Source organism: Perissodus microlepis, chromosome 9 (assembly GCF_051167445.1).
Source record: "Perissodus microlepis isolate ML-2025 ecotype Zambia chromosome 9, ASM5116744v1, whole genome shotgun sequence".
NCBI lineage: Eukaryota > Metazoa > Chordata > Actinopteri > Cichliformes > Cichlidae > Perissodus > Perissodus microlepis.
In genome coordinates this window covers 9,094,431-9,238,609 of record NC_140469.1, presented here as the reverse complement: position 1 = coordinate 9,238,609, position 144,179 = coordinate 9,094,431, and the positions used below count along the sequence as shown (strand labels likewise).

The window sequence follows — 144,179 nt, the reverse complement described above, 5'->3', positions numbered from 1 at the left end:
AAACATGTCGCCTAAGCGGCTCAAAGGCTCAAAAGTTTAGTTATACTTTACGAGAACGGATGACAACAGGGAAACTTGCAATACTTGAAAAGTAGATATTTCATTTAAGGGAGGAAACACTACGAATATGCAAAAGCATTTGCTCACAAAACACGCGATAACCTTAAAATGAATGTCGTGTTTTTAATTCCGCTCCGGACTCGTGAATCTCAACGCAGCAGCAGCGGTAACGTTTGCACGTCCTCTCCCGTTAATGCGGCAGGTAAATAATCAACTAACAGTGCATATTATGTTAGCGCGATCTGCCTTATTACAAAACCTGCCATTACTGTGCATTTAGGTGACCATGATGAGAGAGACAGACAGAGTCTGGCTCAGATGCTGGCAGTTCTCGCTGCAGTCTACCGTTAGCGTCTCCTTTCAGGCCAGGATAGACGAATGTCACCGAGCAGTGACTAAGTTTGTGGTCAAAGGCTTGCACCTATTTGCCACAGCAGATGCCCCCGACATTCGGTAAGTGAATGTGTTTAATTGTAGGCAGGGACAATACTGGATATTCTTGTGTAATTGCTACAGAATAATTTATGTTACACTTTGTTATTGCTACAGAAGAATATTTATTTTATTATTTTACATTTACAATTTTTTTTCCTGGGGACCCTGTGACACCCCATTGAAGAGCCGTAGGCTGTGGATCTCTTAAGATGTCACTGTTGGGTTTGTAGGGCCATGTTACTCCTAAATTTCTATCTTGTTCAAAGAGAAGATATAAAACAAAGTTCTAAGCTAGTCGACCTTAGTGTTCTCCTTTTTAAAAAGAATCGATAAGAGAATTGATAAAGAATCGAATCGTTAAACAGAATCGAAAATGGAATCGGAATCGTGAAAATCTTATCAATACCCATCCCTAGTCAGAGGTCATGTGCGACACCATATTTTAAATCTTTATAAGATACTTTCTTTATGTTAACAAAATAAACCACACTTGTAAAAATCATAGTTTCTAAGTTCCAAGGATTTTTGTCAATTTTCGTGCCATAGCTCATTAAGTTCACCTTGAAGACCTCGGTCCATTTAAGCTAAATTTTAATGGATTGTTAACATGACCCCACACTACACCCCTGCAAAATTTATTCAGAATTCCTGTCATTACCTCAGCCAGGGAGCAGCAAAGACAACCGGAGCTGAAATGATAAGCTAACAAATTAGCTAAAGGGTAAATGCATTTCTTATTTTTCATACTCATCATCTTGGCCCCCATTTCTTTGAATACCAGTTCATCCATTTTTTTTATATATATATATCTTTGGTTGCTTTTATCTGTTGCTCTTCCTGTCAGGTTATGGCTGAATAACCACCTTAAAAATTCACATTTGTAGGATTCTCGAGGAAAATTCAATCAAGGTTAAATGATAACTTCGATGATTATGCTGATTAAACAGCTTCTTTTCTCCACTCCTGGTTTTAAAAATAAATTACATGGTCCACACTAACACCGGCTCATTTTTCAACCTTGATATCAGAATTTACTTTAGGGTGAACATAATAGTTTTTTGAACTAAAACACAGGCAAAAATGTGCACTAGGAGCTTTGTGGCATTAGTTTCAATAGCCAAGCAGCTCCTGCGGGTACAGTGTTTGGAGGCCCAGTATTTTTTGTCCACATAAGTGGCCCAAGACCGGGCTTTCTAGTCCACTGGTCTAATCTCTGGACTAAGTATTTCCCAAATTACCCTCCTACCCTAACTTAGCAGTCTAAAGCCTGTGCCTTATTAAAGTACTAGGATCACGCTTTGGTCACAGTGTAAAACTAAAGAGCTCAAACAAACAATTTGCATTTTATTGGCAGACTGAAAGGTGTGCACAGTGAGCTCCAGCATAGCTTCACACTCATAAAGATTTTATAAGAAAGCTATGCATTATCTTGTCTGATTATCATCTGCAGCCTAGTGAATGCCCCATTTTTATGGCTCCTTTTAGCCTGCTGCTCTGACATTACATCAGTCACCTTGTCATCTCTATACATGCTTCTGTCACTAAGATGGATCTTGGCCCCACACACACACACTCACGCGCACTGTTCTCCATCAATTTCTGCTCCAGATGTGATAGCCAGAGTGGTGGAGTGGCTACAAATTATTCAAGATGTAATTTTCCAGCAGGGAAATCATATTAGAGAATCTTAACTTGGACCTAGGGGAAACTTCAAGCACTTCATCAAATAATGGGCATGGCATCCAAATAATATCCCTGACCCATTTCTGCTCTCCTGTGAGCAAAACCATCTCAACCACTAAGAAACGGGAAAATTTGGATGTTTGATCCTCCAGCCAGCCAGGTCCAGTTAAAAAACAGGAATATATGACATAATTAGAGCTGCTAAAGAGGCTGATGACTGCTACAGGATGACTCGCTACAGTTCTGCTTACTTTCCTTTGATCGTGTGAATGTAGCTAAAAGCTTCAAACCTACATTTATCACATGTATGTTTTGCTTTTGCTTTGGAGACCCTAACAAACGCCTGCTTTCTTCTGTCCACCGTACAAGCCTTCTATCAGACTGCACTACAGAGTACTCCATTACCTCTCTGCTAAGGAGCTAACCACTCTATCTAATCTTTGGTCCAAGGACAACACTGCTCTGATGAGACTGCCATATGATTTAGAATGGATCTTCAGGGTTCACAGAGGGTGTTTTAAAGCCCCCTCCCCTCATGTCTCGACAGCCATCAAGGTACGCCTAACATCCCTCTTGACCAACCCTGAAGACTTCTCTCAATGTACCCCAAAAATGAATAGTGGCCCTCTTAGTGCGCATTTCCATGATTGTTTGGCCAAATTTCAGTTTTGCTCCTTCCATCTTTTATGCTGATAGTCTCCTTAAATTGAAGAAGGTCTAATCCATTCCTGTCTTTGCCAATATGGATTTGGATATCAGCTAAGTTCAGTGAATCAATCCAACTGGTGTGCCCAACTTTAAATTAGTGATTGGACTAATTGGTCAAGACAGGATGCAGATTATTATTATTTTTTTTTAAAAAAGACTGTCAACATTAAAGCAGTGAATTTTGAAATAGTTGCAACAGGGCTGAACCCTACATTTCCTGTAATACAGTGCAGACACCTCTGCACACACTGACTAAGATCCAAGTCTAGGCCGAGAACAGTGGTCAGATCAGGGTTATTTATTTTAATTGAAGAATCACCAATCAGAGAAGACTTTTTTCCCCATTTCTAAAACATTTTCTGTGTTTCTTTTCATTTCAGATAAACATGCATAAGAACTTTACCTTTGAACGCTAGCGTGTTAATGAGCTAACCGCGCTGACGTGTTGACGCCATGCAACCCCACGCACGGGGCAATCCGCGTTAACTCGCGAATGGAGATTTGCTGCGTTAATGCGGTTATGCCGTTAACGTCATTTAAAAGCGATTAAAGCTGACAGCACTACTTTGAATGCACCGTGAAAACTTTCTCAAAGAGAATTTTGACTTTAGCATACAGCTAGTCAGAGGCTATGTCTACACTAATCCGGATAAATTGGAAAACAGCGTTTTTGTCTGAAAATGCTCCACATCCACACTATCATTTTGAATCATTTTCATCCACACTGAAAACGGTCCAAAGACAACACTGCTCTGATGAGACTGCCGTATGATTTAGATATACTGCGCATGCGTGAAAAGTAAGACGATTGAGCTGCGTCTTTCCATCTGCCGTTCATTTACTTTCCGGCTCTTTGAAAAGTCACGGCAAAATTTCAAGGAAAAGTTCAGAGTTTTATGCGGAGCTATCTGGAGCATGTACAAACTGATATTAATCTTTAATAGGGCTGTCAAAATTGAGAGCAAACAAAACAAGTGCTGTACAATGCCGTCCGCCTTCTCAGTTGAATTGGTCACATGACTGCATCATATGACTAAAATGCTTTTCGAAAGCCTCGGTTTTCATTGTCCACACTGCGATGCGATTTCAAATGTATCCACTTTGGAGAGCGTTGCCCAATACTTGACCTTCTTAATAAGGTCAGTATATGCCTCAACACCAATCTGGATGATCCCATGGACTCAACATAATTGAAATACCACATTCACATAGACCCTTTCCACATGGCATTTTTTCTGGTATAAACATAACAAACTACTTTTTTTTGTATCTTTGCACGTTACATTACAGAATGCTAAAACCTCAACGGTGAGCGGGGGGACTTTTCCGGCTTTTTCAGCCCTTCCTCTTTCCTAAACCATTTTCTTTGTCGTACATCAACAATACGATGCTAAAGTTCACAATGAGGTATTTCACATTTTGGAAAGTTAATCCGACTCTTGTGTAAACATTTGCGCGAGTTTAAAATTTCTCCATGGGTGGCGTCCGATGCTTGTCATTGAGCTTTAAGTGGCTACACCCAATTTGAGTCTATCCTGTAATCCACATTGATCCCCTGCTCCAGTCAGTCCCAGGCAGCTGACCAATAACACAAAGGATATGGGTCATGGAAATGTAAACCGAGCCAACATTTCAGCTCAATCATTACAGTATAATTAGATTTTAAATGCCCCGAGAGAACTGTTGAGCTCCAAATGCAGTAATAAAATGCAGGTATTCAAGTATTTCCTGCAGTCCTAACTGTGCTGTCAGCGAGCACTAACACTGTACAGTAGTGTGATGCCTAGTTACATACTAGGAAGAGCACGGGATCTGGTGAATTGGATGATGGTAATTAGGTGAATAATGACTGGAGGGGATAGGGGAATTGAAACAGGATAGAGCTCACTGTTTTAGATTATTACAAAGTAAAGAAAATCCCAGCGTCGGGCCGGGCAGGAAGAGAAGGAAGACAGTGTGATATTGGAAGTTTAGTGCAAAAACTTGAGCCACCTGTTTCAAATCCACCTTGGGGGTGTTAAAGGCCCAATCCTACAGTTTCTTATTTTCCACCAACAACTGCTCTTTTTCCCTGAGATCATCTTTGGCCTCCGTGAAGGCCTACACGTTATGTGCATATGTGCATCCTAGCTGCGTTGGTCTTACAGCCAACAAACTTTTCACATCTGGTGAAAAATTAAACATCTATGAGCTGGTTCCTAGAATTTTCCCTTTTTACACGTTATCCGGTCAGTCTAAATGGCGAGCTATTAAATAGTCCCCAATTACACTTCACATTTTATTTCCAACTGTTCCTTTTCTGCTTTTTGCAGCATTACTCACTGCCTCGTCAAAGACCGTTCTTTTTCTTGGAAAGCCTTCTACATCCATCTACATGCAAACATTTTCAGTCCTCACCGGCTGCTTTTCTGTGCCGTTCTTCGTCCCATAAAAAAAAATAAATAAATAATGAAATAAAAAGATATATTCCTCTTCCTTTGACTTCCTTTGTTTACTTGGAGCTGATGGCTGCCTTTATTTCACTCATAAATCTCGTTGTCAGTCTTTGACTGGTAGATTGAGCAGACAAAATGGGCTGCAGCTCTGAGCCTAGAAGGAGTTTGTTCCACGACATTACACTGCTGTTTGCAGGATGCCTCCATCCTGAGAGAACGGTCCCGTTTCGGCACGGCGACAGGAAAGAGGAAAATAAATCCGTGCAAGGCCACGCTGCGAATTGTTGTAGGACATCGCTTGTCATTTTTACGATGCAAATGAGGTCATCTGTAAACTCCTACATAGCAGTTTCCAGACTTTTAGGTCTGTATTGTGAAAAATGTTTATTTGCTGAAGTTTCTGTTATTTTCCAAAGCAGTGGAAATCCTGGCACACAGCAGACAGACTTTCAGCAACAACTGCCATGTCTTGGGGATTATTTAACCTCCTGTTAACTGCAGTTAGTGCATTCAGGTGTCTTGGTATGTACTCAAGGCTTTAGTCTTTGTTACCCACCTCTCCATCATGTCATGAACCCTCACAGGACTGAGAGCTGAGGTGCAACTGGGGACCAAATGGGCTATTAAACCCACACCAACTGGTGTTCTGGTGCCGATGTTAAAAAAGCACCCAACAACATTTGACTCAGCCCCCGTCTTGCATGGTCCATTTGAAAGCCAATTCTTCTGAAACACTTGGTTTAATGGAAGGCATCTGGATATTTGAGCGTCTCCTGATGACCCTCCTCAGACAATCTGAGACTCATGGAGCAGCAGGGAGAAGGGAAGAGGGGAAAAGAGGCAAAGAGAAAAGTCTAATGAGGAATTAGAGGAAATGAGAGGGAGCATGTGAACGAGGAAAGCAATGTAGGAGATGTGAGCAGAAGAGATGACACAAAATGAGCAACCGGGGAAAGTGTTTTGCTTTCACACTAAATGATCCACCTGCTGATGGTTGTTGTGGCTGCAGGGATGAGGTTTGTTTTGCCCTCGGGATGTTCTTCATCCTCAAAGTATAAGCTCACAGCTGGCTCCTCATTCATCCGATGGTAGTCTCAAATTTAGGAAAGTAAACCCGCAGTCAAATCCTGTGTTTTTTAAATCCCTGATATCTTTCAGATGAATAACGTGAAACTTTCTGCAAGGTGTACGAGCAATGCAAGTCCTACGGCAGGAACAAATGAAGTGTAATTTATGATAGTTTACATCTCGGGCCACTAAAAAAGACTCTGTAGTAGTATTTCAGTGAAAGTCATGCCATAACAACAGGTAAAAACTACAGTAATACTTTGTAGCATATAGGACCACTTTACTGCTAGACCAATGCAATTTTTGCCCATGACCTTCACCCCTTTTGCCGATAAGTATGACTACTTTGGGTGATGTAGGTCTCTAAAAAACAAAATAAATACTGTGAGTATTTAAAAGTAGAATGGGAGGCAGAGCCTTCAGCTTTCAGGCCCCTCCTCTGTGGAATCAGCTTCCAGTTTGGATTCAGGAGACAGACTCCGTCTCTACATACACCTCTCTGTATTTAATTATTAGTTATTATTCATCTCTGGCTCTCTTCCACAGACTGTCTTTTGTCCCATCTCCCTCCTCTCACCCCCAATTGGTCGCAGCAGTTGGCCGCCCCTCCCTGAGCGTGGCTCTGCTGGAGGTCTCTTCCTGTTAAAAGGGAGTTTCTTCTTCCCACTGTTGCCAAGTGCTTGCTCATAGGGAGCTGTCTGATTGTTTTCATGGGGTTTTGTCTATAATATTGTAGAATATAAAATGCCTTGTTGTGATTTTCAAAATCGTATTGAATTGAAAAATAAATCAAGATTAATAATAAACAAAAAACAAACAAACAAAACATGAAACCACGACTACTGTTATAGAAACTACTATTTTAAAAAGTGCTCATGTATACCAACTGGAAATAAAGCACCCATCAAAGCTACCACTGTGCACATATATGTTTCATAAGATCCTCTGCTGTGCATCGTCCTTGTTTTCTCCCTTTTATTGGGGTTTTGACTTCAGATTGAAAGAGGACTGTCAACACCTGGTCATTGAAAACCATTAGAGTCTTCAGAAAAGTCATTTATTAAGTCATATTGGTTTGCCGGCTGGAGCTCCACGGAGCAAGGTCGGCACTTCTCGTGTTCTTCTTTCTTATTCTCAGTGCTACATCTTTTGCACGTGACAAAAGCAAAAGAAATGGATTCATGGAAAGAACACTTCCTCTGGCTATTGAGATGTATCCAAAGTAAAGAGAAGAAAAACAGTCTCTCAGCAGCTCGCCTCTCTCTTCCCCCAGGACATCTGAAATGTGCCCTCCCCCTCCCTTCTTTTCTTTGATATGGGCTTAGAGTAGAGGGGGAGGCCCCTCAGGTAACCAGAGCTGGCTCTTTGGACTGAAGGGCCAGCCTTTCAGAGAGACAGATGTGTCATTGAAGTCATCCAACCGTGACCTACAGGCAGGCAAGACAGGCTGGGAGGGTCTGACAAACAACCACCAAATCTCTGCATGAGAACGCACTCCACCACCTGTTTTTATGCTCTTATTATAATCCTGTTGAGAGGAAGTTTCATTCTCAGTCTGGGAACCTGAGAGGACTTCTTCTCTCTTTTCTGTTTCAGTCTTCGCTTTCTTGGTGAATTACATTTGATTTTGAAATGAAACAGTTTCCCACGTGTGGATTGAAAATGTTAAAAACCCTGAAAATGTATTTTGTTAAGCTTCTCACAGTGACTGGTGGCTTCCTCCTGCTGTTCCAAACTTACCCTTTGGTTACTGTACACATTTTTGTCAGATCTTTCCACTGGTTTGGAGAAAATACCACTCAGTACATTTTCTCACCAGCCACAGGTTAGCAGTGTTTGACTTTCTCTGTGCAGTATGGAATTAAACAGTGATCATCCAAAGTGCCTATAGCAGCAGTCCCCAACCTTATTTTGCGCCACGGACCGGTTTAATGTCAGACGATATTTTCACTGACCGGCCTTTAAGGTGTCGTGGATAAATAACAAAATAAAATGACACGACCAAGACAAAAACTGTGGTGTTTTGTAAATATAATAATAAATGCGGATTCACTGTGTAATTGTGTAACTTTATTAGCAGCGTCCTCCTGAAATGCGGCAACAACATTGAGCGTAACATCCTCCTCTCTGCCCCTTAACGCTCTCTGGTCGCTATGGTAATGTGTAAATATTTCTTTCAAAATAAGACACACAACTACAATACGGAAAAAGACCCAGGGACACCGAGTTAGCGATAAAAACCTTGAAAACCATCACCGCTAAGCCTCAACTCTCGCGGCCCGGTACCAAACGATTCATGGACCAGTACCGGTCCGTGGCCCGGGGACCGCTGGCCTATAGAGTATTTCTGGATGTAAATGTGTAGAGCTTCTCTTTTAGATGGAATGAAGAAAAGCTCTATTGCCAGCAGCAGAAACAATACCTTGTCACACACGTATTTGTAATTCCGGCTTCAAAGATGAAGAAAAGCGCGTATCTCTGGAGCTTGTGTTTGAACAGACTGCTCAAATATAGAGACACTAATACAGATTATAAAGTCACTCCTTCTCTCTGTGATATCTGGAGGCTTTATAAACACTGTAATATTATATATGTGGAGGTATATTCACATGTGGCTTATCTGTAAAACCTGACAGCTTTGGCGTCTGCCAGAAAATCTTTGCAGTTTTATCATCTCTGTCATACAACGCACACCGTGAGAGTCGATAGGCAAGCTGAGAGCATGCCTGCCTAAACCAATGGCGGAGACTACTGATCCTAATGAAAACAAATTGGGATAAAGAAAATGATGGTTTCTGGGTAAACTTTACTTCTGTGCAGTATTTAGAGGGGTTGATTACAGCTGCACACAGTTTAAATTAAGCTACTAAAACTACTGAACCGAGACAGAAATCTAAATAGTAATTTGTTGTTGAGGGAAATGTAATAATAATGCTACCATATTTTTTCCTGCTGCCCAACAGCAATAAGTCGCCATGAAAGTAATGAAGCCTTCTCTGACTGTGCACTCCAGAGGATTAATGCGAGCTGCTTTTTCTGGCCTAGAGACGATGAGCTTCCAAACAGCCTCCGCCATCTTTACACTAAAGCTCGCTGTCAGGCACAAGTTGATTTGTAGAACGGGCTGGGATACTGACTCGCACGTGGAAGGGCTATTCAATAACTGGGGCTTTACACATTATAGTTAAATGGGGTCATTTGGCAGCCCGTGCCTGCTCTCCCGCTGTGTATCTCTGACAGGGATCAATAGGACTCATTCTGTTCCATTGACTTTCAATCACGTTCCTCTGAGTTCCCCTGTTGCCCCACCAGCCACCAACCGCTGACTCATTACAGGGCTGGGTAAGGGTAACTAGGCCTTTGCAGCTGATGCATTATGGTCTGAATGCCCGCGGGCAAAAAACCATCTCATCCCCTCCGTGGCGCTCTGATGACAGGACGCTTGTGTTTCTGTGGTAAATTTGCCTGCCTCGTTCTCCGTGGAAACTTTTTCTCGTCAGAGAGCATCGACTGGCTGAAATCATTTTGAAGCCATCTGAATCTCTAGCGCTGTCACACTCTGTGGCAACGGATGAATTTGCTGAACGAATAATTGCAATAATTAGTCAACGTTGAATGCAATTGATTCTATTTATAGCACCTGGGCGCCAAATGTTATAATTACAGAGTCTGACGGAAATTTGAATTTGAAAAGCTGCACATTGTTTTTTTTTAGATAAGTTTAATTTAGAACTCTAAATGCTTGCTTTAGGGTGTGTGTATTACCCCATGGCTGCTGTTTGAGTGTGTAACATCGGTCTGGTTGTAACGTCTGGTTTCAAAAAGCAAAGACAGCAGAAAACATTAAGGTGAAGGTTTTAAAAGCAGGACTTTGCAAACCAGTTGCTGACGTCACAGTGGCACCGTCCATCTTTTTATACAGTCTATGGTCTGTAACAATGTTTTGGTGGGTGATACGAGTTGAAAACACAGACAGCTCTTTAAAACAACCGGCTTTGTTTTGCATTTTAAAACTTATTCCCACCACTGAGACTGCAGCACTGGCTGTTTTTCCAACAGAGGAAAAAGTTCCCATTGGAGGTTTAACAGTTTTAGATCATGTTCTCTGCACAGTGAAGTTATTTGAGCCCTTTGTTCAGCTGTCTGTGCACCTATCCCTACATCAGTGCCGAGGCCAACTAACATCACTTTCCTGTGAAAATGACTAGGAACTAAGTGAAAACCTGCTGCTGGGAGCCAGCGCTAACAACACACATCCCATCTGTTCCACTAGTTCAGCAAAAAAGAAAAAAAAAAAAGGTTTCAGGTCCATCTGAGCAGACACAAAAAGAAAAACAGATTCATCTCCTTTGGAAAATATTATTAGGCCTCCATGGCTATGTGTACACAAGGTCTGCCTGCTGCCAAGCACACAAACACAGATGAGCTTTTACTGTCTCTTCGGCTTCGAGTGAGAGGTCAGCTGGGAACATTTCCTCCTCCTCCCCTTCTTTATTCTCTCTGTGTCTGTCACACTGCAAAAAGTATCCACCTTAGTTTTCATGTGCTGTTTTGACAACAGCTATCACGATTTCAAAACAGCTGAGTTTGAGGGAGTATTTGACAAGATGTTTGAATTCATACTGTGCAGCGCACTGAGTGACAAGCTAATGCTACATTCACACCAACCACTCGCAGTCACTTGTCGTCCTCAAAGCGACTTTGGTGCGTCAAGACAACGATAAAACAGTAATAGGAAGAAGTCAGTCTGCTATCAGTCTGCAACTAAATAGAGTCGTGTTGGCAATTATCTGCAATCTGTGATAACACGGCAATTAACTGTGATAATCCAAAACTGCAGATCTGTTGCTGTCGACATATTTTACACAGAAATTTACATAAATTCGTAGTCCAGTCAGAACCTTACAGATTTGAAAGAAAAATCTTGAGATTTCGCCAAAATTAGGGATGTCGTTGCTGCAGGATGGCAATTTAACAGCAAAATGACACAGATAGCATCGCTTGCATGTAGCAGTACAAGCAGAATATGACCAGCTGGTGACCAGATGAGTCAAGGCCTTGACTGCGAAGAGATGCATTGTAGACGAGTTGATTTCACTGTGGTGGAAAATGCCTGCGTTGAATTAGAACCTTGGCCAATTTGTCTGAGAGTGACTGCAGTCAGTCCAAGTCAGACTGTGACTGTGTGCAGACAGGGATAAGCATTGCAGTCCAATGTGGTCACCCAGAGGCTGAGGGTGTTACACTCTTTACCTCTGGGCAACCAACTGATCACCACAGATACTTGCAGTCGGTCACCAAATGCAAAAAAAATACAACCACTTGTAACGTGAGGCAGCTGCATTTTCTCATCAGTAACCTGATGTCCAGGGTGCTTTCCCACATTCACACAGATTGTTTCAGTGGCTTTGTTATGACTATTCACTGGGCAGGAGAAACAGCAACAATGGTTATGAGAACCACAGGACACACAGGGACAACAGTCTAGAAATGTTGAAGTCAAAAGCTGATGTGTCTTTTTCATTTCATGAAAACGTGAGCTGACAGAAACGGGACAAATTTCACTTTCCGAGACCACGCCTGGAAAAATAAAAATCTTCTGAACATTACTCAATGGTAATGTAAGTAATAAAATAAAACATAGCTGAACATTGTCACACTTGTAAGTTTCTAGCAAGACTGCCTAATTGAAGAGGAAGCGATTTGTTTTCCTACAAATGAAGCAGATTAGGTATATACTGAATAAAAATGTGATTAATTCTTCAGTTCTTGGCAGCTTTAAAAATGCATGAACCAATTCCAACCTTTGGGCTGAAATGAAGCCAGTGAGGTGTCGATAAAAAGTGCAGTTCCTTCAATGTCCACTTAAGGCTGGCTTCAAAATCAGGCCAGTCCCTGTAGACTCATTTCCCCTTGTTAAATTATAGGGGAAATCTCCAGAGCCGAAAAATGAAACCAACACAAAAGTAGTCTATGGAGCTTGGAAAGCTTCTTCAGTTCTAAGAGCAATGGGTGGACAGGGCCATTTGACCTCAGTAAATCAAAATAGGGTGGGGCTAGGCTTCACAGTGGGTTCACCAGAAACCTTGGGTGATTGCGACCCACACCTTTTTTCAAACCTTCGCTCATGTGATTAGGTAGAGGATCAATAGGGGGTCCGTGACCCTATTGAGGACACACCCATAGGGCTTAAAATCTGGGGCTCTCCACCAATTGCTCTTAGAACAGAAGAAGCTTCTCGGATGAGAGGTGAAAGTCCAGAAGCTTTTATTTCCAAGCTCCTTAGACTACAATGACCTGGATGGCTGAACCTTCACAGACAACACAAAGGTAACAAAAACTGCAGTTCCTCTAGGCACCACCACTGGGAGACTAACTCGCTTTTGGAAGCGAGTTAGTCTCCCAGCGTTAAAAAACAGCCATGTAGACGATATTTGAGCTCTACGGATAGTTTCCCCCTTCATAATAACTCAGAGTGGGCTGATTTTTTTTATAACTCATCCACCTGGATAATTGAGTTAGGGGCTTAGCTGTGTTGATTGACAGATGTCTGACACAGGCAGCTGGACTGCGTTGGCGTCTGTTAGGCCTCATAAACTGGACCTTTTCACCACATAGTGTGTGTGTGTGTTTGTGCGTGCACTGTTGATTCCTTTCAAAGCAATTTTAATGGATTACCTAAGAAATATTATGGCTTGTTGTGTAGTCCACACTGTACCAGAAGTATGTTCTTCCATTTTGGTGAGTAAAATTCTAGTTTTTCTGATATGTGTATCTGCGTGTTGCTCATGTACACTTTATGAATGACTAAATTAGCCAGCATTAACAGATAAATGAGCACTCCACCTTTCATCTACAGTAACTCCAAAATACCCAACGTAGCGACGGCCAAAACATTAACGATAAACCTTCACAATGTGGAGTCCAACGTCAGTAACTGAGCTCATGGTGTCATCATCCATCTTTTATACTGTCTATGCTGTCCAAGTTTGGAAAATAAAGAAAGAACCCTTCCTGGCTTCAAACCGGTGAGTGAGATCTGATCTTACTCAGCCATTTAGTTTTACATTATTACATTTTTATCTTTTTATATTAAAGTGTTTTCAGTTTTATTACATTTTGTCTTTGACTCGCTTTTTTTGCTCGCCAAAGTTATGTCACTTTAAATCACTGTGATTTACAGATGCAGCCTGTGAACCCAACTCAACCCATTCATTGCTAGTGTTAGCTGATAATACTCATCCATGTTTGGGTTTGAGCTAAATCAAGATGGCCAAATTGTCAAAATCAAACAGTGTTGTGACTGCAACCCTGTCCTTTTACACGTTTCCTTTGTACAATTCAAATTTAAAAGGGTTAAGAGATAAAATTTGAAATCAAAACCCAAATTAACATTTCTTACAGTGCGCTCTCTCCCTCGGGCTACTGTATGACATCTTTCCGTCCACGTTGCTTTTGGAAAGCAGGATGCACAAAGGGAGAGACATTCATTAAGGTGGCCTTGACATCAAACGGCAGAATGGAACAAAAAGTGAAGAAGAAGAAGAGAAGAGGGAACAGCGGAGGCGAACTGAGGAATAAATGCCTGCTGAGAGTCAGGTGGAGGAAGAAGGAGGGAGCGTGGGAAGGAGGCAGTAACTGTGTGCGTGTGCTCGGCACACATGCCTCTGCATGCTCTGCCCATGAAGTTGATGGAGATTGAGCCATTAAAGGCATTATCATCGTTCTGCTCAGGGGGCCAATTGATGGTGACGCAAACAGAGACAAAAGCATCCAACCTGTCTCTTTACCATTTATCATTGTTAGAACGACAGCTGGAGCACTCCCAGTATCCCCGCAAAATCCCCCAAGTGTGTCTCTGTTTCTGCGAATCCCTCCATCTTACACTGTATATTTTACAATGGAAACAATTTACAATGACGCGAGGAAGATAAAGCCGAGGCAAACAGAGGCAAACGCAACTCTGATGGAAACATTTTATTTTGGTGGAGAATAGGTGGCCGGAGGGTCGATGGTGTTTTTTGCATTCCAGATGCTCGCTGGAAAATGGGCTGTCATCTGGGTTTCTATGTGAGCACAAGAGGAGACAGCGGGGGCGTCCCAGCACACAATTACTCTATACTCTTCAGCATTTAGGAATCCCTGGACGCCTATCCAAACAAACTTTTCTTTCTGCGCTTGTTTATTTGTATGCACGGTTCTCTGTCTGTCTGCAGACTTGATTTCCTGTGGGGGCGTGCATGTTTGCATGTATGTCCAGACCCCTCAGGAGCCTGTCCAGGCGCACAGTGTTGAGCACTGAGCGTCGAGTCAGTGCATTAGTGTCACGGCAGATGTATCCTCCGGCCTGTCCCCTGGCTCCCACTGTTAGCCCACAGAGATGCGTTCAGCTGCAGCCAGCAGCACTTTGCGTGATGAGCTTGGGCAGTAGCCTCAATAAGGACTGATGGCACCATTTGGAGAAAAAGAAGGAAGGAGGCAGCGCACGGGAAACGAAGTGAGGGCAAGACAGATGGAGAGGAAAAACTAGAGGAATGGATTACTGAAAGGAGAAGATAGAGATTTAAGGATGGAGCGATGCTCAGCAGAGTAATGGTGGGGAGAGATGGGCACACCAAGAGTAATGTTAGTTTATATTGAGCAGTGTGCACTCATATGAGCAAACTGCTGGCTATTAAGAACAAGCAGTCATGTTCTGTGACTACAGCCCGATCCGACACCTATCATTACCCTGGTGAATTTATTATGAGGTACTGAGAAAAAAAGTCTACTTCACAGGCACATTTAATCGATGACTGCAGGCTCGTTGGCAGCTGAGCCCGTGGCACGTGTGAGCCAATGGCACACTTTTATAAGCTTCAGTAAGTCTGCTGCTGATGGGAGGGGGCCGGGGGGAGAGGGGGTAAGCAGGGGGTGCCATGTCATTAGCACTTCACATCCATATTGCTGAGGACCTATAATTAGCAGTACAGCACTACGGGGAACCAGACATGCTGCCGCTGAAAAATCAACACAAAGGTGATTCGTTTAGATGAGGGTCGTTGACTTGATGAAGAGTTCGGTCTCCACATGTTGGTGGTGAGCTGTGAAGGCAAACATTATAAACAATATCATGTTTGATTTCACAGCTGATCAGCTGTTGAGTGCTGATCATTAAAAAAAGACGCAGTCAACAATCAGCTGACAGGTTTCTGCCCATCACGTAACGCTGGACAAATCAGCAGGAGACAGGGAGCGCCAGGGTTTTCTTTTCATGCGCCCAAAGTTGGTTTGCACCCTTAAACCTAATCAAAGCGATATCAGTATCTAAAAATGCACTGCAGCTAAAACACTGCCAGACCAAAATCACTGAACGGAAATTTGTGGAACAGCTTTCTAAGGCTGCAGACGGGAGGAGAAAGACATCTGAAGAGTGTTTCCAATCCTGCTTTTCCTTTCCATTTTCACCGCACCGTCATTAGATGATACGCTGCTTTTAACTAATTTTAGCTAAATCATTAGATTTTTTTTCTCTTCGCGTGCATTTGCCCAAGTGCACTTGAGCTATTCCCAGATGCATTTACAGTCGATCATTTCCAGCGGTGCAATTTGCTCAACAGTCCGTCTCCTACCCACAAGTAAGGACAACTAATTTCCAAAGTCTGATAATAACTTCGTTTGCTGAGGTCGACTCAGTCAGAGAGCTTCCTAATCAGGCACTGATCACCCACCGACCTGCGACACCCACTTCCACCGAGCTTGATTATCTCAATGCTGATTTCCGGCAGTGTGGCAACGCCACATGTCGTCCGAGATCGCTGCTGATGACAGTGAGTGCTAATTAAGAGGGAAAGGATGTAAGGAAGGATTGACTTTCAGAATCAATGTGAGAAGAAGCTGTGGGATCGGACTGAATGGCCAAATAAAATGAAATTACTTCAAACATGTATTTCTGGATAGTATTATAACATATAGCGTAGTATTATATCAAATATGATATTCTGAATTTTTTAATTTCCGTTAGGAAACAGTTACTCAGTCCCGAAAGGAAATCATGAGCTATGTTATCACAGAAATGGTCCAAATGGTTTTTCTGATGAAACGTGTACACTGAGCGCGGTTCTTATCTCCCAGTAGGCTGCACTGCCCTTATAAAAGGCATTCTTCAGTACACCAGTCCCATCCCACCTCCTAGCAAACAGACCCACTGTCATTATGTTCCCATTAGCTCTCGCTAACTCCGCTGCTCCAAACATTATCACGGCTAGACGCTAATGTTATGACTATGATTATCATTATGTGTTCTTGGTTCTGGAAACACACACACCAGCACGGGAGACTTCATTCCATTTCCCTTCCTGCCGTGAAACAAATCAAAAACTAGTTATGCTGCCGTCCGTGAACGCCATCGCCGCTACCTCGCCACGACATTAATATCAACTATCGGTAGAAGCTGGCTGAGAAACTGTCGACTGGGGCCCACTTCTGAGCTGAAGTCAATTAGTGCGGAGGACGACCTCTTCAGATCTACAATTATTACCCCCGACTAAAAACACTCTGGTTGATGCTAGTCTGCTCTAATAGCATTTTTGGTCCGCTACTCAGTAGAGCTAATTCACATTTATGAAAGAGCATAAATGCGCGTGTATGCACAGTGTTGCGCAAAAGTCTTGAGTCACCCGTCTTTTCTTTAAAAAAATAGGTCCAGTAGTTTACTGAAACATATAGAAACATACATGGAAACACAGCTTATGAGACAAATACAGAGGTTGTGAAATTCTAACAAGCTTGAAAGTCAATATTTGGTATGACCATCTTTATTCTTCAACACGGCCTGAACTCTCTTCGGCAGCTTTCATGTAATTTCTTTACGTAGTCTTCAGAAATAGTTCTCCAAGCTTCTTGAAGGTAATTCAAAGCTCTGTCTAGATGATCCCACAAAGCTTCAATAATGTCGTGGATTGGGCTCTGATAGCGTTCCGTGATAGGCAGTGTGTTTGGGATCATTATCATGGTGAAAAACAAAGTTGTTGCCAATCAGATGCTTTCCGGATGGTACTGAATGGTGGATTAAAATCTGAGAATATTTTTCTGTGTTCATTATTTTTAACAAGATCTCCATCATCACTGCCTCAAACCATGACAGCGCCTCCACCGTGTTTCACAGGTGGCTGTGGACACTTGCTGTTGTACCTCTCGCCTGAGCTCCTCTGTATGTGTTGAGGATAATTCAAACCGAAAATGTCCACTTATCTAGTTTCCTCAATTTCTTAGGGACACAAGTCAAGTCAATAATCCTTTATTTGTCACATGCAATGTTACACATACATGTCACCTGCAGTGAAAATTTGATCCCTTCCGACCATACATACATTGCACAAACATCACACTGGGAAGACAGGTTGGAGACAGGTAGAATGGTGGAAAAACGATGGAAATACACACACTACATGTCATGCTGAGATATGGAAGTTCTCACCTGATAGCACTTTGAGAATAACCTTGGTGTAAGAATACTGTTTTGTGCTGACAAATTGTGTAATCTTTGGTATTTTTTAAAAATTAAAGACATGGAAACTAATTATATGTTTTTTGCAACAGGCTGGAAAGTTATTGTATTATTCCTTCTCTTTTATATTTTATTGCATCATTGTTGTGCATTTTACTTATTTTAGTTGCATTTTACATTGTTAAGCACTTTGTGCAGCATGAGGTGTTGGAAATATGGAATAAAAATAAACTTGACCTCGACCTTACACAATTTCTGTCATGGTCCCTGTGCCTCCCCGGCCAGCCCAGTGTGGCCACAAGTGTTTGTTGTTTTTCCCTCGCTCTCTCTCTCCTACCTGTCTGCCTGGGCGGAGCTCTGATTGGGCTCCTGCCCTTGGCCCACGCACCTGCAGCTGATCTCGAGCGATTTGCAGTTCTCTGGCTCTTCTTAAGGTTGGGGCTCTGAGCTATTCGTCGCTGGAATATTGAGTACTCTCGTTAGTATTGCCTGGCTTCTTTGCAATTCTACTGTTCCCGTGTTTGCCTTCGACTTACCCTCGTCTGTGTAAATAGGTTTACCTGGATCAGCCCTTTTGTGACCCCTGGACCCCGTGAGTGAGTGTGAGCTGCTTGTGTGGAGACTGTTTGGACGAGGAGCAGAGCGAGTGCAAAGAAGTGTGTCTCCCCAGCCTGTTGATCCCCGGGACCCTGGTGTTTCCCCCCACCCCTTCATGTGTATATAGCGCACCAGTGTGATAAATAAAGTGTCGTTAAACCGTGCTATCTCAGTCTGCGCCTGAGTCCGTTCCACTCCCGTGACAATTTTTTGCTAAGTTGACTATTAAGTGTGTTACCAGCGTTGTAAAGACATCCTTCAAGTTTTTTTTATTTTTGAATGATTCATAGGTCAGTTTTAAGTGGTTCAGAAAAGAATCCCCCTGAAAATGCTCAGGTACAAGAACTGGATTGAGAATGAATAAAAATGCAGAGAGTGTATCAAGAAAAACTTTTAGAAAGCTGGAGAACTATTATGACTCAAGACTTTTGCACAGCTCTGTTGCATGTTGCTGTAAAACTCTTCAGCTGCTCTTTGTGGACATGCATCCTGTGGACACTGAGATAAAAACTGGTTTTCACAGATTGTGTTCCATTCTCTTGACAGCTTTCAGTGTTACAAGCCAAAGACAATGTTACCACAGTGAAATCGACTCCTGCTGCAGCAGACTGGATAATAACAGAGAAGTAACAAATATATGTTAGTGATTGATTACTTTCTAAACACAGTTTTCTTATATTCTGTAATCGAAACATCCGGAAAAGGGACCAGACTTTCAACAGATTTCATTTATCTCTGTCTATTTTCTATTAACTTTTAACTTGGACGTGTCAAACTGTGCCCTGTCTTTGAATTACTGTGGTTTAGTAACAGTGCAGATAGATAAATGTTGACCTGTAGCATGTTTGTAAATGGTTAAACTTCCATTGAAAAATCTTGATGCATGCTCAATCATCTGGGTAAGGAAATCCCAAGAAGTTGATTCAGCTCATCCGGACGTAACGTTTTCAACCTTAAGGTTGGGAAACCTGCAGGCAGCGGACTCTGAAGAAGTCCCTGGAATGAGTGACAAACCGCTTGTCCCACTGAAAACGCTACGTCCAGATTAACAGAATCAGCTTTTTGGGATTTTCTTAAAATAAAAATGAATTAAAAAGACTCCACTAGCTTTATAAAGAAACATCAAACAATGAGAGTCCACAGAGGTCTCCAGTCTCCAGCATCGCTAAGCTGATTTCACTCACTGTAATCAACGTCTCTTTGCAGTTTATGCATCAGGAAGTGTTCAGTAAACCTAGTTTTGAGAGATATCGGCAGACAGTGAAGTTGGGATAACAAACACTGAAAATCCTGGAAAGTCCAGCAGGGCTTTATTACATCATAGCTTGGCTGTTTTTGTGCACAGCTGGGATTATTGGTCTGTGTTTTTAGCTGGCATTGTGTTTGCTACATCACAGACATTGTTGAAAGACATCTAATTATTACCTGCAGACCACTCCCCCAGTTTCCAGTTTTCTCATCAATGTAATCTAAAGCCATGCTCAGTGCCACTGTTAATGTCAGGTGATAATTTCTCAGAATATTCTTTTTGTGATGATTGACATAAGGAGGTTTTTCTACTGAGCCAAGCCAGAGCAGTGCTGCAAATGTGAGTTGTGTGACTTTTCCTGTGGGAGAAATGAACTGGACTTTTACTTCCACCCCAGAACCCTGAATAGGTTTTCCCACTTTGCAACTTACCTGTAAAAGTAGCATCTTAATCATGCATTTTGTTTGAATGGCCAGTGGGAGGCGACTGCTCTGGCTGCAAGAAGACATGAAGGTGTGTTGTCACCATCTCACCATTCATTCATCTCAATTTAGTTTTATTCATATAGTACAAATTCACAACAACAGTCATCCTTAGGCACTTTATATTGTAAGGTAGACACCCTAAAAGATTAGTAAAAACCCCAACAATCAAAGCGCTGCTATTGGCGAGAGTGGGAAGGAAAAGGTATAGTTTCAAAACATTAAGCTGCAGACAGATAAAACTGCAAGCGTTATGCTCTGTAACGTACTACAGTGGTTAAGACTGTCTTTTATGGTTTCTGATATATGATTGCAAAGTGTGTCTTGTGTGTCTCTTCACCTCATTGCCTCTATTTTCTCTGCATCGTGTTCTTTTTCCTCTTTGATCTCACTCTGAAGACTGCTTGGCTCAAAGTGCTCTCATTTTGTTAATAGGAGAAGCATGATATAAGCAAAATGCAGCTGGACTCTATTTGCAATACAAATGCAAATTTGATTTCCTCAGGAGCAGCGTGCATGTCTCATTCTTGGCATCAAAGATGTCTCCTCTTATTCTTCTCCAAATAGTTAATGAGTTAAAGCGATCCAGCATGACTTATTTATGAAATCAAAGCCAGTTCGGTGGGTCAAAGTTCACCAGTTCAGTTTAACATTCAGAGTATCACTGTGTCGCAGCTTGTAGTATCACCAGGTAATCCGAGCTGCGATCAATCTGCAGTCCTCTACCAGAGCACACAAATGTAGTTTCTGTCCCATATATGGAGAAATGTTTGACTTTTCCCTCGCTTTTCTTTGAAGCCTTCAGAGTGAAAGTTTGGACTTTGCAGTGAAGCACAAATTGCACGGCGAGGCACGTGAACAACATGGAAAACAGACAATTAATAGAAACACCTCCCAAACCTGCTCCATCCCCATCTGCATCCCTCAATTTTCTCTTCACCTTCAGCTCTCTAATAACAGTCTTAAGTTGACATTCGGTTTTTCCCAGGGCCAAGCACTTAGGGTAGTGCTGTCTGCTTTCTAATTGTAATAATAATTGTGGTTCCGGCTAATCTCGGCCAGAGCTGTGACCCTAACCTGCTGTGAGCGGATTTGAGATAATGAAATAATTGCCCCAAACGCTTTTTACCCAAGCAGTCGCTGAAACCTGAACCCCCTCAGACGAAGTGGCATCGACATTCATTCAGTCTCTATCAGCGGCGTTTTCCACTTTAATTGAAATTTAGATTGTTGTTGACCCTCTGGGTGAGGTTTCATGGACCGAAATGTGTTGCGGGAGGATAGCATGCAGCTCTAACGCAGCTGCCATCTAGCCATCACTGAATGTCTGTATGCATGTGTTTGTGGAAGCTCGTCTTGGTGTTTTCATAATAAGAGGATATCTGTGCCATTTATCTTCCTCGACCAGCTCTGCAGCCGTTTTTTGCATATGTGTGTTAGTGATTAGACAAGTACCCCACACACACTGAGTCCTAATCACTCCCTGTTTGTCATACAGTGCACACCATTCACCATCTCCTCTGCTATTTTATTTCATTTCTTTCTCCACAAAATATTGCCAACAAAAATTCCATAACGGAACAAAAAAACGTTTCCTCTAACAATGAGGCAGTGCACCGGGCTGCATCCGATTGTCTCTTTTGACAGCTTAAATGCCACGCTGCATTTAAGCTGTCAATAATTGCACAAAATTATGATAAATAAGATTCCAAAAGCTGAATTCAAAATACTCCTTTTTACTGAATAAACTGAGTCACCATTATGTAAGGAGCAGAAAACCATGGAGTGGTCAATTCAATTCAGTTTGGGTTTTTTTTCTAAAGAAAGAAGTCCAAACAAAAGTCAACTTGAGGCCCTTTATACTGTAAAGATAAAGATAATACAAATGTAAGATGGAAAACCTTAATCTGACAATCCCCATAAGTCTGGTTCTGTCAGAGGTTTCTTCCTGTGAAAATGGAGTTTTTCCTTCCCACTGTCGCCAAATGCTCAGTGATTGTTGGCGTTTTCTGTGTGATATTGTATTTACCTTACAATCTGAAGTGCCTTGAGGCAACTGCTGTTGTGATTTAGTGCTATATACTATGATCTGAATGAATTTAATTGATTAGCACCTTGTGACAGCAGGAAGGAAACCCTGGCCCAGGGAGGGGCAGAAGAGAAGACAAATGAAAGCGAAGAGGAAAATGAGAGATAAAATACAAACTGCTGGAGAGAGAGAGCAGACACAGTTTAATGGCATGCAGTAGTGGTGTATAAACACATGAGGATTAAAAAGAAAGACATGGAGAAGAAGTGCTGATTGCATCATGGGAAGTCTTCCAGCAGCCTAAGCCTGGAACAGCATACTGCCTCCAAGACATGGATCCTGCCCTAACTATCAGCTTTCTCAAAAGGAAAGCTGTACGTCTAATATTAAAAGTAGAGAGGGTGTAGGTCTCCCAGGTCTAAACTGGAAGGAAGAGAAGGCCGTGTTGGCTTCTCTTCATTGTTAAATCCAAAATCAAGCTGTAAATCCTTCTCCTCACATACAAAGTCGTGAATAACCAGACCCCTTCTTATATTAAAGACTCCAAAGTACCATCACCCTAATAGAGCTGCCATTTTCTTTCTCTGCATGTTTGCATGCCACTCTGCATTTAATCATTTTTTATTATTATAAATCACTGGCCGTCTCCCACAGTGAGTGTTTTGTCCTGTCTTCCTCCCAACAGAGTAACAAACACATGGACTAGCTTTTCAGCATCACCCTGACACAGGTCAAGTGGGTGATTTCTGACACGGCTACACTTGAAAGATAGATTGTGTCTAACTGCTCACGTGAAATTATCTTATACTTGCGTTCTTTCTGCTGGCCAGCAGGGGGCGAGTCCTCTGATTATTTATTTATTTTCCTAAGAGAACACAATGTTTATTTTCATTTCATTTCAAGTTATGTCCCAAATTAAAGTCATATAGTAGTAGTAGTAGTTGTAGTATATTGTATACATATTACATATAATAGTATATAGTAGTAGTATATAATAGTAATATAATATAGACACCATATAGTCAAAAGAATGAGTGAATATGGAGAAAAATTCCTGCAGAAATTTTATAAAGTCTTAAAAAGCTCAAGCTTAAGGATATCAGAACACATCAACTTCTGTTGTTCGAGTTCTGCATCCTTTCACTGAAGCACTTTAAGGACCTTAGAAGTGAAATTGACATGAGCTATCTATACACCAGCTATTCGGCACATAAGGAAACAGAGCTGAGCGTAGAAGTGAGTCAGTGTGATATAAACTACTCTATTCGATTTAGGAAGTACAATTTAAACAGTGTGGATTCAAATTGCTGAAGACCAAGACATGACGTGCAGTCATGTGTTGCATTAATGAGCTCTAACACTATAAAGGCTTATATGCAATGACTTTTCTTTTCTTTTCTTTTTTTTGACGGCTATTCAAGGATTCTTCTGTTTTGCACCTCTTTACTATTTTATTGACTTTCCAAGGACTTGACTCATGTGGGAGCTGCAGAAACCACTTTGAGTGAAAAGGATCACTGGAATTTCAGAATGATTTGCAACCTGATTGGCAGAAAATGTCAAACGTGGTGCAAGTTTGTCCCTCTCTTTCCTTGTTAGGGACAACTTCACACATATCTAAAATCAGAGCCTAACACATAAAGATGCATATGAATTAGTAATAATGCAGCAATATGGTGCGTTTCACAATGAAATGATAGGACATGAGAGTTGTGCCCTAAATGAACCACAAAGTTTGACTAAAACTAAAGATAAATACTGACAGTGTGGGTTTTTTTGTCCTGGAAAGGAGTATTTAAGGTGATCCAGAGTGCATAAACAGATAAAAACAAAAATCACCAGGTATATTTATACTGAGATTTCTGCAGCAGATTACACAGCTCGGATCTGCTCTGTGTGTTGTATACATTTATCTTACCAACTTAAAAACAGCAACAATGCAGCAAAGAAACAAAACAACCACTACCCCCCAAAAAATAATTCTGACTTGTACAAATAAAAACCAAAACTGAGAAGATGGAACTGTGAAAAAAGCTCAACAAACCCATGCATGGACCCAAAGTACAGCATCAGTATGGGCGCCCAGAGCTTGCATCCATCTGGTTTCTTAGCTGCTTATCCAAAATAGGGTTGCAGAGGGAGCTGGAAGCTATCCCAGCTGTAATTGGGCAAAAGGCAGAGTACACCCTGGACAGATCGCAAGTCCAACTCAGACCTAAAACAAAGAGAGAGACCGACAACCCCACACTCTCAAATTTACACCTAGGGTCGATTTAGAATAACCAATTAACTTAACAAGCATGACTTTGGAGGGTAGGAAGAAAACCACAGAGGCGCAGGGAGAACATGAGAGCGATTCTTTCTACTGTGAGGCAACAATACTAACAACTGCACCACCACGTCGCCCTAGGAAACATACTGAAATATAAAATCTGTTTTTTGGGGGTGTTTTTGGCATCTTACAGCTTCAGTGTAAAAAATAGAAGCCTTATCACAGCCAATCAGCTTCATGTTAAATATCTATAGAGATTTTTGACTCTGCATCATTGGTGGGAGACACCGTGTTTACGCTGTAGCTTCGTGAGAGTTCAAATATCACTGAGGGGAATCACAGAAACATGACGCCAGGAAAGCAAGAGGCGGATTCCACAGAACGACTCGTGTAATATGGAAACCCCTCCTGTGCCCAGTTTGGATCGATATTTCTAGAGAAAAGAGAAAATGAGACGTCTTCCTCTTGCAATATCTCACTGAAACACAAACACACAAGGAAATGCACTGAAGCACACACGCACACAAACACATTTAGTGCGAAGGCCCATTGTGCTAGAATTGTAGTTATAAAAGCTATGACACAACAGCATGAATAATAGTGGCTGTGAATCCACTTCAGGGCCACAGTGGCCACAAGATCAGGAATCAGTGAGCTTAAATTATTCAGGCTGTGAGGTGATGGGACTGTGAGAGTGAACATCCTGTTTGAGGATTAAAGGTACACAGACGAGCTGTATATATTCTCTAAACACCACAAAGTGACAGTGTTATTACCGCTGGCAGATTGTGTTGTATGTTATGAATGAGACAATCTTCCCAATTACATTTAATGGCGTTTATAAATTAATTAAAGTTAGTATGTTTATTTTTAAGACAGCCCGTGTTCAATCATGGCACGTTGACTTTTCAGCTTTTAAACCGTGGCTGCACCTCGGAAAATTCAAATTAAAATGGAAATAAAGGACAAAGACAAAGATTTTTGCTCTGACTCCACAAAAAAAGAAAGTAACGGCCTTTCTGTGCTGAATGGCATTTAGATCCTGTTTTTTTTTAACACTATTCATCGCACTAATTAAACTGACTGGGGAACAAAAGCCAACTTAGCCCATCCAGTTTCCTTAATTGCTTTTGACACAGTGCACAGATCATCAAAGATAAGATCCATAGTCAGTTTTAGAGTTAGTACAATTTTTAATTAGCCTCTTTTATGGAAGTAATTTTCATGGAGGCACCAAGAAAGAGACACACAGAGAGATTTCCCGACCGCTGAGAGTGCTCAGCTTCAGGCAGCACTCAACCGAATGTATGACCTGATTCATATGAACGCATTGTCTCTAACATGATGCTCAAATGTCCTGCAATAGTGTGAAAGGAAGGAGTCATGCTAAAGCAATTACACTGCTGGAAAAGGAACACTTTGAAATGATGCTGAATACCTATACTCAGTGTTGGGTAAGTTACTTTTAATTAGTAACTTAGTTACATTACTAGTTACTTCTATCAAAAGTAACTCAGTTACTTCAAACTACTCGTTACTTTCGAAGTAACTAGTTACTAGGGAAAGTAACTTTGGTTTTACTCAGAATTCTCTTGTTAATGTGTTGCTTCCATAACTTTGCCAGTCTTCTAGCTTGCTTACTTGCCACAAGTGCACTGTGCCACCTACCAACAGAAAGGAAAAGATAATCTGCATATTTCCACGAGAGAAATCCCACGCCTGGACCGTCATTGACCGCCGCCATGATTCTAGCCTACGTCACAGCGTTATGTGCGCTTTTTACATCCAACACGAAAACTGCAGTCGTGGTGCTTTCGATTGTACTCAGAACTCGGAAATTCTGCCTTCCGAATAGGAAGATGTAGGGAACACCAGACTGCAGATGAGCTGCTTACAGGGCTGTACTTGGACAAAAAATCGTCCCGGGCATTTTGACTAGAGAGCGGCCCACCATTATAGGAAAAACCATAAAGCCTTTGAATGAAAACAAATGCTGTTGTGACAGTGATGTTCACTGTTTTGATTAGATTAGATTAGATTAGATTAGATTAGATTAGATTAGATTAGATTAGATTAGATTAGATTAGATTAGATTAGATTAGATTAGATGAAACTTTATTAATCCCTCGGGTGGGTTCCTCCGGGAAATTCAGTTTCCAGTAGCAAAGCACCGAAAGAAGTTGCATGTTACAGATACATTAAGGGGAATGAGAGTAAGGATATAAGCATAAATACACCATATATACACATATACACATATATAGATACAGAATATACAGTATGGATAAATAGGATTGCTTGATGGTATATATGTATCAAACTATCAATTGTTTGGTGTAAGATTCAGATAATTATTTTTTAAAAGCTAGACATTTTAAATGAGAATAAGAAAGAAAAATACTTCTTTGTGCCCCCCTTTCCCTGTTAATTCCCTACCTGCCCCCCTGGCAAAACTTTGCCAGACCCGCCCCTGCACAGTTACCAGCTGTCAGCTACTTAGAAAAGGATCCTGGTTATTTGTCTCTCAGAAACAGTTCATAACTTCCCTTCAACTCATTCATGTCACCTAAAAGGTAAACCTGTTTCTCCATCACCTGTTCAGCTCTGATGATTCAGTAAGGACATCTCCTGGTTTCATCTTCATGTTTCCCTCTCACCAGATAACCAAACCGACATCATGACCAGCAGGTTTACAGCTGTGGCTCCAGCAAACATCAGCTGATAGTAGAAATTAATATTAAATAAATTCTAACAACAGCTGATCAAGCTTATACGTGCTGCTGTTTAATGCGACCTCTGCTGGTTTCTTCTTTCTGGCGCAAAGTGGGCGATAAACAAACAAGAGAGAAAAGCCGATCAGCTGATCATTGATCAGTTTCATGATTGAAGTAGCAACAGGAGAGGGAGGGGGAGAGAATGAGAGAAGAGGCAGCTGTGCAGCGTAAACACAGAATAAATCCAGCTTTGTGTCTTTTTCATTGTAGCTGAAGTCCGGGACAAACTGTGTTTCTTTTCACCTCAATACGAAACGCATGATATTTTCTCTGAATACGAGACGATTCTGTTTTTTAGGGGACGGTTGGCAACTCTAATAACTAACCTTATGAACAAAATAAAGTTCAACATCACTAACATCATAGCACCCAGCTGTATAGAAACTCCGTCATGTTAGCTAGTACGCAGTACGAAAAAGTCAGCATAACGAAAATAAACTCCACCTAAACTTGGTTTATATCTGACCCAGATACACTGCAGGTCATAACTTCTTACCTGAAGTTCAGTTCACACTCGGACCGGCAGCCGCCTCGGATCTCTCCTCCTCCTGCCTCCCCGTAACTAATTTTATTACGTATTCATGACCTGAATACGTAATAAAATTCTATTTTTTTTGCATAATCCATCATATAAAATTGAATCAATTAAAAAAGTCTCTTTTTAAAACTTTGTTTTATTCGTTTTAATCTTTTAACTTTATGCACATTGCATCAAGCGATGCTTGATGTGTTTACACTCACTCTTTCAAATAGATGCAAGCAAAACACAGCAAAAAAGAAATAGAATCAAAGATTCAGCAGCACTAAGTTTTCACCTGTTTAGCAGGAGTGGGGCTGGTGGAGATATGCCAGCGTGCTAGGTGCTTGCTCAGATTTGAAGTTTAATTATTCGCTGTAGAAAGAAGTTTCTTCCCACGTAGAGTGTACAACAGACGCTAGTGTTTTTGTCACTTTTTACAGAATCAAACTCAAAGTAAAGGAAGTACTTCCGAGCTTTAAACGCTGCACGGTCGCACTCTGTCCATGAGAGTATTATCCGTTGTTGATCTACACACGTCTGTTGCTGCCACAGACATCACACGCGCTTAAGTCACTGTCATGAGACACTCTCACAAACAAAATCACGGTAGTAACAGTAACAGTAATGTAATTACTTTTTTGCAATAGTAATCCCTCACTTTACTCGTTACTTGAAAAAAGTAATTGGCTCACAGTGACTGTCCATCTCTGCTGATATGTACTGGGTAATAATAATAATGGATTGCATTTATATAGCGCTTTTCAAGGCACCCAAAGCGCTTTACAATTCCACTATTCATTCACTCTCACACACTGGTGGAGGCAGCTACAGTCGCAGCCACAGCTGCCCTGGGGCAGACTGACAGAAGCAAGGCTGCCATATACTGGCCAATACCAGTAGGGTACAGTGGTCCTTGCCCAAGGACACAACAGGTATCGAACCGGCAACCTTCCGGTTACAGATGCGCTTCCCAACCCCCTGAGCCACGGTCGCCCATAATGTGTTAGGAGTGATGCCCTGTTGTTTAATGGAAATGAAAAGTGATCAACCTACATATTTAGAAACAGCTTCACTGCAGCAATTTGAAATGATAGTCAGTTGTTTGCATGTCCCACATGTGGTTGTGTTACCATGTGAGCATTTATCAGTTAACTCTCAAAATAGATATTTTTACATAAAAACAACAAGAAAACGGTCTGTTCACCATATCCAAGGCGTCCTACAGAAATACAAATACACACGTTTGTTTACGATGTTTCAAACAGTATTTGAAAAAAAAGGACAGATTTTTTTTAAAAGATAGGGCCTTGTAATCTTCAGATTCACCTCTACTATAAAAAAGGTTTTAAATCTGCAACTTCTTGTTTGACAGTCTTGACCTCCAACATGGCAACATGGCAGACAGCACCCTTCATTTCAGTCATACTGGTACTGGAAATTACTTTGCAATAAATGGTTTTTAATGTGTGGGCCCACCGTGTAGTTATTTGATAGTATGAAAAGAATTAAAATGTTAATTTCTAGAAAAATTATCAGAAATGTAAATTCCATTTAACCTCACAAAGACTAAGCAAACTAGTGGAGGAATGTTCCACAGCAGCTGGTCTCATATTCACACCTAAAACAGCAACTCCATTTTACCAACTCGATGTAATATAACAATAGTAATTGCTATTATAGTGTGCTGTTGGGCATATGCACACTCAAGCCAAACTCATGAAGTCTGTTTCTGATTGTTTGGTCAGAGACATTCCCATCAGCGGTGTCCTGCTGGAGGTCATCTTGGAGCTCTGGCATTGCTCATCCTGCACAAAGCAGCTGATACTAGCCCCGCTGATGGGTTAAGCACCTTCTACGGCCCTGTCCAGCTCTCCTAGAGTAACCTCCTGAATTTCTTCCATGCTCTTGAGACTGTGCTGGGAGACACAGCAGACCTTCTGGCAGTGGTATGTATTGATGTGCCATCCTGGAGGAGTTGGACTACCTGTGCAACCTCTGTTGGGTCCAGGCATCCCTCATGGAACTGACCCTAGCCAGAGAAAAGAGGAGGAAAATGTCAGAAGCCTCCACCTGTGAAACCATTGCTGTTTAACAGAATTTCCCATTGTTGCTCCTCTACTCCATCTGTTAATTCCCTTCATGCCAAAGCAGCTGAATCTGATTAAGAGCCCCCTCTGCTACTTAACTGACCGCATCAATATCCCACATGTTATTTATCTTTCTCATTGTTCAGTTTAATTTGGGCTCATAACAGCTTTTCTAAAAATCCTAACTTTACCACATGGTCAAGAGCTGCAAGCTTGCATTAATAGTAGCTGTTAAAATACTGGCAATTAATATGAACGTTTTAGAAATGACCTTTTGGTGCACTTTCAGGTGGCCTTTCCTTGAATCTATTTTCTCAACACAAGAACACAAAAATATATATACTGTAATCAAACTCAGATGCTGAATTCCTTCTCATTATTTATTTATTTTCATTACTTGTACTGTTTATATCAGAATTAAAATAAAAAATCTCATGTTTTCACAGTGTAATATCCTCAAAGTAACATAAACATCTTCTCTGGCAGGACACACAGTTGCGCTTAGCTGATGATCCAGGCAAATCAGACGATCTCAGACCCGGCCAGCATCAGCCGATGACTAAGCTAATAGAGCTTTATGCATCCTATAGACAAAACACATCTGCAAACCCATTTGCAACCCACCTTCACCGCAGCCCCTTCATTTCATTGTATTCATGCTATTTCTGAATGAATGCCATACCTGTCATCACAAAAGCTCCCTGTGTTCGATAACATGGCCTTGCAGTTACTCTCCCTGCCTTTAGGTTCTTGGAGGAGAGCTGTACTGTCAAATATAAATGACCACAGATGGAATAATAATCCCACCACTAACACAAACCTGACAGAAACCTATTTAAATGTGCTGAAATCTGCTTTCTTGACACTGAGGAAGCTTTAATCCCCAAGCACACAAGAAAAAAGAAACGGCTCATTGGGTAACCATCTCATAAATTTATGAAGTACATTAGTCTGTGCTCCGTTGGATTAGTGGGGAGATTAAATCTGATCAGAATCGGAGACGTCCCCAGTTATCAAACACAAGGCCTGAGCTGACAGTCCAGAGTGAATTCATATAGTCGAGTGTGTCCACTGAAAAATGGGCTACATCTTACTTATTGATAGATACAAGCCTCAGAGTTAAAAATTAAACCATACAGAACATTTTAAATTGAGTGCAAATTTATGTTTCATATTTGGAATAAGCTTTCCCGAGTATTTTAATCCAAACATTTCAGCCTGCGCTCCTGAGAGGTTTGGAAATGAGATTCTGCTGTCGTGTATAATCCACTTCTATAATGACTTCTCTGTAAAAGGGATAGATAGTCTGAGGCCATGGGGGTTTGCTAAGTAACTCTGTCAGAGAGATACAGCTACTCACCACTAACACAGCCACTAACTATAAATACCCACCGTCTGCTGAGTAGCACATTTCACAGCTCTGCTCGACACTGTAAATAGACATTTTTCAGTGTCCTCACTGTAAAGGTGAAAACTTTGAGTCACAGCCAGCTTACAGCAGAGGCTCAGTGAATGACTGTTTTTAGATACCCCTACAAAGGGCCATCTGTGGTGCACAGCCACCGTTTTATCATGCCTGCCACTGAATCATTAATAATGAAAATTCCATTATGAAGTCTTAAATCGATTCATAAAGTGGTGCCAAGTAGTGCCAAGGTTTAGAGTTTGATAAGGAAGAAAGATTCATTTTTTTAAAGAATCCAGTGTGCTAAGCCATTTGTGTCCATTCTGACAAGATGCATTAACGAGCTCTAATGAGTGCAGTTATTTGAATGTGAACAGTTTGATTTTACTCACAAAATGTGGCCAAATCTGAAGACACTCATTGCACACAAACAGCTGCATTTTTAATGTCTTTGTTGAACTGCAGGCTGGAAAAAGTAGGTAAACTCTTAGAACCACAGTCAGAGGCTTCCTGCAGCTGCTTATGAGCCTTGTACACAATAATGAGGTCAATTTTTGATTATTCCTGCTATTAAACTGTTTCAGTTAGTCAATATCTCTGCTACATCTTGATCTTTTTCAGGTTGTGCTACTCCCATCGCATCTCTCTGACTAGCTTATTCCAAAAAACTTGTTGTTTCTCATGTTAATTTGTTTTTAGTCTTGGGTCATTGCTGCATCGCCAAACCTACCTGCTATTCTGGCATCCTCCTGGAAATGTTCTTGATACAATCCAGGTCCAGGTTTGCAAAGCATCCAGCCCTTGGGTAGTAAAGCTGCAACAAACCATGAGTCTTTCCATAATTTTCCATAGCTGTTATGGTTTTTTGTGTGTGTTTGTGCGTTTTGGGGTGCAGTTTAATTATGTTCGCAAATGTATTTTGCCAAATTGTTTTCACTTTTGTCACATCTGTTGACTGTTGTCTGTTTTGTTTTATACTTTGTTATCCTTGTGTGAAGCACTTTGTGATCTAGAAAGGTATAAATAAAGTTTTACTTACTTATTTATCTGTGCACTGAACACTGTACCTGAAGTATTATGGAACATCTAAATGCCTTTAGCAAACTTGTAATACCCTACACTGTATTTTTTTAAGGTACAGTTAGCTGCACTGATTTGTGTGTAATTATGTCTTCCAACAAAATTCTCCAAAACTTTCTATTAAATTAACCCTTTAAAAATACATCAGAGCCGGTGCCAGTTTATGAAAACCACCATGTTCACACACACTCTTGAACCCAGTATCTGAGATGGAAATCACTGTTTCGCCCAATCATGTATTATATATGTGGCTACAGACCGGCCAAATACATATTACGCCAAAGGCAGAGGAGAGGTTTGCTTTGGAGGCAAATTTTAATGCAAGTCTGCACTTTCAGACACCAAATATAAAACATAGGTTTTATCATAGGTCCCCATTCACCAGGGGGACCTCTTCAAGAGACAACCCCACTGGCATCTTAATAAAATGTCTTTCTCTACTTCCCCACCTCAAGCCTCCTTAGCTTAAGTCATGACTCTAACATGAAAACATACCTGGGCTCATGTATTTAATCCTGATATTATCACAATTACCTATTGTTAGCAGATTAGACGTGTACCCGTCCCATCTCTGAACAGGTGACAACGAGTGGGTTAAACAACACCTGGTTATAAAATAACGTTATTCAAGCTAAAGTAAGGTTTCCTATACAAATCACTGTTTGTCTCTGATAGATCTACATCGAAGAAAGTTTGACCAATGCTGGCTAACAGCAGCTAACAATTCACCTTAGTGTCGCTGTTGTCACCCAGATATATGTGACTCCTTTCTTGAAGATTTACAGCCTCTTCCAGAGTAGATACATGTAGACTGACAGCCTATACTAACTACAGATGAATGGCAGCCAGAGTTGTTTGTCTTACAGCTGCCACCGTAGATAGGATTATGCACTTGAATTGGGAGGGGTACGAAATCAGAATTCCTCTGACCACAATCTACTGACATCTAGTGGTGAGATTTTACACACTCTACCTCGAAGAGTGATTTCCTTCATGGACAGTTAGTAAAGAGGTTGTAATTATTTCTGCATGTGTCAGTGAATAAAAGCTAACATTGGTTGATTTCTACAGTTTACAAACAACATTCTCTTTCTAAATTGATTAACCTCCAGGTCTTTATAAAGGTTCTACTACAGTCATGTGAGGGTTGGGATGGTTGGTATGTTTCATGCTGACCAGTCTTCTTATGCCTTAGTCACAGAGACTTATAGACTGTTTAGTTATAATCTGGCAACCACAGATCACAAGTGTTGTTGGAAGTGCCTGCTGGCTGTCGCTAGCTAATCAACTACTAAAGCCCCTTCATTCAGGCCAAGAGAACAGTCAGTAACCCTTCAGCACCTGCCAGTTGTTAGGAAAAAGTAAGGCACAACTTTAATTTTGACCATGAATGTTTTCTGTTTCCATCTTTTATTCTACACTTCTAAATCTCACACATCTCCAAGAGTAGAAATTGTCCATGCAAGCCAGAGCAACCACAGAAATCTGCTTACAGCCAGTGCATCACAAGAAGGTTTTTGATGTTGCACCCTACTTTGTTATTTATTTCACCTTGCATCAGTGAGCAACCTCCCACAACCACTAATAACTAGTTGAAAAATAAACCTTTCCTTAGTGGTTTAGAGTCTCTATGGAAAAGTGTTTCTACAACCCAAAGACAGTTTTATCTCCTTAACTAGAACACCTTACCTCAAGTAGCTTTTGGATAAGATGTATATTTTATAGCCTGGAGTGTGAATGGCTAAGGATGAAAATACCTGAAAGCATTTAGTGTGATAGCGGCTCTGAAGAGACCTACATGACTGCACAAGCTTAGGGTGAGAAAAAGAAGAAAGTTGCTTTATGTTATTAAAAAACCACAAAAATAAAAGACAACGTTAGTTGAATACAGTAATGTGAGAAGTCTTATATCTAAATGTCAGATGATAACATTTTCAGTGGGTCCTAATATCTGGTGCTACAGCTGTGGTTTTCTGGCAGAAAACGGTTTAAAACCTTTTAAACTTGATATCTTAGAAATATTATTTATTTTCCTTTCTTATATTTATATTTGATCTGAAACTACAACAAAACTGTTGTGCAGTTTCTGTCAAACTATCATCTACAAGAGGGTTTATGAAAACAAACAAAAAGCTAAATTAGATTGCCAATGAGTGTGACAGCACCTTCAATCAAAAGACTGTAGAGAATTATAGAGCAAGCGGTGACTTGAAATATTTTCTTATGCTTCACAGAATATAAAGTATGAGGAGAAAATGTGGTTGCAACAACCTCGTCACCTTGAATGGGGCGAAAGCAATATCGTATTGACTTCCCAATTACCAGAAAAGAATATGAACCCAGTATGTAGAAGCAAACCCTTTCTCATTCTTTAACTGGCACGTGTTCTCTGTGCAGAGCAAAACAAATTCAGGCCAACCAGCCACACTGCTATAATGAGACAAAACAAACAAAAGAAAATGAGCTTAACCGCTGCAGAAACTTTTCAGAGCTTATATGCAAATTTGCATTGATGTGGCAATCCCCTGTAACTGTACGGACTAAACATCTTTCTTTCAAACAATGTCCCCTCATTCGGTGCTTTGGTGATGGTGGCGGTGGCGCCTCCTAACACTGCTGACCCCAATCTCCCTGATTTGAAATGTAGTGATTAGCGTGGTTATAGCATATGATTTACATCATCTGATGAAGGATTGTCGAGCTGGCAGACACCACTCCAGGAAGTTTGTTTCATCATAGCGTGATAAAAAAACTATTCTGAATGGACTTATTGCTGCTCACGTTGTGCCGAAAAACAGCTTGTTCTATGCACACACTTGCCTGTGCCTGTGTTATGTTAAAATCACACCATTCGGCATCTGTTTATCATCTTCACAGAGAAATGTGAGCTACTTGCTACTGCTACTATTTCATTCAATTCAATTTATTTAATATAGGTAGAAAATATCAACAACAGTCACCTCAAGGTGCTTTAAATCGTTCGGTAAAGTCCCTGCAGTAACAGAGAAATTCCTAATAATCAGCTCTCCTGTGAGTAAGCACTTAGCGACAGTGGGGCAGAAAAACTCCCTTTTAACAGGAAGAAACTTCAAGTAGTAGACACTGCTGAAAAGAGCCAGAGATTAATAATCACTAATGGTTAAATGCAAAGTGTTGTATAAACATGCAGAGAGTGAAAAGAGGTGAGTGACAAATGTACATTTCATATATATATAAAGTTTACTTTAAGTTACTTATGCAACAAATGAAAGAGCCGCAAGTATCTGCACAGATAGCATGCTAACACAAAGCTACCCAAGAACCCAGAGTGATGACAAACCCGAGTGTTTGCTGACTCTGTAGCCTGATAATTATGTGACAGTGCGCTCCAGGTCGTCTTTATGGAGTAATGAGAAAGTAATGTAACAGGACGTGTAACAAATTACTTTCTCTGGCAAGTAGTTAAGTAACATTCTGGATTACTTTAAAGAAAAGTAATGAGTAACGTGTTATAAGATTCTTTATTTGAGTAACCACCTCAACACTGCTCATGGATAACAAGATTAGCTTCACAGATATTCTTTAACAGAACAGGAAAAAGTTTTTAGCACAGTTAGCTAAAAGTCCTATTTATTTATCAGGCATTCATTACAAAAAACAGGAAAAAGTGTTTACTTATATTATAAATCATATATAAGATTTCATTAAAGTCCTTGAATTTTACATTAAAAGCACTTTGTTGCATATTCACAATAATTCCTTCTGCTGCTTCAGTCATATTGTATAAATTCTAGGCCTTTAATGGTGAACCAACTGCTCTACACCTCAGGCAAATTATCACAAATTGTGCCCAGCATGGCTCACACAGTGACAATGTTTTTCTCTAAAGGAGCATCCTTTACATTTTCCTTAGCGACTCAATCCTAGTTAAAACCATCAGCAAAACCGCCCCTACATCCAATTAGGGAAAGGCTCCTCTGTCTATAATTTGCTCTAATTATTTCTTAGATTTGACTTTTCAGGAATTTGGTTCAGAAATAAAATATTATAACTGAACCTACTTTTCCTATTTTCAGAAAAATAAGCCAGGAAAATGTAGAAAGACAGCACTTTGTGCATGTATCTGAGTATCCATCCACCAGTTTTCTTATGTGCTTATCCAATTCAGGGTCGCAGGTGTCAGAATGTAAATTTGTGCAAACCTTTACAAATATTTACCATTGCACCTTGGGGTTTGAATGTGAGTTGCCAATTTGGGCTGGATCTAGCATGCATATATGCACCCTAAAGGTGAAGGCTGCATTGTATGACCCAGTAACTGGATGCTCTAGAGTGTGAAGCCGCCAACACATCAGTATGCCCATGACTCATGCTGAACTCACACCCGTGCTCAGACATAACACAGATTGGTGTACACAGTGCACATATGCACACACACACATTTCACACTATTCAGGCCACTGACCATACATGCCTCCTGTAAGTAGAGCACCATGCGGCAGTACTCTTCAGTGCTCCTTGTCAGCTCCTGTGTGATCACACAGCACAGCATACATAACATGCACTTTGTGTTACAAGGGCAAAGCCCCGCATTTCCTTTGTGAAGAGCCATTTACATCAGGTTGACTGCTTCGTGGAGCTGCTCTCTTTCCCACAGTCATTTATCTCATGCACCCTGCTGTCATCTTATTTTAACCTTCACTTCCTTTCCTTTACATATTCCTCAGAGACTCTGTGTAGTCGAAGCCTGCTTCCTAACAAGACTAAAATGTTTTTGCTAGATATTAAGATATAGATGTGGTTGATTTAGGCTTGCAAATTTTTGCAGATCTTATCCCAACTGCCTGAGATTTGAGCAAAAAAAAAAAAATGCTGATCTACCGATCTCTGGAAACAAACCAGGGTCCATAATCCCGCTGGTACCAAAATAAAGTCCAGAGTGGTCATATCGTCGTCACATGGAGGTTTGAGACAAAGCAGGAGAAAGCAAATAATATGAATTGCCAGCGAGAAGCCGTGCAGCCAGCCTCTGTGGGCTGCTTGAAATACGTAAAACTTCCTGAGCCTGAGGTTCCCCTCACAGAAAATAATTGCCAGAGACGGGGGTGGGGTGGATGTCTGGGGTGTGTGTTGATTTAGCAGATTTGTTGCTGAGGCCCTCAAAAATGGTAGCATTGAACATGAAAAGATTGCATCCCATGTCTCCTGCTGATAAAATTTTATCACTGTCAAAGGAAGCTGTGAAATCAGCGCAGGAAAAAATAAACAGACATTTTTGCTCTCGGGATGTTCTCACGCTCGTGTATCCACTCGCGTAAGGGTCAAAATGCGGACTCATAGCACTCAAAGCCACCGTGGCAACTTTTATGAAAGGCTGCTGCGGTTATTTTAAACACGGAGCTCAGTATGACCAGTGATAATTGCTCCATGAAAACAGTTACATAATGTCAACTACAGCTCTGTATGGGAGCACTCCATCATCGAAGAAATAAAATAGCCCTGCTGATATCATCAAGGTTTGGGCCCTAAAAGCTAAAAGCTTTGTATCAGACTGGGGTATGGCTGCTGAAAGATATTTATCAAAAAGGCAGGTTTCGAAGGGTTCAAATGCAAAGTGCAAATGGCAGAGTTACAAAGAGATTTCTGAACTGCATTACATGTAAGAGTACCAGGATACTTTATTTATAAAGTGCATTTGATGCACAGGATCAGTGAGTTTTGTTTCCAATAAATATTAAAATAACTCTGAGCGTTTGTTTCATGCCAAAGAAAACGGATTTAAGAAAGCTGCTCTTTAAATGTCAGCAATTTATTCATTGTCATGTGAGTGGAGAAGACTGAGAACAACTGTTGGGTTCTATTAAGATTTTGTTTTAATGTATTAACCGCCTTAACAATCACACTAACATTTCTACCATTGTAGAGCAATAGAAATAACCCCAGACTTTATGGATAAGACATAAAATGATATTACTGCTCTAAAAATGCTCAAGTGGAACAGATATGAAGTACAACAATGCTCCATATCATCCATGTCCATAAGAATACAACACAAGCTCTTCACTGAATTTGCTTTGCTTGGGCTTTGTGATGCATTTTAATACCATACAAAGTCAAAAAGAAAGTTTCAACTTACTGTGGGCACAGAGGGTAAGTAAGAACCAGGTGCTGCTAATGAAGTGCACTTCATAACTTGATCATCAGCAAGTGTGAGCACCTCTATAAACACAGAAGTTGTGGCAGTTTTCTGGTGTGAAGCATTCAGGTGCGTGTTAACACTATGCTGCAATTTTCCTTGGAGTGAAAATCCCAAGACGTTCACCACACAGGCAGACTGTGCAACGCAGATGCTCGGAGAAACTGCAAAAAACCTAAGAGCTAACTTTAGAACTCAGTTAGGATGTTAAATGTTCCTGACAGAACAATTAGGAAAACATATAGAATAGATTTGATTTGTTTGGAAGTCCTGCCAGCGGAAAGATTCTTCTCTCTAAAAAAATAAAGATGGCAGCACAACGGCTTGCAAAGTTACAACCTCTGATTGCTGCCCCTACTTGAGCCTGGTTCTACTGGTGGTTTCTTCCTGTTAACAGGGAGTTTTTCCTTCCCACTGTCACTAATTTTTTGCTCACAGGGGGCTCCTGATTGCCCCCAGAGTTTTCTCTGTATTGTTATAGGCTCTTTACATTACAATACAAAGCACCTTGAGGTGACTATTGTTGTGACTTAGGCGATGTCCACACGTACACAAGGAGATTTTACGTTTTCGTTGTTTTTTTATATTGTCCACATGTGCAGTTTTTAAAAAATCGAAGTCACACGCTGTCAAGAACATGCCAAATCCTAACCGTGTAGAAATGTTGGCCAATCAGGAGTCTAGAAGCCTGGGAGGGAAAAAGTAAACAGGGTTTTGGGCCCGGACAAAACCTTAAGTACTTCTGAAAAGTTTTTGTGTTTTTATGGGAAGGCAGCTAATTTTGTGTTATTTTTCAAGTGGCTTCATCATTTCAAATGTTAATTACTAAAAACAGTATTTTGGCTGGTGTAGACTCACAATTTAGGAATGAACAAAATGCATACAGCATACATAAATGAAAAAAAATATATATTCAAAACCGACGACGATGTTGGCGTCGGGATTTGTTTGTGAGAGCATCTGTGTTGAATGTAGAAGCCACGTCCTAAGTTCACTCTGACACCTCTGTCTTTCTTAATGGAGGGCCGGTAACTGTGTGTGTATATGTGAGCGTGTAAAAACTGCAGATAGCAGGATTAACAGCAACAGTATTTTGTTGAAATTAATCTCATGTAAGCAATAACGTGGCGCGTGACGTCAAAAACAGCGCACACCTTTGACATGACTAAATCTCACTTTTCCTCGTCCATATGTAAACGCTAAAATTAAGTTTTCAAAAATCTCCACCCTCCACGTGTGGACGAAAGGCCCAAACGTGTAGAAAAATCTGCGTTTTCAAAAACACCCGTGTACATGTGGTCGTAGCCTTAGTGCTTTATAAATAAAGCTAAAATGAATTGAAACAAACCACAAGACTTCTGGAACAGTGTCCTTTGGACAGATGTTTAGTCATAATGCATAGCGTCATGTTTGGCAAAAATGAAACGCTGATAGGCTGCGTCTGGGTTTTTGAGTCAAGCAACAACTCCTCTGTATTCTAGAGTAAAGTGTGAGACCATCTGCCCAACAGCTAAAGCTTGGTTGAAAGTGAGACGTAGGGAATTCCAGGGTGAAAAGAGTTAAAATGCATTCTTGTATCTCAGCAGTGCAACAGACTCAACATATCAGAGCAAGCAAGGAATGCATCTGCTAATTTTAAAATTATGAAGACTTGCTGCTGGTAGTAGCAGGAGCTAGCAGCAGTAAGTGAAGGAATAAGAAGAGTTACACTGATTGTGATTTCCAAGCCTGACCACTTCCAAATGTGGTGCGGATGATCACAACTATTACGCACAATGTATGCATTTAAATGTGTTTTTAAATGCAGATAATGTATTCCGATACAGCTTCTATCTTGTAGATGAAGTATCATTGAAACAATGATGGCTTCATGTTTGTGGGGGCCATGACTGCCAAAACAAAGCCTCTAGGTTTTGGGTCACATTGTGAATTAGTAATGAAAACTGTCACGAACACAAGTAGACACAGTGAAACCTCTGTGGAGAAAGCATCAGAGTGACTGAAGGAAAGACATTCAGGTTTATGCGTGACAGACTTCGGTAAGGTGAGCATCAATCAAAGTGAATATTTTTTTTATCTCCCTCTTAAATCTCACAGCGCGTGTCTGGGTTAGAAGACAACAGGTAATCTATTGGTAGGAGGAAGGACTAAGGTGGCAATAGAAGAGTAAGATTTAAAAGTTTTCAAGTAAGTTATGAGTCTCTCTTCTCTGAATGAGCAGGGGATGGAAAAAGTTTTTAAGCCCAATTCTTCTTAATCTACACGTAGACAGGTATCGACTGTTCCCTCAGACTAAAGAAACGTAAACAGCAGAAGAAAACAACCTCCAGATAAACATCAGACAATTCAATAAAAACTATTTCTTCACGATCAAAACACATCATTTATAGTTAACCAGAAACCCACGCCAGTCTCTTAGAAGTTCATAAGTGCTCCTTGTGAAGGAGAAAAAGGAAGGGTCATTGCTTACTGCAGCTGACCAAATCAATGGTGTGATTAATGGAGCTAATTTTACCTGGACACTGTGGATCATTACTTCCTGCTCTCCATCTCCTCCTTCCTCCTGTCTATATGGAAGCCAGTGTGGATAATGTGTTTGCTTCTCTAATGAGAGCCCCGCAGAGACGCAGAGGACAGTGGAGGGTAAAAGCCACGGACGACATGTCCTCTGGGACTGCGGCCCACCGCACAGAGATGATATCTGCAGCAGTCGCTGAAAGCATCACCACAGCTTACAGAGTCGTGACCTTCCACCACTGACAATGTGCTGACTCAAATGTTACCCTGCATACCTGTCTTGTAACAATAGTTCATTAGTCTGGAATTTTTGCCTCAGAAAAGATTAACATGAACAGAATTAAAATCCCCAACCCCCTCCCTGTGGCGAATGTTGCTGCCCGTTGAGCTTTCCATTCTCATACGGTATTAAAGCAATTCCTGATTACAGCAGCAAAATGCACAATTGGAAATAATGAACTTGGGTGATCCTATTTGTATTTCCTGAATGAACTGACCACTGTAGCTAACTCACTTGGCAGACACTCGAGTTTGTGGAGTGCCTCTAAAAACACAAAATGCACTGCGGTTAAGATAAGGTCAACATATAGTCCGAGTGCTACGTTTAGTTTTCCTGAGCCCCTGCAAACCTGACATTTTGGAATTTTTCATCCAACATCAACAGTAAGTAAGAGTTGACCTTAATGATGAGTTTGAGAGCATGACAGGGTCATATGTGCAATGGCCTTCCCCGTGAGCTTCAGCCACGGCCAGCTGCTGCAGTGCAGAATGCAACTGAAAATATGGAAGCTGGTGGGGGCGGTTTCAACAGGATGACTGCAACAATGTCCGAACTTATGACCTGTGAAGGAGAAGAGAAAAAAGTGGCCCACAGAGGCTCACACCACAGTATATATGAGTTAGGTGAGCTCTCTCCATCAACTACTGACGAGTGCTGTGTCCCTTCATCAGCAGTGTGGAACCTCTTTTGTCTTTATTGCCATGCAAATTGTTTGGATTTTATTTCATTGTGCTTCGAAGAACTCCATTTATTATGTTAATGACCATGAAAAACTTTACACCAAACAAGCGCTCCCTATAAAAACGACTGACGATGTCTCCTCATGTAGAAAGACTAAACAGAAATCCACAACAGTCACATGAAGCATTAAAACATCAAACAGACACTTGTGACGACAATGAAGCACATGTAAAAAGAAGTAGAAGTACTAGAAGACAGGAAGTAAAAGCATGGAAAGCACACAAGTGACTGGACAGGAAGCGCAAAGCAGAAAGACAAGGGTACAAAAAGTCGAAATACTATTTTGAGAGAAAAGCTGAAATGTGGAGAATACCGTTGTTGTTGAAAAACTGAAACAAATTCATCAGCCGACTTGTGATACAATATACATCCTCTTTCTTGCAAAATATAACCATTGATAACCTTAAATCTGTTCATTACAAGCCATTTCAATCTTCCAAGATTGTGTGTTCTTCCATCTGACCAGATGCAGCTGTCTACACCTTCTTTACTACGTCCTCACACTTAACACCACACTGTGTTTATGTGCTCAAACAAATCATTTCCTTCCTTGTAACTAAAACCAGTTCTGAAGTACAAGTTCACAAACTGCAGCACGGTGGCACGGTGGTTGCCTCACAGCAAGAAGGTCTTGCGTTCAATGTCATCATCAGGCTGGGGTCTTTCTGTGTGGAGTTTGCATGTTCTTCCCGTGTTTGCATGTATTCCTCCCAAAGACATGCTCTTAGTTGGGATGGTTTAACTGGAAACTCTAAAGTGCCCATTCACTCTAAAGTGTAAATAGTTGTCTGTCTCTGTGTGTTAGCCCTGTGACAGACTGGCAACCTGTCCACGGTGTACCCTGCCTCTTGCCCTAAGACAGCTGGGATAGGCTCCGACGACCCTGAAAAGAGGGTATAAACTCAGAGGGTATAGCAAAGTCTTGTTTGTCTTGAAACAACAACAACGTTAATCTCCACGTTTCGAGTTTTTCTCAAAATACAATTTTGACTAATTTCTCATAATGGTAGATTACATATTTTTTTCTTAATGTGGCCCTAATCCTCTGTCATATGATGGCACACATAAATAGACAAGACAGAGAAACACTGGGGACATCAGGAAAAATTAAAAAACATTAACATGGGAAGTAAAATTCAATAAACTCAAATCAAGGACCTGGGACTATGACGGGCTTTCCTTTCTCAAAAAAGTTATTGTCTCTTTACATTTGATGTCAGCTATTTCAACATATTCTGCTCCCGTAGAATAACTATCAGTTGTAAATTATAAATTCAAAGTGAGACCTGAGAATTATGCCCATGAACTCCGACTATAGCGCCTCCTGCAGGTGGTGAGTCTACAAGAGAACAGCTCCATGACGCTTCTTCGAGCTGCTCCCAGCTGGGCCTCGCGGGCTAAAGCCACACGCACACTCGAAGCGATTCACAGCAGTGTGATGACTACACACCGCACAAAGTCAAGGACATTCAGGAACTTTCAGCAACTACGGCTGAAACAACTGTTGCTGACAATAAGTGACGATAAAACGATAAAAGTTTATTTCAAATACAGGGGAGTGGCGTTAGCAGCTACCAGTGAGAACAGAGGGTTGACATATAACCTAGTAATAAATACGCAAGAGGTTTACCTAGGTAATCTTGGAATATCCACAAGCAACCAGCCATTTCTTCCCATGTATATTTCCTGATTGAACTGACCACTGTTGCTAACTTAATTGGTGGACACTCAACGCCCCAAAAACATTAACTGCAGCGCGGTTAGAAAAGGTGACGGAGAAGAGAAACACTGTAGGCCTGTTCTTATGCTGAAATGCATCTTAGTTGCTGTCTTTATAATTAGCCATAGCAATATTAGTGGAAGGTTTTTGCTTGCAAAGTTAGACAGTAATGGAGACCTCAAAGTAGCAGAGGTTTCATAGCTGAAAGCAGGATCAGGATTTAATTGATAAGCAGATGGCCTTTAAGTTCTATGCACTGAGTCTATATGACCTTAATCTGCATAGTAAGATAATGTCTGCTGCTCCATTAATACCTAATTGTAGGTTGTGCCATCTTGTGTTTGCAGTACCATTAAACTAAATGCAAACTACAGTAGGAGGGATCGCAAATGGACCCAACAGGAAGCAAGTGAAAGCACAGCATAGAACTTTTTCTTCACTTCATTTAGGCCTGCTCTGTATTAAACCTACTTTCCTTTGTGTTTCGATCCATCAGCCCCATACCATTGAAGCTAATGATGTGAACACGGCACGTATAAGAGCAATGCGGGAGACAGTCGGGGGAGCGCAAACTCAAAAGCTTTCAGTCATAACATGGTGGGAAGGCTAAACAGAATGTCAGCAATTAGAAAAAAAATAATCTAATACTGTTACAACAGTTCTGAAATACTTTCAACAAAGGCCTAATGTGTCTCATTTGAGTGTCTGGAATGTACACTATGCCGTGGGTATGTTTTCATATGCATGTAGGTGTTATTCTAAGCAGATTTCAGTGAGAAGGTACACCATGGAGGAAAAAAATCCCATTTGGAACCAATGATGGAAATGATAGAAACTGAAAACAGATTACGAGCCCGTCTGGTCTGAGCAGTCCGTGCACAGCTAGCCGACACCAAAGGGGCACTTCTGTGCAGATGCAGGGCTGAGCGTGCTGCGGCCGAGAGGTGCCGCTGATTGGTTCATTCAATCTCATTCTACATGGTGCTGTGTTTGAAATTCTCCTGTCCTTTCAGAGGTGGTTTATGGCTGCAGAAATATGAAGGTGGTCTATTCTGTGGTATGAGGAGAAAGGCTCTATGCCCCCTGAATAGACCTGAGGGAGATTGGAAGATGGTTTTCATCTGTCACACTCCACATGCTGACAGTAACTATTCTATTTCTTTACAAAGAGAAAAGTGAAAATGGCTCCGTTCATCACTCTGAAGGAGTGATGGAGGATCTCTGAATGGATGTGGGAGGAATGGCATGAAAGGCAGGCATATGATCAAACTCCATATGCAGCACTGGAGGGGGTGAAATTGCCAAAAAGGATGCACAGGTATGTCGATTCATAGTCAAACACAGATAGATTAAAGTTTAAAAAAAAAAGTTCCTTGATCATCTTTAAAATTTTCCCAGTGTCAACCTGTAGTGTCACGACTGAGCGAGCGCGACTTTAATACTGCAAGGAATGGTGGCGGGCGAGGACTACGCATGGATGAACACAGGCACCAACAAGACAGGGATGCATGTAAACGTCTGAACAAATGTATTTATTGATCGACAGAGCACTGCGTTGAAAGACGGGCAACAACAGAGGAAAGAGGAAGAAAGATGTTCAGAGAGACAGGCGCTGGGGGGGGGAGTGCATAAAAGAGCCTACAGAGTCTTTTAAATGGTTGCTATCACAGGGCCTCCTCAAAGATGATGAAGCGACGGACAGTTTATGGTTTGTTAAGAAATCACCTTTCTTCCTGTGTTTGCCTGTTAAGCTCCCTGTTCCTGTATCAACCTCACAGTCCTTGCAGCAGCAGAATCACCACTTTAAATTCGTGATAACATTTGAAGCAGCAAGTGCCTGATTTTACACATTGGTAGACCAAAGCAGGCTTCTCATTCCTACTGAGCAACTGATTTATGGCACTTGTGCCTTTAGTTGCTATCCATGTAGAGTGACTTAGATTAGATAAGGTAATAACAGTAACCCAAATAACAAAGTCAGATCATGCCACAGTCCAAAGAACCAGTAGAGAAAAAGGTCCAAAAAAGCCAGTTCTAAGGCTTTGTAACTCATGAACCACAGTGAGAGCCATTATCCACTAATGGAGAAAACCTGGAACAGTGGCCGACCTGCTAAAATTACTCCAAGAGCACAAGAGGAGGTTACAAAACAACCCAGAATCATCTAAAGACCTCCAGGCCTCACGTGTCTCAGTTAAGGTCAGAATTCAACAATAAGAAAGAGACGGGGCAAAAATGGCATCCATGAGAGAGTCGCAAGAAGAAAACCCCTGCTGACCACAACAAACACAAAGCCTCGTCTCACATTTGCCAAAAAACATCTTGATGATCCTGAGACTTTTGGGAAAATACTCTGTGGACTGATGAGATGAAAATTCCCGTTGCTGCTGATCTCAAACTAACACAGCATTTCACAGAAAGAACACCACAGCAACAGTCAAACACAGTGGTGATAGTGTGTGGAGCCGGGGCTGCTTTGCTACTTCGGGACCTGGTTGACTCTCTAAGAAGGCTCGGCCATCAGTTCGTGTCCTGAAGCTCAAGTGCACTTGCACACACAAGCAAGTCCAACACTGAATGACTAAACAAACAAACAACAAAATAAAATAATAAAATAATGAGGCGTTAGAAAGATCTAGTCAAATTCCACATTGGAATCCAACTGAGATGCTTTGGCATGACCTTAAACAGGTCATTCATCGTCTTATTTAAGGTGATGCCAAAGCAAAACCCTAAAAACTCTCTAAGAAGGCTGCAAAGAAGAGTGGGTCACAATTCTTCCCCAGTGATGTGAAAGACTCGTTGCCGGTTATCGGCAGTTATTGGTTTGGAGTTTGAAGGGCAAGGGAGATTTGGATCACTTTTTTACCCATAATAAATAAAATTCTCATTTAAAATCTGCATTTTGCATTTACTCTGGTTATTGTCTACTTAAAATTTGTTCAACAGTGTGACAAATATTCACAAAACTCAGGAAGAAGCAAATACTTTCACATCACTGTATTTATGTTTTGCTTAAAAACAGAATGAACACTACATCGTGTCAGGTAGCATCCTTACGGCCAATCATCCACCCACGATCAAGCGTTTTACGTGTGTTTGTGTATGTGTGGCAGTAGAGGTCAAGTTTGTTTGTTTTTGTATGTAATCTATAACCCTAAATATGAATGCCTGTCTCTGGTAGTAACTCCTCATAACCGAGCTAATTATATACGCATGCTAACGATGACAGCTTCCACTAGGCCTGATAAACACTGTTTATACGTTCGCTGTTTCTGTGTTTCTGGTCTCGAAAAGGTTTTCAATAAAGGGCGTCAAATTATCTGGAGTGGGTCCACACACATAAAACTGCAATGCTTGACAAGCCTGTTTGGTCCATTTATTTTGGGGGAGGTTCAACAAACGGTGGGTTTTGACAATGAGTGAGCTGAGAGTCGAGGAGGAAGTGGTGGTGCTGACAAGTCTCACAGAGGCACATAGAGGAAATGTCATCAAACTCCCATAAAGACCCAACGAGCACGTAACAGAAAACAGGGAGAGTCACACAATGTTTGTTTTTTGCTTTCTCTGAATATAGACAATGCACTGGCCTTTCTGCTGCAAGACAGTACAAGTAAACAGCCATTGATCTGCGTGTGCATGTGTGCAGTTATGTGTTTCAACCTTTTTCATCCAGCTAAAAGCAACAGCTTGATCCTGACTGACCTTCAAGAAGCTCCGTTCAGCTGCTGCCTGTTCTGCACTAATACTAGGAAATATGGTCCTTAACCTAGAATGAAGCATCAAGAGGTGAATTACAAGCACTTGGGTTAAAGCATGAATTCAGTTCCCATTATAATAATCCGACAGCAGGAGGAGAAGCAGTGCTGCCAAAAATGGAACTGTTGAAAAAACGCTGGGTCCAGCGTAGGTCAGTTTAGCACCCGTGTTTCAGCCTGGCAGGAGCAGTGGAGCCTGGTGAGCCCACGGGGTTTCGTCCAGGCTCCAGTTGTGCGACTAAATGCCCTCAAACACATATTCACTCTCTCTGACATTGTACACTAAGCATGGAGGCCAGAGAGGGATCTAGGCACAGATGCAGGAGCAACATGTTTAATGCACACAAAGCACTTTTCTCTGTGTGTAGTGTTGCACATACAGACTTCTTTGAAGCTTTCTGACTGACTGAACAGCTTATATTGCTGCTAGAGGAAAGTACATACACTAAATACACCCCAGGACATCTGAGGGAGAACACAAACAGGGACGTGGACACACACTCCAAGTCTGTATTTACAGAGACAATGACTAAAAGCCTCCAGAAAAGAAAAACAGCACCGATCTAAACATAGCTGAGCCTTTGTCTAACAGCAGAGGCAATTTCACCATTGCACAGGCCTATGACGAGAACCGATGAAGGGTTTTCCCTAAGAGTGTAATTTCATCAAACACACCCACACTCGGAGTCGTGACCACAGTCAGTAAACTGGCGTGACCTCACCCACTTTGTTGTCAGTAACTATATGTCAAATGTGTCCCAGCGAAGCTAGAATAAACAGTATCGAGCCATACGCGGCTCCTGTTTCACATTCAGTCCGCAATAAATGCCAATGCTGCACCTCTGGGACTACACATCCAAAGAGCCGATTTTAATCATGCCACATAAAAATACAGCAGCGCACAATACCAGAGGCCTGCTGAGCCCAGATCAGCACGCACACACATTTCTCTGAGCGTGTTATTTTTTATTTTTTTTGTATATCTTTCCTGCCGATGGCTAAGTTTAATCTCTGGAGTGTAGAGTGCACCGTGGGCTGAGCCAATACCTGTATTTACTGTATGTCAGCCCTCTGACTGCACCGTGTGGGAGGGCACAGTGAACGCTCCCAGTCATATTTCATGTCAGTTTGATGAGCTCGATATCGCCCTCGCGTCCGCAATCATGCCGCTCTAACCAGCAGCTGATTAGTTTAGCTTAGGATACACACACTGGGGATGGCAACTGTGTGCTCCAACGTTAAGAAAACCAAGCACTTTTAGAGCTCGGCAGATAAGTTGTATCTTCCTGTTTAATCCATAAAAAACTTAAGTGTAGAGGAAGTGTAAAACCATAACTGATAATTTCACCCTGTGGCTTGTTACACAAGTCCAAGGGTGTAACACTCTGAAGCAGAGACTGAATTGGACTGTTTAGGAATTACAACCCTTTCTATGCATTGTTTACCATTTTGAGAGGCTTAAAAATAATCAGACAAACTAACATTAGTTTAAATATAAGCATTATTCATAATACTTGGATTAAAATCCTCTGCAGGCAATGATGGCCTAAGGTCTAGGACCCATAGTCCTGTGTTTCCATCCTTAGATGTTCTGCCACCTTATGTTGCTTCTTGCATGTGGGTCTGCAATTAATTAATAGTTTTCTATTTAGCAACTGAAAAGCAGCTCGGCGATATGCACTGAAGGTCGTGAGTTTGAGTCGTTTGGTGTGGAGTTCCCCTCGGTTACTCCGCCTTTCTTCCACAGTCCAAAGACATTAGGTTAGTAGATTACCCATAGTTGGGACTGTGACTGTTCTCTATGTTCTGCAACAAAGTGGCAACCTGTCCTGGGCTGACCCTGCCTCTTGCTCTATGGCAGCTGGGATAGGCTCCAGCCTGGGGCAGGTCGAAGGTTTTGTGGTTTGATTCCTGGCTGCTCCAGTCTGCATACCAAATATCAAAGTGCTTTATGTTGCATAGTAGAAAAGCACTGTACAAGAACGAGACCATTTACCATTTTTGTGACCCTGAATTGTAAGACTGACCCGATTAAGTGGAAGAAAAGCCTGCTCTGTTGGCCATTGAAGAATAGTTTTCTTTTCTTTGCACTGGTTGTTTTTGTAGCATGCTTTGGACCATTCACCTGCACTGTGACTTGTCCAATCAGTTTTGCAGCATTTAGCTGAATCTGAGCAGAGTATAGCCCTTCACTTCATATATCCAGCCTCCTACTTCTATCAGCAGTCTCATCATTAAACACTAGTAACCTGTTTCCACTGGTAGCCATGCATGCTATAACATGATCTCTTACCTGAAGACTTTTTAAAATTAATCTTGAACACAAATACCATTTTGCTGCTTGTTTTAAACTCTGTGTATTTAAATTAATAAAGCCTGCCTCCTTGAGTGCGTTGCTGAGTTGGTAAGATGTTGTGAAGTTGCTTTTCCTAACCGTGGAAATAATTCTGTCATCATGCACTTTTAGTTGTCTTCTCTGGCCTTTTGGTGCTGCTGTGTTTGCTAGTGCATCGTTCTTTTTAAGAATAAACCCAAGTGTTGAGTTGGCCTAGGTTTTTCTGCTAGGTTTTTGCACCGATATATAATTTTGATGATGGAACAGGACTGCTTGGGAGCCAAGGGTCCCATTACGTTTGAGGTTGGGAAGATATGAGAAAGGGTATGAATATGACAAACTAAACATTTATCACAAAACTTTTGTTTCTACATCTGACTGACTTACTATCCACTGTGGTGGTGTACAGAGCCAAAGTGAATAACCTATGAATGTAATGAAAAACTAACTCATCACATTGCAACAGAAAGCCGTTAATATCTGGTTTAAACAGAGGACGTTCTGTTGTGATGGATATCGAATAAATAAATAAAAATGTCCTTATTAACAGTATGTGTCAAGAATCGATGCTCACTATACGTTTTACTTAATGTGTCAAGCAGGGTGAAAATAAAAATAAAAACGAATGCATGAGGACAAAAACTATGATTAAATGTACTGAAACTTTCATTAATGATGGGAATTTACCTTTTTAAAAATCTTTTATCACACATTTATGTTTTGCAGGATAATATAGAGTGTTGAAGGAAAACGCCACACCCATACATCACAAGGCTGTAGTGGAAAATTACTGGACACAAAGGACAGGGCATAGAGTCTGAGGTGTGTGTGGGTACGATGGAGTTTTGTTTCTCTTCACAGGGAGAAGATGCTCGACTGGTGTTAAGATGTAAGATGAACCAGCTACCAGACCAAGTGCCAAATTGGGAAAGCCAAGTTTCCCTACAAACTGCATCTCCTTTCCAACTTTTTAACCAACCATACACATATCTTATTTGTGTGATACAATAAAAAGTTCATTCACTAGTGTGGGCGGGTGTTTGACAGGTCCACAGCGCTGTGTAACTTGAACCTTCAACCATTTAATTAAACTTTGAAACTGTATATTTTACGTTTGCTCACCAAGAAAACATAAGAAGCTTTCACACTTTAGATTGAGTCTGCAATAATCTTATGATATTTAACCCTATAAAAAACACAAAAGCTAAAAGGATTTAGATGCCTGAATGAAAATTAACACGGTTTCAAAATGCAGTCTACCTGCTGAGTTTAAAAAACGAGTAGAGAGTTTGAAGGCGGTTCTTCAATGTATATTGATCAGTTTATTCATTCAATCGGGACATGTTTTTCTCTTGTCCCAAAGTCTTACACAAACAAGTCATTGTGACATGTCCAAGTTGTTTTGACCAGAAAACAGGAAAGAAAGGAAAAAAAACAGTGATCATGAAAACAAACACACATTCAAAGACTACCCGTCATGACTCCATGACACTACGTGTTTGGTTCAGGCCAATTTGACTTGCCAATCACCCAAATGTACCACTTAAATCTTTTACAGTTTGTTTGTCTCGGATTTAATTGTAGCTGGAGGAAGGCAGGCGGTGGGACCGGGGTACACTTAAAAGATACAAAAGTGAACATAAACAGTACTTTTAAGAGAAAACTTCCTCCTCGGCTCGATGGGAGGGAAGGGGGTCCAAAGCCATGTTGAGCAGAACCGATAGGGTCGTACAGTAAATGCTTGCATGCACGTTGACACAGGCACTGATCTTGACTTGCTGTCTCACTTCAGTCTTCAGATAAGAGCATTCTGGGAACTGTGAGCTCTCTCAAACAAGGCAGTCAACAGGATTTTATTATTATTAATTTTAATTAAGTCCATTCACAAAAAAGAAATAAAAAAACCCAAACAAACAAAAACAGAGGAATATGGGCCAAGGACAAATCCAGAAACAAGACTCCTGTCAGCCTGTCTTATGGAAATATCAAAACTAACAGTAACAAATACCTTAACACACAAAAATAGTGGCTTTACTCCAGAACCTTCCAACATCTTTTTTTTTTAGTATACAATACATTACTTTCAGTACAGGCTGGACCTACTGTATTAATCTGTCCAGAATGGCTCAGCAAGCCAGTGCTGAGGATTCTGAGTAACGTAATAAAATTCATAAAATACCAACCACAAGAAGCAATTAAGCAGCTTCTTTAAAAAAAGGAAGAAGAAACAAAAAGAAATAATAGCGGTATACAAATTAAAATAATAAAAAAAAAAAGAAAAACACCAAGAACAGCAAAACCAAGCACAAGTAGTATGATGTATAATTAAGGCGAGTTAAAATATTGCAGAATAATTTGGCCCCTGTGTCTCAAACAGACTGCCACAACAGTCAGAGCTCCCCCCAACTCGTAATCACTGCAAGGATCCAGAGAAGGGAAAGAAGGAACTAAAGAAAGAAAGAAAGAAAAATGTGATCCTCTTTGGAGAGAGATGGATTTTATTTGGTTTTGTTTGGTCTCTTCTTCAGGGATGTCTTAAAGGGAACAGTGAGGACCTCTTTTCTCACATGAATTCCAATAAAAAAAAGAAGAAAAAAGAAAAAAGAAACAGAAAAACAGATGAATGATTGGTTACGTAATAAAGTTGTGTTTATCTGAGACTTATTTTTTTATTTTTTATTTTTCTGAGCCCAGTCTGAAGCTGGAGGAGGGGAGGGGCACGTGGATCAGAAAATAGAAAGCTGTTTATCAACAACCTGATATGACACAGTTGACAATGCAGTGCCCTGTGGGAAGAGTGTTTGTTCCCCTGAAAGTCCTCCGTCTGAAAAGCAGTCGGGCAAAGAAACAAAAAGAGGACGGGGATAGGAAGTCGAGTTTCTGAGATACAAAGTGATGCTGACCCTCTTGTTGATTTTTTTTTTTTTTTTTTGTTCTCATTATTTTTGGACCGGGATCGAAGGTCACATCCGACAAAGATCCCCCTCCACAAACTGTCCCTCTGGGCCCCGTTTGTTAAAAAGGCTGGGGGCTGGAGAAAGTCAGCTTAAAGTCCTGGGAGTCGCCTTTTTTTAAACGTGGGATCGACGTCAGACTTCTCGGCTGGTTCTGCAGGTCTGCACAAAAGTATCGATCGCCAAAGAGGAGGAGGCGTGGCTTGTTGTTTTTCCCATAAAGCTGTCCCGTGTCCACCGTCCTCCTCTCTGTGAAAAGTGGGGGGCTGTTGTACTGTTTTTCCACAATCCTCTTAACTCCCACCCTAGCTCTGCCCTCTCGTCTCTTAACCCCACCCCCCTCCAAAAAAATTCAAACCCATTCCTGCATGGAGCGTTTGCAGTACAGTATGTGGCGAGGCGTGCCCTTCCTCTTGAACTGCACCACGGTGTAGACCAGCACCAGCAGGCACAGCGCGAGCACGCAGGGGATCACTATGGCGATGGCCTTCACCGTGTTGGCCTCGTTGTCCAGCTCGATCACCACGTCCGAGTTGCCGTCGTCGGCCGGCGGGCGGCCGGGGTCGATGGGCGTCAGCTCGCAGCCCATGAAGTCCTTGAGGATGGAGCGCGGGTAGCCCGGTTCCACTCTGAGGAACTGGTTGCTAAACTTCCAGTACTCCTTCCCCTTGTAGAAGTAGGTGAAACCTGAAGCAAGGACACACGCACACAAAAGTTGTCAAAGAGTGATTTAGCACGTTTTCAGCTAATGCTCAGCTCTGTCAGTACTGTCAAAATGTGCATTAAGCTGTCACCGAAAAGCCATCAAACTGGATATAATGATAACAATTTCATTCAGCTGACGGAAAGGTTACCAGCTAGGGCGAGTGCTAAAACGTGAGGAATACGTCACATTACTAGCTTATAAGCCATTTGCTGTTAGATCCTCATCGATACACGTCAGGCATCATTTTTACTGCTAACATATACTGAAGTAACCGGGCACAACTGTTGCTTTGGAGGAAGCTCTTTCATGTCTTTTCATGTATTTAATAAAGTCACGAACTATTCAAAGAATTTATTACTAATTGAATCTTTAAAAAAGAAATCACCTTTTATCTTAAAAGGAAAAAAATTATTCAAGCGAAGTCAAAATAAAGATAACCAGCCAGTAGTGTGTGTGCTGCTCTGATGCTGAGCCACTGTTTCGGTTTCAGTTCAGTTGTTCTGCTGGGATATCTGTGCCTGTCCCTCAGGACTAATTATACCGGTCATGAAAGAGAAAACACACCCGAGCGGGAGTCAGGCCCCGTAGCTACGCTCACACAAAAGCGCAGCAAATGTCACTGGCAAACAAGGCGCTTTCTAAGCCATGAGAGCGACGGTCGATTTTGTGACGGGACGTGAGGGCGACTGTCCCAGCGTCCCCCAAAAATGCACAGATCCGCTAATGCAGTCGGCCGCCGTGCATTCAGGTGAGAATTTACCCCACCTCTCCACAACGGCTCTAGCAATGGAAAAAAAAATCATGAAACACAAAGAAACTATTTTTTTGTTATTCCATGCACACAATATGTTCATTTCAAACTTTGCCTCCACCGTCCCTCAAATGCTCACTGGGAAAATGTGCCGTGTAAAACTGGTCCGGACAGCCTGGCTGAATTCTCGAGCTCGCCTCTCCCTCGTTGGCCTCCTTTCACACTTTGTGTTTCTCCATTTATTATTTATGCGCACTCCTCTCTGAGAAGATGAGGAAAGAAATGTTCTAAATTTCCAGGCGAGGAAGGCCAGCGCTTTTTAAACAACGTGTCGGTTGGAGATGGTTCGAGCAAGGATATGAAACAGCGTAAGGTGGGATTTTAGATGTAGGAGGGGCCGGCCTGGCCGAGTGGGAGACTTGATCACCTTGTCGGGCACAGCTCTGTCTTCACAACCTGACCGCGTATAGTGAGACAGGCCAAACCACACAATGCCCTTTGAATTAGTATTTAGAGCTCAGCTGAGTATTGTGATTAGCTGATGAATTACAGCCACTGTCGGGATGCTCCTCTTTCTGATCTGGCGGCAGGTTCTGTCACACTTTTCTCCTACATTTAACCCAAATTAAGCGAAAAAGGGGTTATAGTTAGAAATAGAAAGATCCACATGAAGACTAACTATACAGCTCCATAACAAGTAGAACTATTCACTGAGAGACACAGAGGGGGAGAGCAGATGAGAGGTCAGACAGGCTGAGCTTGTGTGGGTTAGAACCAGGTCAACATCGCCCTGGGCTCCCCGCTCCGAAACGTGCCGTCTCATACACACTGTCGTGGGCTACAGTGGCGTGCTCAATTACGCCTGGCGATCTGGGTCAGTGTTATGAGCGGTCCACTTGGCACGCTGTCTCGGCAAACAGCCGGCTCGCTCAATAAACGAAGGCCAACACATTTACGTGCAGAAACATACACAAACAGCCATCATCCGCTTGGATATCAGTCCATCCTTCATGCTCTGATTGATGCCCGCTCCACCTGGCCTCACCGGCAGAAACGCCCAGCTACAGGTCTGGCGGGGGATCTTCGGCACAGATGGCGCGAGCTTTCAACACCACCTGCTCTGTTTTTTCCAAACGACTTGCAGCCAAGACCAGACCCCAAACCCACCTGGCACGGTGCATCCAATGGGAAAAGATTATTTTTGTAGCCTTGCCATCTGAGCGGCCTATCGTTGAGCTCCCTGCGAGATTTTAATCCCGCCTACCCAAGCCTGAAGAGAGTCAGTTGGCTTAAAACCGGAATGAGCACCCAGCGGTGGTCTTGTCCTTTCTGCTTTCCACAGTCCGGCTCCGACTGGGTCTTATGGCATTCAGAGCAGGATGGACCGATTACGCAATATTTTCTTGTGAAACAATTCATAAAAAACAGGGAAAAAAATGTATTTCTGGATGATCTGACCTGCTTTTTGTTTGGAATACGCAAAAAACATTTCCCTCTGTATTGCATGTATGGAAGCGTGCCACACACTGAGACTCAGTTTAATAAGTGGGGCAAATTTCAATCAATGCTACCCTGCCAGTGACCATCTGAAATCAATGCAGCCTGGCAAACAAACTGCGACTTGCTTGCCAAACCAAAGTATTGTGCAGGACAAATCGTACCATTGGCTTTGTCCACGAAGGCCCCCTGTGGCGATTCAGGCACACCTCTCCACACTGTGATAGGCTTAGGATAGCCAAGGTCCATGATTCTCATTTCCTCATTGTAGCGCCAGTACCTAAACAGGAACAAACGATGAGCCACGGGAAGACAAAGCAGGTACTATAAGGCTAGAGGAACACAGGGCTGAAAATGGAAACAGATGGTATTTTATGTGTATACCTAGTATCTTACTATCACACTGTCAGCTTCCTCTAGTGAGTTAATTCAAATAATACCTATCATAGCAGCTGTGAGAGGCATGGGGAAAATCTAACTCTATCCCACATTTTCCCTGAACCTTTTTCACCCTGATGATGTGGGACAGCAGACAAACAAAGAAAACGAATGAACCGTCCTCTAAGAGGAGTCGCTGACCTGATTTTGTAGCAACATATTACAGATGGTTCTTTAGCACAAGTGTTAAATGAAATCAGGTTGAGAGCGACTCTGTGTCAGATCAGAAACGCTACTTTAAAACATGCTTCCCGTTCTTGTTTAGTTATACTAAATATCCACCAATTTAAGATCATACGCTTCGCTTTTAAGAGACCTTTGCAGGCTAAATTTGCACACCGCTTTCAAGGAAGAAAGTCCAGATCTGAGCTAAGACCTCCACTCGTACCCACCTGTCCCCTTTAAAGAAGTAGGTTTTGGCCACATCCTCCCACCACAGGGCGGTGTCGATGCTCTGTGAGGGCATGCCATGGGCAAACTGGGAGATGTCCTTGGGGTATCCGGACTGCAACACCGTGTCCTTAAACACCCAGAACTGCTTTCCTGCATATCGAGAAAGAGAGTGAGAAAACAAATTAGAAGGAGGACGAGTAACCGTGGGGATTACCCTCCGGGGGGGGGGGGGGGGGGGGGGGGGGGCAAAAGACCCCAAAACGCACTGAACACACGGCAGGCAATAACCTGTTGCATTGTATTACTGTATTTGACGCTGATACTGTTGAAAGAGGGAACAGAAATGGTGACAAGCTCCCTTGCCCTTGCTTAGAGGTGCTCTGGGAACTTTTTGGCGCTGGCAAACTGAGCTGGTAACTGCTCAGCTGTGATAAAAGGAAAAAAGCTGCAAAGCTTGTGGGAAAACTGGCAACCAAACAGTCAAATTAAAACCTTTATTTTTTAAAAGTTTCCTGGATCCATGAAGCCAAGAAAATACTTGGGTTGTGATATTGTTGCTGAAATATTAAAAACCATATATCTTTTTCTGCTTTGTTCCTCGCCTCCATTTTTTCCTCTCTACAGCCTCCTTCCTGTGGAGTAATTAGGTTAAACAGCACATTTCTGACACCGCGTGACCCCAGGAAGTGCATTTCTTCATCAACGGTGGAGGTGTAGGGTGGGTCAAGAGGAAATGTGTGTTGGGGTGTGTGGGGGGAGGTACGTGGCAGAAAAGAAAAAGGGAAAGAAGGAGTTGGAATGACAAAGGCAGAGCAGATGGCGTTTTTATTATTCCCTTTTTATGATTAAATCAAATGAAACAGAGCCTGAGGCTATGAATGTTTGCTGTTTTATGAGCGGGAAAAGAGCAATCATCGGTTTAATATCTGCAAAATACTTACAGTATTTCTTTCAATAATCGCGGCGCTGACAAAAATAAAGCAGGGTTTGGAGGAAAACATAAAAAAAGGGCTGACAAGGAGGAGTGTGTGACATGTGCAGATGTCAGACACATACACAGTACGCTTCAGTCGCCTCTGAAACTCTGTAACATTCAAGACATTGAATATAAGTTGAATATAAGTAAATGTAAGTTTTTTAAAGCTTGTTTTTAAGACAAAAACAGAGAATCAAACATTCAAACAGTGTTTGCAGAATCTGATTAACTGGCTGTGTTTAAAGAGCCGGATCCTCGCGCCTCCCTTGGTGTCTAACTAAACACCAATCAGCCTGAAACACTACATGGAATTTCTGCAGGGTCAGCTTTACAGATGACCACACAACTTCTTTCTTTCTTTTTTAAACAAATGCAGGAAATGGATGTCAAATAAGGGAGGCAAAATCCCATTCATTCATTTTCTTCACAAATTCCCCATGTCTGACATTTCACCCTAAAGTATTTAAACAATACGGATACGTTAGAGATGGAAAGGTGGAAGGAACAGTAGGACAGGGTGTTGGCTGAATGTTAAATGGGAAGGCGAGACCTGCGACGGCCTCTTTTTTTTCTCAAAAGGAAATTCCTGTCATTTCAAGTCATTCTCTCTCAGCGCTCCGCTCACCGTGGGTCACGCTTCCTCCCGGCCTTGATACGCCACGCTAACACGCCACACCCTGAGGTTAATAGTGACCCGTCCCCAGAAAGAATGAGTTCAAATTGATTCATAAAAAAACTCCCAAACTTTCCCTTCTCTCACTCTTTTTTCCCCCCAATCCTACATAGAATGGGATTCTCCGTTCTCGCTTTCTTTTTTAAATTGGAGTCGACTTGCATCGGCCTCCACATAAAAGTCGAGCTTCATCTTCAGAGCTGTGAGGGCTGCTTTGATGTAGTGGTGGCTCTGGCATCTGCTGCACTGCAGCGACTAATCCCCCCCGCCTGCCCTCAACAGTGTATGAAAAGTGTTATTTAGGATGAAGATTTGTTCCAAAAAGGAGACGCCTCCTCTTTACACAGGCCACACACAAAAACGGGAAAACCAGGAACCACACATGCGCCTGTGAGTACTTAACTTATGCATACGCACGCCCAGTGTGACCCCGTGGCAAAGCTGCTTTAATGTCTGCTTGAAATCATCGCGTTCAGATCTGGAAATGTATTCTTCGACACGGCGTTTAAGCAACAAACAACAACAAACAGCCAGACAGTCTATGGAGATTCTAAGTTTGTCAGATATTCTCCCATAAAACTAAAAACTGCTACAACTACGCCGATGGAGCAGGAACAGTGCTGACTGCTACTACTGAACATAAACCAAACATAACCCCCATGTCTCACAAAAAACAGAAGTGTAAACTGACTGCTATTTTGCATGATACCTCCATCTGTAACCCTGTGGTATAAGGTAGGGAGCAGTAAATGTACTAAAAGGTTACACTGTGTTAGAAGAGTTCCTGCTCAGGACCCGAGCATTCACCCTTTCGGAGCCAAAATGCCAGGGTATTAATGTTTTGGCTAAAATTAGATGCTCTGTCCTAAATGTTTTATTTCGTCTGGGGCAATGAGCATTCATACCTAAATTCATTATACCGTCCCCTCTTCTCTACTTAATGTTTCAGATTAGAATCTGCTGCTGAAAATATCTTTGTTTGAGACATTTTATCCTGCATTTAGCTATCGAGTGCATACAAAAACCTCTTTATGGGGTAACAGTTTTACAAAGAACAGCCAAAAACAGTAAAAATGTTAATAAAAACTTTATATAATTCATGGAGTTAACATTAGCTGCCACACTTGGTAGCTAGCTCTGATGCAGAAGTGACAAGCTAACAGTAAGTGGCTAACAGTAAGTGGCTAATAGAAAACATACATTACTGTAGAGTATTATATATAAAAAAAAACAAAACACTTTTTCTACTTTTGTTTTGCTTTATTAAACTTCTGTTAAGTTTTGAGTGTTTTTGCAGCATGTTTATATTTGCCGGTGTTTTCTTAAATTGCAGAGCATTTGACCTCTCATGGCCACCGTGAATATCTGCACTGACACAATATACCACACAGGAAGAGAGCCAGACATAAGCAGGATACCAAATACCTGTGGCTGTATAAAACTGTAACCAGCACCATGACCTCAAACTTGAAATAAGACCCTACAAGAATACGGAGAAAACCTCTGAGCAAGCATTTGGAAACAGTGGGAGGAAAAAACTCCCTTTTAACAGGAAGAAACAACAACAAAGCAGAACCAGGCAAAACTGGTTGGGAGTGAATTCAATGACATTTTTAATTTAAAATTCAATGTACACGCCAATACTGGTCCAGCCTACAGCTCGAGTTCAATGTGAGAGTTTTGATCATCTCTAAGTTATTAAAATTGGACGTGATGAGCGAGTGGTGAGTATCACTGATCTTTTATGACTCTGGTGGGGACCATAGGGTTGCCAAATGAAAATCAGGTTATATTTAGAAAGACTTGAAACTATCAATCAAAGTCATAATTTTCCCTTAGATTTCTACAAACCTTTATTCTTTCTGCAACGCTAAAAGTTGCCCCCTGCTGGTCATTAGAAAAAATGCAGGTTTAATCTACCACATTAGCCGAGCCTGCGTATTGTTCTGCTCTTAATCTGAAATAAAACAATATAAGCCATGTCTGCATAATTTAGATGTAGGGAGTAGCTTTGTCTGTCATCTGACACAAGCCTCAATCAAGCTCTGATTGGATCCTGCCTCCCAGGAGGAAAATACATACCCCTATATGTGTGCTGTGCATATGCAGGGCGCCTCCGAGTAAAGCTGCAAAAGCCCATGCTAATCTGATTAATTTAATTTCAATTCACAACACAGCTTCTTATTAATCAACATTTCTCCATGTAAAACACTCTTCTTCTAAATCTGCCTGCATGGTGTTGCCAAACTGTGAATGGTAATTCTGTAAGGGCATATAGCCTGATTAGCAATCCACACAGCAGGCCCGGTTTGACTGATGCGTTTAAAATTCATGCTGAACTTCTCGTGTCTCTGAAGAATTCAGCGAGGGAAACAACTAATACACTGACATTGGCGTGGGAACGAAGAGCACACTCTTAATGTATACTGTGTCTGTTTCCAGACCTGCCCAAAAAGCACTAAGCTAATCAGCGTCTCATCCACGACAGCCAAAGCAGACTCCAACGTCCCCATCTGTGGATGTATTTTAAGAGAATTCATCAGACGAGAGCTGTTCAGAGTATATTCAAAACGCCTGGTTAGACGAGGAGTTAAAGTGCCGCCTTCTGCTTTCTGACCGACTTTCTTCCTAATTTTCCTTCCAAATGGTGACAGTCAGAACAAGGCCTTCTGGGAAATCAGCTGCGTGTGTTCAAATGAAAAAAGGCATTCTGTTAGTATGAATTTTCTAACTCTACCGCTGCCCAGTAAAGAGCAGGGTGGAGGAGAAGGCAGGGAAATCAAACTTGCAGAGCTCGTGGCACACCCGGGACCAGCAGTCTGCATTTCCAGGAATTGTTTGGTGTTGGAAATAGAAACGAGTTTGAGAGAAGATTTGTAGTTTTTTTTTTATCATCCCAGCAGAGTTTCGTTGTTACCTACGTCTCCTTTCATCAACACCCTTCCTTCCCCGCCTTTCCCTGCCTCCCGTCCTCTCTGTGTGTATGCAAATATGAGGGCCGTGTTTGTTTGCTGCTTCTTTTAAGTGGCTTTGCAGCTTCAGACATAATTAGTCGTAAAGCTGTGTTTTGGGGGTTCAGTCTAGATTTGAATGTGAAGACAAATCTTTCAGTAAAGTAAAAAAAAAAAAAAAGAAGAACAATTAAAATCAGGTCTCATCAAGCGGCGAGGCTCTCCTTGCACATGCTGTTCCAGTGATTTCCAAGACCTGTGCATACAGATATATCACTGGAGCAGAAAAATGCAACATATGCATTATTAAAAGGCAAAACTGTTTGTGGTAAACTTTCCTACCAAAGCAAAACAACTGCTTTAATCCTGCCCAGACTTGCACTAAACTCAGTGCAGTGCTCGGAGGGAGCATGATAACATAAAAAAATCCCTCTATTTTCAACATACACACATAGAAATTGAATATAGGAGGAATGAGCATCCAGCTTATACAAGACGATGACTTGTGGGGATAACAGAGCAGACATGGAGCTACTGCAAGCCGGGACTGCACGGAGGCAACTGGGCTACAGCACTGCAGGATCAGATTAAAGCTTTATGATGCTTTGCCTGTAATGAAAAACAGCTTTACTAAACAGTGATGGTGGTGGAGTGTAAAGGACTCACCTTTGAAGAAGACAAACTTGCCCTCGCTGTTCTCATAGACTGCGTCTATCTTGGGCGGCAGGCCTCTCCAGAACATTCGGATGGGCATGGGGTATCCCTGCATTACAGAGTTATCTTTCACCCGCCAAAACCAGTGGTCCTGAAAGGGAACAGAGGGCTATGTTAGGAATAAATGAGAACCTTTTAGGTCTGACACACAGATTGTCAGAGGTAGAATATACCCTTAGAAAACTAAGTTGAAAGCATGATGTCTTTTTGGCAAAAAAACAACAACAAAAAGCCCGCTTAACGAAGATTTAGCTTTCCTCTTTCAGTGCAGCAGCAATCACAGGAAGAATCCAGTGTGTTCTAGAGAATAAGACGCACGCATGTGTGAAAAACATCATCAGAAGATCAAGTAGGAAAAAATGCACTTGAATGTTTCTAAGATCCCAAACAACACGCTGCCCTGATCTAAGAACAAAAACAAACTACAGCTATAAGGAATTTCTGCATATAGTGACACAGCTGGCAGTGAATCTATCTGATACGCTGAATTCAGGCCAGCGCCTTGCTTTGCTGCTCATACAACAAAGCCTGCTGGTGACAGCCGTGATGCTTTTAAGACGCACATGTGCTTTCTCAGGTTGTCTGGAAAGCCTCGGCGACTGTCGCTACACATGCAGAGCCTGAAGAACATACTGGGAAAACTATCAAGTAACAGGGGCAAAAGTGATAGCCAGGAGCTTTATGAGGACCCAAGGGGCTGACTTCTTCTTCTTTTTTTTTTTTTTTTTTTTGGGGGGGGGGGGGGGAGAAGACAAGTGGAAGGTGTGTCTTTTTGATGTTGGATGAAACTTGATGACAGAGGGAGCCGGGGAGAGACACAGCTGCAAAAGCCATTAGGACTCAGAAAGATGTCCCACCCTTTGGCAATGAATGGCCAAGTGCACCTCCTTAACACGCTGGGCGCTCGGGCCAAAAAGCCCGACCTTGTAGCGAGGGATGCAGGGGAGACAGCACATCATCGCACCCTGCCTCATTCACAGCGAAAGCTAAATAAACAGCCAATTTATCAAAGACTCTCTGCACAGCTCTCTTTCTCTCTCTTTGTCTAATCCAATTGTTTCTCTGGGACTCTGCACTCTCCCTGGACTCGTCCTCCTCTTTCTTTTCATTTCCCCTTGTCTCTCATTCCAATTCCTCTGCTTTTTCCTCTCCTCTCCCACTCTCGCTCCACACCTACTGCCTCCATAGATTTCAGTTGTTCAGCATTTTCTTCTGTACGCGGCCCGGCCGAGTAATTGAAAACAGATCAAAACTGTGAAATCCGAGCCATTTGAGTCCTTTTGACTTTATAAAAAGGGAAAATGTTCTTTCTCCCGCCTGCCCCAACTTCCCACTCCCACTCTGAAAACAAAGCTCGGGCGACTTGTAGAAAATTTCAGCAGGCGCTTCTCAATTACAGGAACGTTCAGAATAATCAGAGCGAGTTCAGTCTTAGCGAAAGATGGAAATATCACACCGCTCTCCGCTTTGAGGAAAAGGGCGGCACGGAGTTTGTCACGTATACAGTCTCATGGCACATGACGATCTATTCAGAGCGATGAGGCTGAATTCAAATCTGGTTTCTACAGGAATATAAATTCTGCCCTTCTGGATAAATAAAAAAAATCTGGTTCTACCGATGAGTTTTTGTGCTGAGAAAAGTTTGCGAAGTGGATCCCAAACTGCCTCGCCGACAGCTGAACCGAGTGTTTTGTTGGCAAAATCAATACTGCACAACACATTGGTGTACTGCATGAAGTACCTGTCCTGCTGAGCTGACAAATCAACAAAACACACACACACACACACGATGGAGAGCACTTTGCACTTCATTAATTCTGAAATGAACAGGTATCTGTTTAGCGCATTAATTCATGAGGATTCTGCCGCAAGATGACTGGCAAATAATCATTACACAGAGACACCAATCAGCAATCACGACTAAAACCGTGTGCCTAATTAATGCTCGGATCCTCCTCGTTCCACCTTAACAGCTCTGAACCACCGCAGCATTGACACCTGACCTGTGGGAATATCTTTTTGTGTCTGCCACTAGCCAGTAGGGGTGGGGAAGATCATTGATGACTGATAGATTCAACAAACAAAACAGCCTCAAGTATCACTTGAGATTTAAAGTGGCACAAAATACTAAAATGAGGCGCAAAACAGCCATAAAATTACACTGAATGACTACAAAGAGGCGAAACAACAACAGAGTGAAGCCAAATGTGCCCAGACAGCCAAAAAAACTCCAAATGACTACAAAGAGATGCAAAACAATCATAAAAGTGACACCAAAAAATGAGAAAGAAATGCAAAAGAACAAAAAAATGTACAGAAATCCAAGACAATTGCATATGTAGGCAAAATGATTAGTAAAGCGTGCAAGTGAACAAAGTTACACAAAAAGATGCAAAACAGCCATAAAATGACAACCAAGTGACACAAAATGACCACAAAGAGAACACAACAACAACAGCAACAGCAAAGTGGCGTCAGACGTGTACAGAGATCCAGAAAAATCATAAAAAGACTAGCGATGCAAACGACCATAAAATCACAACATAAAATGGTAACCAAGTGACACGAGACGATTAGAAAGCGAGGGGCAAAAAAACGATTACAGAGATTCAAAACAACTCAGCATCACTAGTCTTTGTGAGCCGAGCAGAAACACACTGGTGTGAATTACGCTACGCGTTCACACGCCGACCCTTCACAGCGGCATGCTGGGTACATGACTCAATCAGACTCTTAGAAAGTTCGAGGCTGATGACTTACAGACTTTGCCCCGACGTAAAGCGCCAACACAGGAATGAAAAACAAGAACACGGCACATTTAAGAAGTGACTCAAATCGTTGAACACTGCATAAATACTTATCAATCAATGAAAATGAAAAGAACCGGCGTGAAATCTTTCTGGAAAGGACAAAAGAGCAAGTAGACCGCTCTGTTATTAGCAAAGAACAACAAGTGGAGACAATGAAGCTATTCTGAGAGATCAACGCTTTTTTGAATTTGTTGTGTAAAAATGAGGTTAAACTTAAAAACCTCGACACCCACGTCAGCCCTGGGTAAGCATCTGCTGCCGCCTTTTGCGTTTATGTGCCGAGAGAAGAGGTGAGAATATGACAGACAGTGATATTTGGATGACAGCCGCGTTGACCTCTCACTCGTCTAACATGACGCACGCACTCGGCTTGAGTCGTCAGCAGAGCACGGGTGCAAATATTTCAGACGGATGAGGATTAAGGTCACAGTTATTTATCTGCTGAAGTCTACTCTGTTCGCTGAGGAACTGAACTCTAGAAGATTTTTTTTAAATACATGTGCGCTGATGCATTTTGTACGCCTTCTACATGTGCTCAAGGCCAAGAAGCAAGACTGCAGGGACGTAACTGTAACTGCTGTAAATAATGAAGCGCGACCTTCATCAGCGCAACAAAACACGGCAGCTTTCACTTCTCAACCTGCAGCTCTTTCTTTCCATTAGATTTTAATTCTAATACGCCAGCTTTACAGTTCATCTTTGTGGGGACATTTTCCAATCCAATAAATGTCAGCGCAGCGCTCTGTGCATGATGTAAGCCTCCATCCCCAAAGTCAAGAGTGCAGAACGGTGTTTAGCAGCTCCGGCATCAAACTGCCAAAATGACTGGCTGTGTTATCAGTTTCTGCAATTTTATACTCTGAAATAAACTTCAGTCGTATTTTTTAGAGAACAAAAAGTGATTTCATGGGAAACAACAATTGCAACTGTTTATTTTAACTGGGTGTGTTTATGTTTCGGGAAAAACTATGTCATCATGGGAAATTTGCCGCTGCTAAAAAGGCTAAAAAGCAGGGGTGTCAAACATAAGGCCCAGGGGCTAGAATTGGCCGAGCAATGGCTATAATGGAAAATACGGCATAAATTTGTACCTGTATTTGCTACACCAAAGATAGAATAGATAAACCACAGAATGACTTTCTGCTTAGTGAGCAGAACTTTTTCTATAATTTTATGCAGAAAAGCTGAGATGTGCTGTTAAAATTACACTTCTTCATCCAATATTAAGATATCTCAGGGATTAAATTAGTAGTTAAATGTCTGTACGTTGACAGAAAGTCAAGTTTCACTCCTCTTGTCCAACCTGAGATCAAAGTGGGCTGTACGTGGCCCCTTGATATAAAATAAGTTTGACATTCCTGCTCTGAAGCACTTAGGTACCAATCTCACAGGAGGACACTAAACATATGGTAAGAGAAAAGGATCAGAGAGTTAGCTTAGCTTAACATAAAGATTAGAAAATGGGCAAGCGGCCGGCACATTTCAAACTGGAATGTGGGTACAGATTAAAACAAATGATAACACATTATTAAGTGAAATTCAGAGGTGCTGGTAGGGGGTTTGTTACCTTTGAGCATGCCCAAGCTGGCTGCTTTCCCCCTGCTTCTCATCTTTCTGCTCAGTTAAACTAAGCTAAGCTAATCACCCAGAGGCTTTAGATTAAAATTAGACACGAGAGTGGTGTTCAGCTTTTCATCTCTCTTTCTCTTTGAATTCTCAGGACACCTGAAAAAGAAGTCTTACAATTGTCCGAAAACTGAATTGGTGGCATTAAAAATCCACTCCAGACGCGCGCTATTTTTGGACTCTCTCTCTCTCGCTTTTCATTCCACTGCTGAAAAAGATATTAAGAAGACACGACAGCTTACTGCCCATTTGGCAACTGCTTTCTCATTAATGGATGTCATAGTCAAGGAGCGTGGCTCCGGCATCGGCAATCCTGAACAGCGAGGCGCCCCGCAGCATCCCAGAATCCCCTGCTCTATATCTGTCCACACGAAGGAAGGAAGTGTCCCTCAGTGAGTGGGCGAGAGGGGTGGTAGTTTCCATTATTATATGTCTATATAACGGGCAACGCACCAATAATGGAAGCTAGAGTAGATGAAAGCATTAGTGTGTCGAGTGTTGGGTGGAAGCTTATATATAGACTTGTAGGGGAAAAAACGTATACCTGCATGTGGGCACAACAAAAGGCTCTAATCCTGTCCATGTAATGCAGCTACAAGTGTCTGAACATAATGAGTCACTGTTAAACAACAGCAGAGACATAGTGGGTGAAATGAATTTGGAGCTTTAAACTATCAGCTAACAAGAGCTACAACTATTTCTATAGCACCGCTTTCACAGAGAGGTTTTACTGAACAGTGAGCTTTAATAAAAAAAATTAGCTTTAGGGATAAAAACTACTTTGGGAAAAAAGAGACCTCATAGCACAAAGAAAAGCATGAGCACAGTAATTTCCTTTTTTGTAATCCTTGCATCCTTGTTTTGAATTCTTGCTCCATAAAGGCGACACTGCAGCTATAAGAAAAGCATGTTGTAGGGAATGTTTAGTTAAAATCCTCAAATCCCTGTTTGGATTTTCTGCCTCTAAAAACTGACAAGACAGCAGTGAGCCATAAACCCAAATCCAAACTTTAATTATGATGTCTGAGACTCCATCCATATTTTACTACAATCCAAGCCTGATGGGAATTGAATGAACTCCTGGAAACTTTTTTTGGTCTGCTTGTTGTCAGACAGCATAAGCGTCACACGCGGGCACGTTTGCGGTACAGCGGGAAAAAACTGGTTGCAATTAAAGCCCAAGAAAGCACTCTTCACCGGTGTACGCATGCATATACATGAATGTGTGTGCTGCTTCCAGCTCCGGTGGGAGAGCATATGGCCTGCCGGTTCACAGAAAGTTGAACCTGAAGTGGCTGCGACCATAAAACAACAGTAACTTTGTAGCTTTACGGGGCATTTACCGTTGACACTGGATCTGTGAAGTCATCGGTGAACCCCAGGTGACCCCGTGTCACCTCACTAGGAAAGAAAAATGAGCCACCATAAAAAAACCACCTTTAACAAGCATGACTCCCGGCCTGGCTGTGTAGATTAATGTTAACCCGTATAAATCAGACATCTTTCAGCACTGCTTGAAAGACTAGTCTATCCCAGCATTCCTTATAACAAGGACTTCTGCGTCATAAAGAGCCACAATCAGAGCGTCTCAGCCCTGAATGTTACTCATCGATCCTGAATCTGTAACGTTACGTGAAAGTGGAACATTTTTCCCAGCGAGTCTTTGATACTCTGCTCTCCGTTTTAAATTCACAGGTGGAACATGTGAATATTTTCTAAAAACAGTAACCTTTGTCTCTGCACGGCAACGTTATCGCTCTTGATTCACTGTTTTCTGCTGCTGTTTTAGTGCCACTCATTAAGAATACCTGTTCTGTGAGCATCTGAAGGTCTAGAACAGCAAAAATATTTGATGAGTATCCGACAGCAATCATCCAAATATCCTGGAAAATTGATAAGAGATGTTCCGTATACAAACCTGTAGCCTCCTATATGTTTTAAAACAGAATACTTGCGATATCCAAAGTTTCCACATACATCTTCATCAGAGTTGTGCCCTGAATGATCATTTTAAATACAACAATACTTTTCCCTGCAGCCTATTTTTCCTTTTGTAGACCAGCGGGTCCATGTGAAAAGAAATCCAAGCTCTGAATTGCTCTAACAATGAGCTGCAAAAGCCTACTATGATGCATATCAACAATGAAATTGCACTGAAAACCTCACTGCTCCCAGTGAATTTCACCAGATCACCTTCACTTTAAAGCTCCCTACTTTACATTGCTGGACCACCTGTGGACCTCAGGGGCGGCAGGACCGCTGAGATCTCTGCTATAATGACTTGGCATCGACTGGCCTTTGGTTTTCCAAAACAATCAAGCTGGGATGGTGAGTACAACCCAGTTATGCGGGGCCAAATGGACCCGCAGAGCAAAGTAACCAAGCAAGGAATCAATCGAACAATCAAGTAAAGAACAAATCAGCCTTGTGAAGTTAAAAAACACCCCTGAAAACTCAGCGAGCCATCGCTGCAGCCAGTCTGTAGACTCGTGCGTGTACATTGGCTGGTTCTGAAGGGAATTTATCAGAGTCCGGAGTAATCCAAACATCTCTAATTATGATTCCAGATAAACTGTTTTACAGTTGGGCAGCTTCATCTACCAGGAGGAAAGAGGCGTTAACACGATACGTCAGTCTGCTCGCAGAAAGTTGGCAAAATACTCACTGAGAATCAAGAAATATTAGGACCACCTGCTCCTCCAGAAAAGCACACTTGGAGAGGGAATCCAAGTCAAACCCGTGATCCCTTATTCATTTCACTTCACTAAACACACTTGATTCACGGGCTGAGACGCAGATTACTCTAAGGGGAGAACAAATCATCATGACTCTGATATTGCTGGTGGTCTTAACGATGTGAACACAGTGGATTTACAGCTACGCTTACATGTGTTCTGCAAATCTTTCCCCTTCGCTCCCCGGGATGTTTAGGAAAATGTGAGGCGGTGCCAGCGAAACGCTGAAAGCCAACAAAATAATGGAAGCACCATGCCAATTTAACATAAGTGGATGCCCACTTAAGCCGAGCAATTACAGGTCCCCCTGCTTATTTAGCACACTATCATTAACTAAGACAAATTGCAAACATGATGTCTTTTGCATACGGGTTGTTTTTCAAGCACTGTGCACATAAGCTATCATACATCACAGCTTTACGTTACAGAGTTTGTGAATTATGAAATAATTGATAATACAGTGCTTAATAGAAAAGTGACGGGACTAAGCCAAATGATGCGTAACAAAACAAGGCTGCAGTGTACAGATGAGCAGCAAGTGCGACACAAAAGAAACAGCTGAAATATGACTTCATCAAAACGCTCCTTATCGTTTTAATATCTGTTTGCTAAAATGGGCTCTCTCCCCACAAACCATCACATCTCTGCAGGTCCAATGCATCCTGGAGAACTATTGGAACATACAATAATAAAAATGATTCTTTTATTTTGAAAGTGTAAATATAGCAATACACAAAAATGAAATCAATACAAAAAATTACTGAGCAAAGGGTTTAGACTAAAACTTTAGCTTATTACACTTACAGCCTTTTATAACAGGTATTCATTTATAAATAACTGGACATTATTAACTTGAGCTTATTGTTGTTATTATCTATATAACTACGAAGCTCATTCTCCTTCTCTTGACGATACTTTAAAGATATAACACATTTTGGGATCACCTTAGCAGAAGGCATCAACAATATCATTTCCTAAATGTTGCCAGCATAAACAAAGGCAGTAAAATTTTAGCTTGTTTTAAAGATAAAAGCCATTTTTATAAAAGTTTGACCTTATTTGACCTTGAAGAAGAGGTCAGAGGTCCAAGGTAACATGGCATTTAGAATCAGCATAGATCATCACCTGTATGTTGTCAATACAAACAATGGCAGGTTTCAATAGTTCCAAGTAGCATTATTATCACTTTGACCTTCAGATTAATCTATTGGCTTTGAAGGAGAGGTCAGAGGTCAAATGTGACATGCTATTTTAAATCTGTCAACAGTACTTATTATATGCTGACAATATACACCACACTAAGAATCGTACTTTCTAAGTTATGAGCCTTTTTGTCAGTTTTCCACCAATAAATCGTGAGGATGAGCTTGAAGATGTCAGTGGATGGAAGCCAAATTTTAGCATGACCCCCTCTACACCCCTACAAAGTTCTAGCAGAATTCATTCACAATGTTCGGAGCTATCGTGTGTCCTCATCACAACTGCCAAGGACGTTTACCCCTTTTACAGAAATACATCTTTCCAATATTTACCCTGACCTCTGCCTTTTAAACATACCAGTTTCTAATTTTAAAGAGCCTCTAGAAGCAGATTATTTTGTGCTTTACACATCTTCAGCACAGTGCTGAGATCAACAATATCCTACAATTTTAAGGTGTGAGTTATATGAAATGGTTGGCTCATAACAATAAAATCATGACATCCCTTGTTTTAGGTCCTCACAGTAAAGCAGCGGAGCACATACACAGCATCCTTCCACCAAGGCTGAAAATTCACTCAACACCGAGCATCAATAGTCTCTTGATCCAGAAGAATCCAGGTTTGTGTCTGAAACCTTCTTGTGAATATAAGGATGATTTCTCACCTTACTGTTTTTTTTCCTATTTTAATTGATATTTAATTGTAATAAATAAATATAGTCTGTGGGTCAAGCCCCACCTCTGCAAAACTGTTGTTTTTGAATAATAATTTTTCAAAAATCCTGAATCCTGCAAACAAACTAAACCAATCACATAACCTCTTTGGCAAAGGTAAATATATAGGTAGCCATAAGTTAAAAAAAAAAAGAATGAAATATTCATGTAGACTGAGAAAAAACAATGCTTGGATATATAAACAGATTAGATATAAACAACATCAAAGTCATGCTTGAGACGACCAATGTGATAAAATAAGACCAGGAAACTTCTGCAGCAGTGCACCACATTTTAATTTCAGACGCTGGGATCACTGGGACATAGATATTTAGAGCCTTTCTCCTTCACTTCCTAAAGTCATAAAACATTTGGCTGATTGCTGAACATCTTTTTTTATCTCAGCAGTACCTCTGAGCTCTGTAGAAATCCCATGATCCTCATCACTCCATCAGGACAGGCTGTTGCCCTGGGAGTAATGAAGGCTGACAGTAGCTGCTGCTGCAGGCACCATGTGAAAGAGAGAGGCTGGACTAGACTACTGTGACAAGCAGGTATTGTTTCCACAGCCAAACCAGGCTCAGTGTGGGCTTCGAGTCTAATTTTGGGTAAATATCCTTACAGGTAGCAGCTTCAGCTCCACGAGTCCTTTTTTTTTTTAATTTATTTTTTGAGTCAACAAGAAGAAAGTTGCAGCGAGGGGTGCAGAGAGGACGAAAACTGGTTTTACTCTGGCTCCACAAGTCTCTTATTTAACCAATGAATACTGTCTATTTATATCCACAGAAAATACAGTCACACTCACATAAAGCATCAGAGGCACTCTTTCTCCTTTCTGTGGAGAACACAGGACAGCTTTGTGCAGCCCCAGGGTTTTTCTCTGTTCCTTACTGCATGTTGCCAAGGTCTCGCTCTCACAAGCTAAGACCAAGGATAAAGATGTGTGTTTTTTCTCTTGTACTGGAATGAAAACCAAGCTGAGCTTCTCTAGAGAAGGAGAAACTGTATTCTACTGTGCACTGCATGCCTTTCCTTCTTTGTAAATTCTAGTTCAATAGACCACAAGTTAACAAGGAAGTCTTCCTTCAGACATAATAGCCTCTTTAATAATGGGATAAAATACAGAGGCAATAGCTTCAAGAGAACAGAACAGGTTCCACAGTATTTCTACAAGCTAGAACCGCACTGTGAAACTGTGAAATAACTTATATTACCATCAAGTGAAGTCTTTCCACACTATGCACATGCTAAACATGAAGCAGAATAACAGAAAAAGCTCTCATTTAGGTAATAATATTTAGATAATCCTCCAAACGCACAGCAATTTATTCTGCATGTAACTACAAACCAACTTTAAAAAACAAAACCAAAAAAGTAGCTGATGATAAGAAACACAGGATGCAATCAATTTAAAATCATGTATATATTAGATCCTGTTATATGTACTATTGTGTATTATACGATTACACATTTTATATTACACATATTTATAATACATATTTACAATATTGTTGTTTCAAATGGAGATTATATCCTCAAAGCCAAACTTTGTCAATATCTGTTTAATCCGATTAGATAAAGTTTTCTACTTCAATTATTTCGTGCTGCAAAATGAGATTGTTGAGCATGCTAACACTGACCTTATGACCTGTCATAAATCCTACCATAAGACCGAGCCGGGCTGCTATCAGTCTGAAATTGAGCTCTCTTGTTAGTAGGATTCCCAGAGTATTTTCATGTATTTATTATTAATTGTGTTTTCATATATTTAATAAAATATTTATCACAATTTTTCTCTGTTGGTCTTAATTAAGACTAACAGAGATGGACTGTAGGGCCAGGTTGTTCTTGTGTTGGTGTTATCAGCTAGTCAAGTTATGTATTACACCCAGACGTATGGTGCAGGGATGAAGTCTCTTCTAGCTCAGTGATGATTTGGACTGGGAACAATGATTTCTGTGCTCCCACACAACTACGAGATCCAGGCTATTGGTAAAAGAAAAAAAACAGCTCTTGGGTTAAAAACTTGAGATTGCTGGAAACAAACCAAACGTGAAGAGCCCCTAGCTTTGTTTTGATATCACATGCTGTTGTTTTACCTTGAAGACGAACATCTCCCTTCTCAGTATGGCCAGGGTGTTGAAGCCTCCATCGCAGATGTTGGGTTTAGCATTGGGCTGCGACGGTCGCGTAGGCAGCATTGGGAGTTGCGTCTGCCTGTCTTGTTTACGAGGGTCCGAAGGAGGATGGGAGCGAGGAGAGGGCGCCGTTGGCAAAGGCTTGGTGGGCTGGGGGAGTTTATCGGGCGGCCCTGCAGGGAGTCAGAGAAATACATCTTATACGTCTCCGCAACATGTTGTTTTGCTTTTTCATTACTTCACCAGTTAAAGCTAACCAGCACTCTGATCTTGCAGGAGAAACGAATATTCAAGCCAAGTTTAGTGGTGCCACTTGTAAAAACAACAACAAACAAACAAAGGTAAGAAGTGATGAAGGCTGCCAACGAGGACTCAACAAAGATATGAGAGAGAAAGGAGTCCACGGATAAACAAGATGAGGTCAGTGGGTAGAAATCAGTGGGTAGATGTTAACGCTGCCAAGTTTAGAGATTCAGCTTAGCAAAGCATAATATCATACGCTATAAAAACACAAAAAAACAAGGCCTAGCAGAATTAGGTTTTATAAATGTAGATCATGTGATTTCATGTCAAATTCATGAATTACTGTACGTGATAAAGGGAAAGGAGTTATGCACACTGAGGCAGTGGCTAATAACAAATGGGCTTTGCCTATGAATAACGCATGACCCTGCATGATTAACGCACTCTGTGACTGTAAGGGGATGAGGTGCAGAGCTTTCTAGAGTTGTTTTCAACCTGTGCTAACGAGATCCCGTGCAGACTTCCAAAGATAGAAAACTGCAGTCTTAAAAGTACAGACGCTCATTTCACGTCAGCTCTTTGTGCTTATAATTTTGCTGACTGATTGGACCAACAATAACACCACATACTTGGCACGCTAGCCTCTATCTGGCAGCAGACGCTTTCTGCAGGTAGACGTTTCGATCTGTACATCCCTACAGTCTGCCAACAGAGACCAATATTCAGCCCATAACGTGACAGAAAGACCTCACCTTAATCAGATAAAATGTATGATTTTAATGGCCTTCCATTCTTTCAGCAGACTTTCACAGACTTGCAGAATCAATGCCAAGGCCCACTGAAGCTGTGCTGGCAACATGTAGTGGCTACTTAGACATTTTACGTTGGCTCTTCCTTTAATGTGTCATCCATCTGTAGTTGACAAACCAGACAATCGCAGGATTAAGCCATCACCCAGTCCACAAAACTGATCAGCGGGTCTACACGAGAGTGATTCCATTCACTGACTGAAGTTAATCCCCTGAAATACATCCCAGATTAGTGGAGCCAAAGTACTCTGAAGTTATGTAAGCATGGGGGAGATTCACAGTCAGATGGACGTGTAAACAAACAGGCAAATGTGTACTTGCAGCTACATTGTGGTAAACCGACGACAAGAAAAATTAAACACAGCTTTTTTTGGGGGCAGATTTTGGCTCTTTTGGTCACCCTGTAATTTCAGCATCTGGCTGTCGTTAATTTACTGGAGATGTCCAGGTGTGCGTGTTACACGTGTTACACCAGTACTGTGGTGACTGGCTGGACCAATCAGCTAATTCCACCGATCTGTGCACTTGAAAACAGGAATCTAATCAGCGAACTCTGTGGGTGGGAGTGGGAGACAAACTTCCCACACTTACAGATATTAGTGGAACACAGATGAAAACCACCAATGCAGCCTAAGAACAAAGGAGCCTGGAGAGCCTTTACAAGGAACTGTATAACCACAGAATTCATTCATGAACCACTCGTAGTTCACGTTCATATAGCTGATCTGTTTGGATTTAAATAAATACTGTGTATTATGTAAAACACTCAACACAAAAAGTTCAGACATTTTTCATAGTGCATGTTTGAGGTACTTATTTTATTTTTAGTGGGCTACATACTGAATTTAGAGGAAAAAAAAATCCATCCTATCACACTAGTATCGACCCGATACTGATACCAGCATGAGTATCGATACTATTGATATTTGGCTCGATTTGCATCATGGTTTCACCTTCTCATGTTGAAATTCCCTGACCACTACCTCAGCTGCTGCTCTCATGCCTACTACTAAAGCCATTAGCAGGATGTGAAGAGATGTAAGTGCAGAAACAGGAGGAGGCCTGTGTGACAGAGAAACTTCAGAAGTATTACGTGACAGTCATGGTGGAGTAGTAAAGGATAGTGTTATTGCTGTAGCTGACTCCAGGGTCACTACTGATATGTTAGCCAATCTATGTGGACATACCAACTAGCAATGTGGATATGTTGACGCCTGTTTTTAGCATGCTAGTGTGGTTAAAGATATAAATGTGCAAAGAGTGAACATATACAGAAAATGAGAATATTAATATTGGAGTGTTTTATTGTTCATAATGGAATTATGACACAGGCTAATGGTCATGGTTTAAAGGAAAAACAAAATATCAAACAAAGATTTAACGAGGCCTAAAAGATAAGACATGTGAGACTTTTAAAATTTAATACAGCTCTCGTTGGGCATCCGGTCATTTAGAAGTTTAAGGCAGATTTACCCTTTTGTTATCTATGTAAAATTAGATTTAGCTCATTTTGTTTTCTTTAAAGGTCCTAAAAATATAAACTCCAGCCCAACTTTTAAATCATGTTTACTGTTTGAGGGCTTCAGCTGAATTTCAATACAATTATGGCCTGAATAACATTAATGATTTTTGTTTCTCTCATCCCAGTCATCGACATCATGGTGCCTGAGATCTGCTGCTTCTGTAAAAAGGAAGTGGGCTCTGAGAACGCAGGAAGTCATTAAGTTCAAAGCCCAGTGAGAACATTGGGATTTGTCCAGGAAGAAAAAAAGATTACATGACAGAAATGCACATCTATAGGTTTGAATGTGATCAGTACTTCATTCTTTACAGTTTCAAGCTGCCAAACTTTTTATTCACATAAGTCAATACATATCGAATTACAGTGTTTTTTGTGACTACAGTTCAAAGAGTTGAAGGAATAAACAGAAGCAGCAAAGCCAAAACGTCCAAAAACTCTAGCAGTCAACTGATCCTCAGCAGCTCTTAGCTTCCCACAGTTCCTCGTATGATTGTGCCCGACTCTCCCAGACTGCAAGCCAACAGCTGTAAATGAATGCCAATTCACTCGCATTTCCTTCACATCTCGTTATACCGCTTCACCTTCACACAGAACCAAGTTGCACTTTTTTCCTACTCAACCTTAAGTGCATCACCTTGTACTCGATGTAAGCTGTGTACCCCACACCTCTTCTCCTGTTTAGTACCACATCTAGCACCGGCACTGGCATGTGAAAAAAAGAATGGAGGCCAATTACTGCGAGGGGGGTGGGGGGTACGAAGCTGAGAGCAGAGCTGTCATCAGTCGTCCTGCCCTTCAACTCTTGGTACGACACAGAGGAGAGGGAGGGAGGGGCAATGCAGAGGAATAAAACACGAGAGGGATGAAGAGAGATTTGATCGCTTGCCCAGGTCTGTCACTCCCAGAGGGACGTGCCCTGACCATGTAAGCAGACGGCAGGTTCTATGTGTGTGCGCGCATGCAGCCATTCAGCAGAGTGTGACTGGTGTACAGTGTCGACAGCTGTATGGAACGATGCTGTCATTCGCCAACGAGTCGTTTCCGAACTTAGATGTCAAGCTGAGGTTGAGACGACAGCATCGGCACTCCCGATAACACATTTAAACATTAAGGCTTCCTCCTCCACAAGCCAGCCTCGTGTGAATTATCATTACAAGTATCCAGACTGATAACTGATTTTGCCACTGCAATCTACTAATTCAACTATGAGTGAAAAAACCGAAGAATCAAACTCTGTGGGTGCTTCCATAAATCCTTTGCCATCAAATTGAATTTCACACTGCCGCCCCAGAGCTATATCAGCTTTATGAGAAGACAAAGCACTGTGCAATCAGCGTCTGTCAACTCCAAATGTGTGTCGATGAGGGATGCGTGCTGTAGGCGCTCTGATGATGAAGTATGATCGGAAATGTAGGTCTTAATTGAATTCAATTTAAGTATTTGAGCCTTAATTTGAATCTTGGTCTTAATCTTATTTCTGTAACTTTGAAAGTTTGTTACAATAATGCAGAAAACAAGAGCTCCAGGTGAAGGAAGATGACTTACTTTAGCTATGTCAGCTTCATATGGTTAGGTGTGTTGGGCAGTGTACTTATAGTTGAGCTCTTACATGGTCTACTGACTTGATATGTCACAGGAAGATGACTATGAATGCTTAGTATGTTATTGGCTTGCTTGTATGACAGCTAAAGCCTGAAGACTAACCCTTTGAGTTGTAAAGCTCCTCAGACCACATTGATAAATTCTAATACTTGGCTGCGTCCTGCGTTTGCTTAACAAATTGCTGTATTTAAATAAATAAATAAAAAAAGAAGGCTTACCATAAATTTTCTGGATGCCTAGCAGGTCATCCATTGGTAGTTTGAAGTCATCCGTGTCCATGTACTGATAGAAAGGAGCCATGATAGCTGTGGGGTCATTGGAGTGTTCGAGGCCCAGTGCGTGACCAAGCTCATGGACGGCTACCAGGAACAAATCGTTACCTAGAAACACGAAGAGAGAGTGAAGGAGAGAGCAGCTCTGTCAGTGCTGTTGGACGTAAACAAAAGCAAGCGAATTCGGAAAGAAAAAGAAAAGAGAAAACTTTGTCAGCCCCGGGTTATTGTGGCTTGTCAGGGTCCACCTGTTCTAGTGCCAGAGAGGTTCCCTCAAAATAAAGCCAAGTTTTGAAAGTTTGTACAGCCATGTTTAAATAAGCAGCAGCCCTACAGGGGAAAAGTTTTCTGTTAGTTTGAGGTTAGACAGCTGACTGTGTCTTACAATATGCATCCACACATATATAAGGGTCTATGCACGAGCACAGATAATCCACCATCTGCGCTCCTAACCAGTCCATCTTCAGACAGAAACACAGGCCCGTACACATACATGTGTAATAAATACAAGTACACTTCAAAGAGCACAGGCAACCCTGGAACTGTAATTAGTCTCTAGCTGCGGTAAGCTGAAGACTACACTGGGTTCTTGACCTCTCGACTCAGAAACTCTCTGTGGCTAACAGCCAAACCCCAGCCCAACCCTAGCTGTATTAAAGCTGAGATATTTGGGATTGAAAGCCTCCTATTCCTCAACTTACGTCACTGGCAACCAAAACAACAACAAAAACCAGTCCTCCTCATCCTCCTCTCTGATGTTCTGCCAGCGTTTTGAATCTGACCCATAAAGAAGCTCATCATCATACAATTAGGGTTAGACTGCTACGTCTTCTATTATTTGTGGCTATACACGGGCTGTCTGTGGGAAACTATTAACCTGATTCCAATGAGACGTCTTACGCTGCAATATGTTATTGCTGAACTTCAAAGGAAAGCTTTTTTTCCTAGCTGTCAGACACAAAAAGTTATGGTTTACTGTTATGCATGAAAATGTAATAGCAGTTAGACAAAGGTCGGCTGGAGTTTAGAATCAAACTGGTCAAAAACAAAAAAATGTGGGGTGAGCACCATCACCTCGCAGCAAAAAGGGTTCGCTCTGGATACTCTGGCTTGTTCCCACAGTGCAAAGACAAAGATGGGGTTAGGCTAACTTGTGACTCTAAATTGAGCTTGTCTGTCTGTGTTAACCCTGCGACAGACTGGCCAGGGTGTGCTCTGCCTCTCGTCCTGCGATGCTAACCTGGATTAGTGGAAGAAAATGGCTGGAAAAAAACAAAAAAAACAAAAAAGATTTAATGTGTTTTGAGGGGGGTTTCTTTTGCACTCTCCAAGCTGCCATCTCTCTTCAGTTTTACCTTTGCTTTTTTTTTTCCTTCTCCCCCTTATCGCGACAAGTCTCAGTGGGGATAAGCATCACTTATTCATTGGTATTCCTACAAAAGTGAGGCACTTATCTGCTGCAAATCTGTCACATGAATAACGCATCAGCAGATACAGAGACTGAGATTTAGATCTCTTCATCGTAGGTACAGTGCGATACTTAGGAATTTACGGACAAGGCTACAACAGAGAAACGGGTTAATTGGGACCTCATGAATGATATTTGACTGTATAAATGTCAGCAGGTCTTTATAGGCTTGATGGAAAGCTCTTGCGTTAATACCCAGGTTTTCGCTGAAACAGCTTCGGGTTTCAGTCCAAGTCATCCAATGAAAATAGATGGCTTGTAAAAGTTAGAGAAGTGTAGAAATTGAGGCAAAATTTATGCAAGCTTGTAATATTGAACAAGTGTCTGGAGATGTGGTTTATAGCAAATAAAGAGAGGCAGAGAGAAAGAAAGGAGATAAAGAGGAGAGAGATACAGCTCAGTGATTCAGGAATTATTTGAGGAGGAAATCGGGCGAGCCAGCTCTGCAGCTGAAGATCTTCCACCCCCCGCCCGAGTTGTTTCCTGGGATAGCAGCGGAAGCAGAAGGGTAAGAGTGAACAATTAAGTCTAAAAAAAATTTAAAAATCAAATTAATTCTACGAAAATAGCCGGTAGAGTTACAGCACACAAATGTGATGGTGGTCTGTGAAGAGATTTTGATCTTAGTGTAGCTGTACACGTGCTTGCTCAATTTACCCACACTAACTGGCATCATTTCTGACTTCATAAATCATATTAATAACTCACTGACCGCATCAGCACTCACTGACTCACTGACCTCTTTTTTTTTTCTTACCAAAAAAGACTTGAAGCTCAGAGGAGTGTTAAAAAATATGTGTGTAGCATGTTTTGACATCATATGTGAGTAAAGTGGAATTATTGACTGTATATGTAATATTAATGCGACTACATTTACACCAGATCTCTGTCTGTCATCTCATCGTACCTGATCATTAGTACCCAGAAGGTTATTAGTAAACAAGTAAAGGTTTATTTATGTGGCACTTTTCACAGACTAGGCAGTCACAAAGTAAAAAACTATTGACTGTAGTAAGTTGTACCAGTATATATATATATATATATATATATATATATATATATATATATATATATATATATATATATATATATATATATATATACATATATATATATACATATATATATATATATATATATATACATATATATATATATATATATACATATACATATATATATATATATACATATACATATATATATATATATACATATACATATATATATATATATACATATACATATATATATATATATATATATATATATATATATATATATATGTGTGTGTGTGTGTGTGTGTGTGTGTGTGTATGTATGTATGTATGTATGTATGTATAGAAGAGCATATATATCCTCTTATAATATGATAAATAGTTTTAAAAAATCTTGTGTGGGTCAGGCTCTGATACACTGTGTATTTAAAGATATGGAAAATGTTTCCCACATCTGTCTTAAAGCATTTCTAAAAGAGCTCATGACAAAAACAAACTACATTTTATAAAAATGTAAACACAACTATTGATAGCAGAATAAAACAAACACGCGTGTCGCTAATTACCACTTTCTAGATCTTAGAGCCAGTGCTCCCAAATTGAGTATATACAAATCATCATATGACTCTGAACATGGACTGAGTACAGTTATTATTACACTATTCCAGTTATGCCAATGAATCCTCTGTCTAATTCTGAGGTGCATACTATTAAAGGTTTGTTTTATTGAGAAATACAGTATATGAGAGCTATTGCACAACGAGTTCTGACACTACAGATGCTCAGGTCATCAGGTGCACGACTTAAGTGAAGAACTGTCTCTGTCGTTTTTTGTCTCCATCTCGTTCCATCGCTCAATCTTGAGTCAGCCTTCCTGCCTCCCGGGTCCCTCTGAGGTCAGTGTCGTCGCTTTGACTCGGCTGCTTATGTAAGTCACGTTGTGTTAGATGGGGATGTCCTGTTGACCCCGGGGCCACAAACAAAGCTAAGGCAGTTTGTACCGCCTGGCTAATTATCAGCTGGAAGTTACAGAGAGCCTAGAGAGAAAATGGTGACGCCTAGACAGACGTGGGTAGATGAAGAGGATGGAGCCAGATGAAAGAAACAAAGAGCTTCAGTGCACAAGGAGGGAAACCAAGCGAGATGAAGGTGAGAGAAAAAGTTATGGAATGGGGGAACAGAGGGGGGGGCAGACAAAGATTTGATATATTGGATACATAGAGAGATAAAAAAGGTGAAGTAAACCAAGGAGAAAGGGCGTTTGGAGTGATAGCTACATGAGGGAAACTGGGGGGAGAAGGATGATAAAAAGAAATAGAAAAAACCTGAGGCGAGGAAAACGATAAGGTTCGGGACAGTGTACTATCGTGTAAGAGTGCTCCAGTATTCGTTCAATCACAGAGGACGAAAATGATGAATTACACGACTCCAACCTCTGACCTTGGCATTTATAACATCGCTCTACTGTCAGTGGCCCAATCGCAACCCCAAACACAAAATAATAACACAGAAAATAGAGGATGCAGTTGAAGAAAACAATGCCAGGAGATGAAATGCATTACAAATCTGTGCAGGGTTTGTGCGATAATCCACAGAGGGTCACAGTTTTTGGATTGGGGGGATTTGAGTCCTGTATTTTCATCGTACGGTGAGTCATCGTTATGATGTGTGCCGTTTGCGTATTTGAGCAAGACTTCAGCACAAAAAAAAGACAAGTATTTATTTAGCACACGAATGAGTTTTAAGTAATAAAAATCTGCTTGTGTTAAATGATTCAGCAGGTTTTTTTTGTTTTTTTGTCCTGTTAAGTGGGCAACGATCAAGCGGCAGCTGCAGTGTTGCCCACACTGCTCAGGATAAGGTCAAGGTTGCTGCTAATGAGGGTCGAGGAGAAAGAAAAGAAAAATGAAATTAAAAAAATTGAAGTTGGAATGAAAGTGGAGATTTACAATCTTTGCCCGCAGGATGTGCAGTAAGCAGGGGCTTTGATTAAAACGCAGAAACCTCTACCTGCTCTCCCTGAACTTACCGCGAGGAGTGCAGAGAGACTGCGTAGGGTTGGAGATGAACACACACTATGGTCACCACTGTTCAATTGCAGTAATAGCTCAGGTTTTCAGCAAAAGCCTCCAGGGGCCCATAACCCTTCCTGCCTGCTTACTGCTTAACTAAGTGCCCGTGGTTCACTCAATACATGACATCTGATGTAAGCTACAAGCCTGGGTGACCAGCAATCAGCCCACTTGTAAGTGTACCTTGTTCTTTATCCCTCCCAGCTCTCACGTTATCACATTCTTGTGCTTCTTTTTTACTGTATACAAATCCCAAACGCCACCAAAGGACCAAGTTTTCAAAAACACAGCATCCCCTGTGACTCCTAACTACACATCAACATCAAGCTAGTGAAAGGTGTCAAACAAAGCAATTACAACTCTCACTTGTTTTATTACAGTGAAGAGGGCACCCAGCAGAGATGAACAAAATTCTAACTCCCCCACCCTTTCTTTAGAAAACACAGCTGTTATTGTGCCGTCCGAGTGTAAGCAAGCATAAGCACTCTCTTTGTCTCAGGGGATCACAAATGTTTCCTATTGTTCAGCTCCCACAGCGCCCTGAATGGCTGACACTGTGATTTCAAGAGTGGTGTTCGAAGAAGCAGCACTGCACAGTAAAGTAAATGCAAAAGGATGTTAATTGCCACCTCAGGAGCGTCTCTGGTGGATTGACAGAGCACAAGAAACAAGAGCAAGGACTCTGGTTCCTTGGTTTCATACGGAAGTCTCAGCAGAACCTGAAGCAGCCCTCACCAGTTTTTTTTTTTAAAGCCTTGTCTAAGCCTAAATCGCAGGTCCAGGTCTAAGAAGTTAACCAAGGAAGTGTGGCACGCAACCTGCGCAATTATGAAGTACGAAAAACACCGTTTTAAACTAAAGAAGCTAAGCGTACGTTAGCTCATCCTAGCTGCCATCTCTTGGCTACGGAATCCCTTCTGGTTCCTTTGCTTTTTTCTACTGACTTTAACTGTTTTTACATTACAGTCAAACTATTCATCAGTGTTTAGCTATGACTTTTAGCTAACTACTTCAGTTCCTTAAGCACTACTGTACTGTTAGTTAATTATTAGCTATTTTAATAGTTCAGCTATTTGTGCATGACTTTAGCTTATTATTATTTTAACTGTCTGTGCATTATTTTAGCAAAACGTGTCAACTGTTTATTCAGTGCTGTTGCAGTTCATTACTTCTGTTGTTTATGCGTTTATGTGTTTATTCAGCTCATTAGTCATTAATTCTTAGCTAATTATTTGCTAATTTTAACTATATATTAGCATTCAACAGTTTAAGCATCACCTTTAGGTGTTTTAACGATTTATGCATTTCCATCAACTAGCTGTTACGTGACCTTTAGTTGACTATTTCAATTGTTTATCCATCATTTTTAGGTAAGGTTTTTTTATGTTTCTCCATTAAATTTTAACCCATAAGTTTCTGACTTTATACTTTAACTAAGAATTGTTAGAACTATTTATTAAATCTATTTATAAAATCAGTAGCTATGTGATGTAGTGGTTACTACATGTTTCATGTGTAAGGTGACATTATCAGACAAGACTTTAACCATTTAATCGTTTCTTCCATCCATAAAGACTCAAACAGAGCTACATATACTTTCAACAACTGCAATGGAGACCCAATGAGGTACTGATGCAGGGTGTACTGTGTCATCAGCCTTCATGAACATGTAAGGTAGAGAGAGGATACAATCGCATTGTCAAGTAGCTGTACTAACAAAATTGCATTTGTGTCAAAATATTAGTCATGCAGAACCTTAAAGAAGGTAACCTAATAAGGTTTATTAAAAAACCCTAGCCTTTTAAAAAGTGCTTTACTAGAACAGGTTCAGTTTACTGTCTGAAAGAAGGAAAAAAACAGAAATCAGCTGTTGTCCTCCAGCTGGGGTGAAGTTCACGATACTGACACAGGATGCTGTTTGTCCAACTCAGTACGTCACTGGAAACAAGAGAAGCCCTGACAGGGAACCAAGCTGGAGACATGCGAGTCCACAGAGGAAGCAGAGAAAGTAAAACCGAGTGTGAGTCAATGAGAGCACTGGCTGTCCAGGAGTACTATGCTGTGCTGACAAGCTGCCAGAGGATCTCAGCCCAGTGGTTCAGTGCCTGGCTCAGAGGGCCCGGGGCACGCAGAACTCTGCTGGCTGTCAAGCCAGAGCTGTGCGCCTGATTTGACAGAGTGACCATTGTGAAGAATGCAGCCAAAATACAATAGCTGCATTCTGCTCACTTCACATTCACACCCTCAATACTTCCAACACACCCTCACAGGACAATACAGAAACACGCTGTGCGCCACTCTGTGCATTTCACCAAATCAGCTCACAAGTATTGCAAATACAAACACTTGAAAACAAGATTTCAAAGCGTCAGACTGAAACTTTTGCCCCATGCTGGTTTCTTGTGGGTACAATTTACAAATAAAATGTAACACCACTCTTCCAGTACTCAATTATATAACAGAAAGAGACTGTTTAGTAGCCAAAGTAGCCACAACACAATCTGAATACTGTTCCTAATGCTGAGATGAGCTGCTTTCATATTTAAAAACACACTGCAAAGAGCAGTGGAAACTGATTAACCTCCGTGTTAGTGTTGTTGAGTTAATCAAACACTCCTATAGTCTAGCCTTTCTCTTTGTCTGTCCTCTCTCTCTAGGTTGTAGACACCCTGGCTGAGCAACACTTGTGCTTTTGAATCTATTACCCTTAATTCTCACAAGCGTGTCAGAGAACAAAGCCCAGCTGACGTGAGCAACATATGTACACTAGAGTAATTATTTGTTTACAGACTGCTACAGACTGAAATTCGGTGTTGGGAACATTGCCAGGGATCCAGAAAATTGGCCGTTCCAGTGGACTCAAGATAAATAAACCAGCTGAAAGGAGGAAGAAAAAAACAAAAACGCTGCCAAAGAAAAACATCTTTTATTCGTGTCATGTTTATCTCTGTGCAGCACCTGTGAGTGAGACGGGGATGCGTGTGTATTTTCATTGTGATCATTAATCATTAATAATGCATTTGCCATGGTAAGTACAGGAATGGTGTATGCATGTGTGTGTTTGCACATCCTTTGGCGGTCTGTTCCTATAGACACTGCAGGCGGCAAACAGCCATGAAAATGGTGCAAACAAGTTTCAGACCTCGCTTTGCGATTTGAAATAAAGCTAAAAAACACTAGAAAAAGGCTGCATCAGCATGCCTACAGTGTTTTAAACATGCCCTTCTTGTAGCCTTGCAGGTAATCACAATTCCTGATTAAAGAAGAAGAAGGCACAATAGTCGCTTTTGCCATCCCTCTGCATATTCACCTGACGCTCTTCTTTGTCTTATTTTACACACTTTTACACATGCCCGAGTGCATTTTCTAACTTTTTTTTCCAGGTAGCTGTTGTGGTGGTCCTCAGTGTCATCTAGCTGTTTTGTATCTGTCGTCCAGCAGCTGGACAGACTCCAGCACCACCATCTTGGACTGCAGCTGGAGACTAGTCCTTGCTCTGCTCTGGAGGTCTGCTGCGAGCTGAGGGCCACTCCATCCAGAACCTGAGGCAGATGGAGAGCTGGTGCCACAGCGCTGAGCTCACCGAGGCTGCAGACCAGAACAAGGTCTTAAATCAACAGTTGCCCGTCAAGACGGTGGAGCCCGTCCACAGGACCAGGAACTGGCTGGAGAGGAAGTTGTCATGTAGTTTATAATAAATGATTAATTCAATTGTGAAAGCAAAGGTACACCCAGCTGACTATTACCACAAACAAGGACTAACTCTGTGGCAAACACTGAAATACCCATCATTTATTTAATGCCTTACACTTCAGTTTGGCACCTCCCTTCCAACTCAGTGAGGCCTAACACTTCAGCACTTTCAGTTCACCTGCTGCAGCATTTTACCTTCTTCAAAAGTTTGGTAACAAAGCCTGAGATGCACTGATGCACGAGCCATCCTAAAACATTCCCAAACATTACAAAAAACCTCCCCTGAGAAACCCTGATGGCGACACGGCTACTCCCATCCTTAAAATACAAAGAAAATGTGCACAGCACATCAGAGCAGACATAAGGGATACTGTTTCAAGAGTGTCTTCAGAACAAAACGAACCCCGGCCAGGTTTGTTTACACTTTTTGTTTACCGAGGATTATGGGTATGAGGTTATGACAGCATCTGACTGACTTGTGGGAGGGCGAGCCTCCCGAGGTGTGCGATTTGTTTGCCTCTGAGAGTGTTAAGTGTGTGCGTGAGCGTATTCATGTGTGGGGGCAGAAGAGAGCACAGCCACCCACGTAGAAGTTTATCCTGCTGTCAGTAGGCAGCCGTCTATTTCTAGTGGCAGCCATAGTGGGCAGGAACACATGGTGATCCCTCTGCTGTCTTTGTCTTTCTATTTCATTTTCTTTGGGAAAAAGTGGAAAAACTATTCGGTGAATGCTTTTTTTTTCTCTTCAAACAGTATCTTCAAAGATACTGCACCTGGCAAATTCAAGAACTAGTAAAAAGAAGATCCAGAGACGAGGTGGCTACATAATCTAACGCCTGTATTACAGCCCATGGTTGCAACAGTGCAGTGCAGCTTTCGTGGCATTCTTTAATTACTTGCTGTACATTAATCTGTCAGACTAAAACAGATACAGGATCCCAGTCCTTTCAGTCATATTGATGTCTCCGGTGGCCTGACTTTAAATTCAGAAGTGGGCTGGACAAAATGAAGACAAATGCTTTAATTTGCAAACGTTATTTTCTGCACTTAACTCCGCTTATATAAGTGACACGCTTTTGTAAAACAAGACAATTAACTTGAGATTTCTCTGCATTATTAGCTCCTGTGTGCCACATTCACCCAGTGCCAACTTCCTTCCAGCTTTATTGTTGCCTGAGAGCCAAAGCCGGGGGCATAAAACCCCATTAACCTCTTACTTTTTTCTTTTAACATACTCATCTGTATGTATTACATCACATTTCACAGATATGCCTCGCACAGTGTTGTGTATATGCATGTATTCGGTTATATATTATTCATCGTACTCCCAGGCAACCGTTTCAAACCATACTGTCAAATCATTCTGTCCATGATGCAAGAGACAAACTGCCTCATGTAGTGGTGCTACATACCACTGCACTGGGTTTGTATATGTGTGTGGACATTTCTGTTCTTCTGTTTTACAGCATGTGTCCTCCCACAAACCTACAGCAACCCAGCCATCGATACAGTTCCTACCACCTGCCCCAACAGCCCTGTTTGATGTCCTCGAGATTCACGAGTACACGTGTTTCCAGTAAAAAGATAAAGATCTATTCCTCGGGTAAGAAAAAAAGAACCCACATCTGAATCTCCCCATTTATTTTCTCCATCTGGGAAATAGAGAGCGGCAGCAGGAGAGCAGGGGAGATAGGACAAAGACAGAGACTGAAGGGCACAGGAAAGATTACAATTCTTTATAGAAACCGGCAGATGATGAAGTGCAGTTTTGTGAGTGGGACAACCTTGAAAGAACTTTTCTGGACTATCCTGTAAATATCAGACGTAAGTTGTGTAATTAAAAAGAAACAGCCCCTATTAACAAAACAAAACAATACAGAAGGAAAAAAAAACGGATAAATTTTCATTTAACTAAATATTGCTGAGAAAGGCTAAAACGGTCATTTTACACCATTAGGGCTTCAATGCTAATTCAAATCTCACTTGAGAGTTAATGGCTTTCACAGTATTTCACATTATTAGCGATCCTGAGGAAACAACACTTTTTTTTTCCTGGGACTTTCAGAGCTGCGTCTGGTTCCAGTACAGGAGTATGCTGCCAATTAATTTACTCGTTTATTTGAACAATGCACTGCAGAGCACCAGAGCCCAACGAGAACAGACTCTGATTCATGCTGGAAATGGACTGTGAAAGCCACTGTCCTTTGCTTCGGCGTACAGTGCTCCGTGTTTTAGTCAGCAACGAGCCTCTAGTCTATCCGGTGAAGTCAATGGGACACAAATCAAAGCATCCAAAGGCTTAATCAATGTTTCGTCTCTGGAGGACGAGGAACCTCTGGAGGAACCCGGTGAGTTTGGCCTGGAACCAGGAACGGGAGGTAAAATAAGATCCAGGTAAATAATTTGACCCTTTAAAAAAAAAAACAGCTGCTCAAGGGAGAGAAAATGAAGAACAGGTTTCAGAGAACCGGTTCCAGATCATACCGCATTTCTTTTCAGATTTAGAAGAAATAAAACAGCTGAGAACATGCTGGAAATCTGTGCAGGCTTACCCCGCCTCCGCAGAAGATCCATCAGGAACCAGAGTTAAGCAACCTTGGGGGGTGGGGCCTACAGCACTAAGTGTTAATGATTGGTCAAGTGATTTGATATTCAATCAATTAGTTGGTCAGAACTGGTTTACTTGCTTTAGGCCTAGCATTTTAAGTGTTGGGTATTTGGTCAATCAACTTTTTGATTTATTAATAATTACGAAAAAGATGCTCGGTGTAAAATGAATGTAAACCAATTATGTACATTTCATTTGATCAGATTCCTTAATCTGACGACTGTAATTTTTTAGATTGTACTTATATGACAAAATTACATGGAAAAAAAGTTAAAACCTTGACCCTATAATACCAAATGTATCATATGGGATACAGTAGTGTTTGTGTTTTTGTGACTTTCTGAGACTCATTTTTCACCCTCCTCTAAAACAATCTGAATAATCTGCACAATACTTTACCACACATACCAAATTAAAACTCATATGTGCAAATTACTATTTCATTTTGTTTCTTTTTTGACAAAAGGTTCAATAAACACTCCATTCTCAAATAGTTTTTTGGAATTTTTGCTGAAATATTCTGGAAATTATTGCATGTTTTAAGGACATAAAGTCAGCATTTCGGACTTAAATATTTTTTCGAGTGTCAAACTCACACTTCGCTTTTAGGGAAGAAAGCCACTACCTGTCACTTTTAACTAACAAAATTATTTATCAAATGAATGACTTTACGCCCTTTCCTGCTCTGAAGTAAACAGGCAAAGGAATCCCCGAGCCAGCTCCTGACATCACAAACCTGAGCCAGCCACAAAACACAGAGGAGACGCCACTTTGGAAATTAGACCAAATTACGAGGGAAGAAAAATAGAAATGCATCACTTGCTGGAGTGGAATGACAAATCCAAACATGCTGCAGGAGACTTAAAAAGAATAAATAAATAAAAACCCGATAAGAAATCTAAAATAAGACCATAGGACCGTACAGACTGAAAGACCGTAGCCTGACAGCAGACAGGCCAACCTTCCCAAAACGTTGTCCAAACAGAGAACTACCCCATTTGGAAAAATATTGTAATTTTAATGTCTGGACAACGAGGCAAAATGACTCTTCAATCCCGGCAAGTGCTGCCCATTAAGCATGTTTCTGCCCGCCACAGCCAGAAGGAAATATCAGCGAGTCAATCAAGCAAATAAACTGGGTTCCTCGGGTTCTCGCTTCGGGATACGCAGTCACCCATATATCTGAATCATAACTGTTTTTTATTTTTGTTGTTGGATTGATTTGTATTGTAGCCATTACTATTTTAACAGCTTTATAACAGTGCTTTGGAAACACATCAAGTGCTACGCCAGCCAAACCCACTGAACCTAACGGACAGAGCCAGTGCAAGAATGAAAGCGAGGAACAGGAGAACAAGAGAAACGGGGTGGAAAAGACAGAGCGCACCGCTTCCTCCTCATCACCCAGTAGGAGTAGCAGCCTAAAAATAAACCTGCAAGGACACCATATGTTCTTCAGTTCCTCAACTACTCTTCCTTTTCTCTCTCTTGTACTCTACCTGCTCTAACGTTTTTGTTTTTTTTTATGTGTGTGTGTGTGTATTCTTCTGTTTTCTCATTCGTTACGGTACCCTGACTCAACAGGGGCTGCTGCACATAACAATGCCAGCTCTGCCTGCTGTGGAGATGCCTAAAAATCTATCGCCTTTCATTGTCAGCTGGTAAAAACAACAACAACAACAGCAAATTAAAAAAAACCCAAAATGGCATCTGCTTTGAATGCACCATTGGATAACAAGGACCGGATGTCGATGATAAACTGTTTTGGCGAATGTCATCGGGGATCTGAGCTTTCTTCCAAGACCATCAACCAAATGTGTCGATCCCGACGTCCACTCCATCAACCAACCTTCACTCGGTTATCAAGTGCCTCTCCTACCTGGAAATGTAAATTCTTGGTGTATTTTTCCTTGGCGAGGGTGTGTTTTTCTAACCTCTCCGGTTCATTTTTGGGGGGTAAGGGTGAAGAACATAATAATGCCCTGGAATCTCTCATTTCCTGTGTGTAGGTCTAGCCTTCATGCTGTGTTGTTACATAGTTTCCCCTGATATTAGCGAAGGCTGGAGGTCCTTGAAGACATACCAGGCCTTATAAGTCACCCTCGGGTGAAACTGGGTGTTTGTGTACAGTCATGGTATGCAGTGAAGGTGATGAAATGTTTCTTTAGTGCCAGGCTGTTTTTTTTTGTTGGTTTTTTCCCCTCAAATCCAGTCAGCCTCTCTGCGACTTAAAGTCTAAATGTAATACATCTTATCTGTTCCTACATCAATCGCTTTTGATTTTTCCACAAAGGAAAACACAGCAGCCTCAGCCCACGACAATGACCTCGTGATAAAGCACAGATGAGTGTTGATGCTTATTTGCCTCATCTTTTTTTTTTCCTGGTGCAGAAATGGAAAAACTGTCAAAAAATAAATAAATAAATAAATAAAACAACTTTTGCAAATGTGGTCAAGGCATGTTGAGATCTGCTGAAGAGACAATCTAATCATCTCCATCTCCAGTTCTAGTTCTTTACTCCTTATCATGTGTTCACACCAAATCCTTCCAATCTTCTCCTCTTTGCCCTCCAGCACTCTGCTTCTACACCGCCCACCCTTTTTTATTTATTTATTTATTTTTCCATGATGTCTCATGCAATCCTCTTATCCTCCCGGCATAATTTTCACATCCACCCTCCGCTCTCCTTTCGATTGTACCCTATGACATCTTTAGCCCGTTCTCTTATGCCTCCATCTATCCCTGCATCTATCGATCTCTTACAGCCATTCATCCATCCATCGGGCTCTTAAGCCAGGCATTTGGGGAGTGTACAGCAGCTGCAGGAACTCCAGGAGCACTTCTCTCTGTTTTTGGCCACGGGGTTTTTGCAAAGCAGAGCAGAGATAGTAACAACACCAATTGAGAGAAAGAGATCTCCAGTATCCACTTTAAGGTAAAATTACATAACAGCATTGCTAGCCGCACTCCAGGATGGATACACTAATCAAATCATAAACAAATCATCAGGCTGCATATGTCCAATTTACCGTTTGTCCCTGTTAGAGGTGATTGTTAAGGTGTTTTAACCAGAGTTGTTTAAAGAAATCAAGCAATGTTTGTTTGAAAGCAGCACAAGAGGCAGACACGCCCTTTAAACACAGGCTTCTAGGAAAGCGATCTCACCAAAGCGCCGTGTCAAACAACCTTCACGCGCTCTTTTAAGGCACGACACCCTGCACGTAAAGGTGCGATATGATCTGTGTCTGAGTCTGCTCGCCGTAAGGAAGAGGAGAGGGTTTAGGGTGAAGCAAAAAAGCGATAACACCGGCCGGATGAGAGTAACTTCTCCAGAGTTGAATCAATGACATGAATCCCGCTACAAGCAAACACAGTCTAATTTCCAAATATCTGTATGCTGACGATTCATGTGTTGTGACATATCACCTTTATAAGGATGAAAAATTAAAAAGGGAAACAAACTCATTTAAGTCTTGCAAGAACTCTTTCATCAGTCAACACAGGTCAGCGTGAAGTTACAAACATAACACTATAAAAATGTTGCGGCCATGCTAATACTATAAAGCAGGGATGGGTGATCCAGCATCAAAGGAAATTTGTGGTACTGACATTTATGATGATGTAGAAAAATAAAATACAATATTTAGCAGGGATTGCAGCTTTCAGGCAGAAACATTAATAAATGTAAGTAAATCAGGGATTAGGGCTGGGCCATATCATACCGTTCACGGTAATACCGGTATAATGTTGGGCAACGACAAGAAAATGAAATATCGCGATAGAATATGGGTAAAACGCGCATGCGCAGTGCCTTTGTTTTCATACACACATGGCGAAAAAGGCACGGCGGCGACGGAGAATGACAAGGGCGAAAGCGGATCGTTGAATGAAACAGATGAACCAGAATTGGTTTGTAAAAAAGCTGCAACGACAGTGGTGTGGAACTGGTTTAGCTTTCGTCCGTCAGATAAACAACAAAGCACTATTTTTGGTAGAGCATGCCAGCGGACCGTCGTTATTACCGTGTTTTTTGGTAAATACGGCACACTTAAAATCAAACCTTTGATTTTTCTGAAAATCGTGCCCCTTATAATCCCGTGTGCCTTATGTTTGGATTCTGGTTGTGTTTACTGACCTCGAAACGATTTTATGTGCTACACGGCGCTCGAAAATCTGTCAAATGTTTTAGTACGACTTTGCTAAGCTACGAACCCGCACCGCTTGATGGATTGTCGGAGCATTACGGCTGTCGTAGGCAGGAGCCTCGCGGAGTGATACGCACGGTGCTTCAACATAATATTACCGTATTGTGTGTGTATAAGCTCTTTTTAAGTTTTGTGGATATTATACATGGTTATGCTGAGGATATGTCGGCCAATTTCCACTGGAAATGCCTTTTGGCTAAACTGTCAGCGAGGAATTTGCACTGTTACGTTTTTATACAACTTTAATGTAAAAAAACAGCAGCTTGTTTAAGTGAAAATACATTGATGGGTTTTTTTGCACTAATAAAATTGTGGAGTTGTAAAGTATTTTCTCTAGTGTCAATTATATCGTCAGTTATATCGTTATTGCAAATTTTCAAATCTATATCGTGATAAATATTTTTGGTCATATCGCCCTGCTCTATCAGGGATGTTGTATGTTGTCTCGAGCTCTTTATCCAGCTGCTTAAAGCCCTCATTTTGCCACCGTGTAACTGCATCAGTAATTTCCACAGTTTGGCTCTTCCTTTCTTAAGCAGCGCAACTCCAGAGATGCACGGTTGAGTCACTTGTTTACTTTTGGGTTGCACGTCGGCGGCGACTAGCATGTCCTCCTTATGTCGCAGCCGTGTTCTACTCGACCACGTGTTTGTTGTCTCGCCTTTGGTGGGAACAGTTCTCCTGCATATTTTGCAGTATTGTGATGTGTGAGAGGATTGTTTTTATTAGATTGTTATCAGAGGCTGAGATGATGCTCTCGCTCTCAGACATTTCAGAGCTTGTCTTGTTGTTGGGAACATGAAAACACATGACACTGCTATAGCAGGACACGGAAATATGGCACTTTTATATCATCATGGACAATATGATATGGCACAGCACCACTGTAAAGAACTCAAAACCCTTAGATTTTAATATTCAAAACGCCTTTTCACTTTTTCATCATCCTAAACTGTATCTGAACATGCCTTCTTCCAAAAAGCAACCACAAGCTCGCGTTATGACTGTAATTAATATTATGTCCATTTCCACACTAAAAGGAAGCTTGGAGACCTCTGCTTATTTCTGAAAGTACCGTTTTGTTTTTAATCCAGCGTTGCACTGTTGGTTACAGAACGCAGCATTTGGATCCTCTAAAATGTGACAAACAACTCTTTCAGAGATGCATTAGACTTGAAAATGAGAACTGAAAATCTCTCATTTTTGATTTTGGTTACATCCAAGTAAAAACTAGACCTGCAAATGTTTAAGTGGCCACTTACAGTGCATCTACTTGTTAAACACGACTCTCAAAACCCCACATGATGTTATTAGCGAGCAAACAGCTAATAAGTGGGTGAAAGTGGAGTCTCCACAGATGGTCTGGCACAGCCTTGGTTTGTTTACTTTCACATTCAGGATCCATTAATGTATAAATCACTTTCTTAATGAACTACTTTGCCTTTACAGTGTGTTAAAAGGTTTCATAAAGAATTACAAATTCAATGTTTTACCTGAAACCCCCCAAAAGGCAATTAATATATGAAAACATAACACTTGGAAAAAGCGCAAAAACTGATATTAGGGAAGCTTGAGGCAGCAGATGTTTAGAATTCTTAGCCTGAAAAACAGACTTAAATTTTGGCAGAAACATCTTCAGGTACAACACGGTTTTCTTTTTTTCTTTTGTCACGCTGCCGTGGTTATAGCTTTTCTAGTGTGTTTTAATTTAGAGTCGCCACCTTCTCTCCTTTGTGATAAATGTACCAAAATCAAACACACATAACAGCTGCATGTTAGCTACTGTATATCAAGACTCCCTCAAAGATTACACTGAACTGTTGTTATGGCACTCTACCATATAGACCATATACTAATATATAGACCAAAGCATTTATGGTGTAGTACTTATAACACTGAGCCAAATTTGATCATCAGATTATTGTAAGAACTCTTGGTCATGGTAGCCTAACGCTAGCTAAACTTGAACACATTTCTTGATCACAAAAACAACAACCACTGTCCAAACACAAAATAATTTACAAAGACTTAGTGACAAGTCGGCACATAAAATGTAGATGCTATGACTGATAACTCTAACCCTTGCTATAACCACGGAGCGGTAGGGATGCAGTTGTTCGCCTTTAAAGTTGTGTCTTAATGATTTAACCAACATCCCTCAAAGGCACAGCTTTTACATTGAAAGCAAATGGTCTCTGTTTCCAGTTTGTATCACATTTTTTGCAGTTTCTCTACCACTTAGCAAAAAGTTGGCAAGTGTGCTTGAGACCAAAGCAATCACAAGGAGGTTTTCGGTGTTGCACCACATACCTCAGTAGCAACAGAAAGTGACCTCCAGCAAACACGTGCCTACTGGGTAGGGAATACCAATTTTTCCTAGCAACCAGTGGTTGTCAGACAGCACCCAATCAGTGTCTAGTCTTGAATAAATCACTCTCCAACATGTGCTAAAAATCACACTGAAAGAAACTTTTCCATTAACACCTGTGCTGGAGTGTGAGTGGAACTGTACATGTGAGTACTTAAACACACATGTATGCAAGTGTTTGTCTCAGCGCAAACAGGGATTAATCCTTCAGCGTGCATCTGTGACACCATCGTCCAAAACAACAACAATAACAACGACGGTGTGACGCTGGCAACAGTCGCCCTGATGACTGATATTTTTCTTTTCTCTCGACAACAGTGCAGGGGGAGGATTAGGTATGACAGCTTACCAGACAGCAGCTCATCTCTGCTGTGTGCCTGTGTGGGATTGTAACTTTGAAACACAACAAAGAAGGAGGGAGAGGAGACTGAAAGAAAAAAAATAGGATGAAAAAAGGAACTGAAAAGCTAAAAATCATGTGCTGGTCTGAGCAAACATTACATCATTCCCAGCTGTTCTTACAAAGTGTGGGATGAATCAGAGATGGATTACAAATCCTTGAAATAGCATGCACTGGAAATATATGGAATTATCCATCCCTGCCGCCACAACATCTAGATTAAAATGAACATCTGCGTGCGTGATTTTACTGCCGCCGATTCCAGATAAACAAAAGCGAGCTGAGTTTCGCATCTTTGGCTCTTAAATCGTAAGTCAGCCAACAGGAATGACATGAAAAAAAAAATGCTTCTGGAGATATTTCTTTGTAAATGCATTGCATCGTTTCCATTTTACACATTAGTCATAATCTAGGAAGCATCACTTCAGCGTAAGACCACCTGTCTGCCTATTGTTTGAGCAGGAATATCGACACAGCAGCAGTGCCAGTGCAGAAAGCTCAGAAATGTACTGCACTGGCCAATAAAATCCATGTAAAAGCAAGATTATGACAACTCTCCACAGAGCCTCGTCTCTCTAGTCTCCATCATTAGAACCTCTGTGCAGTTTTTCTGGCATCTGAGGAGCTTTCAGTCTCATTAAGCTGTTAGCACAAACACATTTTATCATTTCTTTGCCTTTATTTGACAGCGAGGACCTTGCACTTACGTGACACTTTATAATCCATTACCATCCATTTACTGTATAAGGATGCAAAAACACAGGAGTAACTGTAAATGCCTTAAAATACCGTACATGCTCTCTTTTACTTTTTCTTTTTTTTTGTTTTCATCTCTCTGGGAAGCTGAGCAAATAAATGGCCAGAACAAAAGAGTTCAGACTTTATGTGTTTACGAGATGAAATAAAAATACCACTAACTGGAGCAATACTGCAGAGATTGTGTCATGATACATTAATCTGATCACAGCTACACTGGCTGCAACAGTACGCGGTGCAATGAAACAGGACTATGTTTAATTATTAGTACTGAAGTTGTAGCGTTGCTTGCGGTACTATTATCTTACAGTTTTTAAGTGTTCGTCTGCCAAAAGCTACACTATGGCTCAAAGCCTCGTGACCGTGCCAAGTCGAGAAAAACAATCTGGCAGAGCGATACAGAGCCTGATATTTGCAATAGTTTTTGGCATAGGAATTGTTACATTTCAGGATAAGAAAGAAAAAAGCTTTGAGCTGTGTGCTTCTTCAAAACTCATCTAAATGTAACGCCAGCCGTCACACAGGAATAAGAGCAGCCCCCGCCACGGCGAGCAGTCAGGACTCAGCCAGTAAACACTCCCATTTGAAAAAAAAAAAAAAAGCTGGAGAGTGCCTGCATTATGGGATGTTTTCACAGAAGTGTGGGCCACAGCAGGGCTGTATTAATACTGCACTGAGGGGAGGAACAGAACGTGTCTGCGTGAATCGTGGCCTTCAATGACAGCTGCTTGTCATCGTGCGCGTGAGTGCGTGGGTAACGTGTGGTCTTTACCTTCGCGTGTGCTCATGTGCATGTTAATACATATGTATCATGCCAAAGAGTGGAGCAGAATGAACGACCAGCATTGTCAACGGTTACTAGAGGTTATCGTTATCCTAAATAGAGAGTCACACTGATCGATCAAACCTTAAAGAAAAGCTGTTCACTCTGTTCTGCCTGAACCTGCCAATGCCCCTCCGCTCCAACTTAAAATTCTGTCTTCAACAGCAAGTTACTTACTCCGATTTCCAGAGTAGTGTTCACCAGCTCCCACTCATCTCCCTCTCTTGCCTTTCCTCTTCAAATGTTTTCTTTACTCCTCGCTACGCTGCTCATTCAGTCTTTTCCTCTCCTTCTGTCTCTCTTATGAGCGCTTGAACTTCCAATATTTGTCTAATGACACTGTGCTTCTCTCTGTTATCCTCTCTTTTGCTTGCTGTTATCTCCGCTGCCTTCCCGCTAGGAATCTCATCTGTTTTTATGTATCTATATATTTTTTTCATCTGTGTCCCTCATTCTTAAGTGTCCCTGTGTCCCTCATCCTTGGCGCTGCATCGGTTACCACTGCTATTGTTTTTTGGCTCATGACTCGCTGACAGCAGGGCAGATCAGCTCCTAGAATTTAATGAGGGATTCAAGCAGAGGTACGTCCATCTTTTGCAAACTCGGACAAATCTTATTGTGATTGGATCATCTTTGCAGACCTTTCTTTCCACCCTCTCTCGCTCTTCATTGACTCTCGCTTAAGGGTGCACAGAGTTCAGAGTTTCACCTAGGACTGGCTGCCACTAATACACAAAAAACACAAGTGGAGATCTGTTGCATCTCAGCACAACGACTTGGATGGCAACGCGGCTGTTCAGACTGCACCATGCAGAACACAATGGCATGCAGACCCTGCTAAAGGCGGGCTGCAAGGCTCCAAGGGCAGGTACTCAGCGAGGGCACAGGCTTGAGATCGGCGCAGAGTGAGAGGGGATATGATTACTGTTGTTCAACGAGGGGGGTATTTGCTTTGAGAAAGAGAGATGAAGGAACAAGCCTCAGCAAATCACAGTTGTAAATCACAGCAGAGCAGAGCAAGGAATGAGTAGTGACCTGACCCCGCAAAACCAACAGCATCACGAGCCGTGGCTCAGTGCAGACGTACTGAACACAAAATACACTTTTACCTTTACAATTACCACAGTAAATATGTAGTAAATGTGAAAAAAAAAAAAGAATTTAACCTGTAACTATATCTGTAAAGCCACATTGACAGGTTGGAAAACAATTTCCTGTTTTACTGTTTTGGATGCGAGGCCGCGGGAAATCCCGTGTCTCACCTCAGGGATCACGATATCCTGTGTCGATCATTTCTGTCCACTTTTGGTGAAATAAAACAGGCGAGTGAAAAAAAAAGGGCAGAATACTCCAAAGTAAGGATGTGTGTTTAACGTCATTGCAGCTTACCTGAAATCGGTAGCAACTTCTGAGCATTAAACATTGTTTAACGTTAACTAAAAATGAACGCACAACCAAGGACTAATTAACAGTGTGACGAGTTTGTGTTTTATGGACATTTTGTGTGTGAATTAAAGTCGTTTTAAACCTTATTGGCTGCCATGTCTCTGCAGAAAACCAATTAGCAGCAGCAGCTTATTATGTGTAAGGTCAGCAGTTTGGCTTCTGGTCGAGCTGCTGGGACTATTTTGTTGTAAATACTCAATAAAAGCCACTGTTTTATGACTGATGTCTGGTTTTGTTGTATTTTTGCAACAAGCTGATGAAACCATGAAGGTCAACAGTGTATTTACCATCCTTACCATCGTGGTTGGGGTTGCCCAGCGTCCAAGGCTCGTCTGAGTCAAAGTGTGTGTCGCCTCCTATTCCCGGCCCTGGAAAGTAGGCATGGGCCAGGAAGCCCCCCTCGCCATCGAAGGGTGAGCTGTCTCCGTGGAAACCTGAAGCAAAGATGATGGTGATGTCCACGTCTTTCTTGCTCCTCTCCAGCTCGCTGTAGGGCACAGCCTCAAAGCGCAGTGGCGTCACGCTTTGCCACACGTCGAAGGCTCGCCGAATGGCGTCGTGGGTCTCCTCAGCACCCACTTTGGGTGTCACGTTCTTTATGCTGCAGAGATGTGAGATAAAAGACAGGGGGTAAAGAAGTTAGACTGGAGAAATGCACGCAGGCCAGATCATTTTCTTTTTATCCTCATGCCCCGGAAAGCCTCAAATCTGGATTTCTCTTTCAGCTGTCAAGATGAGCAAATCCATTATAAATTGGTCTAATAAGGAGCTCACAGCACTGGGTAAAATAAACACACTCAAGAGTAGCTTATTGTGCTGGATGACCACTCAGAGGAAAAAGAAAAAAGACAAAATTAAAGAACAGAATCAAATCAGGGAAGAAAATAAAGTCCTGTGAATCTGAGACATGGCAAGGCAGAAACTGACAGTGAGTTCAAGCACAACGGCTGAAAGAGGCGAACATCGCTGCATGTCAATCTATGTGATCTCACTACGCCAAACAAGGAGAGGAAAAAACCCAACTATCACCACTTTTCCCTGCACGCTGCCATTTCACGCTTGTCCTGCTCGCCAACAGAGAGCTAAATGGAGCGATTTGTGAGAGAAAACAGCTGAGTCCTCCCCCGCCGGCTTTGAGTCGGTGCAGGTGTGGAGAGGATGGGACAATTTCCTGCCTCTGGAATTTATTTTCTAATTAAGGATTATCAACAGTCCACTGCCTGCTGAGAGCCACAGTCTGGTTCGGGCAATCAGGAAAAACCTCTCTCCGCTTTATTCTAGTCTGACAATATCTCAGTGTCACGCTCTATTAAAATCTGGTTCGTCTCCAGGGATAGACAGATAGGTGTAGCTTACATCAGTCAACTTAAGACACTTGTAAACACAAGCCGCTCTGTGTGTTATTCTGCTGCTGCGTCTGATTTGGGAGGAACGATGATGTTTAATTTAAGTGGGTAAAAAAAGTGGGAGTCAAAACAGCTCCGCGTCAGTTTCTTTGTTTTCTTGTTCAACTGCTTCAAGTTTATTCAAGACTTCCCTGTTATCGCCTCGCATCCACCCCGTCTCCTTTGTGTACCCTCCGTCACCTCGTCACCTTTGTTCCCGTTTTCATTTGAGTTCTTCACAGTTTCTGTGTTTGGCTGTCAGCGCTGTCGTTTTCCATAATAGGAATAAATATTACCAGAACGCCTTTGTCTACCACTGCGAGGCACATTTATATACACTGCAAATTGATACCACACGTAAGCTCCGATTCATTATTGAATCACATTTGGTGAAGAGAGAAGCACAAAGGCTGGTCGTGAATTATAAATACTCTGCTATTGAATCACCTGCTACATTCCTTTGAATTGCTCTTAATCGCTTATAGCAAAACACAATCTGCTTTTCTTTCTCTGTCGGCCGTTTCAAGACTGACTCGCAGGCGGCCGACCACCACTCTGCCAGAGACGTGTTCGCTTTAATTGCACTCTCAAAAGTCTTGTAAAACTTTCTCTTTCTGATAATGATTTCAGAACTGAGCCCTGCAGACACACACGCACACAGAGCGAAAGTAAGAAAGTAATAGAACATACGTCATGATAAAAGACAAAGAAGCAGGGATGCTTTTAATTCTTTTTTTTAGAGCTATGTCTTATTTTTGATATCCTAGCATCCTTCCTGTTAGCCTACATTTAGACCTCCACTGTCAGGCAAACAGCAGCTGGTGCATGCACTGAGCCGAGACTGAGAAGAATCAGCAGCCAGAGCAGTGTTTTTGTCCACCTAAAAAAAAGAAAAAAAAAGAACATTCAACCTCCTTTCAGCTTCCCAGTAGCTCTTCAAAATAAAAGTCTCTAATATATCTTTAACTGATAATACCTCCATTCTGTTTGTTATTTTCACATCAACTGTCACGTCTCACACTGTCGAGTACAGCCACAAAACTCTAGCGTCCAGACGATGCAGTCACACAGGTCAAAAAGTTGACTGTGGAACACGATACACTTTTCTCCCCCTACGCTCAATATCTTGGCTAAAAAGCGAAAAGCGAGGCAGCATCACAACCCGACTGATTTTCAGTGCAGTTCTTGTGTAATCTTCTTTAAGAATGGCTTCTTGACAGCCACGTTCCACTGAGACCATTCCTGATGAGGCTTCACTGATGCATCTCTCAGGCCTCTGCTGGATTTCTTTCCCCCCCATTTCTTAATGATATGAGCTTCAAAGATATACAATAATGTCTTTGAAGCTCATATTAAGTTGAGCTTAAAACTGTGTAAATTTTGAACTGTTCTACAGTTTAAAGTGCAGGTAATAAATGCTGTTATCTTAACCTGGGAGCTGACAAAGCCTTAAATTCCAGAGATAATCTTGAACATCATCTAGAAGTGGCATTAGCTAACTATTCCTACCTAATTGAGACCACTTAAAGTGGCATCACGAATAGCCACTTTGTCTTCTAAAGGGCTTATGTAAAGCAGACTGAAGTACAAACGTGATAAAGACAGGGAAACAGTCCGTCTTTCGAATCAATATCAGCTGACCCAGAGAGAGTCACAAAGGTACAAACGTCTTCCCTGTTATTAAAAGTAACACATAAACACTGTAGCACCACCAGGGTTCTGTGTGAATGCATGCCCTTGTCCTGTTCTCTCTGAAAGGCCTTATTAACAACTGAGGCCACTCAAGGAATAAAAAAAAGATGGTTTTCATACGAGCCTGTGACCCAACCCTCTGTATGTGTGTCCTATTTTAAGGACAAGCCAGATAAAGAGGGTAACACATGCAGGGCGAAGCTGCACAATAACAAATGGAAATAATCCCTGCCTGCTCTAAGGCCACACCACATATTAAACTCCATACTGCGAGGTGATAATGACTCCGAATGCAACTCATGTGCTGTAATAGTACCTGCATGCAGGGAAAACAGTAGGGATGCCAAAGCTAATTAGTGCCTCCCCACAGAAAGTACTGTATGTGGCTACACCGAGACCAGCACACACCTGGGGCTTGCATGCATTTGTTATACTTTCCAAATGTCAGTGTTATTTTTTTCAGGACTATTTTAAATGCTTGAAGCCTGTAACAGAAAGGCAGAGGTTCTTCAGGGAGAAACAATAACAAGATATCCACTTTTTAGTTAGATTTCTACAGTTTAACTGTAGTGTCTGTAGAGAAAGTGTTTGTTTTGAGGTAGCGCCTGTTCCTTTAGCAAAAGACACCTGGGAGTCCAGTGACTGTGTGCAACAAGAGCACCTGATCTGGGATTGAATGGTTTAGATGCAGTTTTAAGTTTGATATTATATATGATGAATTAAGCCAGCGCTCATCCTCTGCACAGTACCATCCGTGCAGTGCAGCACGGCGGTGGCAGCATCATGTTGTTGGGTGTGTGTTTTTAAAATTCATTATGTCATGTCACCTGAGCACTCATGATCTTAGACTGAGCGGAAAGTTCTTCCATCAAGGCAATGACCCTCAACACACAGTCAAGACATTGCTAAAGGGGCTTAGTGACTAGGGATGTTCTTACTAACTTCCTTGTTAGTCAGTCTAATTTTACATTTCTTTTTACTCAACAAATCATTGGGTAATTAACAATGACAGCACATGTGCAGCCTTTGACAGCTGTTAGATGACCCAATTTCATATTCAGCTTTTACACTTCCAGGCATTACCACAGTCAGATGGCACTGCATAATATCTTTGGGCCAACGGTTAACATAAACATAAAGTGGCCAAGTCACAGCTCTGGCTTGAACCTATCAAATATATCAGGAAGGACGTGCAAATAGTTGCCCAACTTGACAAAGCTCTGGAAGGCCTGCAGAGAAGAATGGTAAAGATTCGCAAAAAGATTCGAGGTTATAACATATTATGTTATATTATGTTTTATAAGTGGGGAAATGTTTATTCCAGCATTATATATATAGACAAAACCTCTGTATCAAACACTCAGAAGTGTTCTAGCTAGCTAATGCTAATCACATTTTCATGTATGCTTTTACTTTCTTTACCATCGTCATACGAAACATAAAAACAATTTAAGTCTACTGGCTAATTTTTGTGTTTACTTGAACTTTGATTTGAATTTTAAAGATCTGCGACTCTTGAGAACTCTGAGAACATGTTTTATTTATATTCCTAAAAGTCAGCATCCTAATAATTTATGGGCATAAGGTGCTTTGGATAACCGTGACCGTCACTGTGACTCATAGCTTTCAGCACCAAACCTTACAAGTTCCCTTGCAGTTAGCACAATTTTATGTTTACCACTGTCCATCGGTGAACCTCAATTATACTTGAAAACATTTTTTCTTCAAACTGAGAAGGAAAGATGTTGCTTCTTATTCTGACACGAATGCATAGCAGCATTTCTTAAATTACTGACAAGATTTTGATACTTGAATCAGATTTAAATGAGGTGACCCATTCTAACACTACATAAAGAACATTTAAGCAGATTAAAAGAGTCGTTAGACGATTGCATTCTCCAACTACCTCCATTGCAATCACACACACACACACACATATATACATATACATATATATATATATATATATATATGCACACACAAATACACACACTCAAAATGCTCCCATTCATTTACATAACCCTAATCTGTCAGAGAGCACCCTCTGCCTTCCACCAGGGTTTCCTCCTCCTCCTCTCAGCTCATGTCTTTCTCTCTGAATCTGCTTCTCCTGTTCTCTTCTCTTTCCTCTCTCCTCATTTCCACCCTTCTCCTCCTCCACTCTGCATCGATCCGCCTCATTGGTTTGGTTTCTTATCAGTGGTGCTGCAAATGAACCACATGCTCAATTTCAACTCAATCTCAAAAAAGAAATTACCAGGAATTACCGCTTATGCAAAACATTTTTAAAAATCTAGAATAATAACTGAAAAAACAAGAACAGCACTTGAGGATTATCCATGAAACACGAAGCCGAGGCAAGCAACAGTATAACACACATGAAATATTACAGAATCTGGGCTACTCACTACATCTTAGCAGAGAAAAATTATATAACCACAGAAAGCTGTCCTATACATTATTACTCATGTAGCGGGATGTCAGAAAACGCGCTGGTGAATTATGAAATCGGTGAGGTCACCAGTGCGCGTACACTCTTTTTGCATTTGTGCTACATGTTCTGTCAGGAGCGAGACTGCTCCGGCAGTGAGGTGTGAGGTTTGATGGACACGGCCTGTGCTGCGGGTTAATGTGATATTTAAGGCTCTGAGTGACGTGGAACTTTACTTGACCTTTGCTTTTGTAGGTTCGCGTCCATTACGCAAGTTCAAATATTGTGCTTCTTTCAGTGGAAATGGCAAAGTGAAATCAGGGATGTCAAAGTGATTTTACTTGGTTGGCCACATACAGCCTGTCTCAATACAAGAAACAGTTTTTGTACATGATAAAGAAGCTGCTAGAGTAGGGGTAAGACATCTGTCAGCGTGACTCTTTGGGCTTTAACTGCAAGAAATGAATGTGTAAGAAGGATCTGGTAGCTCATTGCCCAGACTGTCCTGTAATTATTACACAGAGGTTTTGGTTAATCCAAAGAAAATGTCCCAATTTTTTTTTTTTTTTAATTTATTTTCTGTAGGCTTTTCTAAAAGAAAAACAAAACAAAAACCCAAAAAACAGAAATTTCTTTGGTAGTTAGTGAAAAAACATCTATCAGTTAATAATCTGTCACTTAATTACATTGATGTACCATGTGGTAGCAGAGGGAAAATCTCATGGGCTGGATTGGAGTCTTTGCTAGAATGATTCTGGCCCACAGGCCTTATGTTTGACAGCCCTGCTATAAAGCTTACAGGCAGGGACAGGTCAAAAGCTCAAACGACACGGAAATAAAGGAGCTACTGAAGACAGAAGTATTCTTTCTTCTTATCTCTATGTCTCCCACACGGCTGCTCGGGTGATTGGGGTCTCCTCGCAGGTTGGGGTGTATTTCTGGGGTTTGCTGAACATGCTGTAGTGCTAGGTAGCACTGAAATGCCATTGAAAACAAAAGAAAAACTGAATCCACCCACCTGTATGTGATATGTTTGTGTTGCCACTTCTGTCCCGTGAGGGCGTACCGTCGTTTCCTGACACTGAATCTGGACACACCCCCTATTTGATCAGGAACCCCGCATCGGGGCTTCTTCATCCACCTGTGGAGAGAGGCGGGGAGGAAAAAGGTTATATCGGCAGCAGCACATTACCTCCCCCACCCTGACACAGTGATGTCACTGGCTCACAGGAGCCAACTCTGAGCCAGTGTCACACAGAACAGATGTGCAAAATAATTCAATATGATGCAATTTTTGAACATTTATATGTAAAAGAAATGCAAAGATGACAACGTGTTGATAACAGAACACACGTACTTCATCGTAACACCCACACAGTGTAAAACTACATGTATTCAAATGTACAAAAAAGGTGCCTCACCTTATCGTGTTATCCCTACATTAATCGAGAGAAGCAGAAGGGGGAAAAAAGAAACAGGCACTGTTAGCTCATCACATTTCACTCTGTTTCAGCCCAGCGGTTGGATAGCTGTTAGTCTGCATTCACATAGCTGGCCACCACATCGCCACATCACAGTTCAGTGACCAATGTGAGCGCTTTTGCTGCGTGTAGCAGCATTTGTCCGCTGTTGGTGCGCACAAATGTCAGCGAGCACTGTTTTAGTGATTTGCAGGTATAATGCGGCGAGGTTAAACCCGGGTAAATCCAGGGCTGCTTTAAAAACACAGATGATCTGTGCCCTCGTGCCACTGCCGCTCTCATACAGATGAATAATTTAAAAACATCTCTTTAAAGACTTATGAGAGCCCCAGGTGGGTTTTCACTCCACTACACTCCTGTGTGCAGACAAAATATAACAATGAGTCTTTCCATTAAAAAAAAAAAAAAAAAGAAAATCCAAACCAACATGACCTGCTTGATTGCTTGTAGCTGCTGGGCTGAGGTTGGACTGTGAGGACAAAGCCAACCAGAGTCGCAGCTCTTCTGTCTCTTCCACTAAATACTGAAACATTGTGAAGTCTTTGATCTGACATTGTAGGTGTACTCTTGCAAAAACCCTCTTTGATCACATTAATAAGCCCCACTTAGTCTACGTTACGCCAACTTTGCGTCTGGCAAAACGACTCTGGTCGCCTTAAAAATGTAAGACGGGGCGAAAAGAAACACAAACAGCCTGTACCTCCATTTTTGAAAATGTCTAGTTCACTTGAACTGTGAGTCCTACAAAAGAGAAACCAAGCAACACAGTTCGCAGTGTGTTTTCCCTCCTCAAATTAATTAAACATCTACCTACAGTATGCCCGAGGCCCTCAGCGAATTTCGATTTTTAGTCTGAGACTGTTCATCAAATCATAAAAATCAATCTGAGATCCACATGTCTCTCTTTTTAAAAGCCTCATGAGCAATTCAACATATCCATAGTAATTACTTGTATTCAGGCGAATACAAGAAATGACCACGGTTTCTCTGTAGCTGTAATTTTACACTCAGCCGCTTCCTGTTGTACTCTTACCCGTGTTTTCTTATTTTGGGAATAAACCCACCGTGAACCTTGTGCATAATTCATACTGTGGCGTCTTTAAGGGTATTTTTAAAGGTATGTGTGACTCACTCTATAGTGTTGCTGTCCAGCGTGCCTGTGACATTTAGGCCGTAGCGGCGCTGCATGGCAGCGATAGCAGACTGCATGACTCGGGCAGAACGCAGCACTGACATTCTGGGGTCTGCAGGAGGGAGGTAGCCATACCTCTGGAGCCATGCCTATAAACAAGGAAACAAGGAGGAAAAAGGTTAGACATCACTGTAAACTCCAAGGAATAATCTGCAAAGACTGATTTTTGGACAGGAGCTAAACATGATCTCAAAATCATAAATAGACATTTGAAGACAGGAGGCAGCTTAGCTTGAGTATAAAGTTTGAAAACGTGGGGAAATATACAGCTTGGCTCTTCCAACAGCTATAAAGCTCATTAACCGCCTCTGCTGTGGCAAGACACTTTACCCGCACCCTGTCCAGCTGAGCAGCGCAGAGCTGCTAGTGCTGAAGTGTGAGTCCAGAGTTCCTACAAGTAAATTTATGGTGTAGTTTGTTTTTTTTCCTGTGCATGAGAAGCATTTTAAGCAGAAAGCACACTCCATACGACCTAGAACAACATTTAAATGTCATCAAGATAAAACTCCGCATTAAGCTACACAGAGCAAAGATCAGCTAGTAACCGGTCTAAGGACACATCTGAAAAGACATTTGTAAAAGGGCATAAGTAGAGAGAGAGAGAAATCTCCATACCAGTCTATAGTGCAGAATGTCATCCGTTATCATGTCATTTTACTTGTCTGGAAAGGGCTTTGGTGTAATAAAGCTTTGAGTGTCCCTATAAAATCCAGCCAGAGGGAATCATTGCTCAGATCTTTGGACCAAGCAGGAGAAGCGGGAATCGGCCGGGCGTCCCCACAGAAGAGGCTTTAGGGATTTGGATAGTCTCAGCCTCTCTGTATACACTCAGTCCTCATCGTAAAAATGCCAAATGTGGGATTAGCTAACTGCTGCATATCGGAACACAAAGCCAACAGCAAAACGAGGGTTAAATTGTTTTGCTTTAAGAGCGGAGAAAGTGAAACAACACAACGTTGGCCCGGAATCTCAAATACCCAGTGAACTCAGAACTGCCGCGTGTTTGCCTCAGACCTTCTTATTTCTCTTTCAGCAACTCTGTGCTGTGAAACCTGAGCGTCGTTCTCGTGCACAGTGTTTCAAGCTGCTTCAGGCCCGCTGCTCAGGATAGCATACACACTGAGAATGAAATTTACTAAACAGGGAGAGAAGCCCGGAGTGCGAGAGCGAGAGGAGAATGCAATAAAAAGCAAGAAATGTGAGTCTATAGCTTCGTTTACGGTGACTGCGCTCCACATCCAAGCAGTAACAATGAGCTCTTTTGAAACTTATTGTATATGCTGTTTGTAGCAGCGGTGCAAACAAGCTGATATGTATGACTGTTCAGAAGGTGAGAAGAACTGAACATGTCACTCAGCTAATGTGCAAATGAGGACACTAAATAAAAAAAACATGACACCGGGAGGATGCCCAGGTGCCTGAGCATTGTGGGTAAGTGTGGTGGCAACTGCACAAAGCAGATCCCAGCTGAGAATGTGAGTGATCTCATAAATAGTTCATGCAAACAAACGTCCTGGAGATGAGTGACAACATGGGGATTCCTACTGGTAATTAACAAAGCATCTTATGAGCAGGAAGAACGAGCAAGATCATTGAAATACATTTCTTTTAAAGAACTACAAAAAGCTTCTCCATTAGGTGATTGTGCAACTGAAGGGTGATTAGCCTAGCTTGACTTCAGATCCAGATAATGCCCATGTTTGTCCAGACTCTAGGGGTGGGCAATTAATTATCCCAAAGGGCCACATGAGAAATTGGAACTGCTGTGAGTGGCTGCACCAATAAGCTTAAAAAAAGATCAAATTAACTTATATTAGCTTATCAGTGTGGCCCTCCAAACAGTCCCACCTTTTGGGAAAATTAATGCCCACTCCAGTCCAAAGCAAGGGCGAAGCTTAAGGGTGGTACATGCCAGTGTAACAGGGAAGCTACATCTCTTTAATATATGAGCAACTCTAACCCACATAATTTCCTTATAGAATAATAAAGTATGCTGATTATGATTCTGATATGTTTGTGGAGACAGGAGGTCTGTGCACTGCACTGAACTTTCAGCCAATTTTTAAGTGATTTTTTTTATTGTTTTTTCATTTCTGATGACCCTAATGAGCTGGTTGGAGCCCTGCTGTATCGCCCCATTTAACAATACATGTCCAGCAGCCTGCCTAAAGCTCACTCTTTAACATTTTATATATTTTTTAAGTTAACCTGCTTTGTTTTAAGGCAGCTTGATCCTTTCAGGCAAAGCCATACTTCTAAACCTGCTAGTCTTTATGCTAAGCTAAGCTAACTGCTGCCAACTTAATTACCAGCCTTACTATATATACCATATTGTTTCTCGCAACACAGGATTAACTTCTTTCATAAAAAGGTGACCTGGAAAAATAACTTTCTTTTCTTTCCACACAGCCAGTTATTCTGAATCCCAGACTTTTCCTTTAGTAATTTATGAGAATAAAGCTAAGAATTATATTGACAAAATATGTGGAAATTATGTTTTCTATTTAATTATTAAAGTAACTTCATACATTGTTAATTACACTTGAGATAAAGACACATTCTTTCAGTAAGATCAGAACTAGCCAGCAAAACATAACCAAATGTAAGCAGCATTTCTAAACTTTCTACTTTCTCTACCCTGAATCCCAAATTGTTTGATGAAAGGAAAATATTAACAGTGTCAATGACAAACCCAGTTACTAATATATGTCTATATTACATTGGAATATAAATAACATTTAAAAACGCGGCTTCTCATTGGAGTCTTAACTCTAGAATAAGCGAGACTTTCTCTCTGTAGTTTGTGTTGTGACTGGCACATCTACCGAGACCTTCATGAAGAGACTCAAACTCTGCATCAATGACTTACAGTATCAAACTCCACTCTCATCACTTTGGCAGATGCCAAAATGTTACACCTGTGTCATGATTCACACTTCCTAGTACCTGCCTGTAAACCCCAAACCTCTCTTTGTGTATTTTCTTTCTTCCCTTTCTCTACTGCACGCTTTGGTGCTTTTCGTGCCCATCCTGCAGCCGCACTCTCCTCGTCCCCCTCTCGCTGTGAGTGGGTGGGTGATAACATTACAATGTGTGTCAGATTTACTAGATTCAATTTTAGTTAAAATAACTAAATAAATAAATCTGCAAATCTGACTACACATCAAGCCACGTGTTACAGTTACTCCATTGCGTTTCCCAGCAGACTTCACGAGTACCAAACACTGTAAGATCTTCTCTTCTCTTTCTATGCCCACATCTTCTCCACCTCATGGCACTCTCTTTTCCTTCCAATGTCTGCTTTAATTCTTCTTGTCCTGTAATCATCTCTATGCCTCCCTCTCATCTCCTCTGTTTTTTTTTTCCCTTTGGTAACCAAACTTTGGCTCTGTCCTATAACCACTGCCCTAGTGCTTTCAGAGGGAAAAGGGAGAGAGGAAAGGAAAAAAAATAGACGATACAGATGAAAAGCACACAAGTTCAGACGTGGCACTGCATATTTGTAGCAGAACGCTTTTTCTTTTTCTTCTGTAGTTCTGAGAGACTACTGTAAAACCTGATTTCATCAGCAGAGAGATATTTTAATTCGCCGCCAGCTTCAATCGGCTGGATGGGTTTTGAAAAAGTTTGGGCACATATTTCCTCCTGAGATAAAAAGAGGCTAGGGAGGCCAGTGTATTCGTTTTCCCAGAGGAAATATTTACTTCTGAAACTGAGATGTTCATGAACTTAAAGAAACTGTCAATTTGTGACCAACACTTGGTGTGCGGATGTCATCGGTGTTTACAGAGCTACGTGATGATTATGTAAATTAAAGGCTGCAAAGAAAACTAACTTTTTTTTTTGGGATGCAAGAACTAAGTGATGTGTTTGTGCTTTGAGTTATTGCGGCTGTCGCTGTCTACCACTCAAACATTGAGGGGATATTGGATGGTGCCAGTTCGAGCGCGCAGGAGGGGTGAAGGGTTGTTCGACGTCCCATATGAGAATGAAACATGGTGGCAGGATGTGGAGGGTGTAGCTGTCATACCGGTTCTTTATGTACAGCACCGTGGGGAAACAGCACGACAGCACAAAAGGATGAATATAGCAGCAGAGGGTGGCCGGTAATTCCAATGAAAATTTCCGCATTGACAGCAAAAACAGTCAGCTGAGTCATTTCGGTCATTGTATATCTGCTACTGCAACGTTTGGCAGAATAACCAAAGTACAGGCTATTGGTTCATGTCCGCTTCCTCTAATCTCTGGACATCCGCTTCAAAACGCAGCCTCACTTCTTTTTAGAACTTATACTCTTGATACGTCGCTTTGACATCACCAGGACGGTTTTCATAGAGTCTCATTCATTAAGCTAAAAACACTCCAAACTGTGTTTGTTGTAGTTTTTAAAAAAAGCTCAGATTACTTCAAAGCTTTTCCTCAAACCGCCGCTTTTGCTCGCATTTCCTCGTGTCGTCGTTCACGCGGAAAACCAGAAACTTCCACAGTCAAACAAAAAAGTTGCCACAGTTGCAGTTTCAGGACCAAAATCCACACGCTGCAATGCAGGAATCAAAGAGAAGCACGAGCTCAAGGCTCACATTTATTAAAACTGCACACGTTCAAAGATTCAATCCAAGGCTTTGATCTTTAATTCCGTCATAGTGCCAAACTTTATGTGACTCCGTTGGGAGAGAGGTTAAAGATGGAGGAAGCACAAGTATAAATTATTTCCAGTATTTCCAATATTGCAGAATTTGAAGCTATAATAAACCGTGAGTATTATGTCCATTCGTTCATTCAGAGTTGACTTTTACAACCTTCACGATGGAGATCTTATAATCAGAGAGAGAAAAAACTGAAGATCTAAAGACGTGTTCTGCTGAATCAGTGCCGAGCACTTTTTCTACATTTCACTCTCCCATCTGTCCTTATCTCTTTCTGTTTTCTTTCATTATCCTCCCTCTCTGCTGCTGCCCACTTCTCATCCTCATCGATTTACTCTTTCCCTTTGTGATCTATGGTTCCCGGGGTTCTGCCGATGCAAGGGTTCCTGAGAGCAGGAGGCTCCACTTCGACAGCATCCTTTATTCAATAAGACAGAAATTCTTCCCCGTCCTGCTCTCTGCAAAATGGATAACGAGAGAGCTTGTGAACATAGATGGTTTGGTTCAATAAAGTTGCAATTTGGATTTCTTGTCAGTGTAATGACAGGGACACAGAACAGTAACCGTGCTTTCTATAGTCACAGGGATTGCAGATAGAAATAGAGCCCAGGACAAATGAGCAGGAGATGGTAAAACCATGAACACATCAGTAATTCAGCTCCCAGATCAAAGCATCAACACTTTTTACTTCATACGCTTTTAGTGTTTGCAAAGGGAGCTCAAGAAAGGGCAGCTACAAAAGACATCCAAAGAAATATTTGGAGCACTGAAGGAACAGTTCTGAATTGTGATAAATACACCTTCCAACTTGGGTTTTTTTGTTATTTTTTGCTCAAAGCAAGATATCTTTTACGACTAAAAATGTCCAAATAGCTAATAAAAAGAAAAGGAGCCCAGTTCCCCTAGAGGTCTGTTTTTGCCGTCTCCAAAAGAGAGTAAATGGTAAATGGATTGATTCTTATATAGAGCTTTTCTACTCTGCAACATGCCACATTCACCCATTCACACAAGCACTTTCTTCTATGCTTTAAGTGCTTTCTATCTGCCATTCACACACATTCACATCCGATGGATGCATCGGTTAGAAACTTGGGGTTAGTAACTTCCCAGGCATGCAGACTTGGGGAGCCAGGAATCAGACCACCAACTTTCCAATCAGCAGCTGACATGCCCTACCTTCTGAGCTCAGGAGTAGGGCTGGGTATCGTCACTGATTTCTAGAATCGATTCGATTCCGATTCACAAGGTCCTGAATCGATTCGATACACGATTCGATTCGATACACGATTCGATTCGATACACAATTCGATTCAATTCAATTTGAATCTGGGAAATTTTGCCTCAGACAGTCAGAAATATTATAATTCAGATCAGTACATTTACATATTTTTGTATCTATAAAAAGGAAGCTGACACTTTCCAGACTTTATCAAAGGTGTGAGCATCACAGCAGATGCCTTTGTGTCAAAGTAGCTGAAGATAAAACACAGAAAAACATGAAGGTGATTTTCCTGGCCTGGGATTTTATAAAAATATTTTGCAGTATATCAAAAACAAAAGAAAACCATTAATTAACATATGAACATTACCTCTGAAGTTACAGCGGTTTTATTAGAGAGAAGCGTTTTGCATTTTGTATAATTTTAAAAAGTTTCAATTTGTTCAGAAGCCCATTGAACGGCAGAAATTAGGTTTTCTTTTCGGAAGAAAGTAAAAGGAAAAAAAAACATCGGCCGACAGCGCTGTAAACAACGGTAGTCTTGTGCGTAACAAGCAAGCGAATAATGCAGAAAACAGATTTCGGGGATAGACGGGAAACTGTTCTTGAAGTACACTGAGAAAGAGAGAGAGAGAGAGAGAGAGAGCTGTGCATGAAGTGTGATTTTATTGTGGTGGAAGCAAAACAGCAAAAGTCAGAGTGAGTCCATGACAAAATTTTGTGACGTTTCACCTGAGATTCTGGAATTTTGGGCAAAATACATTTATATAAAAAAATCGATTCAGGATTTTAATGAATCGATATCACGTTATCCAAGCCAGAATCGATTTTAATCGATGAATCGATTATTAAAATCCACCCCTACTCAGGAGTAGCTCAGGAGTCAATTCTCATATTAGATCCCCATGTTAAACTAAACTGTTTAAAGTGGTGTGTACAGCTAATTACCACCTCTATTACAACTCTGTGCTAATCAGCTAATTTAGGTTACTGGACTGGACCTCGTGACTGATCAGAGTCAAGTTTATCCTGGCAAAAGATGATACTTTTAGCAAACAAGCCACTTATGGCTGCTCCCCTTAACAAGGGCACACCATCACGGCTAGCTCGGCATGTTTGATTTGGCAGCTTTAAGGTGCCAATGTACCGATATGTACAATGTAAAACCGGTACGATCGTACACTCGTGTCCCAGCTGTGACAGCGCCAAGTTACAAAGCTCTGTGCACTGGGGTGAGAATTTCACAATTTTCACCACAAACTAACTGGAATTAATCATCATACCTGGTCAATTTGAGCACTCACCCCAAACCAGCCAAGCATTGTTCTTTAAGTACTGAGCGCACCCTGAAAGCAGAAGGCAGCAAAAGCGCTATAATGAGGTTAAACTTCTTCACAAATCAAGTCCCTCTTGAAGTGGAAGGATAAGGAGTCAACCAGCAGTGCCCTGACAGAGGCTAAAATCTCTGAAATGCATCAGTGCCTATTTTTGGGTTCTCCACACTTGATTTCACTTTACTTTGAAGTAGATTTCTCTCATGCTTCAGATGTGAGAAGAACCTGGCCTCACCTAACCTGCCTGCACACTTCTTCACAGTGAGTGCATTTCTTTTTCACCCTTGTCACATTATGAGGAAAAGAAATCCACACACACACACACACACACATATCTCACGGTTTCAAATTTCCATCCTCAAAGTTGCCCTAAAAAGCCTCTTCTGTCCCATTTTACACCTTTACCTGTTTCTCTACGCCTCTCATTCAACTACTTTCAACTACACTTTTCAGTTAGAGAATTGTCTCAAACAGAGACTAAAACTTGTATTATCATTAGTAAAGCCATCTCAGGTGAATTTGGGCAGCATTCAGGAGAGGCTCAGACATCCAGATGTCCAACACGAGTGCTGAACTGAGGTGAACTCGAACTAACTTTCATCTCATCAGACCACCTTCCAACGAGCTGACTTGGCCTGTGACTTGACGAGCAGAAGGCGGGCTAATTAGCCAATGGGTGCCATCAAAAGGCCACCTTGTAAGGCGACGGGATCACTCCATTATGGATGAGATGTGGCTCAGGAAGCCCGGTCGTCATGGCAACACACCGCCATCACACAGCAGCTGCTGATGTTGGCATTTGTGACTGATCAGCTGATAGGGGCTTGGTCCCCTCAGGTTACAGAGACGGCATGTGACCTATGTTGGAGACCACATTTGCATTAGCTGTTCACTGTGAGCTTCAGTCAGAGGATGAGGGCTGTAGAATAGCTACAGTTAGTGTGCAATACAATCGTTTTTGTTGTTGTTGATTTTGTCTCATGAACAATTTACAGATATGGCCCACGTGGATTTCATGGTATTCTAACTTTCTGTAGGTTTTTCTGCTTCTCAACCTTAGCCCTGGAATAAAGGGACAGCAACATTTTCTCAGCCTGTTTGCAAATCTCTGAATTACACTCCTACTTGGAGCGGGCTTGTAACAGACCCTCAGCGAACGCCAGAGAGTTTGTTTACAAGCTTGTGAGAAATTTCACAGGCATGATGGAACAGAAGAGATCAACTGTTCATCATATTTTAATTGAGCTTTGTCAGGCTGAGTGCACATGCTGTTGCTGGAGATTTACAAGAAATGATATTCTATTATATACAGACAGTGATAGAGCCAGAATATGTTAATCGAAGCAAGAAACTGCTGAGCATTTCTTACAATGCGGTGGGACATCACTTATATTAATTTTATCTTTTTTCTGTAGGCTAAGTAACACATTTCCTTGGTCACTTACTTTTACTATTTGGTGATACAAGCATGACATCCATCTAGAACATACCATGAAGAAACATTTAGTAATTTTATTTTATGATCAGTAGCTGTGAAAATGTTGTTATTAAGCACTAATAAAGTGCACAAGCGCATTAGAATTTAGCTGAGTGATTGTGCTCATCAAGTGTGTCCACATGGGAGTGAGAGTTGCAGAGAAATAGTTACTAAAAGTTACTCATGGAAAACAGCTGTTACTGGATATAACTACTGTTCTCTGATTATGTGTTTATCCTTCATTACACAAGCCTAGAGACCGGTCTGCACCCTCCTGCCAATGGAGAATATCTACCTCCAGAGTAAAGTTGTGCCTCAGAGCTCTGAGGCACAACTTTACTCTGGAGGTCAACACAATCAACACATTTCAAAAAGTGCAACTTTTACTTTGAAGACAAACGGTCTCGGTTTCCAGTTTGGGGTTATAGTTTTCAGTCTGCAGTCTTCTATGCAAAGAAATGGCAATCGTAGCCACCTGCTAACAGTCAAAGAAACTGTAAGGAGAATTTAGGTATTACACCCAATATCTCTTTGCCACTAATTTCCTGCTAGCGGCTGGCAGCAACCTTCAGCAACCACTTGTCAATTGGTCACAGAATGCACATTTTTTTTCCTAGCGACAGGTGGTTACCATAGCATTGCTGACCAATCTCTAGGCCTGCATAATCGAGGCTCTAGCAGTCAAATTCACAGCCGCTGCCATGAACCATTTGCAACTAGTGAGAGAATATTCATTTTTCTCTTGCAACCAGTGGTCGTCAGCTGGTCTCCAACCAGTCTGTGTGAACAGAGCTTAAAAGCCTTTACCTCTGTCTGGCCCATGGATAGACACAGAGTATGCCTCAGCTTGAAGATACTTTTTAAAATGTGGTAGTGCTATTTTTAAATTAGATTTTATAATTAAACCATTTTTCTGGTGGCTGAACTAGTCTTTAATTATTCAGGAGGTCCACATGTCGAAACTGTGATCAAACTGAGATCTAGCTGTCAAGAAATGGCCAACCTGCCTTTTCACAAATAGGTAGCTGCATTAGCAGAATGGAACTCTGTGTGTCAGTTAAATTGTTGCCGAGACAGAAATACAACCTGTTAAAGGGCAGCACCTGTCAGTTGTGGCCTCAGACACTGAAAGCCCTTCTATTTTCTATTCTGCTCGTCTAATGTGAATGATTTACACCCCGGCATGCTGACAGAATACAATTAGCTCCCTGCTAGGACAGAAAAACAGTATTGGAAGACCTTGCCCAGAGTCTTTTCTACACTACAAATAACACGCTGACCAATTACTCTACACTTTAAAAAGGAGAATGAATGTACTTTTTTAAAAATGATTTCGGCTGCAACTGTTGAGAAAGCCTGTGCCCAAGCATTACTGTTGAGCACATCCAGCCACTTGATTCATTAATAAACATTTAGCAGAGTAGAGACATTACATCAAAATGTCCTGTGAGTATACCCAGTGATGATGGTATGAAGTGGCTCAATCTGTGCTGCAAGTTGGAGCAGAGCTGCTAGAAGTGATCATCTCTCAGCACAGGTGACTTGTGGGAACAAGATCCCAGCCTTCTGGGGAAGCCTGCCACCTCTGACCGCCCTGAATTATTCATCGGTTACATGCCGGACCACTGCGAGTATGCCAGGGTCGTCAAGGCAACCGCAGCCTTTTCCTGCCCACACAAATAACCGCATACCCACATGATTCAAAGTGCTGTACTCAAATTCATACTGTAAAATTTAAACGAGGGAAAAAGAATCAACCTGACTTTTAATAAAACCAAAACCATCGTCTGCACCTCATGACCCTGATGCGATGCGATGACTGCAGAGGCTGAGCAGGTGTTGACTGCAGCACATTTAGCCCCTAGTGCCTACGCACACACGCACACAAACACACAATGGCTTTATGCATGCCATGTCCACCCTCTCAGTGGCCCTATTAGGATGAAATGTCACAAAAATGTCATGGAAAAATGTCAGAGTCTGATCATACATACTGATCAGAACAGCGGGCTTTAAGTGGATGATCTTTTGGGAGCTTGTCAAAGTATTTTAATGACTTAAGATAATGAAAAATGACAGCAAGAAACATCAAGATTATGGCATGTGACAGGAGCTGCAGTATGACATCAATCCTAAAAGACAAAAACCTCCATGAGGCTGTTTGATATTCAGGTTTCAAAGTACATTAATTTCTGCGATGAAGCCCAATCGCTAATTTAAACACAGTGAAATGTGATTACATGCACGCAGGAACAGATTGAAACAGTTGTCATGACTCACAAAACTATGCGTACGTTTATATGTACACACACGCACACACCCCAACACACCCCTGAGCGTTTGTCAAAAGCCTAATTGACAGACTTACACGTGATGCCCCATTGACATCATCTAATGTTGCTGTTGTTAGTGACATTAAAGATTTAACAGCTCAGTAAGCTGTGACCAAAGACGTGTCTTAGAAAGAAGGAGACTGACATGCAGGGAAAAATTCTCAACAAAACATAATAACGAGTGGCTGCTCAGAGAAAGTCAGGTGTGCGTACGTGTGTGTGTGTCTGCTTGTGTACGTGTGCATGATTATGAATCATTTACGTCTGTGCAGGTGTTGTTGTATTTCTCCAGGATTGGGTGAACAGACTGACACAGACACCCCAGTGGCTCACAAATCTGCTCTCTTACCAAAGCCAAATGACGTCAAGAAATGGTGTGTGTGTGTGTGTGTGTGTGTGTGTGTGTGTGTGTGTGTGTGTGTGTGTGTGTGTGTGATCCATATGATTCCTCAGTGAGAAATATAACCAATATAAATACACTCATAAATATGCCTGCGTGCACTCAGACACAGGAGGTGAGCTCATGCACACTAAGTGTACTGTATGTAGGAGGAAAATACGACTGTAGGGAAACAAAAGCAACAATTTAATATCAACTTTGTTAAAGATAAATTGTTAAGGAATAGCCAGCCCAGCCACTGATGGAACACGAAGCCCGTGCCGCAAAAGGACGTGATGCATTTTCAATTGGGGGCTATTTTGGAGAACGGAGAACTGTGTAGTTAAGTTGTTAATATCAGTGCTGATAACCACCGTGGCGCAAGGAAAGTAAAGAAACATTCAGCCTTCATTAACTGTAAATTCAAGGAAAAACACACCAAAGTACTAAGCACACTGTTTGAGTGCCAAGCAATTTCTGGGAAATAAAGAAAAAAAAAAAAAAACACACCAGTGAACGCTTATCACCAAAAATAGCAAATGAGGTCTGTTAACACTGTTTTCTAGTGTATGGTGTTATATTAAAACATAAATTCTCTCTATGACCTGCAGGACACACAGGCACATGGTGTGTCATCCACACACGTTCGCATCAATTGTTTTCCATTATTCAGATGCCACTCAGGGGCTGAGCATGCCAACTGGTAACATGAGCTGAGACGTGGGGATGAAGCTCTCCCATTCCTCACACAGTGACAACAGCACTGAGTAGTTTGCACTGGGCAGCACTTGAGCTTGGCTTTAGCCCAGTGCTGAAAGCAGCTACACTGCCTACATAGCTATGTAAAGAATAGTACAGTAATAGTTTATTTAATTATTATAAACTTACTCAAGGGATAGTTTGTCAAGCATGATTTTGTTGCCACAGTTGGATGAGAACTTCTCATCCCATTCTTGTTTTGTGACCATTTAAAAATGACGCCAAATACAGAAGACAATAAGCTTTGATTAGCATAATGCCTAGCCCAGACTGCACAACATTTTTGCCCTTTATGATTAGGGGGGGGGGGTATCTGAAAATCTTTCCTTTCTGTGACTTTCTGTGCGATGATCATCAGGAAGGAGACGCTAGCTAGAGATTTGCAGAAAACAAAGTGACACTGGATGTGTTGCTCAATTTCAGTTCCAACACCAATGCCAATCACCATATCGGTCAGTTCCAGTCACAGACTTGAAGGAACTGCCATCGAAGACTCTGAAAACTTGTAAGAAGCTACTTCCTCTGATCGCAGCTCTGACTTTCAGTTGCTGTGACACACTATGAAATACAAAATGATCAAGTTGCATTTTCATTCCTGATGCAAAGCAACACCCTACTTTGTTTGTTGCAGGTCATAATCAGGCTCAATTCATGTAGTCTGACCTGAATTTGCAGCTGATTCAGCACAGCCATGTAGTTAAATGTTAAACTAGCAAGTTGGTATTAAAAAAAATTAAATCACTGCATGCAGCAAAGGTATAACAATACATTCCAGTTCAAGTTTGTAGGATAATTAATAAACATGTAAATACAGATGTTTATTGATGCTGATTGATGCATTTATAGTTTTGGACAGAACAAAGCAAGCCATCTTCATTTTTCAATTATGCTAAGCTAACAAGCGTTTATATTTCTTACAAAGATGTTAAGTGTATGCTTCTGTTTTACACTTATGGCCGGTCCATTACTGTGCAACAAAAGGTCAAAGTTCGGTTCTGCCTTATGACTGATGATGATCGGCTCTTTCACGATTCCTCACTAACACGTGAACAAACAGCGAGCTGACAGAACTCTTGGTTGGAGTTAATAATCACAGCCGACAGTCAGCAGAGTCTAGCCAAACCACCTTTTATTAATTCATTCATCCATCTGAGAAAGGATGTGTTAACAGATGGGAGTACAACTTTGCGCTGTCTTTGTTGTACAGCAGATTATCATTGACTAAGCAACTTGTCTTTGTCTCTAGCGAGCACAGTGGCATGATTCAAACACTTCAAACACTCAGAGCGCAGCTCTGCACCTGATGCCTCCCAGTGAAACACTGAGTGTAACCAAGGCAGCGTGACGCTCACGAGGCTTTAGTGGGTGCACATCAGTGTTGTTGTGCTCCAAGAGCATCTCAAATGTAAATCACAGATCACAGAAATACCTGCAAGCAATACAATTAACATTTTGAGTGATTCAGCCATATTTGGACACAGATGGAAAGCAAAGCAATAAAGATGTATATGGTCATGTTTTTGTAACATAATAACATATTTATATTCATATAAACATATTCAAAGTATTCGAATTCCAGAGGAAAAACAAACACTGAGGAAATGTTTCAGACACACTTTTCTCTTAAAGTTGTTCCAGTGTTTCGGCAAACTTCTGGCTTCAACGTTAGCATTAGCATTATAAGGAACCCAGACAAAGTCCTTTTAAATACTGCACTTTGTGTCATGGATACATCTTCAGGAATGTCAGCATGCCATGTTAAAGTTGGCTCAGGGCTTGCATGCCATGTTACTAACATGATTTTTGATTATCTGAATAACCATCAAGTTGTAAGAAAACTAGCTACTTTATGCAACTATTTTTTGTTTAAATGATATACATTTACTTTACCTGGTAGCATGCTAAGCACTGCCACTAAAAGGTAGTGGTAAAGCATATAGAGGCTTTATTTACCGACCGCTATTAAACAACAGAACAGAAGAAGAATACAAGATTAACTGCGAAGCGACAGATTGATGAAACATCTGTGAGACTATACAGACGGCTACTTTCAACTTTAGGAAAGAAAAGGAAGGAAAATTATTTCAAGGCCAAACTGTGTCAGGTACAGCTAGCAGACGACAAGAGTACCACAACTATACATAGTCATTTAAGGGGGATTTAAGGGTAGGAGGTGATCTTGGAAGAGTAACAGTGTAAAATGGAATCATACATTTCCTTGAAATGCCTATCTCCAGTGTAGTTACATTTTGGTATGTGTGTTAGAAGATCAGCATGAAATCAGATACACCAGAGGCTGATCAGCCAGTCATCCATCATGGCCAATCAGCTGAAAACAGCCGACTGGCCCATCGATCTGTGCATCTCTACTTCAGACAAACTTGGAGCGTGGCCGAGCACAGCTCGGCATGTCTCTGCATTTGTGACACTAAGTGGAGAAAACGCTTATAAAATATTAAGTTACATTTCTCCCTCTAACTGTCTGATATTGTCAAACAGGGATAGGGGGAAAATCTCTCTGTTTTAATTACTCTGAATTATGTAAGAGCTAATGATAAAAATAACCTGAGATAAATCAACTGCTTGCAAGGCCCACCTACAGCATGACGCCTCGCAGAGAAAGCACTTACTTTATTGGCTGTCGCACAAAAAACGTTGGCTCATCCATGTAAAATCAATGTGGACTGAAACAGAAAATAATACTCACAAGGAGATAAACAAAATTAAGTCAAGCCTGAGCCATTGTTAATGGCGCTGTCCAATTTGCAGAGAGAATTACTCCAGGGGAGACAATCGAATGGACGAAAGCTGAAGAGCTTTCAGAAATCTTTCTGCAGTAGCCATGTATAGTGCTGAAGTGAGGTGTTACACGTTCCTATTAATTACTCTTATCACCGAGTGACAGGCTGTCCTTCCTGTGAAAATGTCATCCAAAGCAAGAGGAAACAGGAGAAACAAGTGGGGGAATGACAGCATTACAGCCACTTTGTCTGTGAAGTCAAATCCAGGAAGGTCGGCAGCAAAGGCTCCATCCAAAAGGGTGAGGTTTTCTAAAAGACCGCAGTCTGACCAGTAATCACAGGGCAGGCTCAGGATGACCTCCCACCTCAAACCACACCTGTTAATTAGAGGAAATACTCATCTGTGTCTACTCTCTAGAACACTTGGTGTAGGAGTAAACACAGTCCTAACAGCTGAGCGAGTGGCTCCAGTGAAAGCAGCACAGTCTCCAAACAGAAACTGTTTAGAAAGATTGCGAAACTGCAGCCAAATTCTACCAGCCTGGAGTGGGACTGCACAGCATGTGCTTTACTGTGACTTTGCTCTTCTTTGAATACCCCCTTAGGATCAAATTAAACACTTTCTTTTGGGTTTTTTTCTTTAAGCCTCATTCATTGCTCTTTTCTCCCATGCCGGGCATTCCCACTTGAAGCAACTTGTCAGTTTAAAGCCCACCTGATGCTTAAATCAAACTTGTTGTTGTTGTGCAGAGCAGAGTGCAACTTTCGGCAGCCTCCATGCCTCTCTCGTCTCATTTGTGACAAAGACGACAGCTAAATTAGGGACCAGAAAATGTCTCGCATTACAGCAGAAAGCCCACTTTTCACTAGCAAATGAATGAGAATGTGTGGAGGCTTTTTCAGTCCTCCACACGTGCATGAAAACACAGTAAGCATAGATATCAAACTACTGTAAGCACACTTGTGAGCTCGCTGGCATCTTTACCTGACAGGCACAGCAGGGGCTCATCTTGAGGTACTTTGCATTAATATGCACACTGGTGCTGTTGCATTTATTTGTAGGTTGTCAAAGTTAATCAGCTCCAGACCATTTAGCTTCCTGAGAATGACTTATTAAAGTTGAGAGGCTTTGAAAAAAGACAAAAAAGAAAAAGAGAGCCACGACCGCTGAGCACATTCACAATTCAGTGACACAAAGAAACAACAGATGCAAGGGCTGGAGGTGGATAATAAGATTCAAGTGGAGGTGGACGACGTGGGAGAAGGGAACGCTCTGAGAGAGAACGATGATGTTAACGCTAATAATGCGTTTTTCATCAGGTTAAATGGTACCGAGCAGCACGGGTTATTATTATTATTTTTTTTTACCAGAGATCAGGTCAGTGCTGCCTCTCTGCCTCTGGCATGCCAAGCTTGCAAATCATGTGGAAATGTGGATGTGGGACTCGAGTCACTGTCAGTACACATGCCAGGATGATCCTGTGCAGCGGCTCCTGTTTGCATGTGTGTGCATGTGTGAGAGAGATAGACAGGAAAGGGGCTGCTGAGCGCAGTGTCATAGCCTTCTCTGGATGTAAAAGGGGCAGACGTGCACAGCAAAAGCCACAGATTAAGTTGCACACCATCTTGAAAGAAACACTAGCAGAAGTTGGAAGGATTCTTTTTAAAAGTCTGAGTCTCAGAGTTCATTGGCACAACACTTGTAGCCTGAAGACGTTCAACTACCCATTAAGCCAGGCAGTCGTTTCAGAATACAAGCTGCCTTTGTGAAGGAACCTTCCCTGCTTTGTTAAATTCTCATCTGGCTGCGCACATTGTTCTCTGTGACCCCATAAGATCTCCTTCCTGCAGAGTGAAGCCTTAGACCTGAGTTTGTTTGTTTTTTGTTTGTTTTTGCAGACACGGGGTATATGAATGTAGTAAAACCACTAAAACACAAAAATCTCGCACATACCCACTCTGAATGTCTGCCCATTGACTTCTGACATTGTTGCTCATGCTGGCTCAGTTTTTAAAATCATAGGGTTATGCATTGTTTACATACCTAGATAAGAGTGGAAATGTTATTTTGTTTGTGTGTGGGGTTTTTTTGTTTGTTTGTTTGTTTGTTTACATTAAGGTAGCCCACATTTTTGTTTCAATCCAAAATTCAATGTTTCAGCACTCTGAGAACACAAACAAGCACAAGCTGGGGAGGGAAATAAAGCTTTGAAACCCTCTAACAATACCTGCACTTCCATTCAGAAATGCACATTCCTTGGGAAACTGTCTAAAAGCGGCTACCGAACTGGGTAGAACTACAACCCAGCTGGGCATCTCACAAAGGCTCTGTTGTTGTGGTTGGTGAAACATCAGCACAAGGGACTGGAGTTACAGAGCAACTCTAACACTTTATTATTATTACCATTATTTTAAATGAGGATAAAAATAACACAGTTTAATTTAACAAAAAAAGTGAAGCTGTTGTTGTGCGGGAAAATCTCTTGGATGTCAACAAATCAGTCCTCTTACCTCTACACTGAACGACTGCTCCTCTCCGTTCACGGCACATAAAATCCACAGCAACAACTGCAAGCATAACGTCCCCATACAGCAGCTATTAAGACATCTCCTACTGCGGAGCGCCAATAAAACCATAGTGACCCCCGCTGTTGGAGCTTATTGTCTGCGCTCAGTTTTATTTACAGGCGACACAGAGAAATGGGCAGCGGGAATAAATCCTACACATTTGGCAGCAACATCGCTGATGTCTCGCTGTCTCTCTTGCGGTGCCGAAAGCAGAGGACGGGGGAGAGAAATGGGCGAAGGAGCGGATTCGTCGAGCCCTTGCACCCGCTGCTTTTGCCGCGGTTTCGGGAGGAGGTTATCCCCGGGGAAAGAATCGCTGTTAACGCCTCTCAGGCGCCTCCTGGTCCCACAGTCCCCGGGTCAGTCCTCCGGTACACCGGCCGTTGTTCCAAGCGGACGCGTCCAGCCCGTTTTCTGCACCGCGCGGCATAGCTGCCCGTTTTCAATCGTGTTTCCCACCGAATGCGCATGTGCACACTGGCACGAGCGCCCCCTCCCATCCCCATCCTCATCAAAATCCCAGATAAAAACATAACAGTCCTCATCCTGCCAGTGCAGTTTGACACAAACGTAAGAAGCGCTATTTTCCCACTCAGCATATTCTGCTATTGTTCTTCTCTTTGGGTAAATAAACACGCAGGCTTCCGTATTTGGCTCCATGGCATTTTTCACATGGCAACAAGCAGGGAAAGCTTATTATTGTGCTAATATAACCAACTTTATTTCATAACTTGAGACGAGTAGAAAATTGTGACTGTTCATAAATGCCCCATAAGCTTTTATGATGTAAATATTAAACTGAGTAGCATAAAAGTGCAAGTTAAATATATTTTAAAAATAATAAAATGTTTACATGGTTTTTATATCGTTTTTAATACCTTCTCCCTATACTGCTATGTATATTTAGATTTACATTCTTATTTTTATGATTTCTATCAGCCACAGCCAAGCTACATGTAATGTGCTCCTGTGCCCATGCATATGGGATTTCTGTATCCATGTTTTAAACTCTCCTTTACCAATAGAGGGCGATGACAGGCTCAGTGTTCAACCACCACCCTCAGTGTGGGTGTGTAATCCTACTCCGATATCTCCTGTGTGTCAACTTGGCTTCCAGTATAAGGTAATGATGCCATCAGGAGTGTTGTCACAGTAGAGAAACTGATGTGTTCACGGTTTAAGAGCGCTCCTTTTACAAAGAAACCTTTCATCAAAGTCTCATCTTTGCATTAATAAAAGACTGTGACAAATCTGTGTCATTTATTATTGGTAAACAGAGTTATATTGCCTTTGCAATGGCACCTGGGTCCTCACTAATACACAAAAAGTGCCACATTAAAGAGCCTCTGTTTAATCTCCTCGTATAATAAAGAAGGGGCAGGCATAATGACCCAGGTCAATGATTTTCTACTTAAACTAACACCAGGGGACGAGGAACAAGCAGCGTGTGTGCCACAGCAAAAGGTAGGTGAGCCACACTATTAGGCTATTGATGAGAGTTGACTTTGCACACACACTCCAGCTTTATCCTGGGACAAATTCTCACACTAAATGGATAAAACTCCATTTAAAGTTTTGAAAAACACTGGGAGCGTCAGAACAGGCACAGTTTGGCTTGATCCACGTGAGTTCTGCAGGGCATCATGTCACGCTAACTCTTAAAAAAAAACATCATCTTGGTTATTACACTTCATGGAGGAAGTATTAATTATAGTTTGCAGATGTAAGTTTATTGTATCTGGACAGGAAATGACAAACACTTTGGAGCACTGTGTCAGCTCATAGGAAAGGGTAAAATTTATTGTGTGTCTAACAAGGTGAAGCTCGGACTCATGAATTATTGATTCTTCTTTTGCACAGCTCTGTTCTGAAGTGGTTAGGATGCCTCGTCAGTGATGAGAATGTAGACACCCAGTAGAGTATTTTAAAATTAATGTGACAAGCTTTAATTTCCAAACTTTAGAGATGATGATTATTAATTTACAGACAGATGTCTTGTTTAATAACTTGTAGAAACATCATGAAAGCATGCATGTATATTATGAAATTTTAAAAAAGCAGCTTCCTGGAAAGCAGTGAAATTACCAGGTAAAGATAAAATTAGATGCACAGTTATGGTAGATGCCTAATATGAGTCACAAATTCCAGGAAGAATTAGCTAGTGGCAATAAAAAAGAGAATGTAAAAAGAATAGACGAGCTGACTCAGAGTACTTAAAGTCTCTACAGGTCGCATAAAATCATAAAAAGTATAGCTCCAATTTAGATAAAGATAACATAATGTATTTATGTAATCATAATTATGTAGAGCACGTTTGGCCAGATGTCACAGTGTGATTACAAAGCATAAAATGGAATAAAAATCAATCCAGAGATGAAAAAATATGCATTGAAAAACACTTAAATGTAACATTTTATTTAAAAACAGTACACAAAGTACATAAATACATGAAAAAACAAAAAAACAAATCTGCCACACGTGTCTAAACATCCATCCATCCATTTTCTTCCATTTATCCAATTCAGTGTGATAAGGGGACTGGAGTGTAGCCCAGTTGTCACAGGGTGAGAGGCGGGTTACAAAGTGGATAGGTCGCTAATCTGTCACAGGACTAACACAGAGAGACAAACAACCATTCAGGGCCAATTTAGAATCAGCAGTTAACCTAACCCCACTTAATTCATGTGTTTGGACTGTGGAAGGACACCAGAACGCCACACAAAAGACAGAGTGGATTCTAACCCAGAACCTTCTCGCTTTAAGGCAGTACTAACAGTATCAACCACTCTGCCACCATGCTGTCCCATGTCTAAACAGATATGTTTTTATCTTCCATTTAAAAGAATCCATGAAACCAAGCAGGTGTGTGGGGCAAACAGCAAATTTAGCATATTTGTCTGAGGGTAAAAGACAATACTACAATGCTCTGTGTGCATGAATAAAAATATTAAACTGGATCCTGAACGTGAGGAAGTATTTAAAATAACCCACAAGACTGCCTAAGAGAGTAAAAGCATACTACGATTGTTGATAAACAACAATATGAAGGCATACACGAGCATCTTTAGCTGCACATTTAAAGCTCTAGTCTCAGTTTTCTGAGGTTTGTTAGGTTCATCTGAACCTCCGTCTTTTCAGCGTTTGGTCTTAAAAAAATGGTAAATCATAAAATTAAGGCATTCTAGAAGCCAAGATAGGAGATAAGCTGCAATGACTTTGACGAAAAATAAAGCTAAATATCTATCTAAATCTTTGATAATGAGTACTTCAAAGGCAACAGAAAAAGGCCACCTAGGCACCTTGCAGTTATTGAGTCAGCCATGAACTCCTCAGACAGCCCGTTCTCACTCCAGAGGCTCTTCTGTTCACCACAGTATTATAAAGTCGAATGTAGAGCCAACATCCTAGCTAAATCTGACAGTTAAAGCTTTGTCCAAACTTGAAGGTGCAACTGGAAAATGATCATCAGCAAAGATAAAACAGAATTACTGAAAAAAAAGTATCAAGTTGTTGCAAAGGCCCAGTCAAAATCCAGACCTCATTCTGACTTAAATGCTGTGGAAGGACCTTGTTAGAACTGTGCAAAAATAATGTCCTGCAAACCAAAGCAAAGCTGTAGAGTGGGCTAAAAATTAATCCACAACAATGTTAGAGATCGTTAAAGCCATACAGAAAATTATTATTTCAAGTTATTGATGCTAAAAGTGGTTCTACAAGCTACTTAGTCATTGGGTGTGCTTAGTTTTTTCACACACTAATTCTACATTGTGTTCATTATTTGTTAAATCAAACTGTACTTACCTAAATTTAAGATCTGGTACGGACAAGATATGTTTTATTACTTCTTGATATGGAAAACCTTAGAACTGACAGAAGATGTGCCTTCTTTTTATCATGACAGTATACAGGACAGCAAAGGCCCAAGAACTGAGCCCTGTTGGACACCACAGGACAGCGGAGAGGAATCTGATGAAAACCCTACAGAACAAAAGAAGAAACCTCAGTCAATGAAATTAATTAAGGTGATGATCTATCTTGCAAACCCTCAGAAGACCACCTCCCAAACTCTGACTTAAATGTGTTGTTATTTTATTCCTTCCCATATTCTTTTTCTTTTTTCAGTATGTTGTTTGGTAAAAACCTCTCTAGAATAAGATCACAGCACACCCTGGCATCACCAAAAACCATAGTTACTACTATAGTATAGGTATAGGTATAGTTATAGTATAGTTATAGTTATAATTATAGTATAGTATGGTATTGCATTCAGTGGGCTAGAGGTTAACTTCATTTTAATTCATTTAGTAATGAAGGCAGTCATCACTGCCTCTGACAGAAAAATACAGTAAAGAAGAAAGAGGTGTTGAAATGCAGTTGTTAATAATAACAAAGGCTATCTTGGGATTCATTCTTGAGGAAGAGATTATGTCTGCAAAGTAACCAGTCGAGGCTTCTTTTACCGAGGCTTTAAACTAATATAAGCGATCTTTAGAGGACAGACAGTGGAACTTGAACTCAGTGGCCTTCCACAGTCTCTGGGTCCTTTCTTGGGTAGCAGGCATGTATTTATCTTTTTCTGTTCATATAGGATCCACCTCTTTTTGAAAATCCAGGGCAGTGACAAAATTGCTAGAGATGAATGGCAAATTATGAGTTCAACTGAACTCAATTTGAACATTTTCCATTCATAAATCCACTGTGCAGTTATTAGCACAAAAACAACTTCTCTTGTTGGCCATTGTGGTGTCATTTACTAACAGTATGAATACATGTTTTTCCTAGAATATATTGACTGTATGTTCCACAACTCAAAACCACTCGTGTAATCAGTGAAGACGTGTAATTTTTTATTGCATGTGATAGTCGATGCTGAATAAACTGCACAAACACAACCCTGCTGAACTGCTCTGTCACTCATTCTTTGTGGGAGTTAAATAACTTCCTCATTTCATGCTCACTGTGTAACGATGCAAATTTACAATGATTTTTACCGTGTTAAAAATATGAAGTCTTTTCTTTGTCCTCCTTGTGCTCATCTAGAAGTTGTTGGATGGTTGAAATCATTCGCTCATCCACACTTCCCCTCTCTTTTTGCTAACTCTTTCGCACTCACGTCTCTCTTCCTCTCCACTCCTTAATGACTTCCTCTCTCACTCAATAATCCTGAATACCCTATTTGAAAGGTTCTGGCCCTTTCCAACTGGTCCTCCCACCAGCGCAAAGCCCTGCCAGGCTCCTCAAAGCCTCCCTATGCAAACACGACTATGTCTCATAACTGCTGCATCTGCTCCCAGTCAGACCTCCTGGATCTCCTGGCAGCATGAATTTAAAGCTGCCCGTCTGTCTCCCTTTTTCAAGGAACAAAATAACAATAATAATAATTTTTTAAAGAGATATGATGAAGAGAGAGCAGTAGTTGGTAATTAAAGAGTTTCTAATCTCCTTTGGGGATAAGTAATCCCATTACACTTCCACATTGGATAATTGGCCAAGACGTTAAATAGACCACAGTTCATCAGCAAAATGTAATTTGAAACAGGTATTTCCCTCACTTTGTTGGGATTCATGACATGTTTAATTTGTGATGTGCTTCCTGATGTTGGGTGGGATCACAATGGCTCCTATCCCCTCTCCAGATGAAACTCTGGGTCAGCCTAGCACAGCGTGGACTCGACTCTTCAACAAGTTCTCAAATTGATTACTATGTTATCATATGGTACTGAAGCCAAGTAAAAGGAAAACTTCTCCAGTGAGAAATAACTCATGTGTTCCAACAACAGTCTATTTCACAGTTGGACCAATTTACTAGTGTCTGAACCCAGAATCATTTTGGGGTGTTTCTCACAGTTACTTTTCTTTTGAATGAAAACTGATCCAACTCATAAACAAATGTCAGCATTACTTCATTTAATCTTAGAGTATCTCATGCATCTCACATTACAACCATAAAATACAGCTGCTGTTTTTGTCTAAGCTGCTGTGTTGCCTTATAGTTGTGTGTGGCAGGTGTGTGAATAAATGTGTGTTAACTGTACATTGGTTTTGTCACCTTTATGTAAAGCCCAGCGAAAACCCAACAATCAAAGGAAATATTCTAGGATGCTCGTACTTGGTGATTAGCTAGAAAGTGTTTGTAGACAAATCAGCATCTTCCATGTAAACCATGGTCAAATGTTGCAATTTTCCAGTGGCCAAAGCAATCATAAACAGGTTTTTGGTGCAACACCCACGACCGACTGATTGCATTCAGCGACTGCCAATAAATTCCAGCGACCACGACCCAGTTCCATGGGGAACATTTATTTTTCCCTAGAGACTGGAAGTTTCCAGGGGGTTCCTGACTGAAATAATTTCCCCTAGGGATCAATAAAGTATTCTGATTCTGATGTCATGACTGAGGCCTAAGTACAATGAAGCATAACAAGTGTATGGTGATTTTTTTTTATAAACTCAGTTTTGAGTGAAAGGCTTGTATTTTATTAGGCTGTTACTTAGCATTAATTAGCAGACATATGGGGTGCAACAATACTCGTATCGGTATTGAACCGTTCGATACAGTGCTTTCGGTTCGGTATGCATATGTATAGAACAATACAAAATTGTAAATTTATTTTATCAACTTTTCTTCTGACGGTGCTGTCTGTGTTGAGCGCTCAGTGGATCTGCGTTCGACTACTCCGCCTAGGCTGTACTGTCGAGCGCAGATCCACTGAGCGCAGCACAAGCTAGTGAGAGCTCGTTGCAACATGGCAACTGCCTCAACGCTATCCGAAATTGAACCTCCCCCACCTTCATTCAGATCTGGCGTTTGTAACTATTTTGGTTTTCATGTGAAGCATGACCCTGATGGACAAAAGTAAAACAGTATGTCGGATGTGCCACGCAATGCTCAATTACATTGGTAGGAACTAGTGCGTTAGCGCAGTTTGCTCGTTAACGTGTTGACGCCGTCCAGCCCCGCGCACGGGGCGATCCGCGGTAACTCGTTAACGGAGATTTGCGCGTTATGGCGTTAATGTCATTTTAAAGAGATTAACGCTGACAGCACTAGTGGGAACAGAACAAATATGACTGCACATTTACGCCGACATCATCCTAGTGCAAAGACAAGTGGAAGCAGACAAAAACAACAAGCACACATTCTACAAACGTTACCCGAGTCATTTAGACAGCCGTTAGCACATGATTCTCCTTATGGGGACCCGATATGTTTAATATGCTGCTGAGAGTAAGAAGGGTATAGTATAGCTTTTATTTTGGAAAGAGCCATTTCTCTGTATTAAACTCTCTTTTCCAAAGATGAGTGATTTCTTGATCAGATAGATTTATTTTTTTCATTATTTTCTTGTTTCAGCAACATTAAATTTAAAAACTGTACTTTTGAGTTAAAATATATATTTATAATTTTAATAAATGACAAATTAAAAAGGCATGAACATTTTTTGTATCGAAAAAATATCAAACCGTGACACCAAAGTATCGAACCGAACCGAACTGTGAATTTTGTGTATCGTTGCACCCCTAGTATATATATCAGAATCAGAATCAGAATACTTTATTAATCCCGAAGGAAATTATCTATCTAGCTATCTATATATATATATATATATATATATATATATATATATATATATATATATATATATATATATATGTGTGTGTGTGTGTGTATAGATATATAAGATATTTCAAAATCCACAAAGAGCCTTCATTTACTTGAAAGCTTAGTTTTATGAGCAATAATTCCCCCACCCCCGTGAAAAAAAGATACAGTTAGAAATTTCTGGTGAGACAAATGTAGGCAGCTTGCCTACATAGGAAGTTGCACAGAACATTGCACGTTATGCTCACCAAACCTCTAATTTTACCATTGCAAATTATGGCCTAGATTGACATTCAAGAGCAAATGACACAGGAAAGCAGTACATCTGGGTCCTTGGCTCCAGTCGTAGCCCATCAATGATGTGATTGCACCTCCTTCTAGGAAGTTTTGACATAAGGCAGACAGCTGATCTCCATTAACCCAGCCATGATGTTACTATCCGTGCCATGTGGCTCCATCAGAGCTGGGCACTGGCTTGTTTAAACTTTGGACACAGGCAAACAGTAGAAATGGGTCAGCTTGGTATAAAAATAACCCGATTACAGCCCACACATTGCCATCGCTAAAACAGACTGGATATTTGCATAATAAATGTAGTCGTGCAGTCAGCTTCACACCACCAAGAAATGATAGGGCTCCAGTGATCTGTATTAAGACATATGAAATATGTGCATGTGTGCAGCATGCTTCACCAGTTGACTCAAAAACCATAACTTGATGGATATCTATGAATGAGATCAACTATTTAGTCGTAGGGTGGTCAGTAGATTTGGCAGTGAGTCCGTTGGGAGGACAATGATTTTTTTGGCTTTGAATCCTGGCAGTCTCTAAGCTGATAAAAGCATAAACCCCAGTGAAAGGGACATGGAGATAGAAGAGAGAGTGAGAGAGAGACAGAAAGAGAAGGTGTGGAGGAGGGCTGTGAAAATCAAAGCATGGGATAGCACACACTGCACGCTGTGTGTGGACTTAATGTTTCAACGCAAGTTGGGGCTGTGACTTCATTGCCATTATCTAAGAACTTTCAAATTACCTTTTAATCTGTGAAGTACAGACAGCATATCTATACATTATATTTATCCAGTTTACCAAAAAACGGACACAGGACATCCATACCTTTAATCTAGAATGTTTTCACTGATGTACACTCCCATACCGCCATTGCCTGGTTCCAAGTCCAGGATGAGAAAGGAGGATTGGGCGTGGGGCTAGCAACCTCACCATGGAAAAATGTTGGAAAAACATACCAGAAAAAATTTATATTTCATGATCAGATGGTGAGTGGCTGCTGGAGGATACTAACAGTCATATACAGGGATGATAGTAGGGTTGTCATAGTGACCAGTAGTTGGCACAGAGGGTAAATACTTGCAAACTACTCGCTAAGTGACAGTGAAATTGGTGCAAATGTTAGTGCTCAGATGTAGCACGTCTTACTTCTAGAAACAGTCATGAGTTTGAATTTAGGTGCATCATGTTCTTTAGTAACATTTGCCAATTTCCACTTCCAGTAATGGCAAATGTGACATGGGTCTAAATATTGTAAAATGTAGTAGGCTCTTACTGCACCTAACCTTGGGGTTCCCACTTTAAATTGTCCTTGAAGACTAACTTTAAACAGTACTTAAAAAATTATTTTTGGATCTGATAAGGCTAGACACTGTAATCTTCAAAGTCCCAGCACTGGAAGCTTACAATGCACACACAGCACAAAAATGGCTTTGGGGAGATTTTCCCTTGTGATTGGTTGTGGTTATAGCAGCTCTGAAATCCTGTACCTGCCCTGCACCGAGTGTTTTCATAATTCTTCTATGGGGCAATAATTCCAACTGCGCAGCCACCCATGGGCCAAAAACCTCAAACCTATTTTCACCATAAAATTGGAAGTGGGTCAGTTGGTGCAGTTGGCAAACATGCTCTGAGTAGCTCAGAGTAGCCAAAATGTCTTTGTCAAACGTGCTCTTTTGGGACTGAGGCAGACTTACGTCATAACAGAGCTGTTAATAAGTTCAGTGTCAAAAACTGGAACAGAAGCATAACACTCAAGAATGCAAAGGCCACTTCATATTTCCTGGATTAAAGTAATGGCGGTATATGAAAAACATATTTAGTTTGTGTTCTGTGGTCAGTAAATTTTAAAAGGTGACTTTAAATTTGGCGACAGTAAGATGGACCTTGTAAAGCCTTGAGCTGAGCCTTTTAGCTGTTGCCATCTTGTTGTTTTGAAAGTGGATATAATGAGGTTTGACTGAAGACCAAAGGAAACTGCATGTTCATATGGTAAAACCCTATAACAGTGGTGTCCAAACCCAGGCCTGGAGGGCTGGTGTCCTGCAGGTTTTAGATGTGTCCTTGATCATCACAGCTGATTTAAATGCCTAAATGACCTCCTCATGTCTTGACGTTCTCCAAAGGCTGGTAATGAACTAATCATTTGATTCAGGTGTGTAGACCCAGGGTGAGATCTAAAACCTGCAGGACACCTCGAGGCCTGGAGATGGCCAAGCCTGCCCTATAAATTACAAGGAAACCCTGCTTTAACATCTTTTTTGACACTAATGGGAACATATGGAACAAGAACAACATTGAACATATTAAGCCTCTGTTATTGTCGGTAGATTTTATTAACTGTGAACAGAACCGGGGTGTTTCCCAATGTTTCCAGCTTGAATGTTAACTGTAACCAGTTATTGGCGTAGTGTTGTCATAAATGGCCAGAGTTGTATTGCTTCTCATCATTGCTACAAAAAAATGTTAATATATTTATTCTCATACTGAGCCATTAATATTGCAAACAGCACCAATGAATGTGTTTTGTATAGACACAACAAAAAAGAATTGTATACATTATTTATTGATATTTATTGATTTTTTTGTTTACTTTTGATATGTTATAATGAAGAAGCAGAGAAAAATGCCCCAGAAAAATAAACAAGAGTGCTGTGTTTCCACCAGGGTTCGAGGATTTATTTTTTTAAAATAGGGGTTCGATGAGGACAGGAAATCAGAATATTTGAAATAAATAAAATGAACCAAATGAGTGTAGAAAATATTTACATTTTTCAGGCTCTACTGCTGTAGGACTGCAAGGAAAGTAAAACATTTTTTCCCCTTAAGTTATATTTAGGACCTGTTGCAGTTATTAACCTAAACTACATGCTGTTAGCTTATGCTACTGTCAGAGTAGCTAACAGTAGCTTAGCAGCTAACTTCAGCTTAGTACTTAAAGTAGTAATATTTCAAGACTAGTAAGGCTGTCTTGAAATAAGCTGACAATTATTATTGCAAATATGAAAAGAGAACTAGATGTGGTTAGTTATACTTTCAGAGACTACCCTCCAGCTTCAACAGTTTAGGTGGGGGAGTTAGAGTATGTAGTATGTATGAGGTATCCACCCCTCAGAGAATGTTGTAGTTGTTTATTTGTTGCCGTATTATAAAATGTTATAAAATGTGTTGTAAAAGTAGTACAGATTGTTCTCCTTTTTAGCCCGTTTCTGTATGCAGGTCAAACCAAGAAAAACATGATTTGAGGAGATCTTGAAAACGTGAAACTGTACATGCCATGTTTTTTTTTGTTTTATGGAGCAGCAATATCAGAGTTCAAGGAAGACTGTGTTCACCAAATAATAAAATAATAAATAACTAAAGCTTTAAAATAAATGGTGTGAAGTACAAAGTAAAATATTTGAATCCAGGGACATCTGTCGGACTATATTTGTTTTAAAACAGAATAAAAGAAAAACATTATTTCTGAAATATATATGCTGGCTGTGACTTTGGATGATATTCCCAGCCTGTTGTCCAGCACAAAACAACTGCTGGATTAAAGCAAGTTCAGCAGTTAGAGAACTGTGACTGCATGAAAGTTGAGCAAGGCACTCACCACGCTACTGTGAGTAATTATGATTGATTATAGTTTCCTAAAGCGGTTCTCATGTCGGTCATCTCCAAGCACTAAATTAGGTTTTTGCTCTGGGCAGCATGTCACACAGGGCCACTTTAAGAGTGACTGTAGCCTACAGAACTGGGTAAGCCCAGAGCATTCGCAGTAAGCATAAGAATTATTGCTACGTTATGTTAGATGAGCTTTATTCTTATTCTAAGTGTGACTGTGGCCTGTGGACTGAACAGGCTGAACAGTGAACACCTAGACCCTTCGGACTGCTGATTAAGCTTGGGGCCAGACTGGGCCCCATAAGATTTTTCAAATGTTTCAGTTGTTGGCTCAGACTGGCTGGGGTCGTGAAGTGTGAAGTACAAGACTTAACAGTCAGCAAGTTTTTTTGTCCATTCAGCTCAAGGGAGGGAAAAAATGACTTTATTTTTAACAGCACTACTCACACTGAAAGTTTGAACCAGCTTTGTCTGCTCCAGTCTGCATTAAACTTAATAAAGGTGACTCAGAAAGCGCGTTCTACACCACAGCTAATGTCCCTAAAATTGAATAGTTTGTTCCTTTGCACATCCTCCACCTCTTCACCAAGTCTTGACTTGCTGATTAACAGACAAATGACTATGATCACACTACAATCACTTATTCCCTATTAGCTCTTGCCTTAGTGGAGAAATGACTTTTCAAATAATGTCAGTCATTTCATACACAACTTATATTTTGACATTTTCCCGTAAAACACTTTTTTTTGTTTTGATGTGTCAGTAGAGGCTGCACAGAAAAGAGCAGCCTCAGAGCATTCTAGACATTTGTCTACAACAAAAGTCTTCTTCATCGGTATCCACTGTACTTTACTGCAAGTTACAATTTTGCTGAGATTCTCAACAAAATTCGTATTAATTTCTGCATCATTTGGAGTTTTTTGCCTCTGAAAATCCATCAGTGCAAGCTGTTTCTTTAGAACTGCATCAACTGAATCAATAACCATTTTAACCCGAACTGCAGCAGGCACGACAAGCAATTAACAGCAATTACATCAACTTGTTGTTGTATATTACTTATAGATTTAGCTAGGTACCCATTTTAAACAGCTTGCTGACACAGAGCTACAATGTTATTTCTTTTGAATTGTGTTTCAAGTCTAACATTTACGTTCTTATAGCCTCATTTCATCCCCACCAGCTTCCAAGGAGAAATTCTATGTCTGTGTTATTCCTACATCAGTCAATTAACTGCTTTACCTCTGTCACTAAAACTGTGCGGTCTTTCGTTTGAGGCCTACAGGTAGTCTGGAATTTTCCATCTGCAGAACAGAATAAGAGGCTGAAAGGAGCTAAAATGGTGATGGGACCTACAGCACTGAGTGAAAATTTGTTTATATAATATAAAAAAAATTATGATCATATTATCGTCATCGATGCGATAATGCGCAAAGCATTTGAGGGCCGCCGCGGAGTCCAAGCCTCGACCGATCGATTTATCACCGATCTAATGTTCGCTGACGATAGCGCCATTTTTGCCGAAGACGACACAGAGGCAACTCACATCCTCTATGACATTGCCCGGCACTCCAAACTGTATGGCCTCAAGGTTAACGCCGAGAAGACCAAAGTCCTGACCACCGACGGCTCACCAACGATCGTCCACGTCGACGGTGTGCAGATCAAACAAGTCCAACAATTTCGATATCTGGGGTCCCTCGTCGAGGAGAAGAAAGTGGCATCATCAGTGGAGATACGCTCCAGAATTGGGCAGGCGGCGGCAGCATTCGCTTCCCTGCGCTGGTGCGTCTGGAAGAAGAACAACATCTCATTGGCGACAAAGATCCGCCTTTACCGAACCCTGATCCTGCCCATTCTACTTTACGGCGCAGAGACGTGGACAATGCTCAAACACGACCTGAGCAAGCTCGAAGTTTTCCAAATGCGTTGCCTTAGATGCATTCTCGGCGTTTCCCTTCGCGACCGTCATTCGAATGACACCATCCTCACCAGCTGCGGCAGCCAACCGACGATCGGCGACCTAATCCAGCGCTGCCGACTCCGTTGGTTTGGCCACATTTGTCGAATGGACCCGAGCCGCTACCCCCATGGCCTACTCTGGTTGACCCGCCCCACCGATTGGAGGGTGCATCGAAATGCACCAAAGAAGACATGGATGAAACAAATCCAGGATGATTTGAAGGCCCTTCGACTTGACCTCGAGCAGGCAAGAACCATCGCCTTAGATCGAAAAGCGTGGAAGATAATCGTTGGTCAAGCAAGAGAACCTGCGGCACTTACAGCAGCGTACTGGTTGCGCGGCAGACCACCGCCGCTGGTCACCCGCTAAGGACAAGAAGAAGAAGAAGATGATCATAGCAGCTTTGATCTAGCTATTTTTTTCAAATCCTTCTCTGAGCTTAGTCTTGTCATGTTGTTAAGCTCAATCCTGAGGCAACAAGTTTTATCAATAGTATTATAAAAATGACAGTCATTAAGCGTATTCAGTGCCTACATTTAATTTGCTGCTGATACTGTTGGTTTTCTTACAATTTAACCCTGCTTCAGTGGACACTGTGCACAGCTGCAGGTACAAGTTTTAACAGTACATCTAATGTATGTAAATGAAAAAAGCAAAAAAAAACAAAAAAACAACAACAACCAAAAAACATGATAGGGTAAATTAGCCCTAGGCCAAGAATAATCATGAGCTGAAATATGCCGTGGGATAAACCATTATCCCGCAGATGCTTCTCAGATGAATGACCATATTTAAACAAAAGGGTTATGACATTAGAGGCCTTTAAAAATGTTAATTGCAAGCAAAAAAAAGCCCTGGGCTTCTAAATGCACATCTGCTTCAGCGGTTAACAAACTCTTCATGAGGAAGACAGGCCACAGACATACAGTTTAGCTGATATGAACTGAAGACAGAAGGACTTTCAGATTGCAATCATTAGGGGAAACGAGTCTCGCTATTAGACTGAGTGAACTGGGAGTTCTGGTGAGCAGAAAGAGGGATCATGTTTCACTGGGCAGCAAATGCAAGAACGTTTCCGTCTTATATACGGTGCAGCACGAAACACAACTGGGAGCGTTCAGAGGAAAAGAGGTGGGCTTGCTGCGCTTATTAACACCAAATAATGTAACCTCGTTAAAAAATGCCTCTTTTAAAGAGTGCACCTGCAGCTCAGACATTAAACTGGACATAAGACTGCCAATCTACAGCTGTTTCAAATCACTTCAAGCTGGAAATGAATTTTATCTGTTGGCATCTGAAGTAAAAATAAGAAAGCATGATAACTGACTATTGCATTGCAGACTATTGCAATGACATATACAATATTGTCGTTTATCACATTTCAACTGCGAATGATGTACTCATAGTTCAAACTGTTTATATCGGTTTGATCCAATAAGAAAAAGTTATCATTGTCAAGCACACCAACACTGTCATGAATACCTCTTGTCATAAGATGGAGTCAGTTTGATACCAGTCTGCAATTGAATGGGAAGAGGATGGTAATTGCATGCAACCTGTTTCTGATAATACAGCAATTAACTGCGGTAAATCATCAAAAATCATGTGCCAGTTGGTCTCTGCATAGACAAAAACTCACTATTAATTTAAACGCCCTTCAATGGCCTCCACAACATTTAAGTACCTGAGATCAGGGTCCATATGGAGCGGACATGAATAAAAAGAAGGGCAGGGACCGTATTAAGAAACATATGGGAGCTTTACAGATACATGCACAAACAAACTGACAAAGTGTACGTGCTTGTCAGGGAACAACCTGGCAGCCTCACCCCCCGGACAACATGTCATTTCCTGGCAACCCTTCCTACACACACATGTGACGGCATCACAGGAAGCTCACCTGCTGCTTTTGACCCTGACTCATAAACCAGAACCATAAACCAAACTGCCAACTGGGGTGAGGATGATGTACAACCTCCGTATGTGTGTGCTGCACCAGTTGGATTCCTGCACCAAGTCTGTTATAGGTCACATCCTTTGATATTTGCAATAAATTGACCTTTAATTCTAAGTCATATGCAGCCAGTGTGATCTTCAGGTGCTGCATACACATGAGTATGATACATTAAGGCTGATTGCTGTAAACGCTTAAGAGAGCTCATTAACACAATCGTCTGGGAGAAGAGGATGAAATTTTAAGATGAAACACATCTCCGGTGTTTAATTACGCAACTCTTACGCACAGACTCTGAAAAGTAGAGTTTCAACGTCATTCCCTTTCACTAGATATGGATAAATAACAGGATTGTTTTTGAAGGGCAGATAGGAGAGATGCTGGTGTCGGGCTAAACCATGTGTTTACACGCAGACAGACAGTCGATTTCACACTGTAAATCTTTCATTATGTAACTCCATAGAGGTTTACCACAGGTGGGAAAGCAGACTTTTAACTCTCGGTTTGTGTTGTCTCGAATGCATGGTGTGGGTCAGCAATCTTCTCCTGGAGGATAATGAGCTCCCCTTGATGGGCAGCTCGCAGCGTGGAGGCAGGGGCACATCAAAATGCCACCGCAAATAAATTCAGGCTTCTTGTTTGTGTTCTCCGTGGCAGCAAACAAATCTATCGAAAACATATTCATGATAAGAAGATATATTAATTTTAAAGGTCAGACCTGTCTGAAGCAGGCAGCTGAAGATATCTGCAAATATTACATTATCCATGTATTGAAACGCTTGATGCTGGAAGGTGTCCGCTGGATAAACAAACGTGCGGTCAACCGATCGAGCGGTGGGCCTCTGCATGCAGACGGAGGCTCGAAGTTTGAGCTGTTTCTTATTTAAGTCCACAGAAAGGAAAAGGGAGATTAGAATGTATGGAAACATATGCAGACAACCACAGCTACTGTCTGTTTTTGAAGAGGGCTGATCCACCCCTGGGGATGCCATGTCCCGATCCAACACTGTGGTTTTTAGATTTTTATTCTTTACTTCCTAATGAGAGCAGGAATAGTTCTCATTTAAGCAATATGCATCTCCTATTTGCCTCTTTGTTGAGGCATGTGAGGATATTGCAAATCTGTGTGAGTCTGGACTTTTCTGTGTGCACACTTGATGGACTTATAAGGCCCGCTGAGATCATCATCATCATTAATCCCCATTACAAGAGCAAACAATGCTCAATAGCTCCCATTCTGTTTTCTTTTAATCCAGTCCATGTCATCCGCCACTGGTGGCCTGATGCGGAGCCAAGCAGCTGCTGCCATCAGCTTGCTATCATACTATCTTTGCCACACATTGCTGTCTGCATTATTATCCACGTCACCCCAGTATGGGCTTGCAGCACATGACAGCTTAAAGTTTTATCTGAAGCTATGATTGCCAATCTGTGTGAGCTGTAATAAATAACCGTTCAGCCAGCCCAGCCAGTCGTTTGGACAGCCAGGTGCAATTGGATTATCTGATTGGGTCGTTTGCAATTTGTCTAGGCGGCTGGTGAGCTCTTTAGCCAGCTGCAGGGTGTATGTTCCAAGTGGCAATAGCATAATCGCTCTAGTGGTGCTTCAGGGGATGCATGGGTGCCTGTGATACAAAAGGTCATAAGCTCAAAAACATGCAAACACAGAGTCAAACTGGACACAGGTACTAAAATCCAGGATTGAAGCTGTGTTTTTCTTCAAATGAACACATTTTTTGTGTGTATTTCCACAACATATGTGGTCAGATCAGCAGCAGTAGCAGAATTTGTATGGCTTTGGTGTAAAAAGATGTAATCTGTAATTTGCTTCAATATAAAAAACAATACAGTATATTAATTGTACCCCTGCCCACATATGTAGCCAGCATAGCCGCTGCAGCCCGGTTATTAACTGGCACGCACGTAGGAAACTATACATGCCCCATGTGAGCTTACACTTCACTAGCTGACAGTCTTTAAAATTTTAAAATTTTAATTAATTTATTTTTTGATGCCGCAAGAGTTAACGCTTTCTCATCTCTCTGATCTTTTAAGTTTGCACATTTCCTCTAGATTACTGAGATCAGCTCTGCAAAGGCAAAGGCTGTCCCGTGGTCCAGATTCAAGCACAGAGGAGATTGGCTGTTTGCAGATGGTGCTCCCAAATTGTGGAATAAACTGCCCTTTCACATCAGGACCTCTCCAACATTAGACACGTTTGAAAAAAACATTTTTATTCTTTTGCTTTTATATCAGGAAGAGTTCATTTTATTTGTGTTGTTTTTACTTTAAACTTGAGTTTCTCACTAACTCACTCACTAAAACTCACTAAAAACTGTTTCTCACTAATAAAACCTCAACCGTAGGAAAGCAGACTTTGGAGTGGGTGCGTCTATCTTTAAGGTCATGATGTCTAATTGGGTGTAAAACATGGATTCTTGGGTGTTGTTTCAAGTGAACTTTTACATTTATGTTTAAAAAATGCCAAATTGATCACAAAACAGCCTAAATAATTTCACCCACTAAACATAATTTCAACCCGTGAAACTATCCTCAAAACTGCTCAAGTGGGGGGAAGCCTGCCAGATGGACACATGGAATTTGTCATGGATCGTCTCACTTTTGGAGCCAGGCTCGTGTGGTCAATAGTGGAACTGCAGTTTATGTTGCACTTCCACCCCAGCTTCGTTTTTCCAGTCCTTAAGGCTGCCACTCAGTTTAAACTTGTCAGCTAGTGCTCCTGTGACACTCACAGGCTACAGAGTCTGACACGCTTCAGTCAGTAGCACACTAACAAGCCAACAGCATGTTACCTAGCAACATGAGATCTCAAGTGTCAGTCAACAGCTGCCTTGGAAAACACAATCTTTAAAATGTTCAAGGTTTAGACAATTTTCACAAAGAAAAGAAGAAAAAAAAGTGTCCATAAACAATGGCATCTTCTTTTGAAAAGCACAGAACTATGATAGCAACAGCTGCCAGATCAGTACAGTACACAGAGTTTCACGTCTATGTCAAGGCAAAAGGAGCTGTCAGATGAACCACATTCACAGGGATCCAAAAAAATAGAAACAAACACTTTGTTTTTTCCGTGTGTCTGGTGTTACATTGGGATCTTTGGCTCTGAGTCTCTCCGCTCATCTCTTCATCCCTGACAGCCTCTTTGATTGAGATCATGCTGTCATCTGCTTTCAGTGTTACTCACACTCAGAAATGGGACGTGTCCCTCCCACTGCAATCTGTCTCTGTTACAGGGCTGACATCGGGGAGGGCCTCTGGTCACTTTACATACTTTCTCTCTCTCTCTTTCTCTCTCTCTCGCTTTCCCCCTCTCTCCACCCACTTGTCATTTGGCGCCCAGATGGAGCCGTTGCAGGCGAAGGAAGCTTTAGCTGTGCATCCTACTTTTTCATGAAGAATCTGCTGCAAGGCAAAGAAGAGTGGGTTTGGGCGGTGGGGGGGGTGGGGGTGGGGGGCAACATCAATGAGAAACTTTGTGCTGTGTCTAGTAGGGTAAGCAGTTAGGTTCAAAACCTCCACTGTGTCCTTTTGAAATGAAAGTTTTACCAAAGAAACTTGAAGATAAACATGCCACACGGTGCTTTCTACAGGCGCTACTTGCACACGAAAAGACTCGAGGTTTACACGGAGAATCGAGTTTATGAGATTTACCTGTTTCAGCAAACAGCTCTAAAGGAGTTGCATGCACTTTTTCAAACTGGTGCCACAGTTCTTCCCACAGGCTTATAATAAATTAATGGTGAAATTACGAATCTGTCATATGGTGCTCTACCTTAATATTCAAGACTTCACATAGAGAAATGCAGTACTGTGCATTAGTACTTACCGTTTCATTCCCTGGGTTTTGTGTTTGTGTTAATATTGCTTTATTAAATTTTAGCCCTTAGTATTGCACAATAATTCATCCATGTACATGAGAGAAACTTTTAAACTTTCCTCCCTAAGCAGGCTACAAACTAAATCTCACAGAGGAGTAAATGTTACACGGTGTGTGTCACGGTATAATTACATTATATCATTTTCTAGGTTAGATGTGATGACTAACTGTTTGAGTGGTTGTTTAATCAGGCTTCTAGGTGAATTTGTGAAGTGTGAATGCATGACTTTAATATTTGCAATTCATACTGAACATTTTCAGAATGTCAACACAGAGGCTGCTCGAGGAAGATATTTAGAGCTCCAGGAATATTTATCTTTTTGCTATCTCATAAGGCTCTCTATCTTGTGCAGAGAGTTATCTTCTGATTCTTCATTCTCATTCCTGGCCTTAAATACAAGATCAGAGCCTTTTTCTACTTCTGTTCATTTATGGTGTGGTGTGAAAGGCTAATAACAGTATAATCAAACACACAGCTACGAACACTCTTGCCCCATGTAGCTCAGTCGATACAGCTTGTTATTGTAAAGCCTGTGGTTTGTTCACCACATGAGACAGCTTCGCTGAAAATGCATGTTTTCCTTTGAACAAGGGCACCTGGCTCTGGAGCATCACGACAACATTCAGTGGATGATCCTGTAAAGGGGGGTCGCTCACTGTGGAGATGAAATGTGTTTCAGCATGTTGTCAGAAACAAAAACAACAAGAGGCCCATCGAAGGAATCCCATCAGGGAGGAACTGAGGAGCTTGGATTGGATTACAGGTCATCC

General features: G+C 41.4%; 1 protein-coding gene across 2 annotated transcripts; it reads right to left on the bottom strand.

The window, feature by feature from the left end:
- Positions 1-51,197: 51,197 nt before the first annotated feature.
- On the bottom strand, positions 51,198-124,574 carry mmp16a (matrix metallopeptidase 16a (membrane-inserted)). 2 transcript variants are annotated; one of them, XM_084938911.1, is made up of 11 exons: positions 124,040-124,574; positions 106,581-106,729; positions 105,389-105,403; positions 104,986-105,108; positions 98,756-99,060; positions 77,568-77,729; positions 73,135-73,346; positions 61,904-62,042; positions 56,637-56,787; positions 55,971-56,086; positions 51,198-53,539 (listed from the first exon to the last, which is right to left on the bottom strand). In XM_084938911.1, exons 1-11 carry the CDS (start codon positions 124,163-124,165, stop codon positions 53,205-53,207), a joined length of 1,833 nt encoding a protein of 610 aa, XP_084795037.1. In that variant the 5' UTR covers positions 124,166-124,574; the 3' UTR covers positions 51,198-53,204. The 2 variants fall into 2 exon arrangements, with proteins under 2 accessions (XP_084795037.1, XP_084795038.1); XM_084938912.1 differs by lacking the exon at positions 105,389-105,403.
- Positions 124,575-144,179: the final 19,605 nt, after the last annotated feature.

Excerpts from the sequence above, each read along its gene's own strand:
- mmp16a (XM_084938911.1), bottom strand. The coding sequence starts at position 124,165 with ATGGTTTTATTGGCGCTCCGCAGTAGGAGATGTCTTAATAGCTGCTGT. Across the intron at positions 99,061-104,985 it reads CACAAACATATCACATACAG|CATAAAGAACGTGACACCCA; the intron begins GTGGGTGGATTC and ends ACATCTCTGCAG. Across the intron at positions 77,730-98,755 it reads GGGCAACCCCAACCACGATG|GTAACGATTTGTTCCTGGTA; the intron begins GTAAGGATGGTA and ends TCGTGTTTCTAG.